Source organism: Mesocricetus auratus, unplaced genomic scaffold (genome assembly GCF_017639785.1).
Source record: "Mesocricetus auratus isolate SY011 unplaced genomic scaffold, BCM_Maur_2.0 Super-Scaffold_6730, whole genome shotgun sequence".
NCBI classification, from domain to species: domain Eukaryota; kingdom Metazoa; phylum Chordata; class Mammalia; order Rodentia; family Cricetidae; genus Mesocricetus; species Mesocricetus auratus.
The window spans coordinates 24983175-25104967 of NW_024429184.1; the positions used below are offsets into that span (position 1 = coordinate 24983175).

The following is a 121793-nucleotide window of genomic DNA, read 5'->3' on the forward strand; positions in this document are numbered from 1 at the left end:
ACGATTAATGTTTAATTATGTGCATGTGAGCAGTGCCCTTGGAGGCTGGAGGAATTGGATCTCTGGAGCTCAGGTTGCAGATGGTTGTGGGCTATGAGTGCTGGGAAGTGAACTCAGAAGAGCAAGTGTGTCTAACCGCTGAGCTCTGCTCTTCGCATGCCCCTACATCCTTCAGTGAGGAAGTAACTTTACTAAAGGCATGGGGAAATGGCTCAGGGGGTAAGGAGCTTGGCAGGAGAGTTTCCATTTGGTCCCTGGAACTCAGAGGTGAAAGGAGACACTCCACTGTCCCAATCCCCCCCCAGGAGATACTCTTGTGAGTTCAAGGCCACCCTGGGTTACATGAAAATGAATCAGTTTAAATGAGAAACAGCACCCAGCAGGAGGGGGAGAAGGAGATAGGAGTGAGGAGGCAGGGTAGAGAGCCGAATATGAGGAGACTGGAGCTTGTTGCAGTCTGGAGATGCAATCCTTCCATCTGAGCATTGGTTGAGAGAGGTAAGAACTCTCTTGTGGCTAGCCCCCTGGTCTTCAGCATCAGGCCTAATATCTGTATATGGGTTTCTATTATTCATGCTGCACCGGGCTCTCCTATGTCAAGATAAATTCTCACAGACATAGCCATAGGCCAATCTGATTTGGGCAACCCCTCAGTTGAGACTCCCTCAGACAACCCCAGAAAGATACTGTGGGGTACCTGCTCCAGCTGGGTCTCCCAAAACAGTCTTCCCCCAAGTTTCTATCTCAGAACTCAGGCGCTTTGGCAGTCTGCTTCACCAGGTATTATTGTCTACCAAACCCACACCTCAGCAAAAAATATTTTCCTTTGGTTTTAAGCCATGGTCCCACAGGTAGTCCAGGAGTTCACTGTGACACCCGCCCCATCCTGCATTACCACATCCAGCTCTAAAAGACAATCTTGTGCGTGCATGCGTGTGGAGTTGAAAAGCGAACCCTGGGCTTTGGGCATGCTAGCAGGCATGGTGCCATTGAGATATATACCAACATCTTTGGTTTTTTCCATTTGAGTCAGATCTCTCTGTTGAGACCAGATCACCTTGAGTCTGTGGTCCTGTCTGTGCCTCCCAAATGTTGGGAGTACAACTGTGTCCAGCAGGAGACTGTGTGTGTTAAAGGCATTGCTGGGGCTGGGGATATAGTTCAGTGCTAGAGTTCTTGCCTATCACTAAAGAGGCGTTAGTTTCAATTTTCCATATTGAAAGACAAAAATTTAAGGACCACTAAATTATTTGCCAGGTACAGTGGTACATTCCTATAATCCCATGCCTTAAGCCCCTCCCTCATACACATACTGAATTTTCTACATTTCCTTTTAAGATGGGTTTATCAGGTCTTATGTGCATCACTAATGAAAAAGTACCTGTAAATATTACAGGAAGTCTTCCAGAGCCCTTTGTGTGTACACAGGTACTTCAATTAATCCCCAAGATTAGAGTTTGTTAGCCTGACTGTCAAATGAGAGGTGCAGATGTGTTCTTGGCAGTCTCCTGTGTAGGAAGAAAAGATGGCAGGCCAAAAATATTTTCCTTTCATTTTTAAAAATTGCTAGTTTTGTGTGTGGGTTTGCCTGCATCTATGTCTATCCATCATCTGCATGCCTGCTGCCTGCAGAGGCCAGAGAAGGGAGTCAGGTGATCCTGGGACTAGAGTTACTGACATCTGTGGGCTGCCAGGTGGGTGATGGAAATGGAGTCTGCTCCTCTAGAGGAGCAGCCTTAACCACTGGACCATCTTCCCCTCCCCTGTGTGTGTGTGTGTGTGTGTGTGTGTGTGTGTGTGTGCGTGTGCGCGCACACGTGCCATTTGTTTTTGTTTTTAATAGGCTCTTATCCAAGTTGGCTTAGAAAGATGGACCTCCTCCCTTCACTTCCTGATTTCTGGATTACAGGCATGCACCATCCCTGGTTATTTTCAGTTTTATTTTTATTTTACTAACAACTTTCCCTCTTGTATTTTGGTTTCCAGGTTTTTTTTTTACACTTTTTGTCTTATTTATTTATCTGTTTATTTATAGACAGGGACTCCTGTAGCTCAGGCTGGCCTCAAACTCATGCTTCTGCCCCTGTCTTCCAAATGCTAGGGTTGCTGGCATGTTCCGCAGTGTTCCGTTATTATCTTCCTGAAAGCAAACATTTGATGACTTTTGGTTATCTCCAACACAGCTCAGCTGTAGAGTACTTACCTAGCTTTGGAAACAAATAAACAGCATCCCCTACACTCTGCCTCCCACCCCAAAACCTGTGTGAGGGAATGCAGATTGCCCAAGATACTTAAAGTAGATTTTGGTGGTGGTGGTTTTTGCTGTTGCTGTTTTTTTTTTTTTTTAATTTTTGAGATATGGTCTTGTTATGCACCCCAAGTGTGCATTACAGGCATGGACCACCACATCCAGGTGAGTAGGACAGAATTTTGGTATTTACTTGAAAACATGAAATCATAGAGGGCTTTGGTTTTGATCCTGTCAAGGCTGGTAGTTTATGCCTGTAATCCTATGTCTTCTGGAAGTTGAAGCAGGAGATCAAGGCCTTCCAAGATGACATAACTGACTTAGAATTAGCAATACCCTCTCTTAAAACAACAAAAAAATTAAATAGGGCTGATAATATGCTCAATGGTGGAATTCTTGTCTAACATATACAAGGCCCTATTTTCATTTTTCAGTATTACTCAAAACAAATACCCTCACCAAACCCCCAAGTTACTGTTGAGGGTCTTATTGTTACAAAACAAGGGCTCACACTGGTTCTGTAAGGGAGGTTGGCCCCCTTGGAATTGGTACAGGACACATCTAGATCCAAATTCTCAGCACAAAGGAGATTTATTATCCAAGATGGGGAAGTAGGGGCTGGGGGCTGGGGGGGGTGAGGAGTTCTGCATAGGCAAGGAGACAGCAAGCAGGTGGGTTTTTGCAGGAATGGGCTTTTAAGGGGAAAGCGGGGGAGCCTGTACTGGGATGAATTGGTAAATCCTGACTGGACATGTTAGATAAATAATGACTTTTGATTGCTGGACCTTGGTGGTTTGTCTCAGGAACCAGTTGGTGACCAAACAAGGGAATGGACTTTGGGGACTAACTTTAGGAATGTAATCTAACAGTTCAGCAAGGGGGAAGAAGGGTAAAAGGCAAACCCTGTAGGCGACATGTTTGCCATGCTCAGGCCTGTTAGAGCCCTCAGGTTCCTTACAAAGATGAACAAAATAAAGCTTACTCTTCAAATATTAGGCTGCTCTTAAATGGTAGAAGAGAACAGACTCAAAGATGGAATTGCCTTTCTCCCCATTCAGGTCAATACAATATCCTTAACCCTGTGTGTATTTCCTTTGTTTTCAATTTTGATTCAAGTTTCATGTAGGATAACCTAAATTGCTGGAGGTGTCTGAAGATGACCCTCTCCAGTGCTTGGATCACAGGAATGCCCCACTCCGGTGATTTAAATAAGAATAGTTCCTACAGGCTCATTATATTTGAATGCTTGCTCATCAGGAAGAGGTACCACTTGAGAGGAGGTATGGCCCTCTTGAGGGAAGTGTGTCACAGGGGCTGGGCTTTGTGAATTCAAAAGCCCAAGCCAGTCCCAGTGCCTCACTCTTCCTGCTGCCTGCAGACCCACATGAGGAACTCTAAGCTACTCCTCCAGGACCGTGTTTGCCCATGATCGGAATGCTCCCTGCCATGGTGACAATGGACTAAACCTCTGAAACTGTAAGCAAGCCCCAATGAAAAGCTTTCCCTTACGAGTTGCCATGATCATAGTGTCTGCTCACAGCAATAGAGCACTGACTGAGACAGCCACCATGCCTGACCCTATGATTCAATCTATAATGATAGGAGGCAACTTTCCATGATACAGTCAACTTTCACCCAGGGCTGCAGCCCACACTGAAGTCCTCGGGCATTTTAAGATGTGTTTATTTGTGAGCATGCACGCCACACTATGCTTGTGATGTCAGAGGACAATTTTGGGGGTCACTTCTCATTTTATGTGGGTCCCAAGCTTTGTGCGCTGAACCATCTTGTGCTCACCCTTGTGCATCCCCCCCCCCCAATTCGGTTCTCTGGCTCTCCTCTAGATGTTTTAGTTTTAAGGTTATTTGTTGGTTGTTATTCTCTTTTGTTTTGAGATAAGAGTCTTACTGTGTAGCCCTAGCTGGTCTGAAACTCATAAAGGCTGCTTTTGCAAAAGACATGGCTAAGGGAAAGAACTCTTACTGAACCTTCCTTTAGCTTTGCAGCTGTGGTCATGTGTGCCTTGTCACTAATCTTAGTCTTATTTGGAATGGTATTGTTTTATGTTGTAGACATGGTCAAATACATGAATGAATAACTTAAGAGAGCAATTCCAAGCACACAGTAATGGTCAAACATAACTGAAGGAATGCCCTAAGAGTCAGGCCTCCAGGCACACTGTGAGGGATCGTTTAGCTTCTGAGGTTGCCAGTCCAGAATTATGTTGACTAGGTTAACTGAGGAAAAAAGACTATACTGGTTTGAATGAGAATGCCCTCCCCACCCAATATGCTCATATATCTGAGTTCAGTTCCCAGTTGGTAGACTATTTAGGAAGGATTAGAAGGCGTGGCCTTATTAAAGGAGGTGGGTCAGTGGGAGTAGGCTTTGAGGTTTCAAAAGCCCAAACAAGACCCAGTCTTGTTCTCTCTCTTGGAACTTTCAGACTAGATTGAACTCCAGTGCCATGCCTGTCTGCCTGCCACCATGCTCTCCACCCCTGTGGTCCTTCACTAATTCTCTGAAGCTGTAAGCAAGCCCCTGATTAAATGCTAACTTTTAAAAGTGGTCTTGGTCATCGTGTTTTGTCACAGTGATAGTGAACAATAACTAAGACAGAACTTGGTACCAGGAGTGGGATATTGCAGTGGCAGACCTGATCATGTTATCTGTTGGAAGAATATGAAAGACCTTGGGACTTTGGACTGGAAACATGATTGAATGTTATAAGTGGGGCTTAAGGAACCATCCTAGTAGGAATATGGAAGACAGTAGTGCTGAGAGCAAAATGGACTGTGGAGGCCCAGCTCAAGAGGTTTCAGAGGAAATGAATATTAGAAACCATTCTTAAGACTTTTTGGAAAGAATATACCTACTTTTTGCCCTTGCCCAAAAGTCTCACTGAAGTTAAATTGAACAAATGTCATTGGCAGGGGAGATTTCAAGATAACCTATTTTTTTTTGTTGTTATGGTATTTGGTTTGTTTGTTTTGAGACAGAGTTTCTCTGTGTAACCCAGTAGTCCTGTAGACCAGGCTGGCCTTGAACTCACAGAGCTCTGCCTGCCTCTGCTTCCCGAGTGCTGGGATTAAAAGTGTATACCACTACTGTCTGGCAAAACGGTCTGAGTGTTGACTATGTCCTGTGGCCATTAGTGATCATGCTTATGCAGATCTCTAATAAAAAGAGTAAATAGGGCAAAAAGATATGTAAAAGAAAAAGAACACCGGGAAATGTAATGTTGGAGTCAAATCCTGTGCTCAAGAGGATGAGATATGTAAAGAAAAGTCCAGATGCCATGGAAGGAAGGTGCCCTCAGGGTGAGCCAACGCTCTTGGAATCAACTTCTTTCTTAGGTAGGGTTACTGTTGTGTGACAAAACGCCATGACAAGGCAACTTTTAAAAGAAAGCATTTAAGTAGGACAGGGTCTACGATGGCAAGCAGACAGGCCTGATGCTGGAGAGGTAGTTGGGCGCTCACATCTGGTCCATGTGGTATGCTGAAGAAGCAGAGGCAGGTGCGATATGCAAGCAATCCTAAAGGGTAGTGTGTTGCAGTCAGCAAAGCTAAAAGGAAGGGAAGACAAAGAGCTGTCTACTAAGCCCTTTGACATTGGCACAGACAAGTTGGATTTGGAGTTTGCCCTGCTGGTTTTTAGTCTTACTTCCTCATCATGCCCCTTTCCTCCCTTTTGGAATGATGATCTATATATTTTTTTTTGTTTTATAGGGGCTTATAGTTAAGAGATTGCTTTGAGTCTCAGAATAGATTTTGGACTTTTAAACAGTGTTGATACTATGAAGGACTATGGGAACTTTTGAAGTTGGACTAATTACAATTTGCATTATGATAGGGTAAGAGCCTGTGGGGGCCAGGGAGTGGTTTGAATGAGAATGGGTTTCGGACTCTATGAAAGGAGAAAATAGCTGAGCACAGCATTTATTTCTTGCTTTTTGCTCCTGCCACCATAATTTCCCCACTGTGGTGGACTGTGTCTTGAACTGTGATAAGCTAAAATAAATCCTACTTCTTTTGTTTGTTGTTCGAAATAGGGTTTTCTCTGCGTAGCTTTGGGGTCTGTCCTAGAACTCCCACTGTAAACCAGGCTGGCCTTGAACTCACAGTGATCAGTCTGCCTCTGCCTCCCAAGTGCTGGGACTAAAGGCATGCCCCACTGATGAGGAAATGCAATGGGGAAACAAGTATTTTTATTAACAGGAGAAAGCACTTACTCACAAGCTGGAAAGATGAGAAGCGTGGCCGGCTTCCAAGAGAGCAAACTTTTGCTTTTCCTTTCCCTTTAAATCCTCACCTGTCCCACGTACCCCTGTCCACGCCCCAAAGGGATGTGGGCTCACCTCTACACCCCACCACCGCCCAGCATAAATCCTACTTTAAAAAGTAGAAACAATAGTTTAAGAGGCTGGAGAGTATAGAGCCCAGGACAACTTGATACAGTCCTGCTGCTTTGTTTCGCTGCTGCCAAGCCAAGGCTCAAGTAGGCCTGAGTTTTAAGTTTACCCTAAAGCAACACCTGTCTCCAGGAAAAGACCGGAGACTGAGATCACTCAGAATGCAACCATCCAAGGGAAAGTACCTAATGTTTCAAAGGAAATTCCTAATGTTCCAACCCTTGTAGATAGGATCACCTGATGTCCCTTAGCCCAGCACACACACCCATCCCCTTTCACCAGACATCCCTAGACAAATGTCAGCCAATCAGGAATTCTGAATCTTAGGAATCCCTCACCTCAATCTCTGCTTTGACTAAAAACCCCACCCCAACTGAGCTTGAGGCTCTCTGATCCTGTCAATGTGCTGGATACTCGGAGAGGAGTTCAAACTTGAAGAAAGTCTCTTTGCTTTTACATATGGGATGGTCTCCTTGTTGGGGGACTCGACGATCTGGGCACAACAGAGAGATAGTTCAGTGGTCAACAGCTCTTCTTGGGAACTCGGGTTCAAATCCCAGCACCCATATGGTGCCTCACAATCATATATAACTCCAGTTCCAGGGTTCTGACACCCTCCTCTGGCCTCCCTGGGGCACCTGGCATGGGTTGATGCACAGACACACATGCTGGCAAAGTGTCCATACATATAAGAAAAATGTAAATTGAACAGTGTCTTCCTAAGCATTAGGTATTGATGAAGCAGCCTGCCTCAATCTTGGGCTTAAAAGCCATCTTATGTAAAGACAAACTAGGTTTATTCCTGTTTATGATTAGACCTCCGTTTCTCAAGGATTGGGCTTGAGGATATGCCCCACCTTTAACCTTAACTACAAATGGTTCTGTACTGCCTGTTTCAGGAAATGGCAACCATGCCTTTGTTTCAAAAGGTTATATGGCCACCTATGACAGACCTGTGGTCATGACTACCTTGTTATGACCATCTTGCGACCATGTCTTTGTTTCAGGAGGTCATTATGACTAACTTGTTATGCTTACGTTCTGCTTCTGTAACCCCACCTATTTGCCTGCCAAATCACTCATTTGGAAACCCCCTACCCCTCAGCTATAAAAATCCTTGTCTTCATATCCAATGGTGATCTCTTGAACCTCGATTTTAGAGGGGAACAGCCCGTGTACATGAATAAAAAAGCTTGTCTTAATTAGTTGCTTACTTTAATTTGATGATTTGAGTCAGTGTTCTTTTGTTGTGCCCAAGTTGCAAAGTCCCCAGAGACCACCAGGAAGACAGACCTATTAAACTGCAAAAGTAAGGTTTTAATTGTATTAATTGTTCTTCCAACCATGACAGGGACCCCGCCTGGTTAGCAATCGCATCAGCCTCCAGAGGGAGCGAAGTTCCCTGTCTACTGCTATGGTTTTTTTTCTTATTTTTACTTTTTTTTTGTTTTTTGTTTGTTTGGTTTTGGTTTTTCTAGATAGGGTTTCTCTATATTGTTTTGGAACCTGTCCTGGCACTTGCTCTGTAGACCAGGCTGGCCTCGAACTCACAGAGATCTGTCTGCCTCTGCCTCCCAAGTGCTGGAATTAAAGGTGTGCCAGTTTACTGCTAGGTTTTAAAGACAAAAGTTACAGGATTACATCAGTAAGTACAAGTTGGTTTTTGATTGACATTTAGAAACAATTAGGAGAATTTCTCAAAGTCATATATTGACATGAAATACCTGTGCACTAATTATTTTCATTGGTCAGTGCTAAGCGGGACCATTCTGTGGTTTCTATGGCATAGTCTGGTTACTTACAGGTGACCTGTTGTATATATAGATACCAATAGTTTTCAGAACTCCTGTAGACTATAGGGGAAGTTTTGGTTCCCCCAGAGTTTCTTTTGTGGCCAAACAGTTCCCAGGAACCAAGTATCTGGGAGGCTTGTGGCAGGGTCTGGACTTTCTTTGCATTCAGTTTTGGCCCTAGGCTCTGGGAAGCCAGAGGATCTGGAGTTTCCTTGTATCAGAGGCCTACATGTCTTTTCTGTAGCCTGTCATGGCTACTAAAGCAGGGTCTGAGTGAGGGTCTGGTCCTTTATTTCTAAATTATTAGAAGTGAAGCCCTTGAGTTTAGTTTACCCTTTCACTTTCTCCCTGCATCTTTGGGATTAACAGTATTATCCTGGAAATCCAAGACAAACATAAGTAGAAAATTTAAATATGTTCAGAAATGCATTAACGTTTTTCTAAGTGTTATGGAATCCTGTTTTCTGGCCATGACATGACCATGGCCATGTGGATATCAGAACAGGTATGATTACATCATAGGACCCTCCTAAGACTGGGCCCACTAACATTTTCTGGAGAAAGGGGAGGGGGCCCCATGAGCCAGCACATGGGACACAGAAACAGTTGCTGGGGGAAGCTTTTCTCTACAGAACAGCTGCCTGGAAGCAAGACTCCTTCCTGTTCACCAAGCTAAACTGGGATGGAACAATACTTTTGGTGTGTTGTTAGCAACCTTTTTTGTGGTGAATAGAAATTAATTCAAGGTTCCCCAGGAAAAGTCATGCACCCTTGATAAAATGAACTGGTAAGTGTGAAGACACTGTAAAAGTACAGTTGATTCTTTGGTTCCTTACCCCCACCCTTGCTGGGACTGAAGAACCCAAGCAAGGCTTTTCATATACTAGTCATTGAAGATGACAGCACAAACCAATGCACCTGTCAGGACAGCACTTAAAACTCTCCCTGAAGTTTGCAACAGTCTCCCATACTTTTATAATTGCTTTATTACTGAGGAACATCAGAGTGAAGTTTTGAAATAAATTTTGCTATGGTTAAATAGAGAAAATATATCCAGAGAGTATAATATACATTATTTGTGGCATTTCTCCAAATATCATCAATGTACAAATTATTTTGTAAAGTTGTTTCACACATAAAGGATTTAAAATGCAAAGTATATGGAATTCTATATTGGAAATTAATGGAAGCAACATGGCTCCAAATATTGAAAATGTAAGACAGGTTTCTTAGGTATTCTAGGCATAAATATTAGCTGTAACGGATGACAGTGAGTTTCAGTAATGTGATTCAACAAAGTAAATCTGTAAACATATCTCCTATGACAGTCATATACAAACCATTTTATCAGAAATTTACCAAAACCTTCTGAAATGTAAACCTCAAACACATTTTAAAAGAAATTCTAAGTTACAACAACTACAAAAGCAGTAACTGCCAACAAAGTTATTTGGTTTTTAAAATGTAGAGTAGTGTAATGTAAAAATCAAACACCTCGACTCAAAGCTATTTTTACGAAGATCTTTTTCTTTTCTTTGTGTGTGTGTGTGTGGGGGGTCAGAGAGCCAGAGGGCAGGTTTCCCAGGCTGGTCTCAAGTTCCTGGTAGGCTTCCTGAGTGCTGGGATGATAGGCATGTGTATGTGCTACATGTCTGGCTTGAAGGTATAGTTTTAAATTTAAGTTTTTGCATGCACTTGTGTGTGTGTGTGTGTGTGCACGCGCACGTGCACGTGCACACATATGCCATAGCACAGTGTGGAAGTCAGACACAGTTTGCAGGAGTCAGTTCTCTTCCACCTTTGAGGTGGTTCAGGAATTGAACTCAAGTTTCCCAGCTTGCACTCAGGTTTCCAGGTTTGGCTGGTGAGTAGATTTACTCACCAAGACATCTCATTAAATAGTACTTCTTTGTATAATGTACTAAGTATTTAATTCTCTTTAAAAAAGACTTTGTACATAATTAGGATATTGAACTAGAGCTCTAAAAAGAAAAAATGCAGATGAAAATAGCTATATAGAAATAATGGTTATAGATATGAATTTATACAAAATGTACTGTACTTCAAATATGTAAGGCTTAATATGAGTATTTATGGATTCTGAGTGTTCCACACCATAATTTTTAGAGTAGTTTCAAACCATTCAAAATCTAGTACTTCTAAAATGGTTTCACTTTTTAAAAAGCATTTATTTATTTATTTATTTATTTATTTATTTATTTATTTATTTTTAGGCAGGGTCTCGTGTAGCCCAGTCCATGCTGGTTTTGAGCTTCCTACCTCATCTCCCAAATGCTGGGAATACAGGCATGTGCCACCACACCTGGCTTTGTTTTCATATTTTAAGCAAACATGGATATCATTTCATGCCATCTGGTCTATGCTGTTGTATTAAAAAAAACAATGAAATGTTCTTTTAAATAGTTACAGAATCTCTATATAAATTTTATCTTTTGAGATTTCAGAATGCTGTAATTTGAACTAATATCCACCAAGAATTGGCCTAAGCTTAAACAGAAGTCACAAGAAAGACACAGATGTCAAACAGTTTAAGTCTGGCCTATGCAATTACATATAGTCACAGTTACTTTTTATGTGAAAAGTGCTTTAGAGTAAAAATATTTTTGTAAATGATATTATTGATAATATTTAGTATCTAAGTAGAATTTCCATATTGGTTCCATTTTGCCTATTTCCTTTGGGAAATAGCCCCTTGCTACAATGTGAACAAAATACACCCTATACAAGGGAGATACTGTACACATAGTCATTTGAGGATAAGCCCTTAAATCGAGAACCCTCAGAATCTATTAATTAAAGTTAGGGCATTTTATTCCTTCCACATGCCCAAAGTAACTAACACCAGTTCAGATGTCTATAAGCCTTGAAGAACTTTAACTGAAACGAGGTCTAGTAACTTAGAGCAGAGCTCTGTGGCTCCTCTGGAAGTTTCTGTTCACCAACTGTTTTTATGATGATAGCTCCGAGATCTGGAATGTGACCGAAAATGAGAATGCTTTGCTGTCTGTGCCTTGGCTCCGGAGCTGGTGTACCCTCTGGGAGACTTGTATGGGGATCTTGCTATGTGATCACAGTGTCGTCCATGGGATCTCGATTTTGCTCCTGAGCCAATCTGCTTTTGAGGTGAGCGTGAGTGTGATTTTTCCATTGACTTGGACCTTTTTGGTAAGGACTTGGATCTTGACCGTCCTCTAGATCCAGAATTCCTTTTTGGTGTTCTTGACTGCCTTGCTGAGGTAGACTGCCTTGGTAGTGACTTAGAGCGAGACTTTGACTGACTGTAAGAAGATCGCCTGTGTCGAGACCTGGAAACGTGTGTTACATTAGAGCACGTACCTTATACAAGACAACGTACTTTATATAAGAGACAGTACTTCCTGATGTGCACACTGTGTATGCGCTGTGAAATAAACCCCACAGGGGCTGTCAGGATGGCTCAGTGGGCAAAAGCACATGCTGGTCTTCCAGAGGATGTGGGTTCGATTCCTAGCACCCACACTGTCAGCACACACAACCATTTGTACGGGCAGTTCCAGGGGGACCTGGAACCTTCTGAAAGTACTACATACATGTGAGGCATAGACATGCATGCAAGTGAAAGACTCATACTAACACAATAGAAAAGAAAAGGAAAAATATCCTCTCCAGACTCAAGTATTAGTGGCCCGATTGCTAACCAGTGGTCGGTCCTAAGGGATGTGACTAGATTCTGAGGGTTCTGACCTAACCAGTGGGTTAGTCCCTTGATGGACTGACTGACAGTGCATGGTGTCATCAGGAGGAGATGTAAGTTAGGAGTTAAGGCCTTCTTGGAAGTGGTGGATCCCTGGGGGTGGGGGTGCTTTGAAAGCTGTTTCTTTCTTTCTTTTTTGATCTTTTGAAACCATGTTTCTCTGTGTAGCTTTGACTGTTCCTGGAACTTGCTTTGTAGACCAGACTGGCCTCGAACTCAGGGATCCACCTGTCTCTGCCTCCAGAGTGCTGGGATTAAAGGTGTGTGCCACCACTGCCTGGTAACAACTGTTTCTAACCACCCGGTCTTTCCTCCGGGCTTACTGTTTGCCATGAATTGAGAAATTGAGAAACCTGCAGCATAAGCCTCCTGTGGGCTGCACCCTCTGAAACGCTGAGCAAGATACATCTTTCTGATTAACACATTGTGTTTTAATAGATTAATGATGAGATGCTTTTTTTTTTTGTAGCTCTGGGGCTGTTGTGGAATATTTTTTTTTATTTTTTAAATTGTTCTCTTTTATTTTTTTAAGATTTATGTATTTATTACATATACAGTGTTCTGTCTACACGCCAGAAGAGGGCACCAGATTGAATTGCAGATGGTTGTGAGCCACCATGTGGTTGCTGGGAATTGAACTCAGGACCTCTGGAAGACCAGCCAGTGCTCTTAACCTCTCCAGCCCTGTTGTGGAATATTATTTTAAAGTGTGCTACATTTGTTTATAGTGTGGAACATCTGCTTAATGATACAAAGATGTGCTGCCTTCTTTTATGTTGCATTTGTTTAACTCTGTGAAGCTGTGTTACTTTGCCTGTCCAAAACACCTGATTGGTCTGATAAAGAGCTGAAGGGTCATAGCTTCGCAGGAGAAATAGGCAGGGCTGGCATGTAGAGAGAACAAATAGGAGGAGAAATCTAGGGGAAGATTCCAGGAGTGAGAGAAGAGAAGGCGAGGAGGACACCAGGGTCTAGCCATCCAGCCACACAGCCAGCCACAAAGTAGGAAGGAAAGAAAGATAGATAGAATAAAGAAAGATAAAAAGCCCAGAGGCAAACCATAGTTAAAGAGGAATGGGATAATTTCAGTTAGAAAAGCTGACTAGAAACAAGTCAAGCTAAAGCAGGCATTCATAAGTAAGCATAAGTCTCCATGTGTTTATTGGGGAGCTGGGTGGTGGCCCCCAAAGAGGAAAAAAACCTACACAGGGCTTTGTGTTTGCCAGGCAAATATACCAAACCACACCTCCAGCCCTAAAAGGAAAAGTTCTAATTGTATCATTCATGCTTTTGGTTCAAACATAAGTAACAAGTCTGTAATATCTGTTACATTAGAAATGTATGTTCAAAACATTTTTACTTTGTGACCCTATATCATATGCCTTAGTTTCATAAAAAGTTATGTATATTTAAATTGGATTAAACATTCTCTCTCTCTCTCTCTCTCTCTCTCTCTCTCTCTCTCTCTCTCTCTGTCTGCTTTTTGAGACAGACTCTTGCTGTGCAATCCAGTCAGTCTCAAATTTGTGACTATCCTGTCCAATATCCCAAGTGCTGGAATTATAGACAGGCAACCCAACACCCAGCTGGGTTAAACAACTGCTAACAGGAATAAAATCAGAAGAAAAAAAAGCCTTATAAATAGGGAAAGAAAGAAAACAATTATTTAAAGTTTATAAATAATGCTTGTAAAATCAAAAACTGCTATATGAACTAGCAGGATGGTAAATGCCTATAGTCCCAGCATTCCAAAAGGCTGAGGCAGGAGGATCTCAAGTTCCAGGCCAGCCTTAACTACACAGTGATACTCTCTATCAAAAGAAAAACAAAACCCTCCTCACAACATTTATAATCTGAAAGTATTAGTGAACAGCCAACATAAGGAAAACTTGAGTTACAAGCCCCAGAGTTCAAAGCCACCAAATGGCTGTCTTTATTTTTAATTATGAGTGTGTGTGTGTGTGGGGGTATGTGTGTGTTTTGGGGGAGTGGCGGTACCCATGTGTAAGCATGCAGAGGCTACAGGAGGACATCAGGTGGCTTTGTCTATTCCCCAAGGGTAATTAGCCTTCTTTAAATTCTTAATGTATAGGATAAGACCTCATGAGATTAACAAAAGGAAATTCAAGAACTGAATTTAAAATTTAAAAGAGACTGAAATTCAGACTGTTAAAAGGTCAAAGGTGCCTGGTAACAGCCCAAGTGTTCTTTTCTTTTTCTATTTGTGTGTGTGTGTGTGTGTGTGTGTGTGTGTGTGTGTGTGTGCGTAGCTCTTTTTTGTAATTTCTTGAGTACTGGGGCTACGGGATACATTTTCCTCCATTTTGTGGGGGAGGGGTATATATTATCTTTCTTCTTTTTGGTGTGAACCTTTTATTTAGGGGAAAAGAAGCTGAGACAGATCTTGATATGCATGACTTAGTCCAACTTTGAATTCTAGATCTTCCTGCTTCTGCCTCCCAATGCTGGGATTACAGGTATGTGCCACTATGACCAGTTTCATAGTATTTACCTATTTAAAAAGTTAAAATTAAGTCAAGTCCCATGATACTCAAGACAACACTGAAAAGTCCATGAATATACCCAATGAATTCAAGTTGAACAACAATATATGAGCTAGGTGTGGTGATGTGTGCTTGTAATCCCAGAACCTGGGGGTTAAGGCAGGAGGATCATCTCAAATTTGAGCCCAACCTGGGCTAAATAGTGTGTTCAAAGAGAGCTTGGATTGTATAGCACCTTTAAAAAGTTAGGAGGTAGTGTTGCCCATCTGTAAACCCAGGAATGGGGGATGTGGTGGGGTGGAGAAAGGTGGATTCCAGTTCACTGGCAGTCAGTCTAGCCTTCAGGATGAGCTTCAGATTAAGTGATAGACCCCCATTGCCAAGAACCAAGGTAGAGAGAAAGACTCCCCATATAAACCTCTAACCACACCCATGCACACTCACATGCATAATGCATACATGTGCACACACAGACATAAGCATATACTTATAACACACAATTAAATAACAATAACAAGACCCTGTCTAAAAAGGAGGGGGTGCTAGGAATACAGCCCCACTGCCTGTGTAGAGGTATAGTACCTGCCAGCCCGTGCCAGGTCCTGAGTTCAACCCCACTGTCTAGGAAAACAAACAGAACCAATCTTCTATAGAGAACAGCATAATTTCCACAGAAGCTTGTTTGTGCATATTAAACAAAGTCATTTAAGTAGTCCCTGCCCCCAGTAATTCTTTAAAATGTTTCCCCCGAAAATCAGAAAATGAAATGGTGCACTGTTGTTTTGGGTACTCACTCTTTCAGACTGTCTGACCGCCTCCTGTCTCTTCCCCATGATGAACTCCGACTTCGAGATCGCCTCTGGCTGGGGCTTCTGGATCTCCTGTGGTCACTTGGGGAGCACAGGTGCCGTTCTTTTGACTTCATTTGGCCGGGTGCTAGAATATGAAGAACAAGGCTTCTAACAGTTCACTACCTAAAAACCACGGTAGCTGCCACTCAGTGGGTCTTTAAAGTGAAGAACTTTAAATGACATGCTACTGTTGCTCACACTCTGTAACAGTAACAGTCCTGCTAAGTAATGGAGATCTAATGGTCATTTACACTTACTTTTTCGATCACCTTGTGCAAACTGTATTTCAATTTGCCGGCCACATACCCACTTCCTATTGAGGTTATAAAGTGCATCCTCAGCATCTCGAACATCTTCAAACATGATCAGCTGTTAAGGACACTATGGACATCAGATGGTAAGCAAAAATATTTCTAGGTTAATATTTATATGTGAAATTAAATTGACAAAAATAAAACAAGTTCTGGCTCCAATAGGAATAACCAGAAAAGCTTTTATATTTTATTATGAAGACAAATGCCCTCTTGTGATTTAGAAATATGAATAAAAAATAGAACAGTAGATACAGTTAGCGCATAACTTGAAATGTGAGAAAAGAATTAATCTCAAATTAGCTGACATTATAAAATAAACTATTTAGGGCTTATTGTCACCCCCCAAACCTTTTCAGAAAGGATCCATCAGGGATTTCACTGAAAATATCAACATGCAGAAGTTTTTATTCTGCAAGTAAAAGTACTCTATCGGTAAAAGTCTAGTTATGAAGTTTCGGAGAAATGACTCATTGTAAACAAAATTGCAACAATAAAAGAAAGCTAACACAAGGGTCTACTTCAATCCTTTAAGGACAGTGCCCACCTTTGAACCTACTACTTCCAACCGTCCCCTTTGTGTCACTACTGGGATGTAAGTATAAATTAACAGAAAATTATTAGGTCTTGCAGCCTGGGAAGATGGTTAACTGAGTGCCTATTAACATAGGAGAATGGACCCTGGCCACCTGTCTCTCAGCATCACATGTGGCTTTCCAGTGTCATCCTGACTGGCATATCCTATCCCCTACCCTAACCAGTCCCTGAGCTTCCCTTCCCGTCCTCCAGCTTTTCTTCCCTGTACAAGACAGCCATTTTGGATACATGCTGTCTTGGCCTCTTGGGTTCTCGTTACTCTCTTGTCCTGCCTACCCCATCTCCATGGTCTAGTTCAGTCCCGGCCCTTCCTGATGCCTCTGGCTGTCTTCTCTCCCATATCTACAGGGAACTTTTTTCCTCAGCCAGATCTAGGAGAAATCATGTCTATTTTTCATCCAGAAACAATCTGTGACCATCTGGAATCATACAGACTGATTTGAAATGCCCCTCTAAATTCCCTTATCTAAAGCATATGGTCCCAAGCCTTACTATAATGGACAGTAGCTGTGTAAAATGGAAATAGTTCCATTTCAGAAGGTTGTTTACTAGTGCTCGCTCTCTCTCTCTCTCTCTCTCTCTCTCTCTCTCTCTCTCTCTCTCTCTCTCTCTCTCTCTCTCTCTCTCATTTTGTAGTTTGTAGTTTGGCTGGCCTGCAGCTCCATATATAGACCAGGCTGTCCTTGAACCAACAGAGAATCTCTCTGCTTCCCAAGCTGCTAGTAAGGTGTGAATCATCATGCTGGGCCTTGTTACTAGTTTTCTTAAAATAGCAAATAAACAAGGAAGCTCAAATATTGCATACAAAAGGAGGTTGGCAATGACCTCAGTGTAGGACTTGCAGAGTAGACTTTATCAGAGATGTAGAACCAATAAAATCAGACTTGGATTTGACTCAAGAACCCTGAATAAATATAGGAAAGCCTCATTCTTCCAGGCTTTACACCTGTGTCCACCCTCCCTCTTTACTCTCTGCTTGAACTTGGGTGCCTTTTGTCATGCCTGCTAGGCTTGTGGTTGGAGTCTAGCTAATAAGGGGAACCAAGCTGAGAGGCGGGGCCCTTGCCAGCTGCTGTGGACTGTCTTAGATTCTCTGAGATAAAGAAACAAAGACATTTAATTAGGCAATGTTGATCTGATAGCATACACTCCTAAATACACATGTGTATAAGCACATGTATGAAGTATATTTGCATGCATACATAAGATAAAGGATATTGAACGTAAGCGAATCCTCTGGGGCGGCGAGTGTAGAAGTCAAGTGGTATGTAAACGTCTACTATGGGGCCATATCGACCAAATTCTCGGCGTAAGTCTTCGGGCCTGGAGTGTTACAGAAACAACGCGATAAACAGCTGGAATACACACTTTGCTACAGAAATCCAATGGAAATTTTCAAAACAAAGTGTGTTAGCTCAATGGGTAAAGGCATGTGTAGCTAAGCCTAAACACCTGAGTTCAAAACCATAACCCACAAGGTGGAAAGAGAGAACCATCTCCTGCAAGTTGGCTTTTAATCTTCAAGCATGGAGAGAGAGGAGGGGGGGGTGGAGAGAAACAATACAGAGAGAGGCCTATGCACAAATACAAGAAAAAATAAAAAAGACTATTGGCTAAACTCCGTTTCTAGAACAGTCTCTGGTAACAATTATCCACATTTCTTTCTTTTGTGGGGTGGGGAAACCAAGTCTTGCCATGTAGACCAGGCTGGACTTGAACTCACAGTCCTTCTGCCTCTGCCGCCCAGGTGCTCAGGATTGCAGGTTACACCATTACACTATAAAAAGATCAAACCTATAAATTATAAGTATAGAAGATGGAGAAGAAACTAGGTCAAAGGCAAAGAAAATATTTTCAATGAAATCATAGAAAAAATTCTCCACAATCTAAAGAAGGAGGTGCCTATCAAGGTACAAGAAGTATACAGAACACCAAATAGACAGAATCAGGTAAGAAACTCCTCACAACACATAATAACCAAAATACTTAATGTACAGAACTAAAAAAGGGTATTAACAGCTGCAAGAGAGAAAGATCAAATCACATGTAAAGACAGGTCCATCAGAATTACAGTGATTTTTCTTTTTTTTTTTTCTGGTTTTTCGAGACAGGGTTTCTCTGTAGCTTTGGAGGCTGTCCTGGAACTCGCTTGGTAGTCCAGGCTGGCCTCGAACTCACAGAGATCCGCCTGCCTCTGCCTCCCGAGTGCTGGGATTAAAGGCGTGCGCCACCAACGCCCAGCTACAGTGATTTTTCTTTAAGATTTACTTTTATTTTCTGTGTAAAAGTGCTTTCCCTACATGTGTGTAGGTTGCATTGCTTGTATGACTGGTGCTCAGAGAAGCCAGGAGAGGGCATCAGAGCTCCTGAAACTGGAGTTACAGATAGTTGTGAGCCATCTCTTGGTGCTTGGAATTGAACTCAGGTCATCTGGGACAGTAGCCAATGCTCTTAACTGCTGAGCCATCTCTCCAGTCACCAACACACTGATTAGTCTTTGGAGAACACCAAACCAAGAAGGACCTGGAATGACATTCTACAAGTTCTGAAAGACCACAGATGCCAACCCAGCCCGCTATACTCAGCAAAACTAGGAGTTGCAATGAAAGGAGAAATAAAATATTTCATGATAAAAACAGATTTAAGGCATTTATACCCACTAAACCAGCTCTGCAGAGGATAATGGAGGGAATACCTTGGTCTGAGAGGAAGACTAAACACACCCAGGGAGGCACCAGTTGTCAGAAGTCCGAGCAAACAACACCACAGTAACAAAACAAGAATTAATAAACACTTTCAACAACGACTGTCAGTATTAATGGTCTCAGTTCCCCAGTAAAAGGATACAGACTATCACAATCCATCTTTGTGCTATCTCCAAGAAACACACCATCTAGAGCAGATACCATCTCAAGCAAATGGTACCAGGAAGCAAGTGTATTCTACTATCTGACAAAACAGACTTTAAACAAAAACTCATGAGAAGAGTTAAGGAAGGGTACTCCATACTCAATTAAAGAAAAGCCCACCAGCCAAATATTCTAATTCTAAAAATATATGTGTCAAAACAGGGCAACTAGTTTCATACATTAACTCTAAAATTACATATTGACTCTCACACAACGGTGGTGGGTGACTTTAATACCCAGCTGTTACTAACAGACAGGTCACAACAGACAAAAAATAAATGGAGACACCCTGGAGTTAAATGATATCATAAAGCAAGCAGATCTAATAAATATCCAGCACATTCACCCAAACGCTAAAGAACACACATTCTTCTCAGCAGCTCATAGAACTTTCACCAAAACTGACCACATATTAAGATACAAGGCAAATCTCAACAAACATAGGGAAACTGAAATACCATTCCGTTGCCTATCTGACCATAAAAGAGAAAATCTGTATGTGTATCAACAACAATAGAAATGGCAGCAAGTACACAAACTCATGGAAACTAGACCAACACACTAGTTAATGGAAACTAGTTCAAGGGAGAAATCACAAAAATTAAAGAACTTCCTAGAATTAAGTGAAACAAAGACACAATATCTATGGGGCACAATGAGGGTGGTTCTAAGAGGAAAAAGTTAATATTAAGTGCCTTCATCAAAAAGCTTGTGCATTCTTATATTAACAACTTAATGGTAAACTTGGAAGTTTACACACTAAGGGAGAAATAAAGAAACAGTACCATTCACAATAGCCTCAAAAATTATCTTGGGAGGAGTGGAGAGATGGCTTAGTTGTTAAGGGCACTTGTTTTTGCAGAGGGCCTGGGTTCTATTCCCAGGAACTACATGGCAGCTCACAATTGTCCATAACTCCAGATCCAGGGGATCTGGTGCTCTCTTTGACCTCCTTGGGTATCAGACATGCATACGGTGCACAGACACACATGCAGGCAGAACACTTGCACACATAAATAAATAAATCTTTTTTAAAATCTTGAGGTAACCGGGCGTTGGTGGCACAGCCTTTAATCCCAGCACTCGGGAGGCAGAGGCAGGCGGATCTCTGTGAGTTTGAGGTCAGCCTGGTCTATGGAGTGAGTTCCAGGACAGCCAGGGCAATGCAGAGAAATCCTGTCTCAAAAAACAAAACAAAACAAAAACTTTGGATAAATTTAACTAAGGAAGTGAAAGACTGACATAATCAAAACTTTAAGAAATTGCCGAAACTGAAAAAGATACCAGAAGAAAAGACCTCCCATGCTTATGGATAGGTCAATTAATATTGTGAAATGGTCAGCCTATCAAAAGCCATCTACAGATTCAACACAATCCTCAGCACAATTCCTTACATAAATTGAAAAAAAAATCCACCAAGTTTTATATGGAAACATGCAAAACCTAGAATAATGTTTTTACTTTTTAAAAATTATTATTTTGTGTGTACGGGTGCTTTGCCGGCATGTTGTCTCTTGATACAAAATAATCTCAGTTTTGATTACCTCCCCAGTGGTGGGCTAGAAGATGATTTAAGAACAGAAACTAGGATTAGTAACTCTCAATTATCAGTCTCAGCACTTAGTGGAGGGTTACCTGGATCCAAGGTTAGTGGTCACATGAAGACATGTTTTCATTTGTTTTACTTTATGGCGCTGGGGATAGAACCCAAGGCCTAACTGCAATCTACGTTGAGCTACAACCCCCAGCCCAGATGTGTTTTATTTAGTATGCACAATGTTTGAGCATTATAGAAACATGAAGCAGCTGATATTTTATAGCTTCCAAATCTACAAACATGAGAATTCACATTATTCAACTGAATACATCTTTATTTAGTTATCATGTGTGGGTGTGGGTATGGCTTATGTGAGGTCAGAGGACAACTTGAGGGAGTTATTCTCTTCTTCCACGACAGCCTGACCGAACTAGTTTAAAACGTTGGCAATGTTAAGCTGCATGAGGGTCTATCCATATGGCTCTGTGAATAAAGACGTCTGCCTCGAAGCCTGAGGATCTGAGTTCTATCCCTGGGACCTACGTGGTGGGAAAAAAAGTGGCAACGTGACTTCCCCATTAGATGGTAAATGCTCATTTGCTGCAGTCCATACCCTTCTGTTATGCCCTGGAAGCTGACTGTTTACTCACCTGTATTACTCTGCTTAGCTCTTGTGGCCATTAGAAGTGGACATCTCTGGGGTTTCTTTTGTAAAGATGCCGTGAAGACCTGGGGCTTATTGTTCAAGTTGTCTAAGTGTGAGATTTTTTAAAAGCCTATCCAAATGTTAAATATTGCTTCTCTGACTATTGATAAACAGGTCAAGAGAAGAACAATAAAACACAGGCATCTTAAAATTCCATTGATTCACAGTCTATAGTTGTGGCATATAAATTTGTAACGATCAGATTTGAAACACTTAATATCCTAAAAGTAAATTGTTATCTTAGTGGTGGCACACGCCGGTGATCCTAGTACTTGGGAGGGAGGTGGAGGCAGTAGGATCAGAAGTTGGAGGTTGTTTTAGCCTATGTAGGGGATTTGAGGCCAGCCTGGACTAGATACAGACCCTGTCTCAACAAAACAAAACTTAAATCAGGATTATCCCTGAAAACTTACAAGTGAAGTGTTGCATAGATTTGTGACTCTTTGGGTCCAGGTAACGCCTTAAAATCCTTGAACTAGGACTTTTCCTTAAATGGACAAGACTGCAGAGTAGAAAGTGGATTAAGTAATTCAGTGAAATTAAGGTGTCTATTAATGTCCCCCCTCCCATTCCCTCTGGCTCCTATTAAAGGAAAAAGTGATATATGAGAAGGGGCAGTTCTCAAGCTCTATGCTTGGCATCATCTAGACAGAATTTTCAAAGAGGGCTGGAGGGGATAGACTCCCAGCATTGAAACTGACTACTTAACCATGATGAAGGATAAGACTGTTCCCAGCACTCAAAGAAAAAACATGTACATCAAATTGACTCCCCCCCCCACACACATACATAAATATGTTTTTAGAGACAGGGTTTCTCAGTGTAACAACTTTGGCTGTCCTGGAACTTGTTGTAGACCAGGCTGGCCTTGTATATTAAATTTGGGCCATAAGCACTGTCTGAATAGCGCAGAGGAAATTGCAAGGCCTAAGGTGCGCATCCTGAGATGAGATAGCCCCAGTTCCTCCGGAAGGTTAGTGGGCGGCGTCAGCAGGATGCAGTGACAACAGGGCCTGGGCCAGCACTGCCACCACAGCCCGCGCGCACCTCGACACCCGGCCAGCATCCTGTCATCATGACAGCACCCCAACACCTGGTCAGCACCCCGACTCCCGGACACCTCTTATTCCGGTATCCTGACACCTGTCCAGCACTCCAATGCCCGACTGGTACCCCGACAGCCGGTTGGCACCCCGACAGCCTGCAACCTGGCACCGGGGCACCCGGCCTGCATCTGACAGCCAGCGAGCCCACCGCCCAGCCCGCACCCAGACACCCCGCCGCCCGGGTCCGTACTCCCGCGGAGTCCCGTCTTGGCTCACCTGGTGGCGTCGGCGACGTTCCTGACGAACAGGGAGGTGTTGGGGGGTCTGGTGTAACGAGACATGCCGCTCGCGGCCCCGCTCCCAGCTGCCCGCCGCGCCCCCTCCCGGGCCGGCCGCGCAGCCGCAGACGCGGGCGGGGGGCGCGGGGCCTGAGCTGCCGCGTGAGCATCGACCTGGCCACTGCCTCCTGGGGAACAAGCCGGATAGCCGGCGATCCAGGCCAGGAGGCATGCCTCACCCAAGCAGCTCTAGAAGAGATCCCAGGCAGAGCTTCGAAAGAGCCATGAGCAAGGGACAGGGCCCCTGTTGAGGGCATGCAAGCTTATCCTCAGCGTTTCCCAGGAGAGATCAGCTCCGTCCCTCAATGGAGAACAAATGTACACACACGAGTAGGGAAGAGCAGTTATAAACTGGTAATAAACTGGGTAAGCAGCAAAGAGACCCAGACAGGAGGTCTTTTGTTTGTTTGCTTGTTTGCATTTTTGTAACAAGCTCTCAGGCCTAGAATCCCTTATGTATTGTGGCTTCACACTTACATACTGTGGCTCCAGCTGTCCTTATAATAGGTAAGTTGAGAGTACTTTGTATTGGTTACCTGGGCTGCTGTAACAAATGCAACACATTTGGTGGCTTAATGAAATTCAGCCTCTAAGGACTGGGCGCGTCAGGCCTGGGGTGCGGTTAGCTCAGTTGGTGGAGTGTTTGCCTAGCCTGCAGGAGGAACACTGTTCCAGTATCTCATAAAACAGGAATGGAGGTGGCACCTGTAATCCCAGCACTGGGGAGGTGATGGTAGAAGGGTCAGAGGTCATCCTCTTCTACAAAAGGAGTTTGAGGCGAGCCTGGGCCAAGTGAGACGAGTTCTCACCGATAACTGCATAGAATTATCCTTTCAGTTTCCAGACATGTTCTGAAGCAGCTAAGCATCTTTTTCAATACAACGGTATTCTGTTTGAGGGCCTAAAGCAGGACCACTTTCAAGGGTAGACATCTCAAATAATATTACACTGGGGTGGCGTAGGCATGGGGTCCAAACGGAAAACCCTCCCTGCCCTAGGTTTTTTTTTAATCACATTTACCCAAAGTTCTAAGCTTTATAAGCAAAAGTACTGATTTACTGAATCAAGTCTTCAAGGCATCAGATGACACTTCACGGGGCTGCAGAGGCTTGTCAGGGAGTGTGGTAAGTCTAGTGACTGAGGGGATGTCCCAGTTGATAAGAGTGCTTGCTGTATAAACATGAGGGCCTGAATTAGAATTCCCAGCATCTCTGTGGGGGGAAAAACTGGGCATAGCCACACACCTGTGACCCCAGCATTGTGAGGGCAGAAGCGCCCTGGGCAGCAAGGCCTGAAGAAGTGGAGAGGTCCAAATCTTCAGGCTTAGTGAGCGACTCCATCTTCAGAGAAGTCAGAGAGGTAGAGTGGAAACGGCCTGCAGCCTCCTCTGGTCTCTGCACAAGCACACACCACACACATGCGTGACGTGACCCCTCCCATACCACACACATGCGTGACGTGACCCCTCCCGTTCAAATAGAAACATTTTAAATTAAAAGAATAAGAAGTTAGTCTCTGCACAAGCACACCACACACATGCGTGACGTGACCCCTCCCATACCACACACATGCGTGACGTGACCCCTCCCATTCAAATAGAAACATTTTAAATTAAAAGAATAAGAAGTTAGCCTCTGCACAAGCACACCACACACACATGCGTGACGTGACCCCTCCCATACCACACACATGCGTGACGTGACCCCTCCCGTTCAAATAGAAACATTTTAAATTAAAAGAATAAGAAGTTAGCCTCTGCACAAGCACACCGCACACACATGCGTGACGTGACCCCTCCCGTTCAAATAGAAACATTTTAAATTAAAAGAATAAGAAGTTAGCCTCTGCACAAGCACACCGCACACACATGCGTGACGTGACCCCTCCCGTTCAAATAGAAACATTTTAAATTAAAAGAGTAAGAAGTTAGTCTAGAGTGACAACGTGGCTAGGGACTTCTGCTCTGTGGAGGACATAAGATTTTGTGGACCTTTTTGCCAATTCTCACCTTCAAGCCTCTGAGTAAAATGAATTGACCTGAAAATTTGCAGTCTATTTCATGCCTCTTAATTTCCTCCCAAAGACAGGACTTATATTTTTAAATATTTGAAGAAACTCTTGTGTCTTTTCTCATGTAAACACTATAATTATTTTGCTTTTCCCCCTTGGAGACAGGGTCTCATTGTGTAGCATTGGCTGGTCTGGTACTCACTGACGTAGCTCCAGGTGGGCTTGAATTTACAGCAATTCTCCTGTAGCAGCCTCTGTAGCACTGGAATTACAGGCATGCACGCCCATCCCTTCCTAGAAAAAGAACAAGATTTATAAAGTTGTAGTTGAGCCAGGTGTGGTGACTCACACCTTTGATCCCAGAACTTGGGAGGCAGAGGCAGGTAGATCTCCGTGAGTTTGAGGCCAGTCTGGTCTACAAAGCAAGTTTCAGGACAGCCAGGGCTGTTATACAGAGAAACCCTGTCTTCAGAAACCAAAAACCAACCAAATGACCAAACCCAAAACTTGCAACTGAAATCAGCAGAGAGCTGGGTATATAGCTCAGTACAGCAGGGTGGAGAGGAAGAAGAAATTACAGATCTATAAAGAGTATTGTAAAAAGAAAAAAAGTCACAACCCACTTTCAACTGTTAAAGCTTGTCTTAATGAACAAATTCTTTTCTTCTTCTTCTTCTTCTTCTTCTTCTTCTTCTTCTTCTTCTTCTTCTTCTTCTTCTTCTTCTTCTTCTTCTTCTTTTCTTCTCTTTTTTGAGACAGGATTTCTCTGTGTAGTCCCAGCTGCCCTGGAACTCACTCTGCAGACCAGGCTGGCCTCAAACTCAGAGACTCTACCTCTGCCTCCCGAGCACTCAGATGGACAAATTCTTAAATCATTGTGTATGCTGTATTGAGAGCAGATGGTGGCTGGTGGGATGGCTCAGTAGGTAAGGGTGCTCACCACCAATCCCGACAACTTGACTTTGATTCCAAGGACCTATGTGATGGAAAGAGAACAGACCCCAACAGTTCTTCTCTCATCTTCACATGTACACATACACAAATCAGTAAAATATAATTACAATATTAAAAGGAAAGAGCAAAGGCACACAGGGAATTGTATCTGATGTTTGGGTATTTGCTCCTAGGACTTCTCTCTGTAAGCTAAGAGCAGTGTTGTCATTTGGAATGTAGAATGAAAGGCCTTTCTGCTCATTCTGTTTCCCACCCAGAGAATCGCTCCTAAATAGTACAGGAGGATTGCAACTCTCTGATTTCTTTTTGTTGTTGTTGTTGTTGTTGAGATAATGTCTCACTCTGTACTTCATGCTGCTCTGGAACTCACTATGTAGCACAACCTGGCTTTGAATTCATGGTAACCTCCCTACTTCAGCCTCCAAGTACTAGGATTATAGTTCATAAGTCACCATGTGTTGTGTGACACTATTCCTGGGGTGTGTGAACAAATGTCTATTCACAACAAAGAAAAATACAGATATCACCAAAGTTCAATTGAATAGATGGGTTTTATTGGGTTACCTACAGGAATATGGGGGAGGGGTTACTTACAGGAATGACTCAAAGACAGTTGCAGCACCAAGGCCCATTCTAGTATCTGTAACAGCTCAAAAAAGCTGAGAACTATCTCACTGAGCAACCTACATGTAACTAAACAGATTGTAGAGTATCTTCCAGGCTACTCAGCTGGTCTGAACCTTTTCTGGGAGATTAGCTTGTTCGAAAGTGTTTCTCAGGAGTCTTTGCTGCTTGAGGAAGGAGGGTCTTTGTGTATCGAGTCAGTTTCAGGGACTTCCTGAAGCCTTTGAGTTGTGAACTCCCTGAAATTAAGGAGCTTGCTATATAGCCCAGACTGGCCCTGTACTCTGAGACTGTCCTGTCTCAGCCCTCCAAATGCTGATTTACAGATGTGTGTCATCACACACGTCAGACTAGAGTAGCTTAACCAGATTAACTATCTAGATTTGGTTTTGAGTGTCATAGTGGAGAACTATAACTAATTAAGAAATTAAGTTGTGCGTGAGCGTGTGTGTGTGTGTGTGTGTGTGTGTGTGTGTGTGTGTGTGTGTGTGTGCCTTGAAGCCTGGGTGGTAATTTGAAGGGTTAATGTTGCAGTTCCCCAGCAGATGGCAGTAACTCTCCTCTAGCGAGAGCTGCCCCAAGCTGCCTCAACAGGGTCATAACCATGAAGGGGGAGGTGATGGAGAAGCTTGTTTTTTGTTTGCTGGTTTTGTTTTTGCTGCTTTGGTTGATTGGTTCCGTACTGGGGGTCAAATGCCAGTCAAATGCTCTACCACAGACCACACCCCCAGATGATAGGAGATTTATATAGGATGAATTATAAATCTTCCCATTATCCTACACTTTTATAAAACACCAACCATTTCATATAGTCCAGTTGGAGAACATATGATTGCCTCCTATTATGAATGTAAACTTATTCTGTGTGTAGGAAATATGTAAAAAGCTCATTCTATGGTAACCTAAGTAGGAGGGGTAAGTTAGTTTCTTTTGGAAGCCAGTATGTTCCCTAATACGAATCTATATCTTGAATTTATTAGATGTGGATGTTTCTTCATTTGCCAGTTTTTAGGGTTGATTTGCTGTATTCAAAATGACAGGTGCCTCTAGCTGTCTGGTGGTTCTTATCTTTTCTTCCTGTTTTCTGCTTTGCTCATCTCCAATTGCCTGCTCTAGAAGCCACACTACCCATCTGAAGAGACTATAGCTCTCAGCCTCCCTTGCCGCGCTGTCAGCACGACTGTGTTCTGACCAAAGGCATGTAAACAGTAATGTTCCACAGAGATGCCTGGAACAGCACCCGAAAGGGATTTTATCAGCTTTTGTCCCATTGCCTGGAGTTTGGATGGATAACCGGCATGTTGGAGTATCTTGGGTCAAGAGGGTTTCTTGAGGAAGAAATCACATACTGATGACAGCAGAATAGAAATATACCACCGGATGGCAGTGAACTTGTAGCTAACACTAGACATATTTTACGTGAATTTCTATCTTACAAAGTTATGTGTTATTTTGAGTAATTGCTGCTGAATTTTATTTACTTTTGAAACAAGGTCACATTATGTAGCCTTGGCTGTCCTAGAACTCACTATGTAGAGCAAGCTGGCCTTAAAAGAACAGATCTTCCTGTTTCTGCTTACTGTGAGCTGATGTTGAAGTTGTGTGCCACTATACCTCATCGGAGCATTTTCTTAAGGCGGGTTGGTGTGTGCAGGGAGGAGAGGGTCACACTGTGAGCATTGCAGTGACTCGGATGGAAAGGTATTCTAGAACTCAGGAGGTCACAGTAATCATAGGAGCTTACAGTCCTGCTCTAGGGAAAGACTTCCCCAGTGTAACAGCTCTGCTCCAGCAAGGAAGTTGTTACAGTTTGGCTGGAGTCCCCCAGAGTGTAGCAACTCTGCTTCATTAGCAGAAGGTTTCTCGTGAAAGTGTTACAGCCCTACTCCATTTCCGCTCCTCAGGCTCTGGGGAGAAGTTGTTACTTCTCTTCTTCGCTCCATTTCAGCTAAGGCAGGTCTCACCCAAACCTCATATGTTATTTGAGATTTATTGAGAGGGAAGAATCCAGGAGAGCCGATGCCTCTGCCAGGGTAGAAGGAGACAGGGGACAGCAAGAAGGGAAACAGGCACATGGTTTATATAGGGCTTCTTAGGGGCAGAGTTTTTCCAGGGAGATTCCCAAGGTGGGGATTGGTCAGATTTCAGTCCCTGAGCTCTAATTGGCTAGATCTTGTGTTCAGGGATTGAATGGTTTTCTGTTCAGGTTCAGGGTCAGATTTGACTCTGGTTTCAGAGCCAAAGTGTGTTCTTTTCCACTGGTCGCTTTTAGCCTTTTGGCTCTAATTTTAGGGCCAGCGTGTATTTCTTTCGTTGGCTCTGATTCTAGGGCCAAAGTGTGTTTTTTTGCTGAGTCCTGGGATTAAACGTGAGTGCCACCTCTACCTGGCCTCAATAGCTGACTAGTGTGGCTGGCTTTGCATTCTGATCTTCAGTGACTTTATTACATCATGAACAATATATCACCACAGCAGGGCTAGATTGTATATTGTATGGGCGTTTCCTAGGAGATTGAAATATCCCATCTCCCAGAGAAGCTCCATTAGAAAGTAAACAACTCAATAGTTGCAGTTGCAGGAAGTCCCAGAAACGAACCAGACTCACTATGCCCCTCCCTCCCAAGAATAAACAATAAAGACTGTTGAGAGGTGCTCAGCAGTCACCCAGTCACTTAGACAAGCCCAGTAGCCTGAAAGAAGCAGGAAACAGCCGAGCCACCTGGAAAGGAGGCTCTCCAACCCTCTGAGATGCCTGCAGGATGTGCAGTGCACTCCCAGTTTCCTGCTTTTGTGAGCCGTCACCCTTGCTGGCTTTGGTGATGCTGGTGTCTTTGAGTCATGTCTGCTCCTGTAAGTAACCCCTCACTCATATTTCTATAAGTAACCCCAACAGAGCTCAGGAGTTCACCAAGTTGGACTTGGTGGTATCTGCACTTGTGTCTGAGGTGGGCTCAGTATCAGGGGTGAGTAGACATGTGCATGGTGTATCTCCCCAGGAAAAGTCTGTCACAACACTGTACAACACAGGTAGAAAGAGAAAAGCACTATATGTAGAAGACCTTTGGGAACACTGTAATATTTTCCTAATAGGTGTTGCTGGTTTTCCCTGAGTGTCATCTTCTGTAATAGCTGGATGTTCACTTATTAGTTTTTAGACCACACAGTTTTATTATTAATAACTCTTCTTTTATATCTTTTTGTAAAAATTCCTTTTGTAGAAATCTTGAGGATTTTAAGCAGCCTGGTGGCCATTCATCATTCATTCTTACTAGTGACTTAAAATGTGTGCCACCCAAATGAGTGGAATCTGTGAGAGTGAGCGTTAGTACCGGAAAATATTAACCAAGATATGCACACATCAAACTACATGCACTGGGGATGGGGAGATGACTCAGGGAGTAAAGCGCTTGCCATGGACGTGGAGGACCTATGTTTGAATCCCTAGAAACTATATGAAGACTGACATGGTAGCATGCGTCTGTGTCCCAGGGCTGCTACCACAAGATGGTATAAGACAGGGCTGTTCTCAGTAGTTCATGGGTCAGCTAGCCTGGCAGATGCTTCAGTGAACAGTGGGTGACCAGTCTCAAGTGAAGTGGAAGGCAAGGACAGTCAGTCACTCGAGGGTTAACCTGCACATGTGTGCTGTAGCATGTGCATGCCTACACTTCTGTACGCACACGCGTGCGCGTAAACACACAGACACACACACAGATACACAGACACAGACAAAGACACACACACACACACACACACACACACACCAGCTTGTCCTTCATCCCCCTATTGCCCCAGTTTTCTTTTTAAATTATATATTATTTGTAATTATTTCTTCTATTTTTAAGATAATGGTATGATTATATCATGTCCTCCCTTCCTTTTCCTCCTCTAAACCCACCTTGCCTTCTTTCAAATTCATGACTTAGCTTTTCATTAATTGTTGTTGCATACATAAGTACAACATACTCAGTCTATACAATGTTACATTCATGCATATGTATGTTTTCGGGACTGACCACTGGATAACCAATTAGTCTTTTCCTCCCGAGGGAATCCTCTTTCTTCCACTCTCAGAATTCCTTAATTGCCTGTAGTTCTTTGCGTAGAGTTGAGGCTTCCTGAACTTTCTACCATCCAATTTGGCATTTCTAATGTTCTTGTTGACTCATGTTTAGATAGTCATGTTGGTGAGACATTATGTGTGTAGTTTCTGACATTGTTAGGAGACACAGTCTCACAGCAAACTTCCCCGATCCTCTGGCTCTTACAATCTTACTGCCCCTTCTTCTGCAAGGATCCCTGAGTCTTAGGTGCTGGGGTTGTGCTGTAGATGCATCATTTGGGACTGCGCTCTACAACTCTGCAATTTGATTGTTTGTGGTTTTCTGTAATGGCCTCCATCTATTGCAAAGAGAAGTTTTCTTGATTAGGGGTAATGACTACACTTATCAGGCTGGATCCCAAAGAAGGATCACCCTTGTTTTCGTTAATAACTTTACCACTCATCCAACTGCTAACACTAGAAACCTGTTACAATTTCTCTGCTGTGTCCCTATCATAAGAAGCAGGTATTCAACCAGGAGTCGGTTGGGTTTATCAGGAGCCTATTAGTTTAGCCTATTAATTTAAATGTCTTCTGTTTCCATTTATCTTTCATTTAGTCTCCAATTAGTCCTGTAAACAAAATTCTGATAAAGTTTAACACATCCAGTGGTTGAATTGTCGGGGTGGGGTTACTTATCCCTATGTAGCATGTACAGTTCCTCCATGTCCCTTGTAGTGGTCTGAATAAGAATGGCCCCCATAGGCTCATGTGTTTGAATGCTTTGTCGCCAGAGGGTGCCTCGGTTTGATAGGATTAGAAATTAGGGGGTATGCCACATGGGCTTTCCAAAGCCTATGTCAGCCCCTCTTCTCTCCCTCTCCTCTCCTCCCCTCACTTCTCTCTCAGCCTGCAGACCAGGATGTAGTGCTCAGCTATTGCTGTAGACATGGAGAGCATGATGCCTGCTCTCCACATGATAATAATGTACTAAACCATAAGCAAGTCCCAGTTATATACTTTCTTTTATAAGATTTGCCTTGGTCATGGTGTCTCTTTACAGCAATGGTGTATTACAGCTAAGAAAGGATTTTGTGGTTTGATATTGGGCTTTTTTTTCTTTGTTGGATGGGGCCTGGCCCCATTCTCCTGCCTCAAGGTCCTGGAAATGACTAAGGCCCTTAGAGTAGTCTGGGGGTGGGGATCTAGCCACTCGTATGCCTCTAGAAGCTGGGAATGGCCATTAGAGAAGTGTGGGTGGCTGTTCAAACCTAGAGGGGCTACAAATAGAACAGTGACTAAGACAGAAGTTGGTACCGAGGACTGTGGTATTGCTGTGACAGGCCTGATCATGCTGTTTCTTGAAGGAATATGGGCGACTTTGGGATTTTAGACTAGAACAATTGTTGGGCACTTTAGCTGAGGCCCAATGGGCCATCCTAATAGGACATTCTGAACTGTGAGGACACAGGTCAATAAGTTTCAAGAGGGGAAGAATATTATTCAGTGACCTATGGACAATTCTTGTGATATTTTGGCCAAGAATATGACTACATTTTGCTCTTGTCTTAAAAATCTGCCTGAGGCTAATTTGAGGAGCTTTGTGTTGTAGGATATTTGTACACTGTGTGAAGATGTATTGGTGTGATTGGTGTAATAAAAAGCTAAATGGCCAATAGCTGGGCAGGAGAGATAGGCGGGACTTCAGGGCAGAGAAGGAACACTGGGAAGAAGAAGGTGGGGTCACCAGGCAGATGCAGAGGAAGAAACATGAGTAGTATGGCGAGATGAGGTAATGAACCACCTGACAGAAAGTAGATAAAAAACTGTGTTAATTGAAGTTATAAGAGCTAGTGGGACAAGCCTAAGCTAAGGCCAAGCTTTCATAATTAATAAGTTTCTGTGTCATTATTTGAGATCTGGCAGCACAGAGAAACTTATTACAGTTTTGGATTAATGGCATTGGCAGAGGAAATTTCAAGACAGCCTAGTATTAACTTTGTCACCTGGTTATTAGCGGTCACTCTTACGTAGATCTATAATGAAAAGGAAAACGTTGGACAAGGAGAAATGCAAAATATATAGCATGTGAGGAGAAAAAGAACACAGGGAAAGGTTGGAGCCAAGTCCTGTGCTCAAGGAGAGAAAATCCTGATGCTAAATGCCATAAAGGGAGTGGTGACCTCAAGGTCACCAGCAAGACCCAACCCAGCTAAGCTGCCAATTTATAAAAAGGAATTAAAGAAAAGCTTAATCATGGAAGAAATCTGAAAGCTGATGTAAATGTAATTGAAAGACCATACCAAGTTCCAGCCCCATCAAGCAGAACTTGGCAGCTTCTGCCACGTGGTTCTGGATTTAGAATGAAGGATACAAGAAAGGGTTTGTGGAATATCTCTCTGCATCTAAGGAAAGCCACTGAGACCAGGTGTGTTTCAGGGGTGTCCCTGAATGGAAGCCCATAGAGGCCATTGTGTGAAGCTGTGAAGGTGAAGCCTGGGTTGCATTGGAGACCCCAGGAGGCCAGAGTCATAGGATACTTGCCAAGGAGAGCTACAGACCAGGTGTGGAACCAGCCCAACAAAGTGTGTTGCAGTCAACAAGGTTGAAAGGAATTGGAGATATGAAGACAGGGCAAAGTTTCCTCCATCTTGTATTCTTTCTGAGACCATTTCAGGTTTAAATGGAATTTGATCTCCTTGATGGAGCATCCCTCAGAAAATTATCTGATTCTGTCCTAGGAACCCAAGGTCAGGATGTCCTAGCTAACTTGGCTTCTGTTAAACTGCTTGTCCCACTCCTCCAAGCTGTCAAGTGAGATGCCAGGTTGTGGTTTCTGCCTTCAAAAAGTTTGTGTTCTGGACACTCAGAGTCACATATGGGTCCCCAAATACTTGGGTGTGGTCCCAGCAGGCTGGAATAAAGACTTTCAGTTGGTTAAACTGTGTCTGAGTGGTCTTTTCTGGTGGGCTACCAGTAACATTCAGACACGGAGAAGCAGAATTTGGAGTTTGCTCAGCTGGTTTTCAGTCTTGCTTTGGCCCAGTATTTCCTAAGTAAGCGCCGGTGCCTCCTTTTGGAATGGTAATGTGTGTTCTATGCCATTGTATGTTGGAAGTATGTGATCTGCTTTTTGATTTTGGTTTTATAGGGGATTACAGTTAAGAGATCACCATGAATCTCAAAAGAGACTTTGAACTTTAAAGATTTTTAGACAGAGTATTGAGACTGGTAGTCTATGGGGACTTTTGAAGTTTGTCTGAATGCATTTTTGTATTATGATATGGCTACAAATCTATGGAGATCTTGGAGGGGAATGTGGTGGTTTGAATATGAATGGCCATCCTAGGCTCATATATTTGAGCATTTGGGCCACAGGGGAGTGAGACTGTTTGATAGGATTAGGAGAATTCAGAGGTGTGGCCTTGTTGGAGGAAATACATCGCTGAGGGTGGGCTTAGTCTCTCTCTCTCTCTCTGTCTCTCTCTCTCTGTCTCTGTCTGTCTGTCTCTGTCTCTCTCTGTCTGTCTGCTCTGTCTCTGTCTCTGTCTCTGTCTTTCTCTCTCTGTCTCTGTCTCTGTCTTTCTCTGTCTCTGTCTTTCTCTCTCTGTCTCTGTCTTTCTCTGTCTCTGTCTCTCTGTCTCTGTCTCTCTCTCTCTCCCTCTCTCTCTCTCTGGATCAGGATGTAGCTAGCAGCTACTTTTCCAGAGGCATGCATGCCTCTGTGCTCTCTGCCATGATGATAATGGACTAAACCTCTAAAGCTGTCAGTAAGCCCCTAATTAAATACTTTCTAAGAGTTGCCTTGGTCACTGTGTCTCTTCACAGCAATAAAATAATGACTAAGACACCCCTCCATCCCCAGTCAAAACTCCCCTTTCTGCTGACCTATTCCCTTAATTCTCTGCTTTCTGCTTTGTGGCAGCTAACTCTTCCAACACCTCAGCCCACTTGGCTTTTTTAATTGTATGTTACATGCTTATTCCAACTAGCCATTCTAGATATAGTGATGTGCACTAGGGATTGGTTAAGAGGACTTTATCAACAACGTTCTGTAGTGACACAGCATTTCCTTATCTGCATTCAAGTAGTGGCAGCCCCCAAATCATGCCATGGTTCTGCTTCATTAAACAGAATTGTTTAGGTTCAAAACACTGTAATTGAAGACAGTAAGGAAGATTCCTATCTACTTTTGGGAACATTTTATTTCCTATTTTGTTTTGGGAGGACATAACTGCATTTTCTCCATGAATAAAATCTTTTTCTCTCCTATACATTACTACCACCAGTATTTCTAGTTGCCTTTACTTTCACGTTAATTTTCTTTATCTTTCCCCCCATTCCATTCCACTTTCTGTGATCTCGTTTTGGTCACATTTTGGCAGTCTATTGGGAATTTCATTTGGGGATTATTTTTACCCTACTCAAAGCATATAAACCATACTGAAGCCTGTTATTTGTCAAAAGGAGGTCTGAATCTGAAACTAAAATAACATGTAGTATAATGTTATATAATTTGAGTGGTATTTCAGTTTTGTTTTCCACAGTAACTGAACCCCCCCCTTTATTTTTCTAGCAAAGAACCAATTTGTCAGGAATTTCCCATTTCAAAGTTATCATCTCCTGTGATGGGGACTTGTTATACGAGTAGCCTGAGAGGAAGACACGTCTTTTATACTTTAAAACTAGACATCACTTAAGAACTGCTTCTACTTACCCCAAATTCCTTCCCTCCAAAAAGGAAATGAACAATACTTAGTAGTACATTCTATGTTTTTTTTAAACTCCAGTCCCAGGTAAAGGAAGGGAGTTTTTCTACATGTTTTTTGTTCCTAGAAACAACAACAGCAACAACAAAAATTCAATGTCCTTAGTGGCATCACAGATAGGGCAGACAGTTGTTTGGATAGTAGATGTGGAAATAAAAATAATAGTAAAAAGATACTGAGTTGACTAGATTCAAAAATGTCACATGTCCAACCCCAGCTGTAGGAAGATGTTCTTGAGCTGGTAAGATGGCTCAAAAGGTAAAAGCACTTGCTCTGCAAGCACAAGATCAAATCCCCAATGACCATGTAAAAAGCTGGCTATAGTTGTGTGTGTGTGTGCCAGCTCTGGGCAAGGGTAGAAGGCAGAGACAGGTGGATCCTGGGAGGCTGGCCAGCCAGCTTAGCCAAAACAGGGGGCTTCGATTCAGTGAGAGACCCTGTCTCAAGGCAATAAAATGGAGAATAATAGAAGAAAACACCTGAAGTACTGCTCTGGGTGCGCACACACACACACCAAGCAATAACAGACATTATTTCTTCGAACCCAACTCTAATCTCAAGTAAAGGTCTGAGAATCTGTAAAGTTGCATGGAGTTGAGGTGTCTGTTGGTAGATCTGTGTAGTATAATGGGTAATACTACCGTTAGCATCAAGAAGAATAAGTACCCAAGAACTATTTACTACCACAGAGGAAGGATGTCTTAGCCAGTGCCCTATCTCTGTGAAGAGACACCATGACCATGGCAATTCTTATAAAAGAAAGCATTTACTGGGGCTGGCTTATAGTCTCATAGGTTTAGTCCATTCTCTGCATTACAGGGAGGATGGTGACATGCAGACAGATGAGGTACTGGAGAAGCTGAGAGTTCTACATCCAGATCCATGGACAGCAAGAATAGAAAGACACTGGGCCTGGCTTGGGCTTTTGAGACCCCCAAGTCCACTCCCAGTGACACACTTCCTCTGAAACACCACACATACTGCAATAATCCCTCTCGGGTGATACCACTCCCCCAATGACTAAGCATTCAAATATAGGAGCCTGCGGGACCATTCTTATCCAAAGCACAAGGGATTTATGATGTAAGCTGTTAGGAGCTAGAAAACAAAACAAGAAAAGAGTATGAAGACTAGAGAGAGGATATGCATTCAGCAAATCATCATAATTTATTAAAGAGATTCAGAATGCAAATTACCATGAATCCATGCTACCAAAAGTAGAAACTGAATACACATGTGTATGTGTGCGCATACATACTGGAGGAACAGAACCCAGAATTACCAGTCCTTCCACCACCTCAGATGACAACACTATTAATTTATAGCAGGCAACCTAAATAGCAGCTTGTATTTAAAATTGATACACAAGCCTGTCTGTAGCTGTTTAGGGCTGCCTAAAAAGAACAAGAAGAATTTCAACTGCTACTGGCAGAGTTGCTGTGGTAAAATTTATTCAAGATGATTCTGTCCATTATGAAGTGAATGAATGCATTTATGAATTCAGATGTCTGTTTATGCAAGCAATCAAGTACCGTGACTAAACACTGTCTTCCGTATAATGCTGTGCTCAGTATTTAGTAGGCTGTGTAATCTTGGATATCCATCTGTAAACTGAAGATAAATGGTCACATTAGTAACCTGATAGGTTGAGATGGGGACTAAGAATTAACATTTAAAACACCTGGAAGAGCTTTTGGTACAGAGTAAGTGTCCTGGAACTCACTCTGTAGTCCAAGCTGGCCTCAACTCAGAAATCTGTTTGCCTCTGCCTTCCTCTTGCTAGGATTAAAGGCGTGAGCCACCTCAGCAGACTCCTGCAGACTCATTTTCAAAGGCTCAGCTGTCTCTTTATTGGTTTTTTTTTCAGTATATAGGGTATCTTATTTCACCCAGTTGTGGCAAATTAAGAGTTGGAAGAATGGGAGGGACCGGCTGAAGCTTTGAGGTAGAAAACCTCATATCACTAACTCTTTTTTTTTTTTTTTTTTTTTTTTTTTTTTTTGGTTTTTCGAGACAGGGTTTCTCTGTGGCTTTGGAGGCTGTCCTGGAACTAGCTCTTGTAGACCAGGCTGGCCTCGAACTCACAGAGATCCGCCTGCCTCTGCCTCCCAAGTGCTGGGATTAAAGGCGTGCGCCACCAACGCCCGGCTCATATCACTAACTCTTAGGCTTATCATCAATAACAATATTTCGAACTTTGAATCACTCTGGAAAACAGAGTATGCCTTCTTGAATTTCTTCCTCAGGTAACTTAGACCCGCTATGATGTGAACACGAGATGTGCATATCATGTTATTGTCGTCAATCAAAATTTTAGATAAACCTTGTACAATTCCTTTTCTTATGAGGAACCACGCTCCAAATCCACGCCCTGCCGAGAGGCGAAGCTGCAAAGCAACTCCCGGCCTGGAGGGTTTCACTTAGAGTTGGTTGTGCTGCATGGTGTGCAAGTGCCCGACGTCACTGTGTGCATCCTAGGGCCACCTAGACTGACAGGGACAGCTGAAGCCTCCAGCGTTGCCCAGGAGTGACAGGGACAGCCGAGGCGCCGAGTTTTGCCGAGCGCTGCCGAGAACTGACAGAGACAGCCGAGTGTTTCCGAGGGCCGCCGAGCGCTGACGAGCCCGACTGAGGGCCGAATAGAGCCGCTCGTAGTACGCCCGCGGCATGGGGCCGGGGCTAGAGCGTCCGGCCGAGCCGGGCACGAGCCGCGCCGCCCAGCTGGAGCCGCTGAAGCAGCGCGCGGCCGAGCGCATCGACGAGGCGGCCGAGCGCCTGGGCGCGCTGAGCCGCGCCATCTGGAGCGCGCCCGAGCTGGCTTACGAGGAGCACCGCGCGCACCGGGAGCTCACCCGCTTCTTCGAGCGCGAGCCCCCGGCCGCGTCGTGGGCCGTGCAGCCGCACTTCGGGCTCGCCACCGCCTTCCGCGCCGAGTGGGCGCCGCCGGGGGCCGCGGCGGGGCCGGGCGCGCTGCAGCTGGCCTTCCTGTGCGAGTACGATGCGCTGCCCGCCCTGGGCCACGCCTGCGGCCACAACCTCATAGCCGAGGTCGGGGTGGCCGCGGCGCTGGGCCTGCGCGCCGCGCTGGAGGGTGTCGCCGCGCCACCGCCTGTCAAGGTGAGCCACGCCGGGCCGCGGCGGCGTCTGTCGGCGGTGCGGACCCAGCCCGGAGGACCAGACCGGTTATTTTGGGTGGCAGACAGCCGCAGTTTGCTGGCTAAGTTGTGCGATCTCTGGACGGAGTAAAAGTGGTAGACTCAAAGGATTTTGATTTGAGTGATCGGTGTCGTACTTTTCAGTCTTGCGAACTGCCAGACTCCCAAACCTCTGCAAAAGAGTCGAAATAACGGAGAGGCGAATAAACAGTTACTACGTAGATGGGTTCATATTTAAGTGCTAATCTTTATTCCACAATTACAAGAAGCGTCTCTGTTCTTTACGCAGAATGCTTTGCACGTCTGTTTTGTGTTACTCTACTCTTTCAGGTGGTCTAGTGATTTCTTCGTCACTCAGCGGGGTCTCCCACCCCCAGGGAAAGTAATCCTCCACAACAGCTCATCTCGTGGCCCTTTCTCTTTAGCTACCTTCTCTTTTAGGCCTCTGGGTTTTTGTTTTGTTTGGGAGGGTGTGAGACCCTGGACAAACTTAGTCGGCAATAACCCATTAGAGAAGAAGAGAGTAGCTCAGTGGCCAGGCGTGGTGATCTAGGTTAGTCGGGATTTCATTGAGAGACCCTGTCTCAACGCCTCCCCCGCCCCCAGAGCAGTTCAGTTTAAGAGTTTGCATAAATTTAAAAACAAACACAGCCAGACGCTGAGAAATTTGCCGACTTCAAATGGTTGTGGAATATAAGTGGACTCCCTTTGCAAGTAAAGCCATTCTTTTTTACCCCAGCTTGTTTCATTGTATTTTTACATATGACCTTGAGAATACATTAATTTTACGCAGATAATTTGCCTTTGCTTTAAAAATTGTTTGAAGAAGTTAAGCTTAAATATCAAAGTAAAATATTTATTCTGTAAAGTTCTCTTTTGTTTGATTAGGTGTTTGGTGACCATTAAATCTTCCTGGTTGAACTGGTGGAGTCGAATTAGTAAGTTTGTGAAATAGTTGGCGGTTTCTAACCATGGTACAGAGATAGTTTAATGCTCGTCAATGACAGGTTAATGAGTTAGGACTTACTAAGTGGTTTCTCAGTAAGGAATGAGAGTTCCAAGCTGAGGGCCAGGACAGCTCTTTAAGATAACTGCAGCTCTGAGCACTTGCTCTGTAACTGGGAAGCCTAAGCCTCTCTGAACTGGTACAGACTGTTTCCTTAACTCACAGTTTGTTGTGAGGGTCACAGGTCACGTGCAAGCTCCTTACCAGTAAAGCTATGACTAACTATATACCTATACAGGCTTATCGTGAAGAGACTTTAACAGAATAGTCCTAGCAATGTTGACGAACCTAAGTATATAGAATTCTACTTTTTTTTTTGTCTTTGTTATACCTTAGTTAAAATTGAGTTATAAAACTGGGGAGATTTTCCTATAGCTTTTCTAGCATGCATTTAGACCAGATTACTATAACAATACAAATTAAAATTTTTGACTCTTCACCATATATTTTAATTCACTGTGTATGTGTCAGAGTTTAAGGAATTAAGTATGCATATGAATGCTTATGCACTAAAACCTATTTAATGTTTTCCTGTTCGGAGTCTCCTTGTGCTAGCATATGTATTTCCTCATAGGTCATTGTCCTGGGGACCCCTGCAGAAGAAGACGGTGGTGGCAAGATTGATTTAATTGAAGCCGGTGCTTTTAAAGACCTCGATGTTGTTTTTATGGCTCACCCGTCCCAGGAGGATGCCGCCTATCTGCTGGATGTGGCCGAGCATGAGTGAGTAGTCACAGGAAGTAGTTTCCTGGCAGACAGCAGACTGGGGGGGGGGCAACTCAGAGCTAGGGCAGTGAGATGGTTTCGTGGGTAGAGGCACTTGCGATGTAAGCATGGTGACCCAGGTTCTGTCGCAGAGCCCGCATCACATCGGAGCACACGAGTTGTCCCACTGCATGCCCACCCCCACGGACACAATTTAAAAAAGCAAAGGAAACTAAGGCGGACACTCACACGCTGCATTATACATTTAAAAAGTGAAATGACCTGAGCATGCTATAATCTCATTGCTCAGAAGGGTAAGGCAAGAGGAGTGTGAGTTTGAGCCAGCGTGGACTGCACAGGAGGGCCCTGTGAATTGGATGATAATGATGTGATGTTTGATTTACATTGAATGACCTTTGGCAATCATTTGTTACTATGGTTATAATTGAACAATTGAAGGAATATTAAACAGGGATATCGAACTGTAGCACAAATTCTCTTTGGTCTTAATAATAAAAACTCAGAGTCAGATATTGGGGTTCATGCTGGAGATCAGAAAAGCAAAGCGGCCAGCCACTCAGGAGCTCTTACCTCTGCCAGTGCTCAGAACAAAGGGGTGATCCTGTCCTCAGAGGGCATCCTCACACTGCTTAGACTGCTCTGCTCCTCAGACTGCTTAGACTGCTCTGCTCCTCAGACTGCTCAGACTGCTCAGACTGCTCTGCTCCTCTGACTGCAATGCTCCTCAGACTGCTTAGACTGCTCTGCTCCTCAGACTGCTTAGACTGCTCTGCTCCTCAGACTACTTAGACTGCTCTGCTCCTCAGACTGCTTAGACTGCTCTGCTGCTCTGACTTCTCAGACTGCTCTGCTCCTCAGACTGCTCTGCTCCTCAGACTGCTCTGCTCCTCAGACTGCACTGTTCCTCAGACTGCTTAGACTGCTCTGTTCCTCAGACTGCTCTGCTCCTCAGTCTTCACTGCTCCTCAGACTGCTTAGACTGCTCTGTTCCTCAGACTGCTCTGCTCCTCAGTCTTCACTGCTCCTCAGACTGCTTAGACTGCTCTGTTCCTCAGTCTTCACTGCTCCTTAGACTGCACTGCTGCTCAGACTGCACTGCTCCTCTGACCTCTGGCTACACTGCTCCTCAGACTGCTTTGACTGCTCTGCTCCTCAGTCTGCACTGAGCTCCTATATCCTCCTACCTTATGTTCCTCTCTCGACCCAGCCATATCACTCCTGTCTCCATCTCCCTAGTGCTGGGATTAAAGGCGTGGGATCCCAAGTGCTGGGATCACCTTTGTGTGAGCTCTGTTTCTCGTTTAGATAGATTCAATCTTGTGTGGCCCAAGGTGGCCTTGAACTCATATCCATCTACCTCTGTTTCCCAAGTGCTGGGATTAAAGGTGTGCATCACCATTGCCTGGCCTCTATGGCTAACTGGTGTGGCTTGCTTTGTACTCTGATCCTCAGGCAAGTTTTATTTGTTAGATCATAAACAAAATATCACCACATCAAACACATGTGTTCTCTTTTGAATTTAGTCTGGTTTCTGGAAAACAGTTGTCCTTTCATAAGGAATCGCCTTTACAAGGGACAGTTTTATCAGACCTGGGAAGAAAGCGCTTTTCCATACTGTGTTTAGCTTGGTTTTATGGAACTGGAGGAGGTTATTCTTTTGTAGAAGGATGCGTCATTGAACTGGTGTGGACTTTTAACCACAAATGAGGGGGAGAGAAGTTGTGTGGTTAGTGGTCCAGTCCCAAGGAGCCACTGCTAGGCTGTGTCAGCTAATTTCTGTGGTGGCCGAGACTCTGGGGAGCAGTAATAGAACCATCCCTACAGTGTCATTGTGCTCAGGAATTTCTCTGAGCCCCAGCATACCCTGTTTTCAGAGGGTAGTAATTTTAATTGTTATATCTTCATTCTTATCAACTTGGAATCAGTACTGTGAGAGTAGAAACAATTCACTTTATGAGGGGGGTAGATGTGGTTTTATCTGTGTATTAGAGATTCCAAATCTTTGCTAGTACTTCTGACTAGAGGGTGTCTGCAGGCTGTAGTCAGGTTTCCCAGAGTATCAGGATTAGATTTAACACTCATTGGCTTGATCCTGAAGTCAATCGACTTACTCCGCATATCCTGCCCCTCAGTGATGGTCTGATGTCCTGGAACTCAATGTGTAGCGGATGTTGTCCTTGGACTACTGGTTCTTCTGCCTCTACTACCCCAGTGCTGGAGATGTGTGCCTCCATGTCTTGTTTGTGTGCTTCTGGGGAGTGAGTGAGCCTAAGACTTCATATATGCTAGGTAGGTAAGCACTCTGACGTCTGAGCCATGTTCCCAGCACAGCCTTTCTGGTTTTGTTTGTTGATTTGAGTATTATGTAGCCTAGGCTAGCCTCAAATTTGCTATATAGCTGAGGATGACCTTGAACTTCTGATCCTCTTGCCTCCCTGTGCTGGGATTGCAGGTTTACACCATTCTATTTGGTTTTATGGTGTGCCAGAGATTGAGCCTGGGCTGCATACATGATAGGCAAGCATCTGTCAGTTGAACTACACCTTTGGTCACACACACACACACACACACACACACACACACACACACACACACACACACACACACCCCTAACTGAATTTTCTCATTTTAGTGATAATGGAGGAAGAAATACCCAGTGATTTCTTCTTTTATTTCCTAGTGTTACTGTGAAATACTATGGAAAGGCATCTCATGCTGCTGCTTACCCTTGGGAGGGAGTCAATGCCTTAGATGCTGCAGTTCTCGCCTATAACAATCTCTCTGCATTAAGACAACAGATGAAGCCAACCTGGAGACTTCATGGTATACATGAAAAATATTTGTGTAGTAAATGGAACTTACTATATCTTAGTGCAGTAAAATTATTTAATACTATAAATATATAGTTTGTTGTTGTTGTTTTAGTTGAGGGGTGAATCTCTGACTTCAAAGTCAGCCTGGTCTACAGAGTGACTTCCAGGATGGCCAGTGGTAAACAGAGAAACTCTTGTCTCCGGAAAAACAGAAAACAACAACAATAATAAAAATTGGGGGTTGGGGAATGTAGTTCAGTTAGTAGAATGCTCACCTAGGATGGGTATGATTCCAGCATTGCATAAAACCTGGCATGTGCCACATACCTGTAATCTAGCACTTCAGATCACAAGTTCATGATCACCCTCAACCACGTGTAACTATGAGGGCAACCTGGGACAACTGAATCCTTTCTCAAAGAAAAAAAAGTGGTGGTTACTAATTTTACTTACTCAGGGACATAGTACACTCTTAAAATTCTGTGTATATAAATGCAGTAGCACAGTCTTCTCCTAGGGTACACATTTCCTTTTTCCCAGTCTGGGATTACAGGCATGAGCCACCACACTGATTTATAATCCTCCCTCCCTCCCTCCCTCCCTCCCTCCCTCCCTCCCTCCCTCCCTCCCTCCCTCCCTCCTTCCCTGCTTCCCTTCTTCCCTCCCTCCCTCCCTCCCTCCTTCCTTCCTTTCTCAGTTTCTTTATGATCTAGGAAATTGTGCTTTTTTTTTTTGTTTTGTTTTGTTTTTCGAGACAGGGTTTCTCTGTATTGTTTTGGAGGCTGTCCTGGAACTTGCTCTGTAGATCAGACTGGCCTCGAACTCATAGAGATCTGCCTGTCTCTACCTCCCTAGTGCTGGGATTAAAGGCATGCGCCACCATTGCCTGGCTGGAAAATGTGCTTTAATCTCTATTTTTTACTCAAGTTTGCTATATGCTAAATTGTTTTGTAATTATGCTTTTTTGAGTTTCTTGCCCTAGTGTTCTGGTTGTGGGTACAGTTGGTTTGAGATGGGCTCTCACTGTGTCGTCCAGGCTGTCCTTAAATTCAGTCCTTCTGTGTCAGCATCCTGTATGCACCCAGCATACAGGCCTAACCCATCTTGCTGCTTGCTTTAATTTCCTCAAAAGGGATCGGAGAGGAAAAATTTAGATGAGGGGAATTCAATTTCTTTCTCTCTCTCTCTCTCTCTCTCTCTCTCTCTCTCTCTCTCTCTCTCTCTCTCTCTCTCGTGTGTGTGTGTGTGTGTGTTTAAGATGAGATCTCCTGTAGTCTAGGCTGTAGACAAGGATTACCTTGAACTCATGATCTTCCTGCCTCCTTCTCAAGTGCTGGGATTATAGAGTTGCACAACTGACTGGAATTAGACACTATATATCTGCTTTAGTTATTGGTAGAAACAAATCTTCATTTTGTGTGGTCCCCCAAAAATGTGTGTTTTGATAGTTTGTAGTATTCAGGGGTCTTTGACTCTTTTCTCTACATGGTTGTATCCAAAAGACAGAAGTATTTCTCCACTGCTAAATGTAATTTAAAATATTTGTAGGGATTTTCAAGTAAGATGGTAGGTATAGAGCCTAATGCCATTGTAAAAAAATTTTGTCAAGAGTTTATCAAATTGCACAACTGTAACAAAGCCTACTGAGACAAATTTGCTCCAGAAAGTTTAGGATACTACTGTTTGTTTTGTGGTTATATAATTCTGTATTTCTTTGTAATTTAGATTACAATCTTTCCCTCTTTTCTTTTTCTTTCTTTACATTTCTGGGAATTAAACCCAGACTCTCACACATGCTAGTCAAGTCTTTGTTGTTGAACTTTATCAAACTCTGCCCAAATTGTAATTTCTTAACATTAAATAGATTCCTTAGAATAGAGTACATACAGACAATTCTCTTTATTAGCTGGGAAATATCACCCCTCTGTGGAAGTATTGTACAGTATGTCAAAATCCTTGGTTTACCTGTGAAACTAATAAGTATAAATTATTTTCCTGTTTGTACTGGCTACAAAATTTTCTTTAAACAAATCATCAAATTTAACTTTAGTAATTTGGTTCTTTTTATAGGTATAATAAAAAATGGTGGTGTAAAGCCCAATATCATCCCCTCTTACTCTGAATTAATCTATTATTTACGTGCACCCTCGATGAAAGAGCTTCAGGTTTTGACCAAAAAGGCAGAAGATTCCTTCAGAGCCGCAGCTTTGGCTACAGGCTGCACAGTGAGTGTTTTAGAGTTAACTGTGACGGCTACATGTGGACTGTGCTGTTTGTGTGACTGCATTAATGTGGTGCCAGCGCCACAAGCAACTCCAGGGTATCAGGAAAAGAGAGACCAGACATCCAGCTGTTTGTACTAAGAGAATGCATGTGTTGCCTTTATTGCCAGGAGAGAGTGTGTGTGTGTGTGTGTGTGTCTGTCTTCATTACAAGTGCTAAGAGGTCTCTCCCTTGTAGGAGGGAGGAGCTTTATATACATGTTTACAGCACAGTGGAAAAACCCCAGGTAGAAGAGATCCTTGTTTTCCTCCTGCTAGATGTTGATGTCAGAGGGTCAAGGCCAGGGCAGTAAGCCAGGACTAGAAAACAGAAAGCACTTGGACTGGAAAACAAGTTGCACTTGTAAGCTGACCAGCAACTCACAGAGACCCCATGGGGCTGGGGCCCAACACATTAAAGCCTGCCTTGGTTCTTTTCCTGTGGTCATCTTTGTTTGTGCCAGTGGTGGCCCTGGGGGCCTGTCTCGGGACCTTGCCCTCACTGCTGATGTCTTGAATCTCTAAAATGAGTTGGCTAAACTTTTAATGTGAATCCTTTAACAAACATTTATTATTTAATTAATACTTCAATTACTGTTTAATTAATATACATTTTCCTCAGTGTCTGCAGTAGAAAGTACTACAGGTCACCTTACTTAGACAGTAGCCAGCGTACTTAGCGTACTCCTGTGCTAGAATCCCTGTCTTTTTACATCACATTGTGTAATTCCCATAGAGGGCGTTTTATGATAATACTTGTATATCTCTTTGGCAAAGATGTGATATGAATGTGTGTTTGGCTTGCTGAAATGGAAGTTAAGATAGACTCAGAACCAAGGAGACTTTGCTGTCTGGAACTGTAAAGTCAGAAACTTTTCACTATCGGCCATGTGTGCTGCAACGTGGGATGAGGCTTACAGTTTCATGGGGAGGCAAGATCTTAGATGTTTTAGAGAGAACATAAACATCAGAAACATAGTATCTCTGGGGCCATTTCCCTCTCAAAAATAAGGGTAAAATGAAGTCTCTCCAGGTTTCTCGTGAGAGACAAATGAAGTAACGCCTGTGAAGAGGTCACAGCCTAGCCTTCCTTTTGTTCTGTCCCTGGTCTAGCAGTATGTGGTTTGTTCCCGTGGTGGTAGTGTCTCAGCAGTTATCCTCATAATGTCTACTTCTTCAGAATGGACAGTGTTGGGAGGAACAGCAGTTAAGAAAGTTTCAGGTCAGCCTGGCAAACACAAGACCCTGGGTTCAGTTCCCAGGTGGTGGGAAGGGAGGAGAGGGTTTCCTGGAAGACTGCAGACGTAATTGAGCTTTGAAGGATATCATACTTGAGGTGTATGAACAACAGAGAGACCTAAGGCAGGGAATGTAGTTGGAAAGATGAGAATGTATAAACACTCATAACTGGTTTTTTTGTTAATAGATAAATACATGGATAAGTGTAGAAATAAGGACTTGTCCTCTTAGGCCATTTGTAAAGAGATTTAGTATATAAATGTAAAGCTCCCACAACCCAGGGAAACAAAACACTTATTCCCTTATCATTATAAATAATTTAAATATTTTAAGTTCAATATGTGAACTATCTCAGGGTATTCTCTAAGCTAGTGCTTAGGGGCTGGAGAGGTGACTCAGTCAGCAAAATACTTGCTTTGTTTGCAAGGTGGGGACCTGGGTTTGATCTCCAGAAGCCACTTTAAAAAGGCAGGTGTTGTAGAGAACCCCCGTGTTGTTTGTGGATATGGCGGTACACTACTTCACAACAATCCTCGGTGAAGGGCTAAGATGTAAATGAAGACAAAGACAGTGGCTCATTCTTACAAGGAGAATGGCGTTTATTTTAACCAGGGTGGAGCCTTATATACCAAAGGCAGGTATGGTGGAAAAACACCAAGGTCAGAAGCCTACATTCCCAGGGCCCTCCAGCAAAGGGTGAGCCAAAAACAGGAATTAGCATTTAGACAATAAGGATGGACAGAAAACAGGAACTTGCACTCAGGCCTTACGGGGAGGAGGGGGACAAGAAGTGTTTTGCCAAAAGCTCCTAGTCACAGGCTGTCAACCGACCCCCATGGGGGAAGGGTGCAACAGGTGTGACCCCAACTCTGAGGGCGCAGAGATGGGCAGAATTCTGTGTCTCACTAGCCAGTCAGCCTCACTTCCTTGGTGAGCTCCAGGCAGAAAACGAGAGAGGCCCTGTCTCAAAACCCAGAGGACAGGCTCCTGATGAGTGTCCCCGCGCTTGTCCTTTTCTCTTTCGCATGAGCATGTATGCACACAAACTAACATAGGGTTTATTGTTGGATTTAAATCTACTTTAGGTAGCCTTTTACTAACTTCTATTTTGACTAATTTATAAGAATTTATTGAGTTGCCATTATTCCTAACTTAGGAAGAATAGAAGAAACTTGATCTCTGCTGTCTGATAATTAGCTTTTGCTTATTGAAAACAAAAACTGTTAAGTGCACTTACACAGTCGCAAAGAAACTGCTTCGGTGTCTTCACGTGCTCACATCTCCAATCAGGCCTGTCATGAGCCTGCCTCACTGAAGTGTCTGTATTGTCTGAGGGCCCCTCTGAGAGGAGGCTGTGACATCAGGGACAGTTCTGGGTTAAGTGTGCCAATATGTTTAGATGCTCAGCCTTTTCCTTTCGGAGACTGAAGTACAAGCAGTGTCCACCAAAGTGGTTTGGACTACCTGCATCAGAATTAACTGGAAGTTTGGGTTTTTAAATGAAGTTTCTAGGCACTCACTATACCATTTTTAGGTGACTGAAGTTGATTCTTGCTGACCAGAATGGAGTTTAGTGACCGTCTGTGGTGTGGTGCTTGTGTGACAGAATAAATGGGGGTATTAGGAGTTCTAACTTTATAATGTACTGTCTTTAAAGGCAAGATTTGTGAGGGTTTGTATCTGGAATGGAAGTGCCCATTCTAAAACTTTTCCTGCTAGAAACCATCACTGTTTTGGACTTAGTAACTTGAGCTTTGTTTTGTCTTTTTTTTTTCTTGTTAGGTGGAAATTAAAAGTGGAGCACACGATTATTACAATGTTCTTCCCAATAAGACACTGTGCAGTGCATATATGGAGAATGGGAGGAAGCTGGGAATAGAATTTATCTCAGAAGATGCAATATTGAATGGGCCTTCAGGTAACTATGCTGCCATGGAGTGAGATGTTTGAGCAAGAGAAATGCAAGTAAGATTTAACAGTCTGGAGAGGCAAGGAAGAACTGCCGATGTGCCTGCTTCCAGCAAGGTCTTTGTGTAGCCCAGGCTAGCCTCAAACCCCATGTGTAGCTGACGTTGACCTTGACCCTCCTGCCTCTACTTCCCAAATGCAGGGATTACAAATCCCTGCTACCACATCTGGGGTTTATTAGATGCTGGGGATTGACCCCAGGCTTCCTGCATGTTAAGCAAGCATGCTGCCAACCCTGACGGTGTTTTGAAGAATGTGTATCAGTATTTTGCCTGCCTAAGTATCTGCATGTCATCGGCGTACCTGGTGCCCTGGAAGGCCAGCAGGCCAGCACTGTATTCTCTGGAACTGGAACATGACAGTTTGGTACTCTGCAAAAGCAGCAAATGTTCTTAACTGAGGGGCCATCTTTCCATCTCCCTGATGATATTTTTAATGATATTCCTTCACACTTAGGTTGAAAAGAAAACTAATGAACTCTTCAGTGAGTGTAGAGTGTCACAATAGCATCACTGTTTTAAAAAATGGCCAGTCTGCTACGGGTATTCTTGTACTTGATGTTTGCTTTTGGTCTGTCAACTTCCCAGTAAAGACACAGAGACTTATTAATTATAAATACTTGGCCTTAGCCTAGGCTTATCCCATTATATCTCTTAATTTAACCTGTCTCTGTTCATCTGTGTTTTGCCTGGGGCTTTTTAAACCTTTTCTTCATTCTGTGTGTCCTACTGTCCTGCTTCCTCCATGTCTGTCTGTCTGTCTGGCCCCTGGTGTCTCTTTTTCTTTCTTCCCAGAGCCTAAATTTCTCTTCCTACTTGCTCTACCAGTCGGGAAGCCCCGCCTATACCTCCTCCACTGCTATTGGCCATTCAGCTTTTTATTAGACCAATCAGGTAACATAGGCAGGCAAGGTGACACAGCAACACATCTTTACACAGTTAAAGAAATATTCTGCAACATATTCTAAATATTTCTAGTGTTTAAATTTAATTCTATTTTTTTTCTTGTGATACTAGGGATCAAACCCAAAGCTTTAAGTATGCTAGGCAAGTGCCCTCCCACTAAGCTATGCCTCCAGCTTTTACTTTCTAATAAATAAGCTACACAACGTGAAACAGAGCTTAAGACCTTTTCAGTTTATTACAGTAAGCAGGTTTTTTAAGTATTTAGTGATCTAGTGCATTTTCTGATTCTACAGGTTAATTATATGTGACATTCATTTATTTATTGAGACCAGGTATCTTAGTTAAGGTTTCTATTGTGACAGTGAAGCACCATGACCCAAAAGCAAGTTGGGGAGGAAAGAGTTGTTTTAGGGTTTTTATTGCTGTGAAAAGACACCATGACCATGGCAACTTTTATAAGGAAAACATTTAATTGAGGGGGCCTGCTTACAGTTTCAGAAGTTCAGTCCATTATCATCATGGTGGGGATGATGGCATTGAGCAGCCAGACATGGTGCTAGAGCTGAGAGTTCTGCATCTTGCAGGCAACAGGAAGTCAACTAACTGTCACACTGAGGGAAGCTTGAGTAAAAGAGACCTCAAAGCCTGCACCCACAGTGACACACTGTCTCCAGCAAGGCCATACCTCCTAATACCCACTCCCTTTGGGGGCCATTTTCTTTTAAACCACCACAAGGTTTATTCAGCTCACACTTCCACATCACTGTTCAACACTGAGGGAAGTCAGGACAGGAACTCAAACAGGGCAGGAACCTGGAGACAGGAGCTGATGCAGAGACCGTGGAGGAGGCTGCTTACTGACTTGCTTCCCATGGCTTGCTCAGCCATCTTTCTAATAGAACTCAGGACCACCAACCCAGGGATGGCACCACCCACAATGGGCTGGGTCCTCCCCCATTGATCATTGATTGAGAACATGACTTACATTTGGATCTCATGGAGGCATTTCGTCAACTGAGGCTCCTTCCTCTTTGGTGACTCTAGCTTGTGTCAAGTTGACACACAAAACCATGTTTTACTGTATATTGTCTAGGCTGGCCTTTGCCTTGTGGTCCTCCAGATTGAGGCTTTTGATTTCTGGGATTACATGTGTGTGCCACCACACCTAGCTTGTTAGAGTGTTGTGTGTGTGAATTATGTATGCACTATGTGCATGTAGGAGCCCTCGGAGGTCAGAAGAGGTCATCAGATCCCCTGGAACTAGAGTTACAGGTAATTGTGAGCTGCTGTGTGGGTGCTGGGAATTAAATCCCAGGTCTTCTGCAAGAGCAGCCAGCAATCTTATGCACTTAGCCATCTCTCTGTCCACTATTTTTAAAGTTTTTATTATTATATGTATGTGAGTGTATGATGCATGTGTGTGATTGTGCATACCACAGCATGTGTGTGGAGGTCTGTGGACAACTTTGTAGGGTGTTCTCTCTTTCATGTTCCATGTGGGTTCCAAGGATCAAAGTCAGCTCACCAGGCTTGTGCAGCAAGTGTTGTTATCACTGAGTTATCCTTGTTTGGTGTTATTTTAGGTTCTTTCCTCTTTTAAGCACACTACTAATAACATTTTAAAAATAGCTACATCTCCTGAATAAAATGAGATATTGATGATGTAGAACCATGAAGACTTGGTGATAAAAATAGGTGTCAGTGTCATTCACTAACAAGGGCACTTCTGGAATCTTACAGGCTAGAGTAAATTATTAGGATGTAAAATTGAAGTACTTGTAGGATTTTGATGTGGAGCTATTCGGTAGCCTGGATTTGAGTTTAGAGCCCCCCAAAATGTCTAGGCTGGAGGTCTAGGGTTTGCTGATATGTGTGGATGAAGAAGACACAGATGTTAATGCAGTTACTCAAATGCATAGAGAAGACAGAGATGAAACACTGAAACCAAGGTTTAGAGGAGGTAGGCAAAGCAAGGAGACAGTAGTGAGAGACAGCTAGATAATCAGGGATGGATGGGGAGGCCATGGAAGCAAAGACAGCAGAGAATAATGTCGGATGCTACAGAAGTAGAGTAAGCGTTGTTCTGTGTTCATTGAACCATCAATAGAAATGTATTGTTGGTCTGGAAGTAAATAGGTGGACTAGTGAACCAGACATGGGTTCTTAAGGCCCTACCCACCACTCTGGTGAGACAGTACAGATAGCCAAAAAAAATCATTGTTAAGAAAGTTAGTTTTAGCAGCTGGGCATAGTAACTCACACCTTTAATCCCAGCACTTGGGAAGTAGAGGCAGGCGGATCTCTGTGAATACAAGTCCACCCTAGTCTACAAAGTGAGTTCCAGGACAGCCAGAGCTGCATAGGAGATCCTGTCTTGGAAAAGAAGGAGGAGGAGGAGGAAGAGGAGAAGAGGAAGAAGAAAGTTAGTTTTAACTGAAAACAGAGTGGATACAAACAGGAAAGAAAACATTTTTATAAGAAAACTCGAGATAAGTAGATGCAGAAAAGAGTAAGAGTTCAGAGGCCCCTCCCTGGGAAAGGGTGGACACAAGGATTGTGGTGGAAAGCTAGAGGGTTAAATAATTGAGTGCTGGTCTATGCAGCAAATAAACTAAAAGTGCAATGAAACAGATTAGTGTGGTTCTGCAGATTTGTGACGCTTCCCATGGGCTTAAGAAAAGTTGGGGAATTTTGAGTTAAATCAGTGGGATATGTGTATACCTATCTTTCCATGAAGCATACACATATACACACTCAAACATTTATTTTCAGATAAGGGTCTTATGCAACCTGGGCTGCCTTTGAACTTGTTATGTAGCTGAGGGTGACCTTGAACTGATCATTCCTGCCTCTACCTCCTGAGTGTTGGGATTATGTCACCCATGTTTGGTTTGTGCAGTGCTGGGGAGCAGACCCAGGGCTTCATGCATGCTCTTGGCAAGCCCTCTTCAAGTATGTACCCCATCGTGGGGGCTACATTACTGTTACTCTCCTGGTTTAGTACAGGGTTGTAGTTTTGTAAGACGTCACCACTGGGAGATATAAGATAGGAGATGTATAGACTCTCTGATAGCTTCCAAATAAATGACAAATAGAGAGATAATGCCATCAAATCTGTGCTCACAGCCTCTAGCAGAAGCTGATTCCAGAAGCTGAGGCAGTCTGCTAGAGTTCCCAGTTACACTTTCTCTCCACAACTGAACTTCCTACTGCATTGTTTAGATGATAGGGTAACCAATGCAACTCTTGGACATGGTTGACTCATCGCTATGCTCCAGGATACAGCACACTTACACTTTGGCTGCTTTGCTCACAGTTAGGAGAGTCAGCACATCCTCAGTCAAGGAACCCTGGAGAACACTTCAGACAAACATACTTGGGTCCGAAATGGGGTGGGGACAACTGTTCCAGAACCAACTTCTCAGTGAGCTCAATAAACACAAGACAGTTTACTTGTGTACTGTACACCACAGAGTGCTTAGTGTAATTATCAGAAACTGCACCCCGAACCCCAACCTCCAAACCCTAACCTCCACTTACCTTTGCCTGGGTCTCTAAGACTTGGTTTCTTCCTTCACAAAATGAGAACTGTTCAAATGTAAATGAGAAACCTGGGTGTAGTGTATGTAACTATAATCCCAGTTCTCAGGAAGTTGAGACAGGAGGATCACAAACTTCAAGTCTGTCCAGTGCTATATATCAAGAATCCGTCTTAAACAAAGGGACAAAATGTAAAAGTTAATAATGTGAGAATGTATATGAAATTTTTAGACTTTTAAGCAAAGTAATTTCTGTTGCTATTGGCTGCATATTTTGATTTCCTTCCCTTACATCTACCCTTGTGTGGTCTAAGTGCCTTGCATGGTGTTTAACTTATTACTAAATGTTCATTAAATTAGCCTATTCACATGTTAGCTGAATGTGTCATGTGACCAGCTGGATGTGTGGCAATTTAAAATACTGTTCTTGACTAATGAATTGGTAAAAGACATTAGCCAAATAACCTAATAAGTTGTAAACTAAAACTGAAAAGCGATATTGTTATTATTGTACATACTGTAAATCCCTCCAGTAGAGAAACCGATCTTACCAGGGAAGTGAGAAGGGCTGGCTTAGGGAATGGTAGATGATGGGGTAATAGCAGGACTGGGAATGTAGCTCATTCGGTAGAGGGCTTGCCTCGCATGCATGAAGCCCTGGGTTCTACCCCAGACTTGTATAAAACAAGTATAGTGGCGTCTGGTGTAATTCAGTTCTTGAGAGAGAGAGGCAGGAGGATCAGAGGCTCAAGGTTATGCTTAGCTACATACTGAGTTTGAGGCCGTCCAAAAAGAAATAGAAATTTAAAAACATGAAGAGTATATGCAGAAGTCCTATGGTCAGCAGAGTATGGTGGCTGTTCTGAGCAGCTGTAGAAGGTTAGTGGGATTGTTAGCATGTTTCTGAGCTGTTCGGGAGGTGGTGTTCGTAGGTGGTATGTATGATGATAATGAATTTGACTCTAGCTGTGTTGAGTGTGGTCCACTGTAAGACATCCATGGGAGAAGTATCAGGTGGACAGTACGCTGTGTAAGCAGGAGGGCTGGAGGAGAACTAAGAATGCATTATGGTTTACTGAATAGAAGCAGTAAATAGGGGGAAATCTGAGGGCATGGTGGGAGAAGAGGAAAGGACTGGCATCAGGTCTCAAGGAACCGGTCTTTCACAGAAGAGGGGCCTGTGTCCTGAGACAGGAGGAGCCATCAGAGTTCACAGTGGGGCACTAGTGGGGCAGGCTTGGTGACTGGGCAAGGACAGTCTGGAGATCCCTTTGTGAGAGCAGGTGGCCATGGTGGAGGCAGGAGTGAGTGTAAGCACCTCAGACAGCTCTCCCCATCCTGACAGGCCCGAGGCTCATGGCCCAGTATAGGATTCTAGTTACAACTTCAATCAGAGTGTTTAACCAAACGTCCTTTTCTTCCTTCTTTGTGTCAAGGCTCTACTGATTTTGGAAATGTCAGTTTTGTGGTTCCTGGGATTCACCCGTATTTTTACATTGGGACTGATGCCTTGAACCACACGGAACAGTACACGGAAGCTGCCGGTGAGCATGCGGTGTGGATGCTCAGGATTCTCTCCCTCTGCCTGCTGGGTACTGCTCTTTAGCCTCTTACTCTTTAATGCTGCTTCAGGAAATACCGTCTTGTGCTCAGAAGTAGGACAGGCGGTTTAGAGAAGAAACCCGGGGAATTAAAAAATGCATTTTAATACAAATAGAGGTATTTTAATTTGTTTTCTTTACCTTTCAGGGTCAGAAGAAGCTCAGTTGTACACCTTGCGTACAGCCAAAGCTCTGGCAATGACTGCCCTGGACGTCATCTTTAAGCCTGAGTTGCTGAAAGGAGTCAGAGAGGAGTTCAAATCGAAGCTTCAAGAAGAACAGCTTTTAAATAGACCAGCATAGAAGGAGGACTTAGGGACTGCACAGGAAGCACTAAATTTTGATGTTTGTTTTTCCCCTCTAAAGCTTTTTCAATGCAACAGGATATAGCGAAGACACTAATGGACTTTGTGATATTTCAGGCATTGGTATGTGATACCATTTCTTAAGCTAGATGGTTTGTGAGTATCTACCATGGTAAGGTAATGTTTTGTAAGTGTCTTTTGTATAGTTTTAAAACTCAACACTCATGAACTCTGTGTTCAGAGTAGTGGATGTCTTTTCAGCAGTTTAAAGTTGGGGGAGTATAAGTCTGGCTGGATCTGTTTTGATCTAGAGAAAAAAATTAACCATATGCTTGTAGGACACACCTAGAATATCTGGTATGAAGAATTAGCTTTCCTTTTTTTTCCTTATTTTTTATTACATTTTTTTTTTTTAGAAAAGAGCTTGCTTCACATGTCAATTGTAGTTCCCTCTCTCTCCCCTCTTCCCGCACCCCCCACCACCACTCTCCAGCCTCCCACCCTATCCCCCGCTTCCTTCCACATAGGGGATATCCAGAATCTGTCATTTTACTCAGGGCAGGGTCCAGGCCCTCCCCCAAGAGTCCAGGCTGAGAGAGCATCCCTCTTTGTATTATGGACACATGAAGTCAATTTGTATGCCAGGGATAAATATTGATCTACTTATTGCCCAGGGCCCCATAGGTTGTCCAGGCCTCTTCACTGACTTTCACATTCAGAGGGTCTGGATCAGTCCCATGCTGGCCTCCCAGCTGTCGGTCTGGGGTCCAAGAGCTCCCCATTGTTCAGGTCAGCTGTCTCTGCTGGTTTCGCCAGCCCATTCTTTGCCCATTTGCTCATTGCTCCTCTCTCTCTGTCACTTGGTTCCAGGGGTTCAGTTCAGTGTTTAGCTGTGGGTGTTTTCCTCTGCTTCCATCAGTCACTGGATGAAGGTTCTAGGATGGCATATAATTGACGACTACCTTATAGCTTTTAACAATTTTTTTTAAAAAAGAATGTTCTTTATTTGCATGTAATTACTCTAAGAAGTGGCATAGCAGCAGTGTAACAGTCAATAACAGAAAAAAAATGACAGAAAGGAAGGGTTGGGCTTTTCCAATAGGGTAGGCTGTTGAGTGGTACCCAGGATGCTACAAGAAGAGGAGTATAGTCTGTGTGTGCTCTGTCCTCCAGGGCCCTGCACTGGCTCTTACCACCCAGCAGCCAGCTGCTCTGCAGAAGCCTTCCTAAGCCCCTGTTGGCCCAGCAGTAAAAGAAACTTGGAAAGGCATCCCCGTGTCCTCATGCTGTGGCTTAGCTAAGTTCCTAGCCTTTTCTCTGGACCTTTTGCCTTCTCAACTCACGTTCTGCCTTTGTGTCACCAGAGCATTTGCAGATACAAAAAAGAGTTCTTATTATGAGACAGCTAGGATTTTACCTGGAAATTTGAACCATTTCAGTGGTTGTCAACAATAATGCTGGAAAAGATGGGGAGAGATCAACATTTTCTCATGATTCTTACTTGGTCATGAGTTTCTGTTTGGTAAGACTGAGTTTCCGACAAGTTTTCCTTTTGCGCATGGCACACCACCATTCAGTGTGAACTTTTTGCACATGATAAGAGAGTGAAAAACTGATAAAACAGACTCTCAGGCACTAGTGTACCTTGTGGAGTCTCAGATTTGAGGAAGCACACTAGAAATGGAAGTGGACGGAGGCAGCAAGGTGTGTCTGGCTTCTGGGGCAGAAGGCAGTCACTTTCCCTGTCCACTGGGAGGCTAGTCTCCTGCAGGCCTCTGGCCTCTGCTCCCTGCTTAATGTGCGCTTTTGCTCTCTGCTGTACCCTGACTTGATCTGGAGCTGGTGTTTGTTGCTCGCTTGCTGTTGTGCAGCCAGTATACTAAGATTATTTTTTGCATTTTTCGAGTTTAAAAAAAGCCACTACCACAAAACAAAGTATTTACTGTCTGGCCCTTCACAAAACAAACAAACAAACTTGCTAGCCCGCTCCATTCGACTGTTTACTTCCATCCTCTGAGATGTTCTGGGTAAAGCTTCAAGCCTTGTGTTGAGAACACTTGAGTGTGTAGATGGGGACTCCCTGAAGTAGTGATCTGGACTGTTCCACTCTCAGACTTTACTCTGCACCCCAGCTCAGAGCAGCATTGAGAACTCACTCCTTCCTGACACGGTTTGTCTGGATGTTCACAATTGAGTTCATCATATTTGGTACCATTTTATAAAGAGGCGTATTCATGAAAGCTGCAAAGAAGAAGACACGTCAGAGATGTGGTTTATATGATGGAGTTTATCTCCTCAGTAACAGGTTTTCGAGTATCTCACATCCTAAGGAACAGGTTTTTGCTGGTTGGTTTGGTTTTGGTTATTGCAGTGCTGAATACTGAGACCAGGGCCTGGCTCGTGCAAGACAGGACCTCTGACACTGAGCTGCATCCCCACCCAGCTTAGGACAGGGCATTGGTTTCATGTCCTAACCCTTGACAAAATTAGACAACAGCGATTGTTACTGATGTACCCATCCTCTGCAGATGGATTACAGCTGTTACTTAAATGCGTGTTCTGCACTTGATTTACTTTTTTAAAGGTAAAATTAAATTTTACTCATGGATAAACAATGGCACTTTTTTAGGTAAAGAAGGGAAGGCCCTGGTTTTTTCTTGGGTTGGTTGCTGTTGTTTTACATAGAACCTTGTGTGCTGCCTTGACCAGACTGGTCTCAAACTCTAGCCCAGCCTGAGCAGCTGGACAAGAGGGATGTGCCATTGTGCACAGCTTTTGTTCTCAAGAGATGAATGCTTGATTTTAGAAAGTTGATAATACTTAATGTGGAGTATTGTGTGTGTGTTTTTTAAAGAATGCAATCAGGTTAATTTGGTGAGACTTTAATCATTTAATAGAGTTTATAATTACTGATTTTTACACTAGATTCTATATTTGAAGTCCGTGTCTGTAGGGTGTTTTACACTTTTCATATCTAGCACAGCTGCTAATTGTTGGACCGACTGCTGGCTTCCTTGGACTCACCTAGGGTCAGCCAGCTTTCTTTAGGCCTCTGCAGTCTAATGACACAGCTTAGGATGTCGTGTTTGGGTGTGTGAGAGGTTAGTATTTTCAGGTAAGCAGTCTCTGCTATCATGATTGTAGTAAGTTTTATAATGTTTTAATAGATGCATATTAAAGTTTATGGAAAAATATAAAATGTCTGTCTTTATGTAATAGTTAATTTTAATGACATACATATATCAAAATAGAGATTTCTTAAATATGAAGCATAAACACCCAAATACAAGGTTGTGTACTATTTTCTTATTCATAGAATTGTGGAGTTGTTTTTTTTATTACCTATGTAGATGTTGTATTTATATATTATGAATTTTAAGACTAAGTCTTTTGTTTAAAAATGAGTGTTTAGGCAAAGCATAGTAGTCACGCCTTTAGTCACAACAACGAGGTGGCAGAGGCAGATGGCTTTCTGTAGACTTGAGACCAGCCTGGTCTACATAGTGAATTCCTAGACAGCCAGGGCTGCAAAGTGATATCCTATGCTGAAAACAAAACAATAAATCAAACTAAAGTTGAAATGAGTGTTCTATTTCTCCAAGAAACTGAAAACTAGCTACCTCTGTGGTAAGAGTCAGGTACATATTACAGCATCTCACTTGTTTCCCCTTTTACAAAAATCTCTACCTTCTCTAGACAGTAGTTCAGAACAGATTTCAGTTTTTACCAAAGCTTAAAGATCTCCTGTGATAAAAACAAATGTCCACAGGCCTTTGTGTGAGCTACTGTCTTACAAGATAGAGCTGTCGTAGGGTTTCTGTTGTGAAAAACATCATGATCAAAAGCAACTTGGGGAGGAAACTGCTTATTTCAGCTTACAGTCCACTGTCAGGGGAATCAGGGAAGGACCCAAGGCAGGAACTCAGAAGCAGGATCTGATGCAGAGACCATGGAGGAGCACTGCTTACTGGCTCATTCAGCCTTATCCTATCTGGGACCACCAACCCAGGGTGGCATCTCCTACATCAATCAAGAAATGTGACAGGCTGATCTGGTTGGGGGCATTTTCATAGTCTAGATTCCCTCTTCCCAAATAACTAATGTATCAAGTTGACATAAAAATAGCCAGCATAAGCGCTCCAGATTTTTTAAATTAATTTTAAATTAATTTTTGTCTTTTTAAGATTCAGTCGAATTGTGTAGCCCAGGCTGACCTTAAACTTACTATCCTTCCTCAGCCTCTCAAAGTCTAGGATTACAGGCATGTGTCTCCAAGCCCCACCCTATCCCCATTATTTCCTTATGTTTAGTTCAGTGTGAATTATTTTTATTTCATTGATCTAGAATTGAACAAAAAGGAATATAGGTGATGTCATATTTTTAAAAATGACAAAAAAGAGGATAATTCACAAGGTTGTTGAGATGGCTACTGGTCATTTAAGCCCGTCCCCAGAACTGACTCTACCAAGTTGTTCTCTGACCTTCACACATGTGCCCACATCACATATCACATACAATAGTAACAAGACTTTAAATAAGAAAGGGAAATTCCAAACGCTGGCCTCCAGTTGATTATGTAGCTGAGCCAGGTCTTGAATTGACCCACCTGCCTTCACCTGGGATTACAAATGTGCACCACCATAGCTAGAATGCAAAGCACAGATTCCTTTATTTTTTCTTTTTAATTAAAACAGTATATTCTGATCATAGTTTCTCCTCCTCCAGATCCTCCCCACATCCCCACCTATCCAACTCCATGCCTTCTTTCTCTCTTTAGAAAACAAATAGGCAAATAAATAAATAAATAGAAAAACACAAGAACCTCCCCCATAAAACCCATATAAACAAAATCAGAAGCCATAATATACAAACAAAAAGTCAGTAAGATAAAAATGCCCAAACAAAGCACTATTAGACAAAAAAATTAGAAAACACCATTGAGTTCATTTTATGTTTGCCAGCTACTGCTGGGTGTGGGGCCTTTAGTGTGGTTTATATACCCAGTGAGACTTCATTGGTGAAAACTAATTTTTCCTTTGCAACTGGTTGTCAGTTGGAGATAGCTTCTTCGTTGTGATAGGAGCTTGTGTTTACCTCCCCGTTTGGAACTAGGACCCCATCTGGCTTGAACTTCTATAAACCTTGTGTGTGCTGCACAGTCTCTGAGTTCATATGTGTATTGACCCTGTTTTGTCTAGAAGACACGGTTTCCTTAGAGTCATCCATCACCTCTGGCTCTTACAATATTTTCTCCTTCTCTTTTCCACACAGATCCCTGAGTCATGAGGGGAGAGGAGGTTTGATGAAGACATCCCATTTAGGACTGATCTTATTCTGCACATTGTCTGTTGCGGGATCCCACCTGGGTCTCGTCGCCACTTTAGCCCCCAAATAACACACAAGACACTCTATTAATTATGAAGCTGTTTGCTATGGTTTCTTAATGGTTAGCTCTGACTTAATTATTAACCCATAATTACCAATATATATTTTTATAAGGTCTTATCTTAACCAAGAACGTCAGACTTGCGTTCTCTCTTCCTGGGATCACATGGCAACTCTCCACTCTTGACTATATCTCCCAGAAATTCTCCTCGAATCCTAAGTCCCACCTATCTTGCTTCCCTATTGGCCAACAGTGCTTTATTCATCAACTGTAAAGAGAAGCTTTTTTCTTGAGAGAAGCCTTCCCGACAGCCTGGTTCCAGAGCCACATCAGTCCCAAATAAACACACAGGAGACTATATTAATTATGAAGCTGTTGGCCTTGCTTGTTTCTTACTGGCTAGCTCTGACTTAAGTATTTATCCCATAATTGCTAATCTAAGTATTTCTCTTACCGGAGAGGTTTCCGGGCTTCCTACCCCATGGCGTTACATCTTGACTCTCTGTGTTCCTCCTACCCAGAGTCCTCCTGGACTCCTAGTCCCACCTATCTAACTTCCCTATTGGCCAACAGTGCTTTATTGACATAATCACAGGACTTCCCACATCAATCAACCAATAAGAGAGACATATTTACAGAATGACATCTCCCATCAATTGTCCATTTATGATTTCTTTAATAGCTCTTATCTACTGCAAAAGGAAACTTGTCTGATGATGGCTGAGTGAGACACTGATGTGTGGGTATAACAGAATGTCATTATGAGTTATTTTAGCACTGTGTTCCTTAACAGAGCAATAGTGTTTGATTTCCTCCTAGGTGATTGGCTTATCTGGTCCTAGATTCTTGGCTACCAGAACAATATCTTGTGGAGTGGGCCTTGAATCCAATCAGAAATTGGTTGGTTTCTCCCACCACATTTGTGCCGATACTGCACCAGGTAGTATCGGCAGGTCACCATTATGACGAAAGGTTCCGTCACTGGGCTGGTGGTTAACTTTCTTGTCTGGTAGTGTGCAGAGTACTCCTTGGTCAGTAGGGGTGTAGTCTCTGGTTGTGTTCAATGAGACATGTAAACAAAGCACAGATTTCTTATCCTAAAATGACAGTAAAGGTATTATAACTTAAAGTACTTATTAGAGTTCATATCTGGTGTGTCCTCCAAAGGCCGTATGTTGAGGACTTGGTCTTCACTGGGGTGAGGTGGTGAAATATCACTTTCTATTGATGAAGCTTGCCAAAGAATTGAAGTTGAATTCAAGATTCAGCAAAATCAAGGAACTTAAGGCTATGTTGCTCCAAGGTGTCTTTATTGGCATTCTGTGAGGTTTTATTTTGGATGGTTCAAAGCTCAAAGCAGAAACTAAGAAAACATACAGACTTTCTCAACACTGTCCCCAGATGTGCTCAGGTGACAAGTGATGGGGGATGTGCTGTATGCTGTTAATATATGTTTCTCTTATTGGTTGATGAATAAATGCTAATTGGCCAGTAGCCAGGCAGGAAGTATAGGCAGGACTACCAGACTAGGAGAATTCTGAGAGGAGCCACCAGAGAGATGCCATGTAGCTTCCGGGAAAATAGGATGCCAGGCATTCACCAGTAAGACAAGGCCATGTAGAAATACATAGATTAATAGTAATGGGTTAATAATTAAGAGAGAACTAGCCAGTATGAAGCCTGAGCCATTGGCCAAACAGTTTATAATTAATACAAGCCTCTGTGTCTTTATTTGGGACTAAGGGGCTGTAGGACTAGGTGGGACAGAAACTCCGTCTACAGACAAGATCTCAGGACTGAATGGAGGCTGCTTTCATAATGCCCTTGAACATGTAAGAAGCAGGCAGCACAGCTGAGAGGCAGGAGGAAACATCTTGCCTGCATAACTCCTTGGGCAGGTGGAGGCAGTTCTCCCAGGGGAATAAAGAAAACCCTATGGTAATAGAGCAGGATATATAGGAATGTCTATTATATGCAGGCTGCAGTGGATTCTGTGTGATGTAGGGCCCAAGTGGAGTAAGTTATTATACTAGGATCAAGTACTTGAAGGGACCCTGGAGCCTTAGCTCTCTACTTGTCTCTGCTTCCCAGATGCCGTGAGTGGAAGGGTCTATGTGCTTGTCATGATGGGCCCCACTGCTGTAGTCCCAAAGAGAAAAGGCCAAGCCACTGGGCCTGGAACTGTGGACCAAATTAGACCTTTCTCTTACTGATTATCCTGATATTTTACCAGGGTGACAGCATATTTAAAAAATGGAGTGATACTAAGCCATAAAGGATGAAGAGTCTCTCTCTCTCTCTCTCTCTCTCTCTCTCTCTCTCTCTCTCTCTCTCTCTCTCTCTCTCTCTCTTTCTCTTTCATGTGTGTGTGTGTGTGTGTGTGTGTGTGTGTGTGTGTGTGTAGCTCTGTGTGCCCATGCACATCTGTGGAGGCCAGCAGAGGCTGTCAGGCAGCCTGTTTTATCAGCTTCATCTCCTTGAGACAGGGTCTTTCACTGAACCCAGAGCAAGGTTGGTGGGCAACAAGCACTGTGGGAGCAAGAACAGGAAGTTCTGGAGTTGTAGGTGCAGGCGTGGGACCATACCCGGCCTTTTTTGTGGGTGCTGGGGATCTGAACTCAGATCCATACATTTATATAGCAAGTTCTCTTACCTACTGGGGCATCCCCACAGTCACCTGAATTTTTTTATGTCTGAAGTATTCCTTTGGGTCCTGGTCATTTATAAAAGAAAAAGAAAAAAATCACATATATGTGACTGCATGTGTGCGTGACACACTTTTCCCGGGGAAATGCAAACAGACATCTACTCACCCCAGATAGCCAATGACATACCAAAGAAAGGATACCATCAAAGTCCACTTGGTGAACTGATGAGTTTTATCACAGTAACTTTTGAGCAGAAATGACTCAAAGACAGTTGCATTACTCAAAGCCTGTACCAGCATGGGTACAGTTCACAAAGCTAGGACTCTGGAGTGTACTGCACAGCCTGGAGAGAGTCTTCCAGGCAGCGAATCTGGTTTCTACTTCTCTGAGGCAGCTTGGCTGGTCTGAGCCTCTTCCAGGTAGCTTGTCTGAGAATTGAGGCAGCTCAGCTTATCTTAGGAGTCTTGTAAGCAGATCCTTTCTCTTTCAGATGGTGCTGTTAGCGTGTACTTATGCTTGGGGAAGAAGGCACCTGTATCCTGTCAGTTTCACTGACTTTCTGTATAAAAGTTGAGTTGTTGACTGTGATCTTAACTAGCGTCTCTACAAGCTGGAATGCTTTACCTCTCTTTACAACATCCTATGTCTTAATAATGGGTGTCCTCTAAGATGGACAGGAAATGGCTACACAATGTGTGGGGGTCAGAGAACAACTTTCCAGGAATTGCTTCTCTCCTACCTTGTTGCGGAAGGGTCTTTCCTTGTTTCTGCCACCTGTGGACTTCATCCTAGCTGGCCCAAGCACAAGGCCATCTAGCCTGCCTGCCTAGTTCTTGCTGGGGAGTGTATTGCATCCTCCACTGCTTTTCCTGCTGCTGCCCTTCCCACTGTACCAGAGGCCACCAGCACTCACCAGGAGTCTCTCAGGCCTTCAGTGCCAGATGGGACTGCAGAGACATCAGTTTATGGACTGAGCAACTACAAGGTTCTTAGCCTCTCCAGCTTATAGGTGACCATTGATGGACTTGCTCAGCCTCTGCTGAATAAGCCACCCTAATGTCCCCATTTTATTATGTACATTCTGTTCCATTACTCTAGAGAACCCTGTCTAATACAGGCACTATGATGTCCAGAGAGTAGAGGGGAAGCTTTTATCTCCTTTATTTAACACCAAAGATCCTCTGCTTCCTATTCATTTCTTAAGTATTTTGAGAGACTCCTGCTGGGGAACCAGTTAGGTGGACTACAGATCTTCATCTTCCTCAGTCTCGTCCCTAGCTCTGTAACAGAAATCCTACTACAGTCTTTCCTGCCCCCAGCCCTCATATACTGTCCATCTCACAGATCTTCCCCACTGTGGTAATACATTATTTATGATTTATTAAAGCTTTTCTCAGGGTTCAGAAAGCAAAGCCAGTCTCAAGCTATAGAGATCAGGCAGTGGTGATACACTCCTTTAATCCCAGCAGCCAGAAGCTAGGAGGTAGTGGTACACACCCTTAACCCCAAGACTCAGGATTAAGAGGTAGATGGATCTCTTATTAGTTCAAGGCCACACTGACTACACAAAATTGATCCAGTCCTAAAAGAAACAGTTCAGCAAAGGTGGTCTCAGCACCTGGGATCACACACCTTTAATCCCAGCATTAGGGAGGTATATAAAACAGGAGCAGGGTCTCAGTGCTGGCATTCAGTTTGAGAGTCAGTCTCTAGCCACATTGAGGAGAGCATAGCAGTCTGAGTGAATCTGAGAAGGAGTGAAGTCGGGAGCAGTCTGAGGAGTGCCCCTTTGGTCTGAGCTGAGGTAGAGGTACCAGATAGTGGCTGGCTGCTTTGCTTTTCTGATCTTCAGCTTGAAGCCCGAACCCCAGTATCTGTCTCTGGGTCTTTTATTTATCATGCTACACCCCACTCAACTCTGAAGGCATACATACCCTGCTAACCCAAAGGCCACTCCTTTCAGGGAAAGCAGACTGACTTCAGATCTTCTCTCCTTCTGCCCCTCCATTCACAGCCCCCTCAATCTCATCCCCAGCTCTGTAGCAGAACATCTGCTGCTGTCTCTCTTTCCTCTCTGACCCCGTCCCCAAGGCCTCGAAGACCTTCTCCAACCTCCATTCCCCAAGCTCATCCCAGTATCCCAACCTCCTACACCAGCAGGCATTCCCTAAATCTCAGGGCCTGAGGACATACCCCCTCAGACTCCTAGCATGACCCCATTCTTAAGTGTCAGTTACCAATATGCAGAAACACATTTTACCTGGTACTCTCAGTGGCTACAACTCTCAGGTCCAAAGAAAATTTCCCACTATGCAACACACAGCCATCATACTCTCCAAAAATGTAGAGAGAAAATAGAAACCAAGGAACAAAACACCCACCCAACAAAGACAAGTCCAAAAAACCAGCACCTAGAACTATAATCGTCCCATTCCCAGATGCCCAGAGGCCAGTATAAAAACAATAATAATAGTCTGGGCAGTATGACTCCATAGAACCCAGCTATCCTACTACAGCAGACCCAACTCCAACAAAGTGAAGCACAAGAAAGGAAGGAAGGAAGGAAGAAAGGAAGGAAGGAAGGGAGGGAGGGAGGGAGGGAGGGAGGGAGGGAGGGAGGGAGGGAGGGAGGGAGGGAGGAAGGGAGGGAGGGAGGAAGGAAGAAAACCCTAAAGCTGCCTGTATGAAGGGGGAATAAAGAAACCCAGGAAAACACGAACAGTGGAAGGAAATGAATATAACTATTTAAGACCTGAAAGTGGAAATTGAATCAATAAAGAAAATCCAAAATGAGGTAATTCTGGAAATGAAAAATTTAGGAATTCAAATAGGAACTACAGAGGCAAGCTTCACCAACAAAATACAAGAGCTAGAAGAGAGAATCTCAGGTGTTGAAGATATGACAGAAGAAATGAATATATTGGTCAAGAAAATGTTAAATCTAAAAAACTCCTGACACAAAACACTCAGGAAAACTAACACCAAATCTAAGAATAATGGTAATAGTGAAAGAAGAATCTCAGCTCAAAGGCCCCAAAAATATTTTCAACAAAATCATAGAAGAAAATTTTCCTAAAGGAGATTCTTATAAAGGTGTAAGAAGCATACAGAACACCAAATCGATTGGACCAGAAAAGGAAGTTCCCTTGGCACATAATTATCAAAACACTAAATATACATATCAAAGAAAGAATATTAAAAGCTGCAAGAAAAAAAGACCAAGTAACAAATAAAGGCAGACTTATCAGAATAATACCTGACTTCTCAATGCAGACACTAAAATCCAGAAGAGCCTGGACAGACATGTTGTAGGCTCTGAGAGACCACAGATGCCAGGCCAGACTACTATACCCAGCAAAATTTTCAATCACAACAGAAGGAGAAAATATTTCATGACAAATAGAGACCCACATCCAGACACTAGTGAGAGACATGAAGGGGTAGGCTCGGATGGGAGAAGTGGAGAAGGACTGGGAAGAGTAGAGGGAGGGGAAACCATAATCAGGATATATTGTATAAGAAAAAAATCTATTCTCAATAAAAGAAAAAATGGGGTTGGATGGCTAGAGAGATAGCTCAGTGGGTAACTGATTGCTGCAAGCATGAGGTCCTGATTAAGATTCTCAGAAACCATAGGAGAGCTGAGTATGGGAGCGCTGCATGTAAGCCCAGTGCTGGCCCAGAGACAGGAGGATCCCAGGGCATTCCTATGCAGCCAGTTTAGCCAAAAAGCAAGCTTGAAGTTCAGTGAGAGACTGTCTCCAAAAGGTGGGAAGGTGAGAAGTGATTGGGGGCCGGGGGAAGGGGACACATGTCAGTGCTAACTTCTGGCCTCTACACACTGACACAGACAAACACACACACACACACACACACACACACACACACACACACTCTTACCAAATGTAGTTGGGCCTCCATACCTACAGGTTCTGCATCCATCTATTCAACTAACTTTGAATAACAATTTGTTGGTAATAACACACATTAGTACTGAACACATGCAGGCATATTTTCATGTGTGTGTGAGTATGTGTATATGGTGTATGTATATGTGTATGTGGCTTCACATGTTTGAATGTGTACTCAAAGATCAGAGGAACTGTCAGCTGTCCTGCTCTATTACTGTCAACCTTTGAGACAGGGTCTCTTTCTGAATCTAGAGTTAGGCTAGTGGTCAGCGAGCCCCAGAACTTCTCCTGTCTCTACTTTGCACCCTACACACACACACACACACACACACACACACACACACAGCACACACACACACACACACACACACACACACAGCACTAGTGTTGCAGACACGCACATTGCCACACACAGTTTTCTGGTGATTTCAACCTGGTCTTTCTAACTTGAGCAGCAGTGCTCTTACCCATTGAACCATCTCTCCAGTCCCCAGATTTTTTTTCTTGTCACTCCGCAGATGATACAGTATAACTATTTATAAAGTATTAGGTGTATGGTGATGCAAATGGATTTCCATGGGCATGTATTAATGGAACTCACATGATGGTGTTGTGTGACACTTTCTGTGCATATGTGAGAGCAAACATGAGCCACTCCAGATAGGAAACCAATGACAAACCGAATAAAGGACACCACGAAAGTCCAACTTGGTGAAGCAATGAGATTTATTGGGGTTACTTAGAGGTACAGAAATGATTCAAAGACAGATGCATCACCAAAACCCACCCAATCATGGGTGAGAGCTCACAATAACCCCAAATCTGGAATTCACTGCAGGACTCGCATGCAGCTAGATGAGTTGGAAAGTGTCCCTTCCAAGTAGCTTAGCTGGTCTTTTGCCTCTCCCAGACAGCTTAGATCATCTGAAAGTGACTCGGCAGCTCTTAGTATTTATATATACTTGGTGGAGGGCGATAGTTTTATCTATTTAGTTTCAGGGACTTCCTGAAACTTTTGAGTTGTTTGTTTCCAGAGTTTAACTTGAATGGGCTTCTTCCCTGTGGTGTAATTTATCACCACGTCCTAAGGAGTTTCCCTCCAAGATAAAGTATTCCAACTTGGAAACTGCTACAGGACAAATGGCTTGGAGACAAGCCTTCTGAAGAATTATGTAATTCAGGTTAAATGAGGTCATTGATGTGTGCCTGACCACATGTAACTAGGGAGAAAGATATCTGGACATGGGTGGGTACAGAGGAAAGAAGGCAAGGACAAAACAAGATGGTGGCCATCGGAAAGTCAGAAGCAGAGGCCTCTGGGAAACCACATCTGCCAGCACCTTGACCTCGGACACTAGAACTGTGAGAGAAGAAATCTCTGCTGATCAAGCCATTTGGTCCACAGTCTTTTGATACAGCAGGTTAGCATTCAACTTGAGCATTCTGCACACTGCCTCAAATGCAGTGTATTCCAAACAGTAGGTAAGCTTTAGTTTAGATCTGGAAACCTAGACAGCTCAGTGGCCCTAGTGCTGAGGGAAAAGATGTTGATTTTAACAGTAGTTGTTTCATAAAATAAAATGAAAAAAATCAATCTTTTTAAACCTCAGATGGTCCAGGCTGGCCTCCAATATGCTATAAAGCTAAGGCCAGCTTTGAATTCTAGGTACTTCCACTTTACTTTCCAAGTGTTTAGATTACAGGCATGTACAAACCACACTTGGAAAAACAGCCATTTTGATATGATACCAATGATAATTAACAGTGTAATTTATGTCCTTCTAAATTTACTACTTGAGTTTTAAAAGAGCTTCTGGTAACCTTTCATTGAGGAAATGAAAGATTATCTTCTAACTAGGACTTTGCAAACAGTTTTTTTAAAATCAGAATAAAGTACAGCCATGCATATATTATTTGGTGTTGATCCGTCAAGTTAACTTTGAAATGATGGGAGGTATAAGGACATATGTGAAGAGAAGTTTCCTAGCACAGAGGATGGATGATGCTCCCTGCAAGGGTCTCTTAGACAAGCTCCATATTATCAATATGTTCCACAATGTTAAATTATCACTTATGTCTCATTAAACTCGGAACACAACCACAGATAAAGGGCCATGTCTTAGGTAAGTCACCTTAGTGGCTGCTGAGATGCCTCTGCCTCTGTGAGTGAAGGATGTGGCCCAGAGAAAAGGCCATACTGTTGAATGCTGTTTGGGCAAATCTGATTGCAGTTGTTATATGTCTTCTAGATAGACAACACGGAGGTTTGTTTTTTTAAACATTATTTAAAAATATTACGTCAAATTACAACCCATGACTGGGTTGCTACTGGGCCACCTTCTCTGGTCTATTGAATACTCGGCCTAGATAACAACTGCTGTCTAGTTTCTAGACAGTGCTGGCTCTCACTGAGGGAAATACAGATGCCTGTCTGTTTTGCTTTTTTTGTGTTATTTTCTCTCTTTTGAGACAAGGGTTCTCTGTAGCTTTGGAGGCTGTGCTGGAACCCGCTTTGTAGACCAGACTGTCCTTGAACTCACTGAGATCTGTCTGCCTCTGCCTCCTGAGTGCTGGGATTAAAGGCATGCACCACCACCACCACCACCACCACCTGGGTTTTATGTTATTTTCTCTGAAGAAATTGTGTGTTTCTCATTTTCATGAGGTATAAGCAGCCCCAAGTTTCTCAGAAATGCTGATTATTTGGGAGAAATTAATGCTTCTTCAAGCTCCTCAGTTATAATATCATGCTACTGAGAAAAGACTTCATTTTGAAGAAGCCCCTGCTTCATGGTAGAGAGGTACAAAACAATGACCAGAAAGCAGAGGAAGGACCGTGGTTCTCTAGCTTACTCACCTCCGCAAACAGACAAAATGCATACACGTATCCCTGTCTTCAGTTTCTCTACCAGAGGAAAGTCAGCGTTCTGAAGAGCATTTCTTACAAGGGGAGATTCCTACAGCTTGGTAAAGAGATCCTATGGGCACTGCTGCCCTTCATTAACTATGGTGGACGCAGAGCAGGTGCAGGGACAGGCGGGAGCATGGCCCTTCATCAGGATGGGTTTGTGTGAATGTGGGCTCTGTGCAGGTGACTTTTATTCAGGTACTCCCAGCTCTACCTAGTCCAAAGCACACCGTGAAGGAAGTCCCCATGTGAACAGCATCCAGGACCCTAACTCTGAATTGCAGCATGTCCACATGTAGCCTCTGTGCGCTTCCTGCGACCTGGGGAAAGTTGATATCAGTTGCTATCATGACAAATTCCTGCAACCTCTTGTATGATGCTGTGTGCATAACTGATGATTAATACATGCAAAAAAAAAAAAGGTGTCTTGTTAGTACAGCTTTGGACAGCTAAATACGGGACGGTGAAAACCCAGTGGGCACTGGGGTGGTTTTCAGCCATACGTTGTCATTTTACAACAGTTTCTGAAGTGCATACAAACCATGAAGAAGGTGGGATTTACGGAATTCTAGGAGAAAATTGACCAGTATATCAGATTGAATAAGATGTAAGCGGCTGGGAAAATGATCCTGGAGTATTTATCAATGGCGTGGGTGTTGATCCTCATGCTCACATAGCTGCCTCTCTGGCTTTTCCTCCCAGAGGCCAGGGTTAGCTGTACCATCATCCTGTCAGGCTTCTCTCCATTCTCAGGCATGTAGCCACTCAGGTCATTCACCTCGCCATCACTGTAGCTGCCATCCAGCATCACTGCTCGGGGCTGGGGCAGTCCGCAGGTGCAGGAGATCTGCAAACACACAGGGGTGCGTGAGCTGAGCACTGTCCCTCACACGCCTGAGAAGGCACTGTGCACGAAGGGCGTTACCCTCTAGCCTCTTTTAGTCTCAGTTTGGGGGAAAAGATAAGGAAAATGATGATGGTGGTCACTGAGCATCCCAAGACAGCTGCAAGCACAGCACTGTATCGGAGAGCTTACCAACAGCCTCCAGGTCGGGGCTGAAGCAGCACCATGATGCTGAGAACTGGGCCATGAACTAACATCTATGTGTTAACTTGTAGGAAAGAGCACACTGTTGTACAGAGACCAACAACACTAGCACTGGCTAGCCCTGTCCTCCATGAAGTCATAATCCCTGAGCTCATACCATGTCCCCTTTGGGGACAGTGGGGACAAACCCAGGGCCTTGCGCATGCTAGAGAAGGGTAGTACACTGAGCTACACCCGTTTTCATTTTTTGTTTGAGACAGTCTTGCTAAGTTACCCAGGCTGGCCTCCAACTTGTGACTCTCCTCCCGAGTAACTGGGTTACAGGTTAGTGACACCACACCTAGACTAAACCCTTCATAAAAAATGTTTACAGATGATGTATTTGGTTGGGACTGGAATAAAGCACTTTGGGAATAGTATATAGTGAGGTGTTGCTATAAGAGAAGGCTCTAAGTCATAGGCTGGAAGGAAAAGGAAGGGCAGGAGGAATGATAAAAAATGATGGGAGACACGAGGTCAATATGAGGGATGTTTCTTAGGATAGAGGACGGTTACCCCTGGAAGGGTCTTTTAAACCACCTCCATATTTGTTAATAGTATGTTCCACAGTGTTAAACTGTCATTAATTTCCCTCCCAGAATTCTCTCACTAAACTGATCACAGCCACAATTAAATGGACCATGTCTTAATTTGGTTTTAGTGGCTGCTGGGATGCACTTGCTGAATGAATGCCTTTGTTGAATGAAGGATGTAAATGTCAAATTTTCATGGCCATGGCTGGAAGTGAGCTGAGAAGAGGGTATCACAGCCTCGTTCTACCTGCCCACAGTCCCAACGGTAGCCCAGTCTATGTCACAGTAAAATCACCTTCTCCCTGAGCTTCCGTTCTTTCCGCTCCTGCACTGTGGTCAGGTAGTTGACGGCTGCGTACTCCAGCACTGAGAGGAACACGAACACGAAGCTGACCCAGAGGTAGATGTCCACGGCTTTGATGTAGGACACTCGGGGCATGGAGGCGTTCACGCCCGTGATGATGGTGGACATGGTCAGCACCGTGGTGATGCCTGCCATGAACCGTGAGAAATAAACACATGCTTGCTTTTGCCAAACACTGTCCCTTGTCCCTCCGTAACTCTGCCTTTTGTTCTGCTTTGGCTTGGATGACCAGACCAGTACCTGCTCCCTTCTGGTGAATACCCTCCTGTCTTTGAGAGCTAGTAATCTCTGCCCCTCCTCTCCGCCTCCCCTGTACACTGGCATATCCATTACAGCACCAATCACCTCCTCTCTGCAGAATGCCCTGGACACTTTGAAGGTATTTCCTTCCATTGATTCAGGAAAGGAGATACAGATATAAGCTATCACATGCTGAAGGAAGTCATGGCATTTATTTCAACACAGTGTCCTTAGTGTCATAAAAATTCTATAATCCTGGGCCTGTCTCTTCCGCTGACAGCCATCCCATACTGGACCTGTGTGTCCCTCCAGCAGGACTACCTTAAGCTCCTTGACATCAGTTTCACCAGGATTGTTTTATTTATAGGAGGCAGATATTGATATGTGAGCACACAGACACCCGGCACGGTAGCCGCTGGAGTAACAGCTAACTGCTGGAGAAATTGCCAAGGATTGCAAATTAGGCTCAGAACATTTGCCTGGAAAACATTAAATCACAGAGGACTGACATCATCCCAAGGGCCAGCTCCAAACCATTTCACTGAAGCCTGGTGGGTCACCGTGTCACTTGCAGCCTGAGCTGCCTGAGCTGCAGCGGTGGCTGTGACTAAGTGGGCTCAGTGTCTAAGATGAGGACATCTGATGGGGTGCTGAGACAGGAAGTGAGGGAGGGTATGAAAACTCAGGGATTCTGACTGAAGATATGAGGGGGCCGGAGTCTTTTCCATTTTAGTAATCCCCTCAAGGGTTCTATTGGAAACATTGTTACAGAATTCATTCTTACTACACACCTGCAGGGAAAGCACCCGAAGATGCGGGAGTAGGAGGTGGGGGGTGGGGGTGGGACACAGGACTGCCCAGGGCTACAGCAAGCTGCTCAGACAGACAGCCACAGGGGCCTGGACAGATTTCCATGTGGCACTTAGATTGTGTGGCGCTACTTGAATCTGTGCCTTGAAGCATTTCCAAGTCACGCTGTGAGGGAGATTACAGGGTCTGCTCGAGACGGGTGGAGGGAATGCCTTGGCTGTTCAGACACGTGCGATACACACCTGAGACGGTCCTTACCTAAGGGAACTCGGGCAGGCACAGCTCTGCGGTCGATCCAGAAGGACACCCAGGACAGCATGACCATCAGGGTGGCTGGGAAATAGGTTTGGAGCAAGAAGAAGAAGATGTGACGGCGCAAAGTGAAGTTGATGTACAGACGGTTGTACCAGCCTGGGGACACAGGAAGAAGGAAGGGATGAGGTTGTACCAGCCTGGGGACACAGGAAGAAGGAAGGGATGAGGTTGTACAGCCTGGGGACACAGGAAGAAGGAATGAGGTTGTACAGCCTGGGGACACAGGAAGAAGGAAGGAATGAGGTTGTACCAGCCTGGGGACACAGGAAGAAGGAGTCAGGTTGTACCAGCCTGGGGACACAGGAAGAAGGAGTCAGGTTGTACCAGCCTGGGGACACAGGAAGAAGGAATGAGGTTGTACCAGCCTGGGGACACAGGAAGAAGGAAGGGATGAGGTTGTACCAGCCTGGGGACACAGGAAGAAGGAGAGAGCTCGCAACATGGCTGCTTGGCTCCTTAGGGAAATAGTTTCATTTGTAGAATCCCAAGTGTCTTAGATCTCACACTGGAACCATAACTTTAACAGTGGCAGTGACGTGTGGTAACCCTCACCAGCTATGTGAACTGTAAGAAATCTCTGTCCCCTTCATAAACACAAAGAGAACCCCTTGAGAAGGTCATGTAAAGTCTTCTGTCCCAAAATAAGGTCCAAGGCCCATCAGCCTTACAGCCACGTGGGAGCTCCTTAGAAGTTCAGATATCTTCAGAAAGTTTAGGACTTTCAGAAGACGGAGACCTAAATGACTAAGCACCAGGGTGAGTGACGTAGCCTCTGAGTTGGACCAGCATGCTAAATCGGATATCAGCGCTCTCTAATGGCTCAGGATGTGCTTACAACGTGGAGGGCCAGCAAGAGAAACTGCAGAGCCTTCTGAGAGGTGAGTGATCAGACCAGAAGCAAGGACAGAGAATGTTAGTCCTTAGCTGTCTACCAGCACAGGCCAGCAGCTGGGGAAGTCTGCAGAGGACAGCCTCAGGCAATAGGAGGCGATGCAGCCAGTGCAGAACTTTGACTCATGCAGTCCCAGCCAGGCCCACATGATGACCAGGGGGCTGGGTGGCAGTGGTGCTCCCAGGGAGACAGAGAACAGCAGTCTGAACTTGTTTGTTGCTATTGAGGAGAGACTGATGAGCATTTCAGGGATGTGCTGCCAGCCTAACTAGGCAATCATCTCAAATAAACCTACTTACGTGGCTTCTCTTTGAGCTCTGACTAATGTTTTCCAGGGAACTATCTCTGATACATTGGTGGATCAAAAATTACCTTCAAGACAGGCAGTGGTGGCACATGCCTTTAATCCCAGCATTCAGGAGGCAGAAACAGGTGGATTTCTGTGAGTTACAGGCCAGCCTGGTTGGTAGAGCGAGTTCCAGGACAGGCTCCAAAGCTACACAGAGAAACCCTGTCTCAAAAAACAAACAAACTACCTTCAAAGCTAGTTGCTTTGGAGCATACCTATAACCCTAGCACTGGTGATACTGAGCCAGAGGCCTGGTCTGGATACATAGGATGAGTTCAGCAGCTGGGATGCATCGTGCATAATAAATTCAACAGCCTGGATAATAGTGTATAATGAGTTCACCAGCCTAGACACATAGTATATAATGAGTCCACAAGCCTGTTTACATAGTGTTCAGGGTAGCATGGACAATGGAGTGAGACCCTGTCTCAAAGGAAAACAAGTCCCCCTACCTGATGCATACCACCCACTAGACTTCATTCAGGACTCTGGTGTTCTGCTTCAAAGCTCTGTTCACTTGGTGTGACAACCAAAACACACGCTTTCCTAATAGAGCCTGGACCATCTGGTGAAGACAATCCCTCCCCGGCACTCACCGAGTGCTCCGAGCTCACCTGTACTGCTGTAGAAGGCTAGTTTTGTGGTGGTGTGGAACTCCTGGATGAGGAACTGCGAGAGGGAGATCCTCTCGTCTGTCTTTAAGGAATCGTTGCCTTTTTTCCAGTAGAGCATGAGGTCATCTTCTGTGTAGGCATCTGGGAAGATGAGAGCCATGTCAGGCAGGGGCGACAGGTAAGCCAGGCCTGCCTGTGGGACCGTGTGACACTGTGTCCTAAGCCACACAGACTACTTGGCTTGGGGTAAGATAGAAAACTGCAAACTAAACAATACAGACGAATTCCAGTTCATCCCAGTTTCTCAAAAGTTATCAGAGCAAGGCTTCCAAGTCCAAGGGCTCACGGTCCCAACAAAAAGCCTGACCCTAAATCCAGCTGCCATAGCTGCAAATGATAGTGCTGCTTGTAGGGTGGAGACAGTTCAATACTGACAAGATTTCACACGGTCCGCCTATTTTCTCAAAAGTTATCAGAGCAAGGCTTCCAAGTCCAAGGGCTCACAGTCCCAACAAAAAGCCTGACCCTAAATCCAGCTGCCATAGCTGCAAATGATAGTGCTGCCTGTAGGGTGGAGACAGTTCAATACTGACAAGATTTCACACGCTCCGCCTATAGCCTAGCACCCAATCAGCTCTTTCTTCTCTTGCACAGGGTAATGATTCATCACTTGAGGACTAGGTCATGGCTCACGCTCAGGCAGCACAAGTGAAGAAGGGGCTTATCCTCAGGCCAGTTGTGTCTGTTTCCCCAGAATCTGTTGGACAACCTCCCAGGGGCTGCATGTGCCCAGCACACACCCTTTGGGTGAGGCCACTGAGCCCAACTGCACAAGCATGTGTGCTGGACATAACTGAGGCGAAACCTCTTGGAGCTGCAGGTAGCACCTGCCTATGTGTGATCTGCTCTTCAAGTCCCACTAAGCCTTGACTGTGTGACAGGAGACCTCACATGTCAACTGGCTGGGTCTGGTACACATGCATTGAACCCGACACTAACCCGTGAAGGTGTTTTCTAGCATGTCCATCACCAGGCTTTGGGTAAAGGAGATTGTCCCAGGTCACCCGGGAGAGCCTGGCCCCAGGGGTGAAAGACAGGAAGAGCAGAGCAGAGTTCCCGGGAGAACTGTCACCTGCCACAGAGAAGTGTTTAGAAATGCTGGCGCCAGGCTGCACCTACTCACAGCTTTCGATTTCCAGGGAGCAGGTCTGCGTGTCCAGGGGAAACCTGCTGAAGTCCATGTTGCACATTGCCGTCACTGTGACTCTAGAAACAAAAAGACACATGGTTTCAGCCCTTGCTGGGGACAGAGTCAAAACGATGAAGCAGACAGAAAAGGCCCTGCTTCCTGGCTCCAGTTCCTAAGCAACATAATGACATCAAGAAAGATCCTTAGGCGTCACACGCTCTTCAGAGTCCTCTCAAGTATTCGTGTTTAACATTAGGATCTGTACAAGAAAAAACGAAGATCTCTGCTATCACCAGCCCATTCCAAGGATCTGGAGATGTAATGCTGTCAGTCAGTTGAACAATGTAAAAGACACACACACACACACACACACACACAAACACACACACACACATTTTTAATTTATTTAAATGATTGTTGAAAGAAATGAGTATATCCTAAATAGAAGTATCCAGATACTTGATTCACTAATAACTACTCAAAGTTCACTGCTTCTTGATGATATTAGCACGCTTTACCGTTAGCTGCTCTTCTGCGGTTGGTGGTATCCACTGTTCTGTGAGGTAGAACACTGCAGAGCAGTGGAACCAGGCCTGACACTGGTGAGTGGTGACAGCCTGAGACCAGAGAGGCCGTAGGCCCAGGGGAAAACTTGCTATTACTATTATGATAAAGGAACACAGCAATAAAATGACTCCTGCGGACATTCTGCTGTACCCGGAGATCAGGGCCTCACTCAGTCCTCACTGGAGAAGCTTGCAGTGACAGGAGTTGACAGAGTCCCACCAACAATGTACAGACAGAGACAGACCTTGGGTCACTTAGCCCTAAAAGGAATGTGTGGTGATAGGTTCTTTATGATTTAATAAGCTTGCCTGAAGAATCAGCATGCAAAGCTAGCCACAGCCATAGAAGCCGAGTGGTGGTAGCAGGACTCAGGAGACAGAGGCAGATGGATCTCTGTGAGTTCAAGGCCACCCAGGGCTACACCAGAGTGAACCAGTCTAAAAGGGAAACAGAGATCATGATTTAATCCCAGCACTAGAGAGTCTATAAGGAAGAATCAGAGGTCTCATGTGAGATTCCATTTCTAGTCACAAAGAAGACAGGATCTCCTCTCCAGCTTTGGCAGGGGTAAGAGCTTGAACTACCATATCTGTCTCTGGGTTTCTATTATTCATGCTACAGGGATGTCTTTATCAAACACCCTCACCTCCCCACCCCCAGCCCACCCCCTCACGCACGCACTCAAGGCTCCTCAGGTAACTATGCAGAAGACATTATAAGAGGCAGAGTGCTGGGTGACTCCAAGGAAATAGTATTTTCTAGTCATAACAGAGCAGATGCACATGGGAGTTAACAGAGACCATGACCGCCTGCACAAGGCCTGCGCAGATGCAAACCAGACAAAGCCCCAGCACTGAGAGGGAAGAGGGCAGAGTGTCCCACCCTACCTGCGAGGAAACTCACAGCTGACGTCTGCTAGGAACGGGAAAATCAGTTTTCTCCAACGGAGTGCCACTGAGATGTCAGCCACTCGTCAGGGCAGGCCCCTTACCCAGGCACAGGTGGCCAACACAAATGCACTCTAGGTATTTCATGCACTTTTTGTTTCATTTTGGTAGTTTCTGTCTTATTGGATTTTGTTTTGATTTTATGGTTACTGTTTTGTTTTTAGAGAGAAAGAACATGAAGTTGGGTGGGTCGGGAGGTGGGGAGGATCCAAGAGGAGCTGCAGCAGGGAAAGAATATGACCAAAATACATTGTATGGAATGGGTTTTTAAAAAATAAAAGCAAGTAAACAGTGGCTGGAGAGATGGCTCAGCAGTTAAGAGCACTGACTGTTCTTCCACAGGATCCAGGTTCAATTCCTAGCACACACATGGTAGCTGTTCTTGTGCAAAGACCTCCGTAGGGGGCAGAGTGCACTGGCAGGCAGCTCAGCACTCCAAGACATCTGAGTTCCTGAGGAGAGTTTTGAGATCTCTCCCTCCCCCTCCCCCTCCCTCTTCTTCCTCCCCCTCTCCCCTCCCCCTTCTCCCTCTTCCCTCTCCCCCTCCATCCCCCTTCCTTCCTTTCTATTTTTCCTCTTTTGGCAGTACTGTGAGACCCAGGGCCTCATACTTGCTAGACAAGTATGTCACTGAGCTGCACACTCCCAGTCTTAGATTTTATTCTTGGCATTGCAAACGTGACATTCAGAATGTCATTGTCATCAGGTAATCCAGAGTCCCATGGTGTTTCAGGATAGAAACTATGTTGGCCAGACAAGGCAAACAAATCTATTTAAACCTAAGTTCTAAACATGGGACTCAGACAGAGGAAGGCCTGTGTATATATATATTTGATTTCCCAAATATATATAAACTTTTTTTTTAATTAGGCAAACTTTCAGACTGCAAAGTGGTCAACGGCACTGGCTGCTCTTGCAGAGGGCCTGAATTTGACTCCCAGTACCCACAAAGTGGCTACCAACAGTCTGTAACTTCAGGCCTAGGGAATGTGGCTCCCTCTGGCCTTTGCAGGTACCCGTGCAACCAAAACACCCAAATACATAACGCACATTTTAAAACATTTCATTGATTGAACTTTTAAAAATGAAAATATTCAGGTAAGGCCTGAGCTCTCGGTGCCAGGCTGCCTTTGTCCCCACCTGAGGCTGTACAGGACTTTCCCATCTGGCTGTACCCGAAGCATGACGTTGTCTGTGGTGGTGTCGTGGATGAAGGAGCGCTTGGAGTGCACAAAGAACATGTCAGGAACCCAGATCTTCTTCACAAGCCGGCCATCGAAGGTCATGCTGAGATTGTTAGTGCTCGGAAAAGATAGCCTCTCATCTTTCCAATAGTGCCGCAGGTAGAGGGTCATGGTGAAGTCCTATAGGGGGAGGCAGAGCAGAAAGCAGATAGCCCCCCACTTGGGAGCCATCAGTAGTGGGGATGCAACTGAAGCCAGTGGGCTGCCCAGTGCCACTGGAGAAGGCAGAGAGGAACCCAACAAGGGGCCAAGAGCAGACCGCCCTGAACTCGACCCACCCATGACATCCACCATCTCCATGACAGCTGCTCCGCTGACACCAGCCACTCAAGCTGAAAGCGCCAGGATCAGAGAGCCTCAGCTGGGGAAGCCCAGTCCAGCCCCCGGGCCCTGAGCTGGGGGGACCTGGGCTGTGTTCATCACTGCCTCCTGGAGAACGCTGTGGGCTAGTGCTGTCGCAGTGGCTTGCTCGAGGACACCGTGCCAGTGGTTGCTTCCCTGTCTCTCTGTCACCCGTCTTAGCATTTTCTGGCAGTAGTCCCCAAGTACACACTGGGCTAGAATACGTCTTTCTGGCCTGCTCCTCACAGGTTCCAAGCCAAGAAGACTTTTAAAAAGTTCCCTAACTTGTAAATGCTCCCCACCCCCACCCATGCTACCTTTAAATTTTTGAGATCGTGTAGCCCAGGTTGGCAAGGAGCTTCCTATATAGAAGATCCAAGGTAAACCTCCTTCCGCCTCTTGGGTGTTGACCTGAAGACATGCACCCCCATGCCTAGCTGGCAACATTTTTTTATTGGATCACACTGAAAAGCAAAAAGGAATAGTCCCGCTCTTCCAGGTTTCCAGAACAAGACATAGACCCTGCAGAAATACAAGGACCTACGTCTCACAAGGTGCCCATGGTGGAGCATAAAGACCAAGTTTGTCACCTGACTCTATCTCACACCAACTTGGAACTATGGACAAACGACAAGACGTCCGTGAGTTGTCTGTGCAGTGGGTGTGACAGTTCCTGTCTGTCAAGGAGTAATGAGAGAAGTTGGTAGTGCAGAGCTTCTGGCCAGGCAGGTTCACCTAAGCCCCCATTGCCCAGAGTCCCAGTCAGAGAAGCACTCACCATGTCCACCTCTGAGATGCTGTCCAAACTCTCCACTTGTACATCCACACCCACAGGGATGGCCGGGCCTGGGGACGGCATGACAGGGGCTCACTCGTTTGTTCTCTGTGTTCTTTCTTCTTTGCCCCCCCCTCCCTTCCTCCCTCCCTCTCCCTTCCTCCCTCCCTCCTTGTCTTCCTCCCTTTCTTTTTTTATTTCTGATAGAGCTTTGTTATGTAGCCCAGGCTGATCTCAAGCTCTCAATCCTCCTGCCTCAGCATCCAAAGTGCTAGGATTATAGGAGTACGCCATCACACCCAGCTGAGCATTCCTTCTTTTTACTTGAACATCTGCTATGGAAGAGGCACGCAAAGGTGTGCCAGCCATGTCAGAGCCAAGCATTTGAAGGTTTTGTCATGCTCACCTGCAGTCAAATGAGAAGTGAAAGAACATATTCATGGGATATCTCCATGCCCCGCCCTAAGCAATAAGAGTGCTTTGTCCTTTGTGGGATGAGGTTAGGTTATTTATTTTATGTATACAAGTGTTTTGCCTGCAGGAATGCTTAGTGTCCATGGAAGGCAGAAGAGGGCATCGGATCCCCAAGGGCTAGAGTTATAGACCATTATGAGCTTCCCTGTGTGATGGGAGATGTCATTCTGTAACTCTGTCTCTCTTATTGGTTGTTGATAAAGCACTGTTGGCTAATAGGGAAGCAAGACAGGTGGGACTAGGAATCGAGGAGGATTCTGGGAAAGAGAGACACAGCCAGACACCATGTAGGCCACCAGAGGAGTAAGAGGTCCAGACCCTTTTCTCTGGTAAGAGAAATATTTACATTAACAAATATGGGTTAAATACTTAATTCAGAGCTAGGTAGTAAGAAACCAAGCAAATGGCCAACAGCTTTATAATTAATATAGTGTCTTGTGTGTTATTTGAGGGTTCAGACAGCGCAGCAGGGCCCAGGCGACTGGTGGGGAAAATACACTCTACCTATGGTGTCAGAAATAGGATATGAATTTCCTCATAGAATGACAAAAGCTTAAAAGGGATTTTAGAAACAAAAGAGCAGAGAGAAGCAAGGCTTCTTGGTAGCAGCATTTTTCTCAGGTGGGCTCTGTTTTGCTAGAGACAAGCAGAGACTCACATGGCTCACTTAAGGGAGTCTTCCTGATTCAGCATAAGCAAACAAAAAAACCAAAAAACAAAAAACAAATGAAAACTCAGCAAGGTTCTTTTAAGAGCCTCTGTTAACAACTGAATGGTGTATACAAGCATCTGACAGTGGCAGTGACCATATCTCCAAGCCGGCACCATGCTGCTGGATGTCAGCATAGACTGAGGTAGTGAGCTGGAGTCAAGCTTATGCCTGCCATGTTGGAAAGCCAGCAACTGTTTCTTTAGCCTATATAAGACATGTGGCCAGAAAAAACAAAGTTTTACAGTAAAATCAGATTCAGATGAAGAAAAATATAGGTAGACTTAGGAGAGTAAAATAGGAAACAAGATATTGGAACAAATAAAAAGAAAGTAGCTGCCTTTAATCCCAGCACTTCAGAGGCAGAGGCAGAGGCAAAGGCAGAGGCAAAGGCAGGTAGATTTCCAAAGAGATACCCTGTCTCAGAGAAAAATAAATAAAAGTAAAAGAAATAGAGTAATATAAATTTTCCACATAAAGATGGAAAATACACAGAAAGTCTGGATACTATTGTGTTTTTCAGTTGTCCAGTGGCTAAGGAAGGAACAACTGCTGAAATATATTTGATTATAAATACTGCTGAATTAATCCAACTTTGACTTCTAACTTTAATTATAAGGACCGATTACTTGGGGAAAGACTTTTTGTTGATGTTTCCACAGAAAATGGAAAGCTGTAGATTCCTTCCAGGCTTCTGTGGTTTGATGAACCAAGGCCCCCGGAAACAGTGGCCCAGGTGTTCCAGCATCTAAAACAGCTGAGATGATACAGCCTTAAGGACTACAAAAAAGGACTTAGCCAGGTTTCTGAGTTTTGTCATGATTCCCATGGTATGGACAGTGCCCCCATCAGCAGGAAGCAGTTTGGAATGAGAAACGTCCAAATTCCCAAATATTGTTTATAAATCTTTGTTTTCATTTGATTGGGGTTGCTTATAATTGGTTAATGACCACAACCAATCTCTTTTTAAAGGTAAAAGGGGATTATGGTATGGAAATGAATACTTTTATTAGTATGGTTTTTCATTTATTGATACAAATTCAAGGTCAATTTTGTGATATGTGTATTTCTCCTCTTGATTAAGTATTATGTTTATACTGCTCTTTTAAAATGTAATACATAATTTAATACAGATTATAGATAGTTACTTATAATAGTCAGAATTTAGAGTTAGGTTAGTTAGGTTTTCTAGATATAAACCTAACTAGATTGTCTTCAAACTTTTCAAAGACCTTCAGAAAATGGCATTTAAAATGGTTTAGGGTTTTTCTTGACAATGAGAAATGTCTGCTTCTGGCAGCACCAATTATGTCTGAGAGGAAGATGGGCATCGAAGAAACTCATTATGGAGTTTGCTTTCAACATGGCAAGATTAGCCATTTGGGCAAGAAACTGCTCTTGCCTAGACTGTTTGACTATTGCTGTATAATCTGGACATGCAGGACCAACAGAAAAGTCATTACTGAATTTGGACAGTCTTAAAGGATTCCTACTTCACATGCAGGACACAGAAAAATGACTGACAGACTGTCAATGCAGATGGACAGTTTGAAATTTCCTGCTTTGCTGAGAAGTCTTCCAGATACACTGTGGCCTCTGGGCTGAAGTTAGATGCCCAACATTACAGCGGAACTTCAGGTGACTGTCCAGGCAGTAAGATGTCTACTGTCAATCCTAGTGTTTATATATTATCCTTCTGTGGACTTTGATGGAGTTGAAGACAGATAGTTATAATTATAGTTTTCCTTAGTTATGATAAAAGATTAGCTACATATAAGACTTTAGACTCACACAGATAGGAGAGATTATAAAATATTTTCTTTAAATCTTACTAAATGTTAATAGACAAAATATTATAACTATAGTTCTTACTTGATAACTGTTGATGTTATATATAATTTGACTATGTTAAAGTTAAAACCTTGAGTCGAATTCCCAAAACCCACATGAGGGAAAGAGTCAACTTCCACAAGTGGTCTTTGATCTCCACATATTTTGTGATTTGCACACCACACCATCCCAAAATACCTACATAAATGTTAAAGAGAGAGAGACAGACAGACAGACACACACACACACACACACACACACACACACACACACACACACGGAGAGACAGGCAGACAGACACACAGAGAGAGACAGACAGACAGACACACAGAGGAGGGAGGGAGGGAGGGAAGGAGAGAGAGAGACAGACAGACACACACACAGAGGGAGGGAGGGAGGGAGGGGAGACAGACAGACAGACAGACACTCACACAGAGGAGGGAGGGAGGAGGGAGAGAGAGAGAGAGAGAGAGAGAGAGAGAGAGAGAGAGAGAGAGAGAGAGAGAGAGAGAGAGAGAGAGAGAGAGAGACCCCTTTGACAGAGGGCTGAAATCTGGCAGCTGTTAAGCCTCCACCTCCGTTCCCCCTCTGCAGTGACCCTGGCTTTCTCAAGCTATTTTCATTTCATTAAACCCAGCAGACAGGACTCTGATGTGTAAGTGGAGCTCATCTGCCACCGCCCCCCCCGCATGGTTGTTGCATGGGATTTCAGCGCATCCTCAGGACGCAGCCCTGGTCGCATCTGTCTTCCTGTGGCAGCTCCGTCTCACTGACCTTCAGTGAGCTTCTCTCGAGCTCTGCTTTGGGACAGCTGGCTGCCCTTGCCTGGCTACACGACAGCAGGTTCTCCGGCAATGCCCGGCAGAGCCAGGGGCGTGAAGGCCAGATGCTCAGAAGGTGCTCAGCCCAGGCAGATACGATAAACGGATGTGGGTGCAGACGAAGAACCCAGGAAAGAAGACGAGCCCCCGCCCCACCCTGAGCGCACATCTCATACCTCCGAAGCCAGGCCTCATGCTGAAATCATGGTCATCTATCCTGAGCAGCTGCTCTGACTTGGTGAGAGGCGACTTGGTTATGTCGGAGCTTCGTTTCAGAATTGGGCTGCCACAGAAGGAAAGCAGGTTGGTCAAACACGCTAACCAAGCCTGGTCAGAGCCACAGCCATCTGCGTTCTTCCTGCTCTTGGCAGGTTTCCTAGGGCGTGCTTTCTCTTCTAAGAACCACTCAACTGCACCTCTTCCTTTTCCAACTTCTGGAAAAGGAAACTGACCTGGAAGTTCCAAGATTGCAGCCCCCCAGCCACATGGAGGGGCTTCTCCAGCAACAATGCCTCCCTGCCGCTGACATCCTGATCAGCATCTGGGAGCTGGTAGTTTGTTTTTAATTTAAGGGGCTGGAAACTGGTACTTTTAAAAGTTATCCAAGGCTGGATAACTACACCCGTAGCTCGGTGGTAGAATGTTTGCCAGCATAGGCACAGCACTGGGTTCCATCACTAGAACTGGAGGGAAAAGGAACCCAGTGATTTCATATATAACCAAAGTTGGCACCTGCCAAAGCTGGTCTAAATGCTAAGCCAAACTCCTTCAAAAGGCCTAAGACACCAAGAGAAGGCCGACTAAGAAGAAGCAAATGCGTATGACTGAGCCTCACTGCTTTGAGTTTCTGTGGTCATTCTGTGGCCAGTGAACCTGCAGCACACCGTGTTTCCAGAGAAAGCGCTTCTGGATTGTTTGTAGGAACACTTACCTATTTGTTTTCAGTGTTTGACACTCTCTCTCTCTGTCTGTCTGTCTCTCAGTCTCTCTCTCAGTCTCTCTCTCTCTCTCTCTCTCTCTCTGTCTGTGTCTGTCTCTCTGTGTCTTTCTGTCTTTCTCTGTCTCTCTATCTCTTTATGTCTCTCTGTGTCTCTGTCTCTGTGTCTCTCTGTCTCTCAGTCTCTCTCTCAGTCTCTCTCTCTGTCTCTCTGTCTCTCTGTCTCTCTCTCTGTCTCTCTCTCTGTCTCTCTCTCTGTCTGTCTCTCTCTGTCTCTGTCTCTGTCTCTGTCTCTCTCTCTCTCTCTCTCTCTCTCTGTCTCTGTCTCTCTCTCTCTCTCTTTCTCTCTGGTAGGGGCTGGAGAAATGGCTCAGCAGAAAAGAGCACTGGCTGCTCTTCCAAAGGACCCAGATTCTATCCTCAGCACCTACATGACGGCTCACAAAACTCCAGTCCAGGGATGTGACGCCCTCTTCTGGCCTCCACAGGCACTGCATGTACATGGTGCACAGACATACATTCAGACAAAGCACCCAAACACATAAAATATTTTTAAAACATTAAACATGCAGCTAATTCTACTGAGCTACCCCTCACCCAGAGAAACTTGTTGTATTGCTTCCTTGACTAGACAGTCTGTTACAGAAACATGGACGTACTGATATATAGTATTACCTTCTCTCCTTATACAGTTAATGTTATAGGAATGCTTCTTTATCTTGCTTCTCCCTCATTTAGTAATACGCCTTGGATTTTCCCACATGGGAATTCACATGCCCCTTACTCTACTGCATATGCCTCATCTAACCAATCCTTCCACGGTGGACATACGAGTTGCTCCGTGTCCTCTACCCCTACAGTATGTGACACTTGGAATTCCTCATTACCCAATAGTGTAATCCTAGGGACCCTCATAAGCAGCTAACCCCCTTTGCAGCTGATGCTGATGACAGGCTGTGTCCCCTCCGAGTGGCCTCCCCATGTGTCCTTCCCTCAGTACAGATAGATGCTCAATGATAGGTGCTCGTTAGACCTAGATTCCTGATGCACTTGCGTGCCTGATGCAGGGGTCTGGGCCGAGGTTGCTGAAAGACAGGAAGGGACATCTGAGAACCCTGCTCATGCACCGTCCTCCCCGTGGCTGTCAGTGTGTCAGCCTCCTGGCTGCTGCCTCCCAGGGCCTTGCTCTACCCAGCTGCCAGCCCTCACTGTCTTCTTCCCTGAAGGAACTCTAGTGTTCAGGAGAAAGCACGAGGCAGGGGTCAGGATGCTAGGGCTCTTTCCTCCCTTCAGAGCCTGGCTGATTTAGATCGTTAGGTGACCAGCTTATTCCCTGAAAGCCATTTTGCCGATGGGAGGCAGGCTTTGAGTGGACCGTGGGGTGTGCAGGTTGAATGGGACATGTGGGGACTAGCGCATTGCTGAGCAGAGGAAGGAGCTGGGCGTGGACAGGAAAGCCAGCTCTTCCTGGTCCTGTCGGGGAGGGCTGAAAATCGCTGTGGTTGTGTCCTCGCTGTTACCATGGGCCATACCTGCCTTGCTTGTGGGCATCATCATGTGCTCCTCGTCTCTGTCTCTGAGGTCTGCTGTGGAAACAAAAATAAAGATGATTAAGAGGCTGCCCAGTGACTCACATTGTCAAAGCACCCTGGCCTCTGTGCACACTTCAAATCTAACCAGAATCAAATGGGGGTGGGTGGGGAGGGAAGAAGGCTCAGCGCATTAATCTGGTCTGATGAGCATTTTCCAAGTGCTCACAGCAACGGGGGACGAGGATTAATTATTTAGAAGGCCTGATTTACAGAGATCTGACTTAACCACACCCCCGCTGTGGGCATGTGCATATACACATTCACATACACATTCACGCATGCTCACACAGTAACATACACACTCATATACACATATATACACGCATACACACATGCACACTCACACACATTCACATTCATACACACACTCATGCACACTCACACACATTCATGCACACTCTCATACGCACACGCACTCACACAGACACATGCATAGACATACACATATGTGTGCATGTACACACACTCATACATGCACTCATGTGTACCCAGGCTTGAAAGTGAGCCTGAAGAGTTAGTTGCACATTTTAGCTTGGATCCACTGTGAAACTGTGGCAAACAACGCTGTCAGTGAATTGTGCCCTCCTGGGTATACTTGCCTCTGGCTGGGGATTTGGCGGAGTGGGCACAGCAGGAAGTGGAGGAGAAAGCCAGGCTGGAGCATCTATCGCTCATCCGTTCCTTCTTCAGAGCTGGTAACCTGCTATGCCCCGCGCCTCTGCCCAGGGCAGGCATGGCGTCCTGCTGTTCCTCATTCTAGGGGACATCAACATGCCTGCTTTCATGCCTTGAAACCTGCCCACATCTCTGTGAGGAGTGCTTGTTTTTGATTGGTTAAGCCCTCTGAAAGTAATGCTATTTCCCGAGAGGACTCCACTGGTGACAGGGACAGGGATTATGTCGTCCACAGCACAGTGAAGCAGGCCAGGCGTGAGCTTGGCAGGAGAGGGCTGGGAATTGGGAAAGGCGGGTGGGGAAGGGATCACCGAGGACAGAGTCCCGGGCATGTTCAGCACAGGGCAGGGCTGGCCGCAGGGGACTCTCGGCACAGGGTGGCTGAATGAGAAAGGACTAAGACTCCTCACATGAGAAAGAACACACGAGAGAGACAAAGGCCACTGAGCAAGGAGGTTGGAACAGAAAACGAGCTGTCCTGTTTGGACTTTACCCTCGGGCCAGCCTGCAATACAACCACTCACCAACCAACACAACTGTCAAACTCTGAGGTACCCGGCAGTCGCCTTTGCAAAGCTTAGACTCTAGCCTAGAGGCCACAGAGAAAGGTCCCTGATGTCTTTCCCATTGTCCTTAATACTTTAAAGCAAAACTCCTTGTTAATATACCATATACAAGCCGGGAAGTAGAGCTACCATAAAGCAGATAATAACTCGGGAAATGACTCTGGTGTTTCGGTGCACATTCTTAACAGAGCCCAGGGGAGGCAAGCAGATGGATGCTTGCTTAGGTTACGATATAACTAGCATGGAACATTTCCAGCACCTTTTTACCAGCTACTGACGTGGTGGCTGATAAAACTGAGCATAACATAAAACACAGCTTGAGTAATCACCATTGGCTGGGTACCGTTCATATCTTATCAATATTTCATGATTAATTTGTCAGTTCTCACAGAGCTTTATCGGCAGACCTCCCATTAGCTCCAATTCACATGTGAGAAAACCAAGACAAATTCTGGGAACTCAAGCAGCTTTTAAAGCTACAGAGCTAGGCACTGGGCTGGTGATGTGGATTCAGGGCTTGGAAGAAGTGTTGGCCACATTATCTTGCTGGATGCTCTCCCTCTTTCTGCTAGACTTTGGGTTGGTCCCCACACTTATTTATTTACTGTTTGAGCCAAGGTCTCTCACTGAACCTCACGTATTTGGCTATCATGTCCAGCTTTTATGTGGGGGTTGGAACTCTATAACTGAACCATGTCCTAGGCTCTGGAGTTAGGAGTGGAAGATGTGTGTCACTTCTCTCATGAGGAAGTTAGCAGGGGCCTTGTGAAAACTTGGAGTTCACCAAGTGTTGACTGAATGAACCCCCAGAGGATATGAAGAAAGCATAGACATCCCCAAGATGATGCCGGGCTGACAGTTGAGGTGTATTTGGACTGAACCCGACACGGCACTTTTTGAATACTTGTCTTCATTTTGATGGAGTGAGAATTTCTAGCCAGTGGGATGCCTGGGTCTGAGTGGTGGTGTTCTTTAGCAGTTGGTGTGGAGGGTGTTTTCCCTCAACACTTCTCTGATGTCCCCAGCGGGGCCTAATGACAGAAGGCTGCTAGAGCGTCCAGTCAGTCAACAGCAGAGCACTTGTACAATTTGGTTCACTTTGCTGACCACATTGCTTCAGAGAGGAGGGAGAGCTTCGTTTTGACAAGGAAACAAGGACTGGCCAATGAAAGCAATTTAGCCAAGGAAAGAAATCTTTCACGTAACCCAGAACCTCCAATACTACCTGCGAGTGTTCCTTTTCTCCCCGCCCTCACCTGTATGTCTAACCCTCACTCCCTTGTTAGAAGTGTATTTACTCAGAAGGGAGACTTTCCTCGTGTGCACAAGGCCCAGAACAGGACAACCAGGGTCTCAGCGCCCAGCCAGATCTAGCTGAAGCACCTTAAAATCCCGCTCCCCGTTGTGTGCTCTCCATCCCCACCGCCTTGAGAACTGATTCGCGTGGTTCTTGGCAGGGGCAGCGCGCTGCCCCTCCTGTGCCTCGCCTTCTGCTCTAGCCATCACATCAGCACTGTGGACTGAAAAGCAGACACTCAGTTTCCCAGTGAAAACCTTCTACCTGCAGTACCAAATCGTAGCCAGACTTCCTCGTCAGTGCTGGACTGAAAAGCAGACACTCAGTTTCCCAGTGAAAACCTTCCACCTGCAGTACCAAATCATAGCCAGACTTCCTCGTCAGTGCTGGACTGAAAAGCAGACACTCAGTTTCCCAGTGAAAACCTTCCACCTGCAGTACCAAATCGTAGCCAGACTTCCTTGTCAGTGCTGGACTGAAAAGCAGACACTCAGTTTCCCAGTGAAAACCTTCCACCTGCAGTACCAAATCGTAGCCAGACTTCCTCGTCAGTGCTGGACTGAAAAGCAGACACTCAGTTTCCCAGTGAAAACCTTCCACCTGCAGTACCAAATCGTAGCCAGACTTCCTCGTCAGTGCTGGACTGAAAAGCAGACACTCAGTTTCCCAGTGAAAACCTTCCACCTGCAGCATCAAATCGTAGCCAGACTTCCTCGTCAGTGCTGGACTGAAAAGCAGACACTCAGTTTCCCAGTGAAAACCTTCCACCTGCAGTACCAAATCGTAGCCAGACTTCCTCGTCAGTGCTGGACTGAAAAGCAGACACTATTTCCCAGTGAAAACCTTCCACCTGCAGCATCAAATCGTAGCCAGACTTCCTCGTCAGTGCTGGACTGAAAAGCAGACACTCAGTTTCCCAGTGAAAACCTTTCACCTGCAGTACCAAATCGTAGTCAGAGCCATTGGCTCCCCAATAATGACACAGAGACTTATTATTACTTATTACTAATTATGAAAGCTTGACTGGTGGCTCAGGCTTGTTTCTAACTAGCTCTTAGAACTTAAATTTCCACATTTCCTTTACTCTACGTTCTTTTACGTGGATTGGTCACCTTTACCTTGTGAAGCCCATGCTGCTTGCTCTGCATTCTGGTGTCTCAGCTATTGGCCATTTGGTTTTTTATTAAACAAATCAGAGTGATACATCTTCAGAGTGTACAAAAAGATTATTCCACAATCTCAAATCCATAGAAGTTGGGCAATAGGTTCATAGCAACCTCCTGCCCATTGCCTGCTCACTGAATTTCACAATAGTCGAAGTACATGTGCATTGGCCCATACAATCCTGCCAACAAGCAGGAAGTGACTGTCCTGGCTGGTGTTTTGTAAACTTGACACAAACCTAGAGTCATCTGAGAAGAGGAACCTCAGATGAGAAATGACTCTGTCAGACTACCTGAAGGAGGTCTGTAGGGCATTTTCTTGGTTAATGATTGATACGGGAGGGTCCCTCCTCCCCCCTCAATGTGGGTGATGTCACCCTTGGGAAGGCTGTATAAGGGAGCAAGTTGAGAGACTGAAGGGTTTCTCAGCAGTTAAGAGTTCTTCTTACTCTTCTAGAGGACCCAGGCTCAATTCCCAGCACCTACATGGTAGCTCACAAGCATTCGTATCCTCCGACCTCAGCAAGCCTCAGGCACACATGTGATACTCATACAAGCATGCAGACAAAACACTCATACATATGAAATAATAAAACAAACTTTACAGCTTTAAAAAACAAAATCTGAGCCAGCTACGAGGAACAGACCAGCAAGCAATGCCCTTCATGGTATCTGCTCCAGTTCCTGCCTTGAGTTCCCGCCAGGATCTCCCTTCATAATGGTCTGTGAGATGAAAGGAGCATTTCTCCAAGTTTCTTTTGGCCATGGTCTTTATCACAGTAAGAGAAATCAAAGCAAGACAGTGACAGATGACCCATTCGGCTGTACAGAAGAAACAGACTGGAAGCTGCCAAATGACTCTTCCAAGGTCTTTGGTAAGTTCGTAACTGTGCCAAGTCTCAAATCCAGCCCTTCTTATGGTTTGGAGATGCTCCATCCATTTGGAGGTCAAGATGGATTCCTATTGCCTAGGACAGTCACACCTGCATCATGCTATACAGGGGCTCGCCAAGGACAGCCAAGGTTCTATCATGCCTTGCAGTCATGTGGACTCTGGCTAAGAGTCTTCTGGAGGAGGGAGCCGCTGCTGGGACAGTTGTTTTATGCATGTGGCTAGAGAAGCTTCTGTGAGAAGGTGACAGTTACAGAGGCATAGCGTGGATGAGAGGACCTGTGGTGCTCAGGCAGAGGCACAGAGTGGATGAAGGCCACAAGGTGGGGGGACTCACTATTCTCACTCCTTCCAGGAAATGCACTCAAGACCAATGCTCAATAGCTACCCTGGTAGCCAGACACTCCAAACTAGTGTCCAGGGTAGGGGCTCAGTTGACCTGAGGGAGTCACAGAGTAGGGTCAGACATCTGGGTGTACTCTGTGGGGCAACAGGAACCAGACCTTGAGCCCTGGTTGTTCTGACCTGGCAAATGTCTGCTTAGCTGTGAAGGGACTGAAAAGTGCATGGATGTGGAACCTGTAATCCCAACACTCAGGAGGTCAAGGCAGGAGGGTTGGTGTGAGCTCAGCCTGGGCTGCATAGAGAGATCTTGTCTCTGCCCCCCACACACACAAATAAAAGAAGGAATGAATTTGGATTCAGCGAGTCACTGAGGATGTTGGCATCTGTTGTACGAGCATCAGTGGAGGTGAGAGGCACTTGAATGTCTCTGTCTGCTGCCTGAGGCCATGTTGGGAGGGTCAGTCACCTGCCAGAGCCCAACAGAACCTGCCAGCTGCCCTGTGTATTCCATTCTTATGCTGTGAGGGTGCTCATGGGATGTGGTGTGTCCTGAAGTGTCCTGGAGTTCATGCATCTTCTACATGATGAGTATTCTGTGCTTTCCCTCAGGTCTAAATAGTTCATCTCCTTTGATTCCTTACTAAGTGACTTTGATAACAAATAATCTGCCTTCTGAGTTATGTATTGCCATAGTCACTGTTCTGTTGCTGAAGAGACATGATGACCAAGGCAACTCTTATAAAGGAAAGCATTTGAATGGGGGCTTTCTTATTATTTCAGAGACCTAATCCATTACCATCATAGCAAAGAACATGATGGCAGGTAGGTGTGGTGCTGGAGAAGTAGCTGAGAGCTACATTCTGATCCATATGCAGAGAGACAGAAAGACTGGGCCTAGCATAGGCTTTAGAAACCTCAAAGCCCAGCATCAGTGACACACTTCCTCCAACAAGGCCATACTTCCTAATCCTTCTAATCCTTTCAAATAGTGTCAATCCCTGATGACTATGAGTCTATGGGGCTGTTCTTTAGACCACCACATTCCAATCTCTGGTCCTCATAGGCTGGCAATCATATAATAATGCAAAATGTAAACAGTCCAGTTTCAAAAGTGCTCACATTCTACCATAGTCTCAATACTTTAAAAGTCCAAAGTTCAAAATTTCTTCTGAGACTCATGAAAGTCTCTGTGTAACCCCTAGTATAATCAAAATCAAAAAGCAGATCACATACTTCTGACATACAATGGCACATAATATATATTACCACTCCAAAAGGGAAGAAAGGCAGCATAGTAAGGAAATACTGGACCAAAGCAAGACCTAAATCCAGTTGGGCAAACTCCTTACTTTGTATCTCCATGTCTGAGGTAAAAAAAAGCCCTTCAGGTCTCCAGCTCTGTTCAGCTTGTTGACTACAGAACACTTCTTTCTCTTGGACTGGTTCCACACCCAGTCTGCAGCTTTCCTTGGCAGGTATCCCACAACTTCGATATCTCTAATATATTGGGGTCTCCAATGCAACCCAGGCTTCACTTTCACGGCTTCATGCAATGGCCTCTCTGGGTTTCCATGCAGGAACATCCCTGACACACACCTGGCCTCAGCAGTTTCCCTTAGCCAGGAGGGAGATCCCATAATATCTTTCTTGTATTCTTGATTCTAAAGTCAGAATCATGTGGCTGAAGCTGCCAAGTTCTGCTTTTTGCTGGGGCTGGAACATGTCCCCTACTCTCAATGACGCCTGCATCAGCTTTCTGTTGGTGATGGTTTCCCTCACTTAAGTTTTTCTTTAATCTCTTTTCACAAGTTGGAAACTTAACTGGGTGAATCTTGCTCTGAGGCCACCATGCCCTTTACCTCATTTAGCACCAGACTTTTCTTTAAATGTTTTATCTCCTTGAGCACTAGATTTAGTTCCATTATACTTCCTGGTGCTTCTTTTCTCCTCAAACTGTACATTTTGTATTTTCCTTTCTCAGCTTGTCTTTTTCATTATAGATCTGCATAAGAGTGACCACTGATAACCAGATGACACACTCAATACTAGCGTGTCTTGAAATTTCCTCTGTTAACACCATTAGTCCAAAACTCTTCAAGTTAGCCTCGGGCAGATTTTTTTGGACAAGGACAACAGCTACATTCTCCACCAAAATATCACAAGCATGATCTCTAGGTCACTTACTAACATTCTTCTCCTCTGAGACTTCTTGAGCCAAGTCATGATAATCTACATTGCCTTCAGCACCACCGTCTTCCACACCCTTACTAGTATGGCCCATTAAGCCCTGCTAAAGCTTCAACTGCTTTCCTATTCGGAGTCTCAAATTCCACATTCTGCCAACAAGCAGTATGGTCAGGCCTGTCACAGAAATACCCAATTCTTTGATGCCAACTCTGTCTTAGTCACTGTTCTATGCTGTGAGGTGACACTACGACCAAGGCAATTCTTATAAAAGAAAGAATCTAATTGGGGGCTTGCTTACAGTTTCAGAGACTTAATCTATTGTCATATTGAGAACATGGAGCAGGAAGTGTGGTGCTGGAGAATTAGCTGCAAGTTACATCATGATCCACAAGCACAGAAAGAGAGACTGGGGCTGTCATGGCCTTCTAAAACCACAAAGCCCACCCCCAGTGACACACTTCCTTCAACAAGACCATACTTCCCAAACCTCTAATCTCTTCAAATAGTGCCCACCATTCTTTGACTAAGCATTCAAATATATGAGCTTTTGGGGGCCATTATTATTCAAATGACACACATATTCTAGAATGATCAATGGTAAGTTTTGTGGAAACTTTCTAGGCTAGGTACATAGTTTCCCACTAAACATCAGTTTCAGTGTTTGTGAGAAGTATTTTTTTAAAAGATGTAATTAACCTCTAGATCAGTAGACATCAGGTAGATGGCTCTCATTCAATCAGTGGGAGGTATTTAAAACTGAAGCCTTCCAATCAAGAGTAATTCTGTTTTCAGATTTGTTTTGTAACTCAAGACTACAACATCAGCAACTGCAGTTTAGGTTTGACAGCCTCATAAGTTGGTTCATTCATTCATTTGCTCATTCTTTGTTCTTTCCTTCTTTCCTCTTTCTGTTTTGTAACACTGGGTTGCCTTATTTTCTAGCCCAGACAAACCTCAAATTTGTCATGTAGCCCAGGCTAGTCAAAAATTCATAAAAATCTTCCCACCTCAACTTCCCAATTGCTGGAATTACAAGTGCGTGCTACCGTGCCCATCTACCACAAATTTATATTTATCCCATTTTATATGTATGAGTCCTTTGCCTGCATGTATGTATGTGCATGAAGTTTGTGCCCGGGGCCTGTAGAGTTTGGAAGAGAGAGTCAAATCTCTGGAAACTGGAGTTATGGATGATTGTGATCCACCATGTGGGTGCCAGGAACCAAACCTAGACAATAAGTGCTGAGTCATCTTTCCAGGCCCTGAACTTTTAAAAATAAATTTCTCCCTTTCCCATGGATGGGTGGATGAGTAGAGTGAGAGACAGAGATAGATTCATAGCTATACATACTGTTTCCGTGAAGGTAATGGCTGTTTTTACATGTGACCACTCTGAACACTGAGGTCTGCACATGGAAGGGAGGTTTGCACTGAGGCTGGACTAAAAGGCAGCCTGGTGTTGGCTGTACTCATCTGTTGCCCTGTCTTGTCTTGGAGTCATTGGATCAAGTCATCCATCTGCCACAGTCATTGAAAACTGTTCCTAAGAATTTGGTGGGGCCCTAACACAAAGACCGGACTCATTATTCTTCTATAGGAAGTTCACATTGAGAATGTTTTTGTCTGTGCCTCAGGCAGAGTCTCTGCCTAGGCCATTCCTGCTTTGTTGTTACATGTCTGAATATAAGGTCCCCCTCCTTCCTTCTGGAAGACACCACTCCTACATTTAAAGCTTTAGTGTGTCCCCTCCCCCCACCTATTCCTTTGACAGAAGTTTCAGATTGCATTTCCCCCAATTCCCTTGGAAAGGCCTTTCTTCTGTGCAGCCAAATCTCCACCACCTACACTGCAACTTTTGTGAACAGCTTTTGCTTAGTATTTTCACCTTTTAAAAACTACTTTATATGTATGAATGTCTACATGTATGTATGTGTACCCCATGTGTACCTGGTGCCCACAGAGATCAACACAGGACATCAGACCTGGAACTAAAGTTACAGGTGATTGTGAGCTACCTTATATAGGTGCTGGGAACTAAACTTGGGTCCTCTCTAAGAGCAACAAGTGCTCTTGGTCACTGAGCCATCTCTCCAGACCCAGCAGTTACATCTTATTCACGCTGTTTGTGTGGCTTTGAACAGGTGGGATCATCACTAAATGAGTGAAGTTCCCACAGCTGATTAAATGCATTAGGCATTAGAGACATAAAACAGGAATGTGTTTGTTGTTTGTCATGGAGAGAGCCTGTAGTGCTGTCAGGGGAACTGGCTGCTGGCTGCTGAGTTCTCCACCTGGTTCCGGTGGCAGCGGGGGTGGGGCTCCTGTATCCTGTATCACTTCTCAGCCTTCTACCTGACTGAACCCAGTCTTGGTGTAAACTCACCCTGCTGACCATGCCGTCCCGAGGAAAGCACTGACACCTCTCTAGGCTGATTCCTAGTCTGAGGTCCCCAGAAGCTGGTAACGGCTTAGTAACTGCTCTAACAAACGATGGAAGTCATCAAGTGTTCTTAGTGTCCTCCATCTCTCTATTCTCCCCTCGGTCCTCAGTTGCACTTCCTTCACAGTCTCCTCCTCAGATCTCTTCCTTTTGTGTAAGTGTGCAGAGCTGGGGGTCAGTACTGAGCAGCAACCCAAGGGGTTATGTATGCTAAAAAAGCGTTTTGTCAATGGACTGATCCCCGGCTCCGGACAAGGTCTCATGAACTCATTGTGAAGCTAAAGATGACGCACCTCCCAAGTACGGGATTACAGGTGTGCGCCACCACGCTGGTCCCAAGGCCCTCTTTCACTGAGCTGTCCACACTGAGTTTAAATTTGCTGTGTAGCCCACCCTTGACCATGTGAGCCTCCTGCTTCAGCCTCCCAAGTAGATGGGACTAGAAGCCTACATGCTGTACCTACTTCCTGCCTTTTGTTTTTCGAGACAGTTTCTTTGTGTCGCTTTGAGACCAGGCTGGCCTCGAACTCACAGAGATCCGCCTGCCCTCTGTGTTCTTAAATGATCCTTTTGCCGTTTTCTCTCTTTGGGTCCCTTGACTACTGCTATGTTTAAAAATCCCGGTTAATGAAAAGGTTACTGGAAACCCACCACTGGTGATGCGATAAGCCAATCAGACCGAATTAAATCCAAGTTAAATATGAGCAAAGAATTCCTGGTTGGCCCCAGAGGAACAGAAAACCAGGAATCTCAGGGTGAATCCAGGGGTGGAGCTTTTAATGTCCTCGGGGGTGGAGCTGCCAATGGTGGGTTTTTTAGGGGCGGAGCTTGGACTGAGATTGACACCAGGGGAGGGCTCGCCCTTGGCACCTTGAGGCAGGTGTTTGGAACTGGCTGCCAAACAACTACCACTGCCCAAGAGGACACATTTTAAATTTACATTTTCAGTCCAGTTCTCCCCGAGCTGCCCGCCTCTCCCTGAAAATGTACAGGTGTGTCTCCATAGCCTTTAAGTGATGCCGGGTCACGTGTTCTTCTTCACTCTGGCCCTCCCCCTGCCTCCTGCCCCTGACAAGACCAGTCTCCCAGACAAGCAACCCAAATGCCTGCTGCGCATTCACCTGAAGCTGCTTTCTTATCCTAATGCCATGCAAATCCTGGCAATTCTCAAATGCTCTGGGCCCCATCTCCCCAACCCTGCTCACTCCACTATTATCCCGGACCCTCCCTATCTCTCCTCTGTTCTAGGTGTGACCTCTGTTTATTTTCTGGTTCCCTTCCTACGATCCGCCACATTTCCTGATGTGCAAGCAAGTCTGGTCTCTCTGGAATGGAACTCTACTGAAGCTAGCTGGGTTTCTTTGCCTTTGGAGGAAGTTCAGGTTTTAGCATGGCAAGAAGATATGTAACTAGGAAGCAACAGAGCCTGGGCTGGAATCCCCAGGGCCTGTATAGCACCCACATCTTCCCAGTCTTGCAATGAAGAGAGGAAGGACAGTATGTATCAGTCTAGTCTAGAAACTTTGCCCAGTGCCCTACATGACACACGAAGGCGATTCACATCTGGATATGCCTTCAGAGAGATTTTTGGAATCTGGGTGAAAGTTTAGGCTACACAAACACAAAACTCAACTTGAAGGATAGGATAGATATTGGATCCACTTTTTGCTTTTAAAGAAATGTAGTCAAATCTGCCTAGAGTTTTAGTGTGTGTGTGTGTGTGTGTGTGTGTGTGTGTGTGTGTGTGTCTTGCACGCACAATGGTGGAGGTCGGAGGACAACTTGAGGAGTTGTTTCTCTCCATTTACTTTGCAGGACCCAGGGATGGAACGCAGCTCTTCAAGGTCAGCAGACAGCACTACCCACTCAAACATCTCCAGGCTCATACCTAGTGTTCTAAGTGTCTGCATGCTAGTTGAACCCGAACACTGTCCATTTTACTTATTTGTTGCTGCTGTTCTTGTTTTGAGACTGCCTATCTGGAAATCACACTGTAGACCAGGCTGGCCTCAAATTCACAGAATTCTGTCTTCCTCTGCTTCCTCAGTGCTAGGATTTAAGGTGTGCTTCACCACATCTATCTGATCTAGGACACTTTCAAGAGTCTATCCTAACTAAATAACCATTATAATATTGTAATAATAGGGGTCAGAGAAATGGCTCAGTGGTTAAGAACATTGACTGCTCTTACAGGGAATCCCCAGGCTCTGCTCCCAGTGGTTCCCAGCACCCACATGGTAACTCACAAACTTCAATGCCTTCTCTGACCTCTCTGGACAGTGCATGCATGTTGTGCCCACGCTTACACACAGAGGAAACACTCTACACATAAAATAAGAATCAATAAATCCTTTTAAATAGATTCGTAATAATAAAAGAGGAAGAAACTAAATGCTAATAAAAAAGGAAAATGCTTGCATGGTGGCATATAATGCATATTATACATTTTTATACAACTAAACAAATGACCTTTCTATAGGTTAAGAATAAGTAGCTATGTATGTAGGCAAAATCAAATTAAATATAATAAGGTAATAAAAATATATTCACAGACTAAAAAATTGCCATGTGCATCTTCCATAATAAAAAAATGAAAAAGTTCAAAAAGTAACTTTTAAGAAGGTTTATTTAACTCTCTGGGAATAAAGTAAATATGAACACTAGCAATCTCTGTTCAGCTACAGTATTACTTGTTCTTGCTAGAGCGACTGGTGCTCAACGATAACATGATCCTATTCCCTTAGAGTCTACTCAAAACTATTAGGATAAATAGATAGGCAGGGAGGGAGGGAGATAGATGATAGATAGATAGATAAATAGACAGACAGACAGATAGAGTAAAGCTAGAGGACACAAAAAAGCATGTTTCTATACACTAGCAATGAGCTGTCCAAAAGAAAAGTCCCTTTCTAATAGCTACAGAAAGTAAAATACTTATGAACAGGTGCCATTGAACAACAGAGACCCTGAGAACACATACTAGGAAAACAGTCTGTTCCATTAAGAGCTGGGGAGTCTGGATATCCACATGCAGAGGATGGACTAGACTCTTATCTCAAATCCAATCCAAGGATGAACCCAAAAAGGGCTAAAGACTTAAGTGTAAGACCTGAAACTATGAAAAAAAATAAGGGCTAAAGCCTTAAGTGTAAGACCTGAAACTATGAAACTACTAGTAGACAACATGGAGAACCCTGTGCTGTTGAGCTTGGTGACAGTATTTCAGATGTGACCTCAAACGCTCATGCAACAGAACCAAGACTGTGCGATTATCTCAGACTCTCAGCTTCTGCATGGTAAAGGGAGCAATCAGTTGAATGAAGAGGCCAGTCTGGGCTGCAGACCTACAGGCATACATCTGACAAGGGTGCCACCAAAAATCCACAGGGAACTGAACTCAGTAAGAAAGCAAATAAGTGGATTTAAAACAGAACAAAGACACACCTCTGCCTGCCATTTTTCTCTTTCAAAAGAAGCTGTTCAAGCGCCACTAAAAGGTGGGAAAGCATGTGAAAAGGGCAAACTCCTGTGCACTGCTGGTGAGGGCGCAAAGTCATGCAGCCCTTCAGAACAGCATGAGGCTCTTCAAACGACCAATAGAATTGCCCTGCCTTCGTGTTTCAGAGCTTATATGAAAAGGATTTTAATTCAGTCTGCATTTTGAACAGATGTCTGCGTTTCCACACTCACCATGCCACTGTTCACAACAGCTAAGCTACAGTATGAAGGGGTATGTTTTTAATAGGACAGTAGACAGCCCTTTACGAAAAGAATGTCTGCTGTTTGTGACGGACAAACCTGCAGGATGTTATTCTAAGTCTAAAAAGCTAGACACTGGACAAATACCTAATGCTGATGATTCTCAGTCTCCCTCATGGGCCCAAATTCTGACCCAAATCTAATTCCCTGTTTTTAATTGCCAGAAGGAGATCTCAATGGCATATAAAACCAATTCATTTCTTCTTCTCTCCATCCCCTCCTCTTCTACCTCCCTCCCTCCCTCCCTCCCTCCCTCCCTCCCTCCCTCCCTCCCTCCCTCCCTCCCTCCCTCCCTCCCTCTCTCTCTCTCTCTCTCTCTCTCTCTCTCTCTCTCTCTCTCTCTCTCTCTCTTTGCTTTGGGGGAGGGTTTCATGTAGCCCAGACTGGCTTCATAGGTTTGAACCTATATATTTGAGGATGTCCTGCCTCATCCTCTCTAGGGCTGAGGTTACAGCTGTGCAACACTGTGCTCTTAGGCTCAGGAAGGAGCACGGAGGAGCAAGACTTTGGGGTGACACACTTCCCTTCACATTAGCTGGTCTTTCTCACTCCGTGGATTCACATCTGGCTAGATTTACTCAAAAACTCAGGTTGGGCTGGAAATTAATGCTGATGACCAAAGGAAGAACTTCGCTTCTCCTCATCAGTAAAGAGGGAGTGCTGGGCCTGGCTGTCCCCGCGGCCTAATTTACTGACCGATGCAGGCTGGGTCAGTGTGGTAGATGCACACCAAGCCAGTGTGGCCTTGGAGCCAGGTGAGGCTGAAGGCCAGGCCTCCGGCTAACTAAGCTCCATCTGCTACGTGGCTACGGCTAGGGCAACATGTATCACCCTGTCCTCTCACAGGCTGCAGGTACTGGGCAATCTACTGATGCTCCTAGCTGCATGGCCTGAAGAAAACAGTTTTTAAAACAAACTTAAAAGAGCCCCACATTCATAATTAGTTACAAAATCATTCCCCCAGATTAAAACTTCCATCAGTCCCTAGAGAATCTGTGCAGACATCAGCCATCCTTGGTTTTCAGAAAATGTACAGTATTTTCTTTTCCAGAACCTTTTTTTAATCCAAGATAATTAATGACAAATTTAAGAATATATGCCAATAAATATATAGAGTGTAGTTCTATTACAATGGAAACACCATTGTAGCTTCCTGAAAGGGAAAGAGCAGGAGGGGGAGGGGGACAGGCTTCTGCACAGATGTGGCCATGCTGCTGGCCAAGACTGGACCATGCAGAATCTGTTTCTCATCCTTTCCCCAAGGCCTCTGCCTCCATCACTCACCTGCCTTTCCTGGAGGGCTCATGAATTTCTCTTCCTGGCCAGCGCACTGTGCTCTCAGCAGCCAGAATCCATCCCCACCACAAAAGGAAGATGCCAAATTTCATATTCTGGACAGCCAACATAGATTTCCAAATCAAACAATTCTTCGGAGAAGCCGTGAGAAGGAGCCGGTGAGGAGCCTCTGTCAGTCCTCTCCTAAGGCATCATTGCTGTTTGTTATTAGAAGGATATTTACCCCTGCAAAAATGAAGCCGCAGTCTGTAATCTGGCCAGCGGGAAAAAGCAATTTCCACTAACCCCACAAATCCTCCTGCGTCAGATGTCAGGGATTTTCTGAACTGAGGTTGAATTCTGTGTCCCATGGGACAGTTCCCAGGGCTGGTCCGAATTAGTTCATCAAATGTTGTGAACATGCTCCTGAGGGTCTGGATTTTCAAGTTGGCCAAATAGAAAAAAAGAAAAGTAAACATGGAAATCGGAGACACTGATGCTTACCATGATCCTTCCCTGATCTATGCTTCTAGCTTACTCATGCACGACTTCTGTAACTACAGAGTTGACACCTGGTGGGCAGCTATGGCTGGGATTATGAGAGTGGGGGAAAGGTTCCATCATGGTGAGCAATGTTCCTGTCATCAGCCTCACTGGGCTTTTACATTTGGAAACACCTGGAAATAAATGAACTGCCATCAAGTGTTATCCTTTGATGCTTGCCCAGGATCCTTGGCCCAGGCTTCCATCTCACAGGACAGAGTCAGAGTCTCAGGGAAGAGGGCTACATTCAGGACTCCAATTTATTGACTCTGCCAAGCTGAGCTCACACAATTGAGAACTTTCAGGCTGTACTGGCAAACTCAGTCAGGATTCCCACAACTCCACAGATGAAAAGGCAACCTGAAACTCAGGCAACCTGGGCTGGCCTTGAACTCTCCATATAGTCAAAGTTGTTTCTGAACTCTTGATCTTCCTGTCTCCAGGAGGGTAGAATCTTAATTTAAGAGGCAGGGCCTAGGCCACGTCTTGTGGTGCATAGCTAAAATTTCAGTATCTGGTGAGTCATTTGAAGCTAGCCTAGGCTACCTGGCAAGACTACATTGGTTAAATGAAAAGGAGGAGTAACTGGAGGAGGAGGAGGAGGAGGAGGAGGAGGAGGAGGAGGAGGAAGATGAAAATACAGGAGGAGGCAAGAGCTACCATAGGTTACGGGGAGGAGGACCTACTTCGATCCGATCAATGTAGCTCTCAAAAGACCTTGTTCGTTTCTAAGAATGTAAACTCTTGGGGCTGGAGAGATGGCTCAGAGGTTAAGAGCACTGACTGCTCTTCCAGGGGTCCTGAGTTCAGTTCCCAGCAACCACATGGTGGCTCACAACCATCTGTAATTCAATCTGGTGCTCTCTTCTGGCATGTAGGCAGAACACCAAATATGTAACAAATAAATAAATCTTTAAAAAAAAGACTTGAATTTAAAAAAAAGAGTGGAAACTCTTATTACAAAAGCAAAGGTGAAACCCTGTATCGAAAAACCAAAAACAACAACAACAAAAAACAAAACAACAACAACAAAAAAGCAAAGGTGATGCCAAGTTCAACTCTCTACCCTGCCAGATCCTGCACATCTTTCTCCAGAGTCTCCCACTGAGTCTGCCTGACTCTCCCATGCTACACCCTCCCAGTCTGCCAGATCTAGCCAGTCCTACACCCAGTGCCCTGGCCCAGACTCTGCTGGAGTCACAGCCAACCTCTTCCATCAGGAACCATCCTGCCAGTCCACAAGTCCACAGGCCCCTCCCATACCACATCTACTCCCACACTCTAGGCCTGGCCAGGATGCACATCCTGCACACCGGTCCTCCGTTCACCTGACTTCATTTCACTGAAGCAATTTCTAACCTTTAGACTCAATCTGCCTACACATCTCTGCTTTTCCCCAGCCTGCTCTCTCCATATCAGACTTAGAACTAGCAAAAGAAATCTACATACCCAGATCTCATTGCACAAATACAAACAATATGAACTATCAGTCTGATACCTTCTCTCCCAAACCTACCAGTCCTGTAGAAATGTTTGTCAATGAGAATTTCCCAGACCAATGCCAGGACACAGAATTTAATAGAATAATGATAAGCTTCTTCATATAATTCAAGGAGTTTAAAGAATACACAAGAAAGAACTTAATGGTATTAAGGAGAAAGAACTTAAGGAGAATAAATTCCTGAGTGATTCCCAAGAAAACACAAACGTAAAGCTGATGGAAATGATGAGGACACTCCAGGACTTGGGGATGGAATTCAACAAGGAGAAAGAAATTCTGAAGAAGACTCAAACTGAAATGAAGATGGAATTGGAGAACTTAGTGACCCAAATGGAAAACTGAAAGTAAAGTCTTCGAAGCAGAAGGCAGAATACCAGGACCCAAAGATAAAGGAGAGGATTTAGATCAAGTAAACAAGGAATATGAAAAACATTTTAAAACAAGGGAAAGAAGCATACAGGAAATGTGGAACACCATGAAAATTCCAAACCTTTGAATTATAGATATAGACTAAGAGAAGAATCCCAAGCCAATGATAAAGGCCAGATCTTCAACATGATCATAGAAGAAAACTTCCCCAAACTAAGGACAGACACACCCATAAATTCCAAATAGATAAGATCAGAAAAGACAATTCCCACAGCATCTCACAGTCAAAACACTAAGTCTACACAACAAAGAAAGTATATTGAGAGGTTCAAGAGAAGAAACACAAGTCATATATAAAGGAAATCCCATCAGAATAACTCAATGGAAACTTTGAAAGCCAGAATCTTAGCCTGGGGCAATACATTCAAAGTCCTAAAAGACCATGATGGCCAGCCTACACTAATATACTCCACAAAACTATCCACCATAGTTCAAGAAGAAGAAAAAAACTTTTCATGATATAAAGAGCCTTAAAAAAAAACTACATCCAAAAAAAAAACACAAAGAAAAAACAGAAACAATATTATGAGGTGAAGAGAAGAATGAGCACAGTCAGGAGACCATGAAAAGAAATACAAGCCATGATTACTAAAATATAAAATATCACTACAAACACAAACAATGACAACAAAAACAAAAACACAGTGGCCACGATTGATACATGCATATCAATAATAACTTTAAATATCAATGACCTCAAGTCAAAAGACATAGGTTGACTGCCTGGATCAAGAAACAATATCTGTCTGTTGTCTGCAAGAAACACATCTTTACTCTTGGACAGGTAGGATCAACATCGTAAAAATGGCAATCTTGCCAAAAGCAATCTACAGATTCAATGCACTCCCTATCAAAATCCCAACACAATTCTTTACAGACCTTGAAAGAACAACACTCAACTTTATATGTAAAAACAAAAAAACTCAGGATAGCCACAACAACCCTGTTCAACAAGACAACATCTGGAGGCATCAACATCCCTGACTTCAAGCTGTATTACAGACATACAGTCCTGAAAACAGCTTGGTATTAGCACAAAAATAGACAGATAGACCAATGGAATCGAATTGAACACCCTGACATTAACCCACACATGTATGAACACCTGATCTTTGACAAAGAAGCTAGCATTATACAATAGAAAAAAGAAAGCATCTTCAACAAATGGTGTTAGCATAACTGGATATTGGCATGCAGATGACTGCCAATAGATGTATGTCTATTGCCATGCACAAAACTTAAATCCAAATGGATCAAAGACCTCAACATAAATCCAACCACACTGAACCTGTTAGAAGAGAAAGTGGGAGGTACCCTTGAGCTAATTGGTACAGGAGACCACTTCCTGAACATAACACCAGTAGCACAGACACTAAGATCAACAATTAATAAATGGGACCTCCTGAAACTGAAGCTTCTGTAAGGCAAAGGACACAGTCAATTAGACAAAAAGGCAACACACAGATTGGGAAAAGATATTCACTAACCCCACATCTGACAGAGGGCTGATCTGCAAAATTTACAATGAACTCAAGAGGGAAATCATGGCTGGCACTGGATCTTGGAGGAGAACCTGGTTTTGCTACTTTACTAATCTACACTCTGAATATTTGTCCTTTGACCCACAGGTAAGTATGGTCCTAACCCTTCCTCAAGGAAACTTCTCTTTGCAACAGACAGAGACCACTACAGAAAATCACAATATATATAGATAGTGTTGTGACAGTCGTTTTGGAACCTCAAGAAAAAGGGATTCACCTGAATGTTTACATACTAGAGGCAAAATTTGACAGAATGTCTTGGGCTCGCCTTCCTTGTCTCATTAGGATAGCAAACAATAGATGCTTTTTAAAGGCAGTCTAAGACTTCTTTTGATAATATCTAGACAGAGGCAAATTTGGATTTGTTTGATATTACATGGCTCGATTTTGCAAAAGAAACTGAAAGGGGTTTCTATGGTAAGTGACAGTCTTTGACTGAACTTGAGGAAATAACCAGTTTAAGTCACTGTTCGTCAGCACTGTGGACAGCCATTCAACACACAGAAACAGAGGCAGAGGACGTGATGTCTTCAGTATGAGCTCAGTGTGGTTGGTGAGCTGCAGTGTCTTGCTGACTTCAAGGACGAAGGATGAGGAGGAGATGTTCTGGAGCTGAGGACATCTCGTGTCCAGGACAGCGAGGCGTGGACTGAGGAGTGTGGACATGAAGGGATTTTGGATGCTGGATTGGAGAATGTTTTTCTGAGACTTGGGAGATGAGTCAGTTGCTACAGTGCCTGCTGTACAAGTGTGAGACCCCGAGTTTGGGTGGCCAGGACACACGAGAAGCCCAGGCACTAGCAGACGGTTTAGACAGTGGATTTCTAGAGCTCTCTAGCCAGTCTAACCAACTGGTAAGCTCCAGGTTCAATGGGAAACCCAATTTCAAAAACCAAGGTGAAAATTGCCAAAGGAAAGCACTGGACCTTACCCTCTGGCCTCCACAGGACCCTGCACACACCTTGTCAACCAAGACCACCCTCCAAGTAAAATTGACGCTGTCTTCAGGAATTCTGTTGGGTTGGCTAGCAAATTATCATCATAGCTGGCCAATTGCTTACCTTTCCTCATAGGAAGAGGGATGGGCAGGGATAGGTCTCTCACCTGAGTATCCAGCCACCCCTCCCAATCAGCTGAATGCAGCGCTGCCGTAACTGTGCATGCCTAGGGGTCCTGGAGAGGACTGCAGACTATCGATGGGAAGGATGAGAGGCGACGGCTCCATCTATGTAGCTATGGAAAAGCCAAATAAGCTCAGTAGTTCCCAGGGTATATTTTGGGGGAATCATGTCTTGGTTTGTTTGTCATTAGGACCTTAGGAGGGGAGGGCAGGCATTCTCTCCTTCAGGGAAGGAATTTTAGCAACACATGTGCACTGTGCATGCATGTATATTCTCACAATCAATCACTCAGTCAATAGGAAATGTATTTAAAGATCTGGAACTTACTCCAGGGGCATACCCCTGTGCATAACCAAAGACAGCAAGCACAAATGGTCTCAACACACATTTCCTCCCCTTTTAGTAGCTCAGGACTGGCTCCAAGGTCAGAGTCAGCCCACAAGAAGAGCAGACTGACAGTAGCTGCAGAAGCTTTGCAGCTAAGGCCTCTTCCTCCACAGGAGGTTCCCCTCACGGAAGTGTGAGGAGCGGCTTGTTGGAGCCCTTTCTGCTCTGGGCCCCACTGATTTCTGCAATTACAGGAGCTCAGAAAGCTATTCCTATTTTTGGTGTTTTGAGTAACCTTTGTAGTGAGTCATATGGTCTGCTAAATCACTCTGGAGATGCCTGCACACCCATGTGGATTATGACACTATCACAGTAACTATGACTCAAATGGAATCAGCCATGCGCAGTTCCATATGGGATCAGCTAAACTCTCAGCAGTGGATAACTAACTAAACTGGAACATACCTACACACACACACACACACACACACACACACACATACACACACATACACCTACACCCACACACAAACCCCACATACTACACACACACAACACACATACAATACACATATCATACACACAATATACATACACACACCACACACACACATACCACATACCACACACAACACACACACATATATGCACACCACATACATATCACACACCATACATGCATACCACACACACACATACACACACATACCACACCACACACACACACATACACACCACACACACACATATGCACATACCACATACATATCACACACCATACATGCATACACACACACATACACCACACATACATATGTACCACACATATACACATACACACATATCACACCACACACACACACACACACACACACACACACACACACACACACACCCTCAGCCATAAAGAAGAATGAAACCATGTTGTTTTCAGGAGAGTGAGTGGCACTGGAGATCATCATGTTGAGGAAAATGAGACAGAATCACAAAGACAATTGTCACATGACACAGAATCTAGATTTTAAAAAGAAAACATGACAGTGTGAGAGGGATTGTTTGGGAAGAGGAAGAAAGTCAGGGGGTGAGGGAGGGGGCATAGGAAAGGGTAACAGAGCAGGAATATGATAAAGTATGTTATGCATATGTAGAAAATGTCTCAATGCAACCATTATTTTACATAATTACTATGTACTAAAAAAATACTGAAACTTGTAGGGCAGTGGTGGCACACACCTTTGAAATAAGCACTTGGAAGGCAGAGGCAGCCTTATCTTTGTGAGTTCAAGACCAGCTTGGGCTACAAGAGCTAGTTCCAGGACAGACTCCAAAGCTACACAGGGAAACCTGGTCTCAAAAAACCAAAATAAATAAATAAATGAAAATACTGAAACTTAGCCTAGTCTTCCTACCACATTCCCAATCTGTTTCCTACCTGTTACACATCGCTGTGTCCCGTAAGGTCCTGCTGTGTGCAGAACACTGTCACATTATGTGAGCAGGAGACTGAACTGTACTTCAAGGGCACAGTTTCAGTTTTTACTCTTATTACAGCATACTGGTTAGAGGGGTTAAACTCTCCTACTTTTACAACTGAGTTTAGGTTTCGGTTCTCTGAGAGGGACAAACAGGTGTCTCTCCCAACAAAGGGCCATTTGTCAATAAATTACATTTGGGGATGAGAGAAAAACATGAACAAGCCTACAGTCAGCCCCACAGTGACTCAAAGACAAGCTCCCCTCTGGGACATGTCTGAACTTGCCCATGCTTGTGCAAATATGCCCAAAGAGAAAACCTCAGTCAGTTAAATGTGCACTAATGTAGCTGATGCTTGCTTAACCAATACTTTGAGATGACCTAGCTGTCCCTGAAGCACCACTTGTCTGGGCTTAAAAGGAGCCTGCACACTCCCATCATTTTGTGCCAGTAAATGGCCCAGCTGCTATAGTAAACAAACACTCTATGCTCTTACAAACTATTTGAGTCTGGGATCTTCCTTCAGCATTTCCTAGGACCCTACAAGGTGAAGAAATGTATTGTTATTTTGTTTATAAAATGAATGTTATTGTGTGCATTCATTAGAAGGAGAAGAGAGAGGGAGAGAAAGAGACAGAGACAGAAAAGCATGCTCATTTGGATGCTTCTCTGTTGGTGTTTTTATTTTGTCTTGGAGTGTGTGTGTGTGTGTGTGTGTGTGTGTGTGTGTGTGTGTGTGTGTGTGTGTGTGTGTGTGTGTGCTTATTATGGTCAAACAATAGATGCTTTACTCACCCTGAGAATGATTATGCAGTGACTGCGTGGTCCATTAGACACTGGCCTCCTTCTCTGGAAGATGACCACTTTCACTTATCTTCCATGAGACATGCCTTACGTCTTACTTTTCTACCAGGACCCAAAGGGCTTTGCAAAATATGGTCTCTGATGAGAATTAATCAAAGATAACAAATGCAAACAAGCCGCGGGGAGACAGCAAGAGAAACCACATATTCACCTCAGCTCTCAGAAAGATGGAGAAGAAAGATAACACGAAAGAGTCATGCTTATTAACCCATGCATGGCTTGCTGTTTGAATGACTTGAATCTTGCCCAACCCCTTAAATTTGGTTTATAAAATAGTAGCCATTTCTAGCACTGTACTACCACAGTCTTCTTGGGTGGTTTGAAGTGCTGTACGGTCATTTCTTCACTTGGAGGTAAATCCCTCGGTGGTGGTTTGAAGGAGAATGGCTCCCATAGACGCATATGCTTGAATGCCTGGACCTCAGTTGTTGGAACTGTTTGGGAAGGATTAGGAGGTGTGGCCTTGTTGAGGGAGGTGGCCTTAGAGGATTCAAAAGCCCACACCATTCCCAGTTGTTCTCTCTCCCTCTCCCTCTCCCTCTCCCTCCCCCTCTCCCTCTCCCTCTGAATCTCCCTCCCCTCTCCCTCCCCCTCTCCCTCTCCCTCCCCCTCCCCCTCTCTCTCCCCCTCTCCCTCTCCCTCTTCCTCTTCCTCTCCCTCTCCCTCTCCCTCTGAATCTCCCTCCCCCTCTCCCTCTCCCTCTCCCTCTGAGTCTCTCTCTCTCCCTCTCCCTCTCCCTCCCCCTCTCCCTCTCCCTCTGAGTCTCTCTCCCTCTCCCTCTCCCTCTCCCTCTGAATCCCCCTCCCCTCTCCCTCTCCATCTCCCTCTCCCTCACCCTCTCCCTCTGAATCTCCCTCTCCCTCCCCTCTCCCTCCCCTCCCCCTCTCCCTCTCCCTCTCCCTCTCTATGCCTGTGGATAAGATGTACAGGATGTAAAGTTCTCAGCTACTGCTCCAGTGCCATGCCTGTCTGCTGCTCACCATGATGGTCGTGGACTAACTCCCTGAACCCGTAAATTAAATGCTTTCTCTTATAATAGTTCTCTTGGTCATGGTGTCTTGTGCTGAATAATAAAAACCCAGAAACAGATATTGGGCTCAAAAGGAAGCTCAAAAGAGGAAAGTGCCTAAGCCACAAGAGACCCTGAGCTCCTGTCTTACATTGCTCTCTAGCGCTGGGATTAAAGGTGTGCACCACCACTGCCTGGCCTCTGCCACTGTGGCTGGCTTTGCGGTCTTATCTACGCCACAGCGTCTCATCCCAGCAACAGAGCAGTAACGAAGACCCCCTCCAAACTATTGAGTCACCTAGTTCTTAAAATAAACAGTAAATATTTTAAAATTGCTGGCCAGTGAGACAGAACCACGTGAGACAAGTCACTGGGATGATGTGAACTGGGCTGCATCTTCAACAGGTGGCCCGTGAGGAGAGTAGACAGCAGCTTAAAGGAAAAAGCCGCCACAGGAAACCGAAAGGAAAGGACGTCATCACCTATGAGCTACTGGGTCTGCTAAGACAATTTTATTTGCGACCTCTGTTGTGGGAACTCATTCAGCCAATGGCCTTTGAGGTACCGGCCCCTCTGGGTGGGGTCTCAGGTGCTATGCAAGCTGGCTCTCACCTGTGTTTTGAAGCTTTCCAGTGACTCTGGAAGTGGTTCTCTACTTTATCTGTCATTTGTGAGTGACTCCCCAGTAAATGCCTGCTTCCCCTTATTCCGGACTCTATTACAATCATCCATTATAACATCTAGAGACTTAACTCAAAGAAACCTACTTAAAACATGGCCTTCCACAAAAAAGTATTTTCTCATAAACCAAGAATTCTAGGCTATGGATGGTCTGATTTCGGGATCAGTGGTGCAATAAATAAATGAGTTTCTTCCTTCCATCCTTCATGTCTCCTTTTATCCTTTGACCATTTTACTCATGGTTGCAATATAGACATCAACAGCAACAAGTTTCCTCGTTCAGATCTAGTAGAAAAGACTCCACTGTGAGGAAGATGATCCCTTCCTTGTCCTAACCAAATAGCTTTTCCAGGGGATAAATGTGCTCTGATTGGCCCAGGCTAACCAGAATCTCCCACATGTAAAACCAATTCTGCTCCGATAAAGGTGGAGGGACAGAGGCAGTCACTAATGGCCCTATTTCAGGCACAACGCTTTGTCCGTTGCCTGAAAATGTAGCATGGCCTGGCCACTCTGAGGTCACTATGTCACAATCCGGTTTTGGAAGTAGAATTTGTCATACGATAGAGAGAGAGAGGAGAGGACTAAGGGAGGGAGAGGGGTCAAGCTGGCTCTTTGGAAAGCAGGCTTCTCTGCAAGAAAGTTCAGCCTTGTCTCCCTCTGCTGGAATCACAGTAAAATCATCTAAGCACCCTCAGTCACTCACGGGCCTGCTTTCAAATTCACCCATGGGTTCAAGTGGAATTTCACCCAAGTCTCCAGCTTCTTGGTGATGGAACCTGATGTGTTTAGCAGGACTCACTCCAAATGCCCGGGACCATGAGGGATCTGTGGGGAGCACTGGGTAAAGAGATGTGTAAGGAAGGTCTACATGACAAGTCTGAGGACCAGATACAAGAGACTTCTTCCTTCCTTTGTGCTTCGAAACGGGCTGGTTCTCAACGAGGACAGCTTGCAGCTCAGAGGTTCTTGGCATTTACTTAACAGTTTCACATCCTGGCCTCAGAACAGGTGCCAGAGGCCCCAGCTGTACGGCCAGACCACAGCTCAACGCCATCCCCACAGGAAGTGGAGATCTGTACGAAGTCTAGTCATGTCGCCACTGCCCCTAAAAGCTTACAATTGATCTGGGGGCTTTCTCCAAATACTCTCACCTGGCCTCTCCACCCTGCGCCCCAACCTTCTCCCTGTGGCCGGCTCTCTGTATCATTTTCCCACTTGCAGTGAACCCAGAGGCCGGAAGGGGGCGCTGACTTGTTCTCCTAACAAAAGCCCTCCTTCCTGTAAAAGCTGCTGTCATGTTTGCCTCTCACATACATATGCCATTTTCTGAGTACTGTTCTCTTTTCCACCTTGAGGCCTGCTTCTAATTAACAAAACTTTCTAAAGGGCATGGATTATGCCTCCTGGCCTGCGCTGCTCTTTCCTCTATTTTAAACAGAGACCAGAGGCCCGCTGGCCCTCGTCCAGGTGAGGCCACAGTGTGGTCATTGTCCTAACCAGGTGGGATCTACCGGCCCCAGAGGTGGGACTTGCAGCCTTCAGACTCCAGATGTCAATGCTTGCGTGTGAAGACACCAAGCCTGTGCATTTTGTCACAGCAGTGGGAAGTCCTGAGAAGGCCCAAGGGAAAACCACCAGGGTATGATTTCATCACAGACCCAACCCTTTCAGGCTGCCTCCGCTCTCTATTCGCGGTTTCGTTTGGGGACTCCGAGCTCTACCAGAAAGGTGTGGGAACGGTTTCCTCTGTTATAGAATGGAGAAGTAACAACCCACGAGGAGTAGTAGTCTCCTCACCTGGGAACTGCACCCCAAACCATGCCTGGTTTCTTCATTTGATTGCAACTGATATTTACCAACTATTAAAAATTGTTGGGGGAGGTACTGCTTTGTGCTTTATGCTAACCAATTCCTTTGCCTTCTTTGGCTCAACCCTGTATCTATCCCAAGCAGGTTCAACTTGTGCATGTGTTGTAGAGGGCGAGGGGTCCTGGTACACACAGATAAGCACTGGGAAACCAGGAAAAGTTAAACATGTAGGCTTGTCTCTTCAAAGCAAGGAGATGTTTACCCGCCTTCCACCTGGGGATGCTGGGAAAGGATGTAGTTACAGCCTGGTGACCTTTACGATCTGTAGGGCCAGGCTTCACCTCAGACCTCCAGAACATTATGTTTGTTCAGCTCAGACTTTCCCCAGCCTGAGCACTGCTTCTCAGCCCATAAAACCCACCACCCTTTGGAGAGATGTCACCTGCATTTGCAACAGCCCCTACATGTTAGCTAAAATGAGACTGGAGATACAGCGGGTTATCACTTACTTGTAAAACTCTTGTCTGGCATGTGCAGGGTCTTGGGTTCAGTCCCCAGAGTGCAGAGCTAGCCACACAGTTAGCAATAGAGGCCAGGCAGTGGTGGCACACACCTTTAATCCCAGCAATCGGGAGGCAGGGGCAGGTGGATCTCTGTGAGTTCAAGGGCCACCTGGCCTACATAAAATTGATCTAGACTAAAAGAGAAACAGCTCACACAAAGGTGATCCCAGCACTTGGGATCCCACGCCTTTAATCCCAGCACTAGGGAGGTGGAGACAGGAGTGATATGGCTGGGCGGAGAGAGGAACATAAAACAGGAGCTCAGCGCAGTCTGAGTGGCAGTCGGCAGTCTGAAGTAGTCTGAGGAGCACTTGGTCCGAGGAGTCAATAGAGGTAAGAACTAGCGAGCGGCTGGCCGCTCTGCTCTGCTCTGCTTCTCTGATCTTTCAGCTTTTGACCCTGATAGCTAACTCCGGGATTTTATTATTAAGACCAATTAGATTCGTGCTACACTCCAGTGCTGGAAGAAAGGCAGGGACAGAGGGAAGAATGAGGAAGGGAGGAAAAAGATGACACAAAATGAAAGAAGTCAGTCAAGACCCCCATCTCCAGGCTCCATGTTTATTATGTGCTTGTTACAGGGCAGCAGAAAGGCAGCTGAGGGGAGGAATGGGAAAGTCAAACATGAAAGGACAAGGAGTTTCTTTTGAGGGTGAGAAAATGTTCAAAACTCGATTGTTGTGGCAGTTGCACGAATCAGTCTACAAGCCACTGAATTGCACATTTCAGCGCTACTGGATCACATCAATACAACTACTTCAGAACTGCACTCTGACCCAGCACCCAGTAATCACCCAGTCTCCCATGTAAACACAGGAGGCATAATAACACATTCGCACAGTCTTGTTCCTATATACAGTTATAGTTAGTCTTGTTGCAGCTGAGTAGAAGCAGCTAGGCTTGTCCATCAACAGGAGAAACCATGGTTATTCACATAGTGGGATACTGTCCAGAAAAAAAAATCATGGCTGTAGTGTTTACATGCAGGAACAGAATTAACTTCAGGTCTGTTGTGCCAGGAGGACAAAGCCAGGCATGAAAGAGTACGTGCCTCATGATTTTGTGCATAGTTTAGAAATGAAAAATATGAACAGCTGAGGACGATACTGAGTTAAGAGGGGTGGTGACTGACTGGGCCACAAGAGAGGCTCAGGACAAACAGATGTGGGTCACCTAAACACACACCTAGGCGGTTCACGTCACTGCGCACTAGGCATACCTCAGTGTAGATATTTAATAGCAGATCATTAGAAGTGGCCTTCCCAGGAAGAGGCTTGATAGCACACTCCAACCATGTAGAGGCCCGTCTTCATAACGAGATGTCTGAGGGGAGGAAAGCAGCAAGGGTGGGTAGTTAGCATCCTGTCCCTTGGACCTAAATTCAGGAGGTGCCATCAAAACCCCTAGCTATGATCTGCACTTTCCTCCCCTCTGCTTCCTCTTTCTTCTGGAATTCTCTGTTTTCATCTAAATATGCACATATCAAGAGTAAAAACTTTGCAGAACTTGTTTTTCATCTGGATGTTATAAGTAGGAAGTGGGTTGTTTTGACTCTTTGCTCTTTTGGGAAGGTGACCACCGCCTCCCAAATAAATCACACAGGAGATTTTTTCTTGCTTATAAATGCTTGACCTTAGCTTGATTCATTTCTAGCCAGTTTTTCTGACTTAAATCATCCCATCTACCTCTTGCCTCTGGGCCTCTACCTTTCTCTCACTTCCAGATATCTTACTTTCACTCTTACTATGGGGCTGACTGTGTGGCCCCTAGCCACCCCCCTCTCCTTTTTCTTGCTCCGCCCAGATTTCTTCTCCTATTTATTGCCAGCCCCACCTATCCTTTCTCCTACCTTGCTATTGGCTGTTCAGCTCTTTATTAGACCAATCCAGGCAAAGTTACACGGCTGAGCAGAGTTAAACAATGCAACATAGAAGAATGCAGCACACCTTTGCATTATTAAAACAAATGTTCCACAGCATAAACAAATGTAACATGTCTTAAAATAATATTACACAACAGTGGTGGCAGCCTTCTGGAAGCTTCCTTTGCCTGGGTTTTCTTAGGAAAGATTGCACACACTTCAAGATCAGACTCTTGTAAACGAGTCTTTCTCTGTCCTGCCAGCCAACTCTCAAATAATGTCATGAAGACTTCTTATTAATTATGAAAGCTTGGCCTTAGCTTGGGTTTGTCCCACTAGCTCTTATAACTTTAATTAACCCATTTATGTTAATCTATGTTCTACTATGTGGCTTTTACCTCTCTCCCATTATGTGTGTCCAACCCATTCTGAGTTTCCCCTGTGCCTTGATTACTTCCTCTCTTTGCCTGGAAGTTCTGCCTATACTTGCTGCCTCACTATCATGGAAAACACGAGGGCAGACATTCGAGTAACCTTGTATGAAGGGCCAAGCATTGGGCACATTCCCTGACCTCAGCGCTGTAGTATGTGCTCTTCCCTCGTGTCCCTTGAGCTGTGCTCAGCTCTGAAGGAGCGTGTGAATCACCTGAGGGAACTTCTTAGAAAGCATCAATGAGCCCACCGCATCTCCGGCCTCAGTGTGCACTGTAACTCTGCAATTTTCATCCAAAGGACAGACCCACGCTACTTTAGGGAGTTGATCCCATTTTGCAGATGAGAAAATGATGCAGAGAGACTCTGTAACTTGCTTAATGCTGGCTAGTATATAGAGAAAAGAGTTTCCTCACTTACTCTTTGTTAGTTATGGAGCTCAGGCTACTTCAGAGTCCACAAATCACTTGAAGCTGGTGACAGTAGAGGACTTCACAATCCGGACATAGATTTCATTCCTGAGCCTTCTGGCCCTTTGGGATGTCTGTGAGAGCTCTCTGAAGTGAGAGTAGCATGGCCACCTCCTCGCTCAATCATGTTTTGTGACTGCATGACAGTTCAGAAGGCCCTCCATCTTGTATTGCTGCTGAGGCCATTCTGGGTTTAACTAGAATTTGAACTCCTTCAGGGAGAATCCTATGGAAAGTACCCAGCTCTATTCTAGAACCTGAGGTCAAGATGCCCCTGCTAACTTATCCTGGCTTCTGTTAAACTGATTGCTTGTGCAAATGTCTCCTGCTGCTGCTGAGCAAGATACCAGGATAGGTTTTTGTCTTTAAAAACATGTTACTCCAAACACTGGGTGATGCACTTGGTTCCTGAATTCCCAAGTGAAGTGCCAGATAACTTGAATAAAGGTTTTCAGTTGGCTATAAACTGTGTCTGAGTGGTCATCTCTGTTGGGTTCTATGTTAGTGTTTTCCATTGAGTTTCCTAGATTATGTTTCTGAACTCAGAAAAACTTCTGTAAAAAATTATGTGATTGGGGCTGGACAGATATCTCAGTGGTTAAAAACACTGGCTACTCTTCCAAAGGACCTGGGTTCAATCCCCAGCACCCACATGACAGCTCACAGCTGTCTGTAACTCCCATCTCAGGCACCCTCACACAGACATACATGCATATAAAATAAAAATGAATCTTTAAATATGCTGTGTGATGCCATTGAATTCCACCAGATTTATGTATTTTCTTTCAGCAACCTACAGGATGTCAACAGGTGAAAAGTTTGCCATGTATAAGGTCCTGGTAGGATGCCTGGCAGACCACACATCCACTCAGCACGAGTTTAAACAAGACGGAAACTCAAGAGTGGACACTGTGTTCCAGAAAGTCCTCAGCTGTTCCTAGCTCACCCCTCACTGCTCTAAAGGAGGAGTGGCCCTTGATTTAATGGCTCAGGAGGGTGGCAGGAGCTCTCATCACTATTTTTGCATTTGAGGAAACTAAGTGATTAAAGGACAGAAGCTGAGGCAGTGTCTACCCAACATGTGGGGACAGAGGCTAGCACAAATTTCCCCAAGGCTAGGCATGGGCCTGGTGACAGAAGCTGAGGCAGTGTCTACCCAGTGTGTGGGGACAGAGGCTAGCACAAATTTCCCCAAGGCTAGGCATGGGCCTGGTGACCCAGTTATAAGTACTGCTCCTATACCACTGCCCTCCATCCCAGTATTATTTACATTTATTTATTTATTTATTTATTTATTTATTTATATTGTTGTATTTTTTTATAGTTTAGGGGAACCACCATTGAATAGACAACTTGCATTCAGAACAAGTGTGCCACTATGTCATGTTTTTATTCTCCAAGAGTAAGAATCAAATACAGACCTCCCATAAGCACATTACCCTCCGGGCATTTTTGCTGTGTGGTCAACAGGAGGGCCTTCACCAAGGACTGGCACTTGCATTTGTTCTGGGCTCCTGCCTACATCTTGCCCTCTGTGCAGCCATAACCCTTCTTGGTATTTATGGTTACAGCAGGCACCTTTCCCAGTGTGTGTGGTTATCGCTCCAGCCTGTCTCTGCTCCCTTCAGAGCCCCCCCACCCCGCCCCAGCTGTGACAACAGTCTTCCAATGACTGGTGCTCCTGTAAGTGTCCTGCTCCTTCTCACACGAAGTCCTCACTTTTGTTGTTGTTTGTCTTTTGTTTTGTCTTTTGTTTTTTCAACACAGGGTATCTCTGTGTAACAGCTGTGGCTGTCCCATTTGTAAAGAGAAGCTTTTTCCTTTGAGAGAAGCCTTCCTGCCAGCCTGGTTCTAGAGCCGCATCAGTCCCAAATAAACACACAGGAGGCTATATTAATTATGAAGCTGTTGGCCTTGCTTGTTTCTTACTGGCTAGCACTGACTTAAGTAATTACCCCATAATTGTTAATCTAAGTATGTCTCTTACCGGAGAAGTTTCCGGGCTTCCTACCCCATGGCATCACATCTCGACTCTCCTTGTGTTTCTCCTACCCAGATTCCTTCTGGACTCCTAGTCCCTCCTATCTAGATTCCCTATTGGCCAGACAGTGCTTTATTGACAAATGCACAGGACTTCCCCAACAGTCCCAGTGCTCATTCTGTAGACCAGGCTGGACTATGAACTCACAGAGATCTTCCGCCTCTGCCTCTGCCTCTGCCTCTGCCTCTGCCTCTGCCTCTGCCTCTGCCTCTGCCTCTGCCTCTGCCTCTGCCTCTGCCTCTGCCTCTGCCTCTGCCTCTGCCTCTGCCTCTGCCTCTGCCTCTGCCTGTCTCTGCCTCTGTCTCTGTCTCTGCCTCTGCCTCTGCCTCCCAAGTGCTGGGATTAAGGATGGGTGCCATCACCACCTGGCTAGTCTAGTATACCAACGCTGCCCCAGACCAGCACTTAAAGCTTTTTTATTTGACATTTCCATTTTCTTGTCACAGTCCCCCCATCCACTGTGCAGAACAGTTCTTTCGGATTGTGGTTTACACATAACTGAACTTAGCATGAACTTTCTCTACTATTATGATCTTTTTTTTTCTTCAATGGTTCCCTCGCTTTTAGAATTCATGATCTTCTTTCCACAGATGTTTATAGAAAGGTTAAGCCAAATAAACATGGTTTTGAAGGATTCTAACTCCTACACATAAACTAACATGAGCTCTGACCATCTTCCACAGATATGGCCCAGACAAGACGTGTGGAATTCCTTCCCTGGGTTTAGTCTGAGTAAAGGGACCCTTCCCAGAAGTCATACTCACAGACATTCATGGTTACCTCCCTCTCTCCTCCTGCCCACATCCAGCAGGGAAAGAAAGCCCATTTGAAGCTGTAAGAATGGAGATGATTGGGGGAGGGAGCACGTAGTGTGCCTCACCTCAGCCCTGTAATTCCCCAGCCAGGGTTGGCTACTTTCATTCTATGAGTCCTCTAGTACTTTGTTTGTACGGTTTATGCCACTGGCACCTAACCAGGATTAAATTATCAGTTTATATTCTATTGGCAAATAAATTACCCAAAATATTTTTCCCTATTCAAAATCCTTCTTGATCCAAACTAGTTTTCAAATCTAATCTCTTTTGCATGTTATAAAGGGCATCTGTTTACTGTCCCCCTTGAATATATGTACATTTTCTTCTACAGTGTTATCCCCACCCTGTCATAAAACCGTGCCTTTCCATTGTTGAAAAATTACCACCTGGTCAATCCCAGATTCCCCCTTCCCTAAAAACCTGCAAATAGCACTCCCCAAGTCCAGTGATATTTCCCTCCCGCCAGCCCACTCTCTATAGTATACATTCCTCAGTGTCTGGGATGTTTTCCACCGGCTTACCCCCATCCCATTTCCAACACGAACCCTTGAAGATGGTGCACAACTCTTTGCTATCTATGAAATGTACCCAACCATCCATTTTCAATAACATCTATTTTATTATGCTACTATGAATTTTCACGATTTAATATTAGTCACTGACACACCACATACAATTAGCAGCATTATTTTCTTTCTTAATGGTACATAAAAATCAAAGTGCATATCATATCTGATTACGTCTTAGATTCCGTGAAATAAAGCAGCACTCAAATGCCCCGTAACCAAGTTCATCCCTCTGTCTTCTCAGTATTTCCTTAGCATCATCTTCTACACCCTCTGCTGTTTCCAGTTCATCTCCTTTCATTTTCTCAAGTAGAGTCAGTGAAATACAAGTGTGTGGCCATGTCATGACCCCACACAATGGAATCTCTTAGAATTCTAAATGTTTGCTGTAGAAGTCATCCCAGTTACTAGTAAAAATATTCTTTATTTGTTTAATGAGCAAGCAGCTTTGTTGTGAGTCACAGTTTATGAGGACAATGTAGTCAGAAGCAGAGCAATGTTAGGATTCAGTGACTTTCAACCAAAGCCAAACATCCCATCATCGTATCTAGAGATGTAAAGGTTTCAAGACAAACTCAGAAGCCCTATACCATGAAGTTATCCATGGAAAAGCCGGTGGTCTTGGCCAGGTAGGCCCATGGAGGGCACTGCCGCGGTGGTGAAGACCTACCGTGAACCCTGGCACCCTGGGACATCTGGTTTCTCACCTGTCCCTCCTGCCGCCTGGGAACAGGCTGAAATGACCCGCCCAAATGTCCTTTTCTCTGCACTTCCAAGATTTCCTTCCTCCTCCCTGCCTGATCCCTTCATTATCTACCTGTGGATCACCACTCCTTTTGGCAAATCTCTATCTCAAAAAAAATTTACATTAAGATTCACAGCAGTAGCAAAATTACAGTTATGAAGTAGCAACAAAAATAGTTTTATGGTTGGGGTCGCCACAACATAGGAATTATATTAAAGGGTCACAGCACTAGGAAGACTGAGAACCACTGATCTGAGGAACGTTCAACCCTTGTGAAATGTTCTATAGGCCTGTGCCATCCAGTAAGAACACCACAGGTATTTGTAGCTACTGAGCAGAGTGTCCAAAGTATGGTTAGCGCCACTGAGAAGCAAGTATCAATTTTATTTAACATTCATTAATTAAAATTTAGATATTCTGGTGGCACATGGCTAGCATATCAGAGAGCACGTGAAAGAACCACCATAACCAAAAGCCAAGGCCCTGATGTCAGAGGCCAGCTCCAGCGGGGCTCAGGTCCCCAAGAGGAGGTGTGGAGTTGGCAAAGGGAAGGAGGAGGCTGACATGATCTGGGGGTGAATGGGGATGGCTGCCCTCTTATACGTTTTCTTCCTTGAAAGCCTTCACAAAATTTCTCAAAGGAAAGGGCATAAATAAGGGAATTCCCATAACATAGTGAAAATCATTAAAAATCAAAGCAAAGAGGGGCCAGAGAGTTGTGGTCTACAAAGTCAAAATGCTGGCACTTTGCCAAGCAGAAATGGTTGTCACGCACTCCATGCCACCCTAACCTAAACTCGAAGTTCCAGGAAGCAGCTATTTGGAGATTTCAGAAGAAAGGCAACTGACCCTGACCCCAGACAACCGGTGGTTACAAAAGGAGGCAACAGACTGTGCAGTCTCAAAAAACAGCTTGTCTAAGGCGCCCATCAACTTCCCCAATCTGCCCTTCACAAAGCTCTCTTCCCCCTTCCCTGTCCTTAACTACAAAAACCCCAGACTGCGGCTTCTCATCTGCATTCTTCAGAGTAACTGGGTCCTGTGACCTGCTCATGGTGTGACCGGAACTGCTGATGCTACCTCTCTGGCCTTAACTCAAGCCTTCCTAGCTGCGGACTAAGATCACCTTAACTCAAGCCTTCCTAGCTGCGGACTAAGATCAGTCATGTGGACAATCAGCCATGCCAAGCTCTCCTGAAACCTTTGTACATCTTGATGAGTTGTCTGAGTTTCCCGGACTTTTCACACATTGTTGCTGGGGAAACAAACTCAGTCTATGGTCCAAGAGGAAAGCACTTGGAGTTCTGCACCTGTCCTCCCTGCTCCTCCCCTGTACCCCTCTCCTCTTTGCTGATTTTCACTTTGTGTTACAGTAATACATCGTAGCCATGAAGACAATGGCTCTTCTGAGTTCTGTGAGTCCTTCTAGAGAAGTCTTAAGTCTCTGGGTAACCTCGGAAGCTTACTGAGCTTGCAACCACCTAAGGTAATGGGTATCACAGTGGTGCTTGGACCAGTCTGACTGGGAACACCCTATGAATCCCATTCTATCACACAGCCTCTGAACTGGTGGGCTAGAAGTTACAGCTGAGGTCAGGGTTGGTGGGTCGTGATGATGAATCTTTAGCAGGGGCAAGGGGCCGTTGAAATGAGTAACTGGAACCAGTTGACACAAGACATATGTAAGGGAATAGAGGACACCAGGTGGAGGAGTGATCCTGAAGAAAGAACAGAGGAGATAAGAGAGTCGATCATACTGAGGGAGAGAGAGGATCAGGCAGCTGCAGCAGGCCCCTCCCTGACTTGGAATTCACAGTGGTTCTGGTATTGAGTTCTGGTATTTGTGTGCGCCTGGTCCTCAGGACTTCCTGTCCTGGAGACCTGCGCAGTGGAGAAGTCTCTGCAAGCCAGAAGTTACCTAATCTGAAGCAAGGCTTTGCCCTCCTTCTGGGATCACTTTTCTGCTCTTGGCTAGCTACCCAGACCTTTAAA

General features: G+C 44.6%; 3 protein-coding genes across 6 annotated transcripts; 1 reads left to right on the forward strand and 2 right to left on the reverse strand.

Moving 5' to 3' along the window:
- Positions 1-9423: 9423 nt before the first annotated feature.
- On the reverse strand, positions 9424-23063 carry Srsf12 (serine and arginine rich splicing factor 12). 2 transcript variants are annotated; one of them, XM_040740435.1, is made up of 6 exons: positions 22947-23035; positions 22038-22126; positions 17691-17795; positions 15822-15925; positions 15508-15649; positions 9424-11781 (listed from the first exon to the last, which is right to left on the reverse strand). In XM_040740435.1, exons 5-6 carry the CDS (start codon positions 15636-15638, stop codon positions 11412-11414), a joined length of 501 nt encoding a protein of 166 aa, XP_040596369.1. In that variant the 5' UTR covers positions 15639-15649; positions 15822-15925; positions 17691-17795; positions 22038-22126; positions 22947-23035; the 3' UTR covers positions 9424-11411. The 2 variants fall into 2 exon arrangements, with proteins under 2 accessions (XP_040596369.1, XP_040596362.1); XM_040740428.1 differs by lacking the exon at positions 22038-22126 and having other exon boundaries at positions 22947-23063.
- A 14956-nt stretch (positions 23064-38019) lies between these two features.
- Pm20d2 (peptidase M20 domain containing 2) lies at positions 38020-55291 on the forward strand. Of its 3 annotated transcripts, none has more exons than XM_040740450.1 (7): positions 38021-38523; positions 40142-40290; positions 42974-43116; positions 45177-45331; positions 48389-48524; positions 54455-54610; positions 54768-55291. In XM_040740450.1, exons 1-7 carry the CDS (start codon positions 38074-38076, stop codon positions 54920-54922), a joined length of 1344 nt encoding a protein of 447 aa, XP_040596384.1. In that variant the 5' UTR covers positions 38021-38073; the 3' UTR covers positions 54923-55291. The 3 variants fall into 3 exon arrangements, with proteins under 3 accessions (XP_040596389.1, XP_040596384.1, XP_040596387.1); XM_040740453.1 differs by having other exon boundaries at positions 38029-38523; positions 54455-54562; XM_040740455.1 differs by lacking the exon at positions 54455-54610 and having other exon boundaries at positions 38020-38523.
- A 14129-nt stretch (positions 55292-69420) lies between these two features.
- On the reverse strand, positions 69421-101275 carry Gabrr1 (gamma-aminobutyric acid type A receptor subunit rho1). Its single transcript, XM_040740457.1, has 10 exons — positions 101017-101275; positions 86349-86402; positions 84056-84162; positions 80049-80116; positions 78825-79048; positions 76165-76247; positions 74982-75122; positions 73070-73222; positions 71693-71889; positions 69421-70624 (listed from the first exon to the last, which is right to left on the reverse strand). Exons 1-10 carry the CDS (start codon positions 101136-101138, stop codon positions 70346-70348), a joined length of 1428 nt encoding a protein of 475 aa, XP_040596391.1. The 5' UTR covers positions 101139-101275; the 3' UTR covers positions 69421-70345.
- Between the last annotated feature and the right edge of the window lie 20518 nt (positions 101276-121793).

What these genes read in the sequence shown, in the direction of transcription:
- Srsf12 (XM_040740428.1), bottom strand. Translation starts at nt 23,011, where the DNA reads ATGTCTCGTTACACCAGACCCCCCAACACCTCCCTGTTCGTCAGGAAC. An exon ending in AGAGGATTCGCTTACGTTCA is followed by an intron (nt 15,926 to 17,690) that starts ATATCCTTTATC and finishes ACAGCTGATCAT; the next exon opens with GTTTGAAGATGTTCGAGATG. An exon ending in TGCACAAGGTGATCGAAAAA is followed by an intron (nt 15,650 to 15,821) that starts GTAAGTGTAAAT and finishes TTCATATTCTAG; the next exon opens with CACCCGGCCAAATGAAGTCA.
- Gabrr1 (XM_040740457.1), bottom strand. Translation starts at nt 101,138, where the DNA reads ATGTTGGCTGTCCAGAATATGAAATTTGGCATCTTCCTTTTGTGGTGG. An exon ending in CATGAGGCCTGGCTTCGGAG is followed by an intron (nt 80,117 to 84,055) that starts GTATGAGATGTG and finishes TGCCGTCCCCAG; the next exon opens with GCCCGGCCATCCCTGTGGGT. An exon ending in GCCTGCCCGAGTTCCCTTAG is followed by an intron (nt 71,890 to 73,069) that starts GTAAGGACCGTC and finishes GGTTCATGGCAG; the next exon opens with GCATCACCACGGTGCTGACC.
- Pm20d2 (XM_040740450.1), top strand. Translation starts at nt 38,074, where the DNA reads ATGGGGCCGGGGCTAGAGCGTCCGGCCGAGCCGGGCACGAGCCGCGCC. An exon ending in CTGGATGTGGCCGAGCATGA is followed by an intron (nt 40,291 to 42,973) that starts GTGAGTAGTCAC and finishes TTTATTTCCTAG; the next exon opens with TGTTACTGTGAAATACTATG. An exon ending in AATATTGAATGGGCCTTCAG is followed by an intron (nt 48,525 to 54,454) that starts GTAACTATGCTG and finishes CTTTGTGTCAAG; the next exon opens with GCTCTACTGATTTTGGAAAT.